This window comes from Rattus norvegicus, chromosome 14 (assembly GCF_021556685.1).
Source record: "Rattus norvegicus strain SHRSP/BbbUtx chromosome 14, alternate assembly SHRSP_T2T, whole genome shotgun sequence".
NCBI classification, from domain to species: domain Eukaryota; kingdom Metazoa; phylum Chordata; class Mammalia; order Rodentia; family Muridae; genus Rattus; species Rattus norvegicus.
The window spans coordinates 13,356,576-13,500,754 of record NC_141547.1 but is presented as its reverse complement, the minus strand read 5'-3'; the positions used below and the strand labels follow the sequence as shown (position 1 = coordinate 13,500,754).

Sequence of the window (144,179 nt, the reverse complement as noted above, 5' to 3'; positions counted from 1 at the left end):
TAACCCAGGCATTAACATTTTGGATAGAGGTAGCTGGTGACTGTAGCCTCATGCTCTGTATGTTCTCCATGGAGTGTGATGCTGTACTTGTAGCATGAACAAATGAAATCGCACAGAGGATATAAACAAATGAGTACAGCTGTGTTTTGATAAAGATTTAATGTCAAAAACAGGAGAATGATGAGATTTTTGTCCATGAGATCTTTTTAGTTGTTCTAGATCAGGTGAGGGGAGTTTAAGTATTTTAAGGGTTATGTTGGTTTAATAGGGGGGCAGGAGGCATCTTCACACACTAAGCCATCTTGCAGGCTCCTTTTTCTTTTCATTGCAGCAGCTATGAACATTTAACCCTCAGTAGATTCCCATTAGTCCTGTGGCTATATTGAGAGCTGGATGATGGAGATCTGGTTCTCAACTCTCCTATAGAAGGGGCTTCTAAAATAAATTAGTCTATTGGACTGTGGGCAATGGGGCTATGAAATAGCATGCCTACACCCGGTAGCTTAGAGTTTGGGGAGAATTTTACTGATATCTACTGTTTTTAATAGTATTTTCAAAGACTGTATAGTTATTAGCAATAAAAACGAGAGAAAAAATGTGAGTAAATGTGTGCCTTCTTTCAAAGAGGTAGAGTGGAAAGGAGCTGTTTTTCTCTCCTTCTGGAATCCACTGGATGCTAACTCCAGTTTTCAGGTTGAAATAGAGTCAGAAGCCAAACTGCTGACATTTCTAGGGGGAAAAAAATCCAACCCATTTCAGGGGGCAAGGCGAGGTCCTGGTAACTGTGAGTCCTCTAGGGTTTCCACAAAGAGGGACTTCTGTATTGCTTAACTCTACTTTGTCAAAGACAGTGCTAGTAGCATGTTACATCTCTTGCTTTTATCTCTGAGTGGCATCTTTGAACACACCTGAATGGGGTGCGGAGAGCTGGGGAGGATACTATTTTAATTTACAACAGCTGATAGGTCTGAGTTATAGGGAGAAGGTCTTGTGGATGGGAGCTTGGGTTTTGGATTTGGAGGTGAGCCTGGCTTATTCATGGGAGATGAAAAGGGAAGGAAAGGAAACTCACTATGGAGAAATGTGTGAAAACATCACAGACATAAAGAACAAACAGCTATAAACATTGATCCACCCTGTTCATCTCAGCTAGGTGGTCAGGGTCACTTTGCAGTCTCAGTGTAGACCACGATAGTCTACAATGAGAGGATGGAGTTTGGGTGTGAACATTCAGTCACCTATGCACATCTGTGTATGACACTGGTAAAGAAAACTTTGCCAGAATACAATGAAAGTGGAACTTCCAAGCAATTTGAGTTGACCCTAAAAACAGGTGATCTGGACTTACTTCCAGAGAGCTTTGGATAAAGGGGCTTTGCAGTAGAGAAAACTAACAGGTATTCAGTTAGTTATGAGCAAGGACAACTCGTGTTTATAGTTCCTTGTTTTTTTATGTCTGCGATGTCTTCACAAATATCCATAAACCCAGCCTAAGTATGAAAAGTATCATCCATGAGAAATAGTCTGCAAAACTCTGAACCAGTAGGTCTCAAACCATCAGGAGCATTAAAGGGGTAAGGGACAAAAAAAAATCAGAGACAAGGAGAGGCTGTGCTGATATACAACGTAAGCAATGCGGTATCGTGAATGGGATCTTGAAACAGGAAAAGAACATAGAGAAGAGTAAAAAAATAAAGAAATATGAATAATTTATGGATGATGTATCGATTTTGTTTACTTAATGTAAAAAAAAGACATTGCTACTATTAGATGTCACTAGTAAAGTGAGAGAAGGGTTTTTTGAGAAACTGATCTATGATGACTTAACATTGTTTTTGTGAACTATGGTCTCACTACACACCCCAGAAAAGCCTTAAGATCCCAATCATTTCACACCCAACTCTCACGTGCTGAGATCACAGGTATGTTTGCATCAGGATGCTCAACCCACTATCTATTTAATGCCATCAACATGATATTTTCATAGTTAGAAAAAAACTAATTTTGTATAATAAAAATGTCACCAAACCTTAAATTCTGGATATAAACAGTAAGTTTTTTTTAACTGAAAATAGATTTTTTTTCATACAATATAATCTCATCACAGTCTCCCTTCCCTCAATGCCTCCCAGATCCTCCCCACTTTCTCTAAAATCCAAACCCTCTCTTTCTCTTTCTCATTAGGAATCAAATAGGCACCAAAAATAATAAAAATTAAATCAAATTAGATAAAATAGAAACAAAGAAGCCAGAGTAGGACAAAACAAACAAACAGAAGAAAACAAGACAAAAAAAAACTCAAGGAACACAGACACTGAGATATGCACACAAAGAAAACCATAGAAACAAAATCAGAAATCATAATATACAAACAAAAGATCTATAAAGAGGAGGAAGAGGAGGGGGAGGAGGAGGAAGAGGAGGAGAGGGAAGAGGAGGAGAGGAAGAAAAAGAAGAAGAAGAAGAAGAAGAAGAAGAAGAAGAAGAAGAAGAAGAAGAAGAAGAAGAAGAAGAAGAAGAAGAAGAAGAATACCTGAAGCATTATTAGACTAAAATATTTCAAAAATATTACTGAGTTCATTTTGTGTTGGCCATCTACTAGACATGGGGCCTGCCCTTAAGCATGGTCTGGGTACCCAGTGAAACTCCTTTGGAGAAAGCTAACTTTTCCTTTGCAGGCAGTTATCAGTCGGAGATAGCTTTCCGGGTAGGAATGAGGGCTTCTGTCCACTTTTCCTCTCAGAACTGGAATTCCATGGCTTATGCTTGTGCATGCTGCTACAGTCTCTGGGAGTTCGAATGTGTGATACATGAGTTCATATGTACTGCATCTAGAATGCCTTGTTTCCTTTGGTGTCCTCCATCCCCACTAGTTCTTACCATTTTTCTGCCTTCTCTTCCACAGAGTTTCCTGGGTCCTCGGGGGAGGGATTTGCTGGTGACATCCCATTTAGGGATCCCATTCTCTTCACAGTATCAGGTTGTGGGCTGGTGTATATGTTCCCGTCTATGGCAGGAAGAAGCTTCTCTGATTATGGCTGAGAAAGACACTGATCTATGAGTATAGCAGAATGTTATTAGGACTCATTTTATTGCTACATTCCTTTAGCAGAGCAGTAGATTTTGTTTTCCCCCCAAGACCAAGGCCTATCTAGTTTCAGGTTCTTGACCACCCACGCAGTGTCATGCATGCATTCCATCGCATGGACTGGGCCTTAACTCCAATCAGATAGTTGGTTACTCCCACAACTCTTGAGCCACTATTGTACCAGCGTATCTTGCAGGCAGGCCACCATTGAGGATCACAGCTCGTGTTTAGATTGGTGCTTACCTTTCTCTTTTGGTCATATGTAAAGTACCTTCTAGTATCATGAACACTGGTCAGTAGGTCGGAAGGTTCTAGGGAGGTCCAAACTCAACTTCTCTGTATTCAGTGAGTTACGTAGGTGTTGTCTTCAGCAAATAGGGCCTTAACATCAGTTGGTGCAGCGCAACCAATAGCCTTGGTAATAGTCTGGGTTGGTTGAGCATTTCAATGAGGCTTCTTTGGCCAACCACTTGATTAGATATAATCCATTTCCAGCACTGGACGTTTTGTTTGATGGTGAGAGATATCTAGCTGGGGTTTTGTCTTCTCCATTATGTGGCGAGTCCAATTCTTTCATGTGTATGTGCGTGCACACCTGTGCATTCCTCTTTGTATTCCCTTCCTTATCTTCCTTTTTCCTCTATCTCCCTGTTTGATCCTGTTTGATCCTCCAACTCCAGCCCCCTACCACCACCAATCATATACATCCATCCATAACTATCTCTTCTACTTCCCCTTCCTAGGGAGATCCTTCTCTGTCCACAGTGGCTACAAAGTTTGCACTTCTACCAGCAATGAATGAGTGTTGCCTTCTCTCTACATCCTCAACGGCATGAGTGATCACTTGTTTCATTGATCTTGGTCATTCTGAAACCTCAGAGTAGTTTTGATTGGCATTGCTCTGATGACTAAGGGTATTGGATATTTCTTTAAGAGTTTCATAGCCATTAGTGTTTCTTCTTTTGAGAACTCTCTGCTTAGTCATGTACCCGATTGTTTAACTGGGTTGCTTTTATTATTGATGTTCAGACTGTTTTTAGTTCTTTATAAGTTCTAGATGCTAACCTTCTGTCAGATGTATAATTGGTTAAGATCTCTTCCAATGTGATACACTGACACTTAGCTGGAATGATGTCCTGGGCCATACAGAAGCTTTCCAGCTTCATGAGGTCTCATTTATTAATTGTTGGACACAATACCTGTGCTCTCGGTGCCCTGTTTAGAAAGTCCTCTCCTGTTTCAGTGAAGTCAAGACTATTCCCTACCTTCTCTTCTATCATATTCAGGATGTCTGGCCTTAAGATGAGGTCTTTGACATATTTGGATCTGAGTCTTGTTCAAGGTGATAAGGATAGATCTATTTGAATTCTTACATATATAACCATCCAGCTTGACCAGCACCATGAGTTAAAGATGCTGTCTATTTTCCAGTGTGTATTGCTGGCTTCTTTTTCTGTTCATCTGTATGTGAACCATGTCTGGGTCTTCAATTCTAATCTACTGATCAATGTGTCTGTTTTTACACCAACACCATCCTGTTTTTATTACTGTAGCTCTGCAATATACGTTTAGATTGGAGACGATGATGTGCCCAACAGTTCTTTTATCGTTTAGTGATGCTTTAGTCACCCTGGGTTTTATGTTTCCATATGAAGGTGCAATTGTCCTTTCAATTTCTTTGAAGAATTGTGTTAAGATTTTTATATGGATTGCACTGAATCTGTGGATTGCAATTTCACTACATTAATCCTACTAACTCATGAGCATGAAAAATCTTCCCATCTTCTGCTATCTCGTTAAATTTATTTCTTCAATGTATTAACTTTTTTTTAATTATATAAGTCTTTCACTTGTTTGGTTAGAGTTACTCCAGGATATTTTTTTGAGGATATTGTAAATGGTATTCTTCTACACTTTGTCATTTGTATATAAGAAGGCTATTGATTTCTCTCTCTCTCTCTCTCTCTCTCTCTCTCTCTCTCTCTCTGTGTGTGTGTGTGTGTATGTGTGTGTGTGTGTGTATGTGTGTGTTAAATTTGTATCCTGCTACTTTGCTGAAACTGTTTATCAGCTGTAAGAATGCCCCAGTGGAATTTTTAGGTCCACTTATGTATTCAATCATATCATATAGATACTTTGATTTTTTTTCCTTTCTTATTTTTGTCCTATTGATCTCCTTCAGTTATCTTATTGCCTTAGCTAAGTGCTATTTTGCATAGGTATGAAGAGAGTGGGCAGCCTTGTCGTGTGCCTAACTTTAGTGAAAATGCTTTGAGTTTCTCTCCACTGAGGTTGATGTTGGTTATAGGCTTGCTGTAAATCACCATTATTGTTTATATATGTCCTTTATCCCTGATAATTCCAGAACTTTCATCGCAAGCGATGCTGAATTTTATCAAGAGCCTTTTCTGCATCTAATGAGATAATCACATGGATTTTATCTTTCAGTTTGTTTATATGGTGGAGTATATCTATTGATTTGTGTATGTTGAACCATCCCTACATTCCTGGGATGAAGCAAACTTGATTGTGGTGGATGATCTTATTATGTGTTCTCAGACTTGGTTTGTGTCTCTGGCAGGGTTTCTATTCCTACACAAAACATCATGACCAAGAAGCAAGTTGGGGAGGAAAGGGTTTACTCAGCTTACACTTCCACATTGCTGTTCAACACCAAAGAAAGTCAGGACTGGAACTCAAACAGGTCAGGAAGCAGGAGCTGATGCAGAGGCCATGGAGGGATGTCACTTACTGGCTTGCTTCCCCTGGCTTGCTCAGCTTGCTTTCCTATAGAACCTAAGGCTACCAGCCCAGGGATGACACCACCCAAAACAGGCCCTCCCCACTTTGGTCACTAATTGAGAAAATGCCTTACAGCTGGGTCTCATGGAGGCATTTCCTTAAGGGAGGCTCCTTTTTCTGTGATATCTCCAATTTGTTCAAGTTGACACATAAAACCAGCCAGTAAAGTTTGCAAGTTTTACTAAGCATTTTTGTACCTGTGTTCATAAGGGTGAGGAGTGCTGGGAAGAGCATAAATATCAATGTGAGATTTGTCCCAGGCTTGAGGCCTAACAGTATTTTTCCCTACCTCTTCTGATTAGTTTTGGTTTGAATTATATTTTGTCGCACATGAAAATTGCTATACCCTTGAATCCATTGCTTGGAACATCTTTCCCATCCTTTTGCCCTGAGGTGATATGTATCCTTGATGTTAAGGTATATTTCTTGAAATTGGACATTTCACTACCTGAGGACCCAGCTATACCTCTCCTGGGCATATACCCAAAGATGCTCCAATATACAACAAAGACACATGCTCCACTATGTTCATAGCAGCCTTATTTATAATATCCAGAAGCTGGAAAGAACCCAGATGCCCTTCAACAGAGGAATGGATACAGAAAATGTGGTACATCTACACAATGGAATACTACTCAGCTATCAAAACCAATGACTTTATGAAATTCATAGGCAAATGGATAGAACTGGAAAATATCATCCTGAGTGAGGTAACCCAATCACAGAAAAGCACACATGGTATGCACTCATTAATAAGTGGATATTAGCCCAAAAGCTCAAATTACCCAAGAAGCAATCCACAGACCACATGAAGCTCAAGAAGAAGGATGACCAAAATGCGGATGCTTCATTCATTCTTAAAAGGGAGAACAAAAATATCGATAGGAGGGGATATGGAGTCAAAGTTTAGAGCAGAGACTGAAGGAACAGCCATTCAGAGCCTGCCCCACATGTGGCCCATACATATACAGCCACCTAACTAGATAAGATTGATGAAGCTATGAAGTGCATGCTGACAGGAACCAGATATAGATCTCTCCTGAGAGACACAGCCAGAGAATGTCAAATACAGAGGCGAATGCTAGCAGCAAACCATTGAACTGAGAACGGGACCCCTGTTAGAGGAATTGGAGAAAGGATTGAAAGAGCTGAAGGGACTTGCAACCCCAGAAGAACAACAATGCCAACCAATCAGAGCTTCCAGGGACTAAACCACTACCCAAAGAATACACATGGATAGACCCAGGGCTCCAACTGCATATGTAGCAGAGGATGGCCTTGTTGGACACCAGTAGAAGGAGAAGCCCTTGGTCCTGCCAAGATTGGATCCCCAGTGCAAGGGAATGTTGGGGGGCTCTAAATGGGATGGATGGGGAGGGGAACACCCTTATAGAAGAAGGGGAGGGAGTGGATAAAGGGCTTATGGACAGGAAACCGGGAATGGGAATAATATTTGAAATGTAAATAAAGAAATATATCCAATTTTTTTTAAAGGTGTATTCCTTGAATGTAGCAGGATGGATCTTGCTTTGAATCTTACCTGTTAGTCTATGTCTTTTTATTGAGGAATTGAGATCACTGATGTTGAAAGATATCAAGGAGCAGTGCTGTTCTTGTGTGTTTTCTTTCCCCCTCTCCTTTTTGCTAGTCTGTAATTCTTTAATCCTTACACTTTCTTGGTTGTGGCTAACGTCTTCAAATCGAATTTTCCTTCTAGTGTTTTTCTGGAGACCTAGATTTGTAGGTCCACAGAAGGCACTTGTAGGTCTAATGTTTAAATTTGTTTTTACTGTGGAATGTTTTTCTTTCTCCATGTACCATGATTGAAAATTTTTGCTGGATTAAGTAGTTTTGGATGGCATATGTGGTCATTTAGAGTTTATAGAACATCTATCCAAGTCTTTCTGGTTTTTAGAGTCTCCACTGAGAAGCCAGGTGGTATTCTAATGGGTCTGCATTTATATTTTACTTGATCTTTTTCCCTTGCAAATTTTAATAGTCTTGTTGTTGTTGTTGTTGTGTATACTTAGTCTTTTAATTATGTGTCATGGGGGATTTCTTCTCTGCTCTAGTCTATTTGGTGTTCTGTATGTTTCTTGTACTTTGATAGGTACCTTCTTCCTTAGGTAAGGGAAATTTTGTTAAGAATATTCTCTGTGCCTTTCACTTGGGTTTCTTCCTTTCCTCTATTTCTGCAATCAACAGATTTTTGTTTGTTTGGTTGGTTTTTGTCATAGTATACTAGATTTCTTGGACATTTGTGCCTGGAGGTGGTGTTGTTGTTGCTGCTGTTGTTGTTGTTGTTGTTGTTGTTGTTGGATTTAACACTTTCATTGACTGAGATATCCATTTCTTCTGTCTTATCTCTCCAATGCCTGATATTTGCTCTTTCTTCTCTGGTATTCTGTTGACCAGCCTTCCCTCTCGTGTTTTGGTTTGGCTTCTAAATTTTTCATTTCCAGTTTTACTTCAGTTTGGGTTTGCTTTTGTAATACCATTTTCACTTTCCTGTCCTGAACAGGTTTCTTTAGTCCATTTCACTGTCTGGTGGTGTTTTCAAAGTATTCACTAATAGATTTATTTATATCCTTGCTACTTCCCTGGACATACTCATAATCGCTATTTTGACATCCTTGTCTTATGCCTCAGCTCTGTTGCATTTCTCAGGCTCTGCTATGGTAGGGTTGCTAAGTTCTGGTGAAGAAACGTTGTCCTGGTTGCTATTTTGTTTTCATGCTGGTGTCTAGCCATCTGGATTTGACATGACTGTAATTGTAGGTGCTGATATCTGGTCTTGTCTTTGTTGAGTGGGTGTTCCATTCCATTCCTTGGCTTCCGTCGCCCTCTCTGGATCTTAGGAGAGTGTGGTGCCTGTCAGTTGCCTGGTAGGGAGTGTTTCTAAGTCTTGGCCAGGTGAGGCCACTGTGGTTCCTCAGCTATGATTTGTTTCTAGGTTTTTGAGGCTGAAAGAAGAATGAATGGGGGTGGGCTAGATGGAAAAAGGGCTAAGATTGTCCATAGGAAGGAGGACATCTAGATCTGCCTGAAGGAGCTGCAGATTCCCTAGAAGTTGAGTCAGAGAAGAAGGATGGATCCCTGCAGGTGATTACACTGAGGGCTTTGCAATGGAGGACAGGAAGGGGAGCAAAGATTGCTTAATTAATTCTCAGGCTGACTGTTAAGTAGGTTCCCACTACAGAGTGCCTCAGAGTATTGGTGACTAAAGCAAAGGCCTAATAGCCAATTCTTAATTAGTTAATTGACTCCTAATTACAAAGTGAACAACTTGTAAAGGAGCCCTTAATATGCAAAATAAATTGTTTAATAAACTAACCATATTGTCTCTGCTTTCTCTCACCTTACATAGGCCATAAGTGGGCTAACACCAATCTCTAATAAGAAAGTGGCCACTATATCTTTCATCTCAGTTATTTCTTAAACTTCAGAATGCAAAAACCAGATTTTGTTTCAAATATTTTACAAATTGAATATGATACTAATATAATTCTGCAAATGGTTGCCTTCAGAAGAGTTTAAGTATTACTAGGGCGGCATGCAATTTTTTTCCAGTGGAGTACAAAACTGTAGTTACAAGAAAAATACATCATTCCTGCTATGAGATGAAAATTCTCAGCCAGCATGTATGTACTATGTCCCGGGCCCTATGCTGAGCACAACAGATGTGAGCTCTGTCCTCCTGGTGCAGAATAACATTAATCAAGGGAGTTTGTGTCGGGTTGTATAACAAACTTGCCTAAGCAGCTTCAATGACTTGAGTATAAACACAACCATTTTATTTTTCCAGTAAATGTTTTTGAGTCTGCTCTGTGGCTCTTTCTTGTTAGTGGGTTGCAGGACCCTTCATCCTAGATCTTAATCCTAGGCCATCATATGCTATCCTTTCAAGCTATTAAAACAGAATGGTTTTGCTTAGTACTCGGTTCCATTTATTCAAGACTTCAATGATTTACTTGCTCAAGGCTTCCATCTCATGAAACTAGATCTACAGCTAGAGAAGTATAGATGAAGATCTTTCTCACCACATCCACTCTTCTGTAGGTTTACTCTTCCTACCTCTGACCCAGAACATAGAAGTCTGCTGACATCCCAGGCAATGCTAATATTTCGTTTCTCTTGCAGCCATAGCAGACACCAGCAGACTGGCGGGGAGCCAGTGCTCTGGCATGCTTATTGATGGGGAATGTATTGCAAGTAGCTTCCCCAACTTTGGTGGAGACTTCGGTGGTCTCTGAAGAACTCAGACACACCTTCTATCTAGCACTCCTTCGCCATATTCTCTTGACATGCATGCCTCTTAGCCCCAAACTAGAATAGTCATCCCCAGATTCTGACTACACTCCATAGTCCCAATGCTGGATTTATGAGTATGATCCATACCTGTCTTCTGTACTTATCTGGAAAGAGACACTCCCTACCCAGCCTGACACAACCCACACTGTCTCTTCTAAGACAGCTCATCTCTTTCTCTTTTCCTTTTCTGTTCTTTCTTTCTTTATTAAACTTTATTTTTAAAATTATATGTCTCAGCGTGTACCTGTAGGAGGGAATGGGCATATAAGTACATCAGAAGGTGTTCAGGTCAATGAGCCCAGTGTCAGAGAGCACACCTCGCTCGTAAGCAGTGAACAGCCTATAGACAAGGTCATGACCACTGGACTTCAGGGAGAATAAAACAAGCAAACCCCAACTCTACACAGTAAAGAGGGCAGAGGTATTTCAGGCTCCTGCCTCCACTCAGCTAATTAAGCCAAGGCCCTAGAGCCTGGAAGATGCCTGAGGAGCTGGAAAGATGACTCAGCACTTAAGAGCCAGTACTGCTCCAGCAGAGGATCTAAGTTTCGTCCCCAGGGCTGACCTTGGGCAACAGACAACTGCTAAAATTCCAGATCCAGGGCATCTGATGCCTTCTGGCTGCCGAAGGCACGTTCATCCATATGCACATTCCTTCCAACAGGCACACATGGAGACACGTAATTTTTAAAATAAAATTTAAAGAAAAAAGGAAAGAATAATAAAAAAACAAAAGATGAGGCCTGTAGAAAGGAAGTATGGAAAACGGCAGGTTAAGTATAAAAGTGTGCAGGAACAGAGCCTGAGCGATACAGAAAGAGTATGCAGTTTGTAGTGTCTACTAAACCTGAACTCATGACTACCCTCTGTGTCAGCAACTGCAATCCTAGGAATATAACACACATGCACACATACATACACGCACATGCACACACATGTGCACACACACACACACACATCCACATACACAGTAAACACCTTCATGATGTGTCAGCAATGGCAGTCCTAGGCATATAACACACACATCACAAATGCACACACACACACACACACATACATGTACACTAGCACACACAGTAAACATCTCCATGATAGCCCAAAGCTGGAAAGCAATAGTAGGAACACTGTAGACTGACTGAATCAATTACAATATCACAAAGGAATACTTTGCAGCCAAGAGAGAAGCCCCTGATTCAAGCAGCATGGCTGAATTCCACAGATGTATTATCAGTGGAAAGGAGCCAAAATCGAAAAAAAAAAAAAGGCATAATTCGATGCTATGTAAAGGAAGCTGAAAACAGGTACTGCTGAAAATTGGTGCCTTGGGTCAGCAGCACAGCAGGACTGCTGTGGGGGGAGGTGTGCTGCAGATTAAGCACATGGGATGCAAATGCTCTTCTGCTACTGGGCAGGGGCAATTCATTCAACTTCATGTATTATCTGCACATTTTCCATAAGGTTGATGATTTATATTCTAATAAAATGTTTACCAAAAATGAAAATATTAGGTGTTCCTAACACCAAACAGTGAGCGGCTATTATAGAGACTCTGTGCCCAAAGAAAGCAATTTCACGTGAGCCAACAGTCTTGTCAGTGCTGACCCGGAAGCCTCGCTTACAGAGCAAACTGCCAAGTTACATTGCTGCTTTCATTCCACGCATTCGGAAACTTCCTTTTATTAATTTTATAGTTTTCCATTTTCATTTACAAAACTTTCACATTTGGAGCATGTATTTTATATTAACTTTTAAAGTTAGGATATAAAGTAATAGGTTTCATTTTAGCATTTCGATACATGTGTGTCTATATTGTGATTTGTTTTCCCTGATCCAGAAAGGTTTTTGTTTGTTTGTTTGGGTTTTTTTGCCGTTGTTTTTGGTTTCGTTTGTTTTAATTTCAGTGTGGGTGTTACACATGCATATGGTTGCCCAAGGAAGTCTGAAGAGGGCGTCATATCTCCCGGTCTGTAGTTACAAGCGTTTGTGAACTGCCCAAGGTAGGTACTGAGAACCAAGTGCCAGTCCTGTCAAAGAGAAACAGGCGCTCTGAAATAAAGAGCCATCTCTTTACCCAAACAGACCTGTCTTCTTTAAACTTGTTGCCAACGTGTGTGTGTGTGTGTGTGTGTGTGTGTGTGTGTGTATGTGTGTGTGTGTGATGTGCATAGGTATGTGATATGCATGTGTGTGAGGTGGATGTGTGTGTGCATGTGTGATATGCATGTGCATGTATGTGTGTGTGCTATGCATGTGTGTGTGGCGTGCAGGCATGTGTATGTGTGTGATAATGCGTGTGCATGTGGTATGCATATGTGTGTGATGTGCATGTGTGTGGTGTGCATGTGTGTGTGTACATATGGGTGCTCTCTCGGCAAGTTTATTATTGGTATATAAAAAAGTTTCTGCACATGAAACTCAAGAAGGATGACCAAAATGTGAATGCTTCACTCCTTCTTTAAAAGGGGAGCAAGAATACCCTTGGGAGGGAATAGGGAGGCAAAGTTTAGAACAGAGGCAGAAGGAACACCCATTCAGAGCCTGCCCCACATGTGGCCCATACATATACAGTCACCCAATTAGATAAGATGGATGAAGCAAAGAAGTACAGGCCGACAGGAACTGGATGTAGATCTCTCCTGAGAGACACAGCCAGAATACAGCAAATACATAGGCGAATGCCAGCAGCAAACCACTGAACTGAGAACAGGACCCCCATTGAAGGAATCAGAGAAAGAACTGGAAGAGCTTGAAGGGGCTCGAGACCCCATATGAACAACAATGCCAAGCAACCAGAGCTTCCAGGGCCTAAGTCACTACCCAAAGACTATACATAGACTGACCCTGGACTCTGACCTCATAGGTAGCAATGAATAGCCTAGTAAGAGCACCAGTGGAAGGGGAAGCCCTTGGTCCTGCCAAGACTGAACCCCCAGTGAACGTGATTGTGGGGGGCAGGCGGTAATGGGGGGAGGACGGGGAGGGGTACACCCAAATAGAGGGGGAGGGGGAGGAGTTAGGGAGATGTTGGCCCGGTAACTGAGAAAGGGAATGACAATCGAAATATAAATAAGAAATACTCAAGTTAATAAAGATGAAAAAAAAAAGTTTCTGGATTTTGTATATTGACTTTGTATTCTGCTACTTTTCTGAACATGTGTATCAGGTTTGGGAGTTTTCTAGTGGAATCTTTCCGGTGTTGAGAGTACAGGATCATGTTGCCTGAAAATGTGAGTTCTTTGAATTCTTCCTCCCACCCCCATGTCCCTTCGCTGCACCTTAAAGCATTACACTCAGTGAGAGCAAGAAGCCTCGTATCATTCCTGATTTCAGAGGATGTTCTTTCAATACCTTCCCCCACCAAATAGTTTAATATAACGTTGGCGATGATCTGTCGTATGCACAACATACCTTGTCTTAGTCGAGATATGTTCCTATTTTTCCCCCTGGAGCTTTTATTTTGAAGAGACGCTGAACTTCGTCAAGCACATCTGTTGCGATGACCACATGATTTCTATCCTTAAGTCTATTTATATATCAAATTACATTTATTGCTTGAAACAAGAGGTCGCCATGCATTAGCTCTATTAGCAGAGGAATGTCCCAACATGCTAAATGATAACAATCGTGTATGAAAGCTTTCAGATGTTTCAAAGAGAAAGCTAGGGTAAGTCCAATAACAGCTCATCGTACTCATCTGCAGGGGATCAAGGTTGGAAGTTCATTCTGACAAAAGCAAGACAGCTCTCATCACGGCGAGTCCTATTGAGATACTCAGTTTAATTCCCACAGTGGGGATAAATTTCCTTGGCTCTGGTGACTATGCCACTTTCTTGGTTTAATGCATACAATCCTATAAGGTTTGGTTTAAAAATAGACTTTACTAAATTTGCAGCAGCATACCAAGGATTGGCTTTCGCTGTGGTGTTTTGGCTTTTGTACGTAGGTCATTGTATTTTGCTCTGTCTTGCCTCCTCCACTGCCACCCCTACAAATAGTTTATAACTGGAGCTACTCTGTAGAGCTGCCAACAAAATAAAACAAATGTTCCCTAACAAATAAAGCCACATATACCCATATATACTTTTTATCATGCTAGCTACTATTACTCAGTCTTGAGCCTTGATTAGGTGAATTAAGTTAGAAACTATGCAAGGAGCTTCAGTTAATAGGCACATAGGCCCTCTTGCCCATATTTATGGCATTTATTTTCTCAGAAAAGCATGGAATTACGTTAGAATTTGATAAACATGCATACCCTGCTGCTTGTCATAAATGTATTCTGATGAGTGGAAGTACTTTGTAATAAGAACCGTCGACCAACCCGTCGCCCTCCATTCACCATAAGCAGAGGCTAAACTACGTCTTTAATCCGAGTGAACTCAGGTACAGGAACCTACTGCCTTGATGCCCTGGGCAGATGGTTCTGCACAGTGAATGCTTGTTTTGGTCTCAAACTTATTCTTTAAAGATTTTATGTGCACGCTTGCTGCATGTGTATATGGGCACCGTGTATGTGCAACGCCCATGGAGGCTAAAGAGAGCACGGGACCTCACTGGGTTCTCTGGAGTGAGCCGTCCTGTAGAGGCTGGGAACTGAATCCAGGTCTTTCTGAAAGAGCAACCAGTGCTCTCCTAAGTGTTGCGCCATTTTCCTGGCCCCCTTGAACATGTTCGTGTAATCGTGGGTGGATTATTTTATTACGGGTTTCAAATCTTCCACCTGCTGTGAACCAGTCAACACAGCTTAGATGGCAGCCAGTATCCTAGAGACCGCTTTAAAAACGGTAACCGGGCTCGGCAACTGTGGAATGGCTATGCACCAGAGTTCTTGGGAGCAGACTAACCTGGAAGGGTGCATGGGACAGAGCAAGGGTTTGTTACTGTTTCTAATCTATGGATCCAGAAACTAGGGATGAAGGAAGGTAAGTAGATCCGAGATTCGAACTCACTTCCTAATCACTAAGCCCACACGTGGTCTTAACAAAGACCCAAAGACTTCTGCTAGGCCAGTTTCCCCCTCAACCTTTTGTTTAACTTCATTCACTTATCAGACACATAAAGTCAGAAAACCACAGTGTGTGTATGCATGTGTGGGGTGGGGGGTTCTCTTCACCACTAGAACCAGACATGAGGAACCTTGTGTTTCTCTCATCTATCTTGGCCCCTTCAGAGTAGTCATTCTCTAGTAGCTGCAAGACCTGACTGCTAACAGGCTAGGAATTCAGAGGTCCTAATTAGCTCCACCCTGCTTGCAGAAAAAGAGTACCAGGTGCCTCACTCCCTCTTACCCAGCCTGCTAGTCCCCCACATTCCTTTGAAGAGATCAACAGGGACCAGATCCCAGGAAGAAGAGAGAAGCCCAAGACCAGTAGCTGATGTGAGCCCTGGTTGATGCTGAGAAGCACAGTGCGGTCCCCGAGACGGTATCTATCCACCCAGACATGCTGAGTACAATATATCCTGGGACTCAAAGGATTCTGAAAGTAAAAATGATGCTATTAAAGGTTGCTCTAGGGCCATAAGCCGAACCCATAATGGTCTCAGGCAAGGTGAGGCTCCATAGAGCAAAGGCAAGCAGACTTCAGAGCTGGCCGCCCAGGTCAGGGACATTCGTTAAGATTCTCAGTGAGGTTCCGTGTTCTATTAGCACAAAGCCTCCCTGACACAGTTGGCACAGAAAGATTGCTCAAATGGGAGATTCACACACACACACAGCAGACACAGCTGTTCCCAGTTTATCCCACAGTTTGCCCCTTACTGTCTGCCCTCTTTACCTTCTGTAACTCGGAGTTCCTATTCCCGCCCTTGCTCAAGAATTTCTAAAACTCCTGTCTGCAAGGACATGGCTGTTTCCAGGAAACCTTGGGTAGAAGAACAGGGTGATGTTGCCCTCTGCTGTTACCTAGAAAGCAATGAGCATCCGCACAGCCGGAAAGAGCAAGGGTAAAGACAGAAAAGGCAGACATATTAGCATGCAACTGTTTTGTGTCTTCCTAATTAACCCTTTGAGTTTTGGAGAGCACACTCTTAAACTCCTCACTTTTATAGGTAAGTACTCAGAGAGGTTGATCGTTCATTTATGATCATATAACAAGGAAGTAGGTAGAATTTTTAACTTAAATCCTTTTTTTGTTTGTTTCCATTTACTTGCATTCGTGTGTGTGTGTGTGTGTGTGTGTGTGTGTGTGTGTAGATACTGAAATCAGATCTCTCTTTCAAATATTTATATGGCTCTCGGGGATTAGCCAGGGTCATCTGGCTTCATAGCAGGCACCTTTACTTGATGAACCATCGTGTCTGCTCCAAATTAAAATCTACCCAGTTGTCAAAAGCCCATGACTTTTTTTTTGTATTGTTCTGTAAGCTTCTGTAAGTCTTCAAATGTTCAAAACATATTTACTAGTCACAAATTTAAGCCAGAAATTAAACGTGAAGGTAGTTTTGTTTTTGTTTTTGTTTTTGTTTTTAACTCAAGAGACCTGAGTGTATGTGTATATGTACACTGGTGTGTATGCACCAGAAGGGGACAGGCAGACCTTGGTTCATGTGTTTATGTGATTTCCTTTACCAGTAGTGACCTCACACACCCTTCACTAACTTTTCCTAAATTGTTTGTAAAAACCATTTTCTTCACTGATCCCTGCACGTCTCTTTTAATCTTCCCGACAGCTTGGGACCGTTTTCTTGGTTACCTTGAATTACAAATAGGTTCGTCTGTCCAATTCCTGACTGCCTCCTGAGACAAGACTGAGACAAGACTCAGACTACCTGAGAGCTGAGGCTGTCTTTCTTTTTATCATTTCCAACCTTCCAGGGCTCTTCCCACAGAGCTCCACCCTGGAGGCACAGGAAGAAATTGGACTGCGACAGTCCCCAGCTGGTTTCCTTCCTGGAATCTAAAGGTTGGGCACAGAGCTCAGCCACAGAGGGCTTGCCTAGAATGCATGAGGTTCTGGCTTTGACTGCCCACACTGAGAAAGTAATAGGCAAATGGAGACTACGGGGCTACGCTAACCATAGGCAAACCAGGCTTTTGGAGCAGGATGGCTATTAGATGTTGTCATTTCAAGAAGCTAGTCTTTTCCAACTGTAACTTTACACAGGTAGACTACCCGTGTTAAGTGCCTAATACCTGGTAGGGCCGGAGCTCTCCAATTCATAGCCTCACAATGCTCAAAGCATGAGACACCAAACCATGTTTCTGGGAAGCAGGGAAGAACAGTCTCTGTGGGGCCAGCATTCTCCACTTCCAGGGGTACGGCTGTCTCTTTCACTTCCCCATCCCCTTTCCCATGTTTGGCAGGCTCTGTTGAACCCTGGCTCCATCCACCCTCATGAAACCGCCCCCTCCAGTAGACTCCTCCTGTCGTTTCCTTTTTTGAAACGGCTCCTACTGATCTGGACTCAGGAATGCTGTCTGTTTTAGGGAAATGTGACTAACCTCCTCACCTCTAATTCTGTCCCAGCTCAGCTGTCTTCCCACAGGCCATGTATTAACCCTGTTTAGGCAACTCTAAATTCCTGGCATGCTCAGTTAGCGGCAGCATTCAAGGCCACGCCATCTGTCAGGAGTTTAAGCCCCGGCTCACAGAGCAGTCATGGAGAAAGCAGATTAGAAACCAAGTTTCCACGTGCAGCCATACTAGCAAAGTAAATTTCGATATCAGAGCGCAGATGTTTTAGCACACGTTATTTTCGCTCAGGACAGGAAAGCACCAGAATGCATTTAAATATCAATGAATAAAAAACCGGGTAGTATTACAGCGTGATGAAATGTTTTACAAGGCTCCATGTAGTCCTGTTGTTTTTAAACGTGTTTATTAACCCAGAGATGTACTAATGTCCATTGGGAAAGGAACGGCCTATTCTCTACACCTGTATTGAAAAGCATGGATTGAGTTGGGTCTGGTTAATTTGAGTGTGTGAAATTTTACTTCTACTTTTTAATAATAAAGTTAATTTTAAAATGCTTTTAAAACATTAAAGGAAGTATTAGTATGAGAAGGCATGGTGAAAGCGAACAAGATGACTCAGCTAGTAAAGCTCTTGCCAAGCACACCCAGGGACCTGAGTTCAAACCCTGGGACTACCATAAAGGAGAAGAACCACCCACAGTTGTTCTCTGACCCCCACAGGAATGCACCCTGGCATGTGCATGCCCACATGCACCTGATACACACACCATATGCACACACGATAACAAAATTAAATTAAAAAAAACAAGCTGATATATTAATACAAGTAATAAAAATATCAACATTCTAGCTCTGCCGTGGATACATACAGCATGCTAAAAGCAAAGACCTGCAGCCAGTGGGAGAAACAAACCATGTCATTCCAGTTCTTAGAACCTTTTCTTCTACTGTTTCTGATTCCCTTGATCTACTATAGTGTGCATGTGTGTGCATGCCTGTATGTGTTGTACATGTGTGTGTGTGTGTGTGAGTGTTTGTGTGTGTGTGTGTGTGTGCATGTGTGTGTTTGTGTATGGATCTTGCTCCTTTCTTATCTCTCCCCCTCCCCTTTTTGTTTCCCAGGACCCCCTCTCTTGCTACCTCTCTGAGTCACAAAGAGGAGAGTTGAGGAGTAGAACAGAGCTGATGATCCCACCTTCTTCTGTGTTCCTCAAGGCTTTTCTAAGGAAACGAAAGGCCACAAAAGACACAGGCCGCTGGTGGTCTGGGACTGGATTCCTTGGAGAATAACAGTTGCAATACTACAGTTCTGAAAACGTGGTGTAGTGCTTGTGTCATTCTGAAAAATGGGTAAAATCTTGTGATTGCTTTTAAAACCCACAGCACAAGGCTCTCTCCAGTCTACGGCACATATGCTGAAAGGATTCCTTATTCCTCTCTTTGGCATTTGTTTTTTTGTGATGTGGCAAAAGTCACCAAGTGACCACATGACCCAGCATTTGTTCCTACAGACAGCTGAGTATGTCTGTGGAAGATCATGCCACCTACTTGGAAGAGCTTCCTTGGTGTGTACTTAGACCGCAGGTGTCCAAAGCATTCAATCCTGGCAGACAAAGAGCCATTCATTTCTAGTCATCCCATTGGGATTTCAATTAAAGAACAACCTTGAGTAATGGAGAAAATAGGAGGGTCATTGTAGGTGGTAGCTAAGCCCATATGCTGTGACATGGAATTTGAGTCCATGAATTGAGGAGGCATAAAACTAACTATACATGCACAGTAAGTATTCTGTTTTGTGTAGTGTTTGGTGTCAGGACAGGATATTTGAGAGGAGGTTTTCTACATGTAGAATGAGTACATTTGAGAAGTCTTGGTAGGTAGACCAGACTGGCCTAGAACTCACTATGTAAACCAAACTGGCCTCCGAGTAACCCTCATGTTTTTCTGCCTCTTGGGCACGGAGATTACAGGCATACACCACCATGCCCAGTTTCTTTAATAAGTTCTACTTTTATGAGTTCTCACCGTTGATTATATATAACCCTCCTCAGTCTATTCTAACAGACACACATATGCTCCCCCTCCTATCTCCCAACTATGGATTAAGTTGCTAAGTATCCATAAGATAGAAGAAGTTGAGTCTGAGAAACTGGAAACCTTAAGTTATAAACAGGGTGGACACATGGGTTGACTGAGCTTGAATCTAACATCAAGCTTAGAGAAGCCCCTTACAAACAGTAAGTGTGACTCTTGATCAGAGTAACATTGGATCTCTACTCAGTAGAAAGGAAGAGAAAGGTGCAAGTTTTCAAGTCCCACTGCTCATTCATAGGTTCATACCTGAGCATAATTTTCTGGCCACAAAGTAACAAATTCACATATTCAGAACTTAAAGTCCTTTTTTTTTATAAACCCAAAGTTTCCAAATTTATCTTCGTTTTATATGTAAATCATTTTTCACAAATGATTACCGGCATAAGAAAAAGTTTAACAGGACTATTTTTGGCTCAACTATGTAACCCTTACAAAGAGGTTCCCTTCATACACAGACAGAATATTTATAAACGTGAAAGGATTAAAAATTTTTAAAATCATGATTTTTAGCAGAAATAAGTATCTCAAAGGAAGATTCACTATCCTCTTTCCTAAACATATGGGGATATATTTAGGAGCTCATGTTCACAATTGTCTCTAGTCTACTAAGTGCAGACAAATTATCTTGGCTCTATAGTTTCACATTACTAATAAGAAGCAAGCTAATAGTAGGGAAAGTGTTCATGCCTTAAATCCCAGAACAAAAGAGTACTTAGAGCTAATTTTATTTTTAAAAATTTGCTATTTTAACTTCAGGGCTCATAAAAGATTATCTGTTATAAATATATATAATATGCAGGTGTGTTACAGAAATAAACTAATTATTAGACAAGATCAAAAATTCATGTTATGACAAATGGCTAGCATACATTTCAGAAATACAGACAGTAAGTGTTAAGAAGTGGGTTCCTTTCTTGTGCTGGTCATTTACCTGCTGGCCTTTATTCCATCCCATTCTTTCCTAGTTTGGACTGTATCCCAGCATCTACCATCCCCAAGCTACCTTAACAAATGACTCGTGAGCAGATCTGGCAGCTGTGAAGCTTTCCTGGGTGGGATGGAGGATGGGGGTGAGAGGGGTAGGAGAAGACAAAAGGTCAGGGTATTTTTTGTTTTTTGCTTTGGTGACATACAGGACATAGCTACTTACTCTGTAATTCCAGATCCCCCAAGATAATTCAGTATATTCCTGTATATCACAAAACAATGGCTGATAGGCTTCTAGCTCTTACTAGATGACTACATTTTTGAACTCTGGTAACACTATGTCTTGTTCCTTCACCCACAAGCTAAAACGATGGTAGTAGTTTCCAAGTTTTCCTAATTTCAAATCACCCCCAGTATCTCCTTACATGGCCTCTCAGCATTGCCTCCATAAACAGTCCCCTGCACCAGATGTCTATTGCTGCCCCAGGCTTTTTTGTTTTCTGAAGGGCTTCTTACTACTACAGCTCTTCACTCCAGGCATAGTCCCAGGAACAGGTATTCATCATGGACCCCTAAGGTCGTACTATCATCCTTTTGAATGTAGTAAGACCTCCTTAAAGGCATGAAGTGGGACAGGAACTCATGGGGTGTGGGGGTGTCTTAGCTGTTGAACCCATAAGCTGTGTATCCCTGAGTCATGGTACATGTCCAAGAAGGCAAGGCTTTGGTGAAGATACTGCTCCGTGATGACAGTAGTTATGCTCGATAAGGATGAATGACCGACCACATAAGGTAACCCCTTCCAACAGCTCTTGAGTCTCCACAAAGAAAAAGGCAAGTTTAAGACCATGAGTTTCTTGAAGTGTTTTAATTAGCATACATTAATTATTAATTATTATATGTATATAATTGTATTTCAATCACATTTAAGCCCCATTACCTTTCTTCATCCCCCTCTAACATCTATGAATTCCATTCCTGTTTTCAAATAGCTCTCTGACTTTTGAGTCTTTGTGTGGGTGTGCAACCTATGAGTTTATTACTGTTGTTTATGGGACCATGAGCACCCTACCAGTAGCTATGCTGCGGAAAAAAATGTCTCTCACCCTGCCCCTCAATAACCATTAAGTGTTTATAAATTCTCGAAGAGAAGTGGAGGCCCCAAGAGCCCCATCCCCTACCTCCATGACAGGATGTTGACTGTTGAAGAATCTAAACTTGTGCAGACTGCGCACAGGTCAGTCACAGCTGCTGTGAGTTCAAGCGAACAACAGCCACGTCAGTGTGTAACACTTCCTTTTCCTTGTCCCTGGGTTCTGTCCCTTAGGCGTGGAAGGAGGGATAGAGATATCCCTTTAATAGCTTGGAATTCAGAAGTAATCTATTCTTAAAACACTGATATGTTATGTTGCTGCCAACTGCTTCAGAGAAAAGGCTCTCTAGCCAAAGCTGACCACAGCACTCATCTCTGGCATACACATAGCTACATAGAAAGCAATTTGACAAGCACACCATGCACGTCATGCACTTTTAGCAAAACAAGAACTGTAGTTTCTCCCCTAGGACCTGTGAACTCCTCAGCGTTTGATCGTGTTTACAGTATCAGACATGATTTGTTCTCCTGTGGAGCAGGCCTCTGGTCAGAAAACAGCTGTTTAGCCCATAACAGACCAGGACATGAGCCTTTAACATAGAGTGAAACTGTGCGGCTACATTCCAAAGCTCCATAGCCACAAAGCAGACAGGCTGACAATTAGGCCCAAAGATTGGCAATACAGGCTTAAAAGTGGCTACCGCAGTTCAGTGCATTGGCCATGTTATGCTAAATTTAGCACCCAGATTAGGAGGATTTGAATAACTCTATAAGACAGAATTGAAGCTACCAGAATTGAGCTACCCAGTTCTCTAGAACCTTCCTTACTAAGGAACCAGATTTTTTTTTTTGAGTTTTTTGTTTTGTTTTTTTGTTTGTTTGATTGTTTGGTTTTCTTTGTCAATTTACTTCCCCATCTTCATTTCTTGAAAGACCCGAACCATTTGTGGCAAGTGTCTTAGAAGAGGATGCTCCTTCTCCCAGAATCCACTTAAATACTACAGCATTGTTTCTATCCCAGTAGCAGGAATCTGAACACAAGCACAGCCCAAACTTGAGAAAAGTGCAAGGCCTGCTCCAGTACGAGACCATAAACACGTCAAAGGAGGTGCAGAATTTTGTAAAAAAAAAAAAAAAAAAATCTGGACCCACGTGTTTTCTAAGACAGTTTGGAAGGACAAAACAGATTAAAAATGGTTAATCTCATCTGGGATTCGGAGTTTAAGGTGTTAGCTCAGCAGCAGTCTTTGTGTTAATCATGACTCAGCATTCATCATGTTAATCATGACTCAGCAGTCATCGTGTTAATCATCACTGGTCAGTAAAATAAGGACAGAAACATCTAGAGTGCGCAGAACTGGCCTGGAAAAGACAGAAATATGATACACGCGTGTGATGCCAAACTTCCTAGTACATATACTTAAACATTCTTAATTGATATACATTTGTGATCTTTATGGGGTAGGATATGGGAATTTGATATATGGATAGATTGTAATAATCAAGTGAGTGAAGTATTTCTGCCTCTTCAAAAAATAATTTTTTGTTTTTATGAACATATCTTAATTATAAATAATTGTTTGCACTGTGGCATCTTCATACAGATGATCTTGTTCACTCCCAGTTCTTGTCCCCCTTCAACTCCCACTGATCTTCCTCTTCTCAACCAGTCTCCGTTCTACATTCATGTCTTTGTGTGATCCAATGAATCCAATTAGGTTTGCTCATGTGAACAAGGGTTATTTACAAAGGGTTGGCCAGTTTACCAGTGGCCATGCCACACTGCAGAAAATGTCACTCCTTTGCCTAGCAAGAATTAACAGTCAGTAGCTTCTTAGGATGTGTGGGGCCTAGTAAGCCCCTTCCTTACCCATGACAGATGGTTCTGAGCCCTAATCTTGTGGAGAAAATCACAGCTGCCTTGAGTTAAAAAATGTGGCGACCATGTCATGCCCGGAAGACAACATCCCATAACATTGGTTCTTACATTTCTCGGGTTCTTAAATTCCTTTTGGACCCTCTTCCCAAGCCTTGAAGAAGATGATGCAGATGTCTTCTTTAGGTCTGATCATAAACATTTATTCTCAGCATTTTGATTTCTTATGAGTCTATACAATAATCAATGACCACTGGAATGAGAAGCTTCTTAGAAGTCAACAGCAGCACTGATGTACAGGCATAGACAACAACAGGAGGATGAGGGAAAAGGAGGGGGGGAGGGAGTGAAAGGGGGAGGAGAAGAAAGAAAAAGGACCCACTCGAACATTGGACTAAAACACAAATACTTTTTAAAAAAAATGTCCATCATCTCCATCAATTAGGGAAATCAAAACAACTTTGCAATTTTATCTTACAGTAATCAGAATGGTAAAAATCAACAAAACAGCCAACAACAAATGCTAGAGGGGTTAGGGGAAATGGGAGCCCTTATTCACTGTTGGTGGGACTGCAAACTAGTATAGCCACTATGGAAATCAATGTGAAGAATTCTTTAAAAGCTGAACCTAGACCTACCAAATACCTACACAGGTACATACTCCTACATACTCCTAGCCACGTGCCCAAAGGACTCATCCCACCTCTGATCTTTACTTGCTCAGTCATGTTCATGGCTGCTCTATTCACAATAGCTAGGCAGTAGAAACAACTTAAACGTTCTTCAACTGATAAATCGATAATGAAAATGTGGTACACATATACTATGGAATATTGTTCAGTGGGGGAAAATGAAATCATGAACTTTGCAGGTGAATGGATGGAACTCATAAAGGTCATCCTGGGTGATGTAAGCTGACCCAGAAACACAAATATCACCCTTACACTATTATTGGAGGCTCCTAACTCCAAATCCTCAAATATGGGTATGTGGCTTGAAGTAACTACAGAAATCATGAAGACAAAACAGGACCACTGCCAGGACAGAGGAGGAAAGGGGGAGTCCTTAGGGAGGTAGATGGAGGTAAACACTGACGAGAGAGGTAAGTAAAATAACGGTACATATAGCTGAAAGATGCAAAGAATTATATTAACCATCCCCCAAATTCTATAACACATAATTCTGTATACTAATATGCATAGTTTTAATGAACTTTTCTCAATTAGGCTGACAGTGCTCTGTCCAAGGGCCAAAGACCACCTAGCAAAACTCCCTATACCAGACATGAGAAGTCATCTTTGAGTTGTTGGCAATGGCAGTCTAAGAGACTTTTGAAACATACAGCCCATTTCTGTTGTTTTAGGTAACTCCCCAGAGATAGAAGGCAAGATCCATGGTGAAGACACCATGCACCTCAGAAACAAGGCCCAAAGACCCCTGAACTGGAACTGAACCAAATTCTTCTTCTTTGAGGACTGTCTATAATAAGACTAGCAGGGGCCATATAAACTTCCAAAGGTGAGAGGCAGCTGATAGTTCTACTGAGTTACAATGTTTAAAGCTATATGAATGACCATCGTGAGCCCTCTGGGTACAGTAGTGGCACAAATGTCTTAGAGGTAACCAACGGTTCTTTAACACTTAACAAGAAGGTACTGAAAACCTACTTAACTAAGCAGGGCTAGTGAAATCAGGATCACTGGAGGAGAATATACAATTATAATTTACTAAACCAACATAATCCCTAACAACACTCTCTAAACAACTGTCTTTATACCCACAGATAAGGGTAATCTTCACTCCTCACTGGGGGATCTTCTCTTTGCAACAGAGATCACTCCAGAGAACTACAGCCAATCAATATGCAGAGATATACAGCCTAGTACCAGTGAATACATCTACAAAGTACTCCCACATCTATGGCTGAGGAAACATTTCAAAAGAGGAGACAGAAAGAACCAGGCAATCCCACTTTGCTGTGGGATTGTATCTCCTAGTTAACACCAGAAGCTACACCTGTTAAGTCTCTCCAATATGACTGCCCAAAAGTGAGCTAAACAAGGACACCAATGAAAATTCCAAACTGCACAGGGAAACGCCCACAAGGTCTCAGCCCTGTACAAAGAACTAAAGGCAACTGTGTAAGGCTGGAAGCTGGAGCATCTTCCTTCCGTGAGAAGAACTCACCAATTGGCTTCCCAATGCCTAACAAACAGCCATGAAAACAAACATACAATAATATTATATGAACTCGGCAGGTTATATTTAGGAATGTGTGTGTGTGTGTGTGTGTGTGTGTGTGTGTGTGTGTGTGTGTATGCATGCAATACCAAATGTTGGGGAAAAGGAGGCCATGAATTTGAAAGAGACCAAGGAGAGGTATGTGGGAGAGTTTGGAGGAAAGGAAGGTAAGGAGGAAACATAATTAAAATACAATCTCAAAAACTAACAAAAAAAACCACATTAACATTTTTGCACATAGTCATTAAGATTTTTGCCATAATTTCATCTTTTAGACATATCCAGGAGACTGATATAATAAATAGCTTTTAGTTTTTAAAAGGGACCTTAACACTGTTTTCCATAATTGTTACACTAATTTACATTTCTACAGTGTACAGGAATTTCCTTTCTCTGCATCTTAGCAGAGAAATCTTTCCTTTGTGTGTACGCATGCCCACACAAGTGCCTGTGGAGGTCAGAGGTTGACACTGGGTGTCTGATTGCTTCCACTTTACATTTTGAGACGGGATCGCTCATTGGTTGACCTGGAGTTCATCAAGTAGCTAGACTGACTGTCCAATGAATGCCCCCTCCCAGTTCTCATTTCTACCTGCCCAGTAGTGAGATGTCAGGGACACATCACTGTATGTAGCTTCTTACGTGGGTACTGGGGATCTGATCTCAGGTCCTCATGTTCATGCAGCCGGTGCTTGACCAACCGAGTCATCTCCCTAGCTCTATTTTCCTTTCACTGACAGCTAGTCTGTGGTGAAATATTTCATTTCAGATTTGATTTGCATTTCCTTAGTACCCATATTTCCTAATGGTTTCACAACTGGTAAGATTTTGCATTTTCATGTATTTTTTTAATCAATTTGTATGACTTCAAAAACTATCTAGTTCATTAACCCATTTTTAATTGGTTCTTGAGGGCTGACTTTTTTGAGTTCATATAGATTTTGGATATTCATCTAGTTTGATGAATAACTTAAAATGTTGTCTCATTGTGTAGGTTTTTGGTTTTTAAAAATGTATTATGTGTGTGCATGGGTGTGTGTGTGTGTGTGTGTGTGTGTGTGTACTTATTATAAATTCAGTTCTCTCTTTTCATCTGTATGAAGGTGGGATGGATTCATATTACTAGGTACAAAGAGCAAGTACCTTTATCTGCTGAGCTAATCTGAGCCATCTCAACAGCCTGTGAAATTGTTTAATTCTTTCTTGTACTGTGAAAAGCTTCTTAGCTTATCAGAACCACGTGTCTGTTTTACATTTGTTGCCTGTGCCTTTGATATACTCTCTAAAATCATCACGACCTATATCAATGTTTTTAAGGGTTTCCTCCATCAGAAATTGTCAAGTTAGATATATAATTGCCACATACACAAGAGGAACTGTATTGGGTAGCACAGCACAAAGGACTTTGGTGAACCTTAAGATAGGACAGTTTACTGTAGAGTCGTGATCTGTTTAGTTACTCCAAATACAAGCTCACTCGAGAGGACTGAAGAACATGCAGTCATACACCACAGAACAAGATTTCAGCCAACTCCAGGACTTTATATTACTATACCCATTGGACAGTACTCACTAGTGAGCTATGCTTATGCAACTACATTATATGAAGCCACATAGTGATAAATTCAGCGAATGACACATTTCTTAGAAGTTAACTCATTAAGCGACAGATGGCTCTATTAAAGTATCAGCAAGGAAAGCATGTTCACTGAAAGGATAATTGTATCTTATTATACTACAGCATTAGATTATGACTGAACTAACAATGATTGGATTGTGAGAATGGATGTTAAGTAGTAAAAACAGTCATGTGTGCCCTCATTTGTTTGCTGGCTGTCACATGCATATCCCACCATTCCTTTCCTCTCAAAGAATCAAGGACACAGTGTTTTTCAGGTTTCTTTACAAATAAGTCTGGTTAAGACCAGCCACTGGCAAACACGGAAGAAAGCTAAACAGGAGGAAAGCTAAGGGATTTTTCTTTTTTCTTTTCTTTTTTATTATTGCTTTATTTATTTACAACCCAGCCATTACCCCACTCCCAATCCCCCACTCCCACAGTTCCTCATTCCATTTCTCCCCTGCTCCATCTCCAAGAGGATGCTTCCCCACCTCCAGACCTTAAGTCTCTAGAGGATTAAGTGAATCTTTTCCCACTGAGGCCTGACCAGGCAGACCTCTGCTATATTTGTACTAAGGGCCTTAGACCAGCTCATGTGTGCTGCCTGGTTGGTGGCTCAGTGTCTGGGCCCTCCCAGGGGTTAGCTGAGACTGCTGGTCTACCTACGGTGTCAACTTCCTCTTCTGATTCTTCCAACCTTCCCTTAATTCAATCATAGGGGTCCCCAACTTCAGTCCAAATTGTTGGGTGTAAGTATCTGTGCCTGCCTCAATCAGCTACCGGTTGGGCCTCTTAGAGGACAGTCGCTAGGCTCCTATCTGTAATCATACCATAGCATCAATAATTGTGTCAGGTCTTGGTGTCTCCCCATAAGATGGATCTCCAATTGGGCTGGTCACTGGACCACATTTCCCTTACTCTCATCCCCATATTTGACACTGCAGTTGTTTTAGACAGGAACCCTTCTGGATCAGAAATTTTGACTGTGGGCTGGTAACACCATCCCTCCTTTTATGGCCCTGTCTATCTCCTGGAGGTGAACTCTTCAAGTTCCCACTCCCCACTGTTAGGCATTTCACCTAAAGTCACTCCCATTGAGTCCTGAGAGTCTCTCAACTCCCAGGTCTCTGTGACTTTCTAGAGGGTGTCCCTACCTCCCGCCTTCTGAGGCTACATATTTCCATTCATTCTTCTGGTCCTCTGGACTTTCTCCTGTCTTCCATTCCATGCCTGATTCTGTTCCCCTTTTCACTTCCTCCTCCTGTCTCCCATCCAAGGCCCTCCCTCCCTCTGCTGCCTGTGATTATTTGCTTCCCCCTTCTAAGTGCGATTGAAGCATCCTTACTTGGCATTACTGCTTGTGAAACTTCTTAAATTCTGTGGGGGTATATCCTAGATATTCTGTACCTCACGAATAATATCCACTTATTAGTGAGTTAATATCATATATATCCTTTGGGGTATGGGTTATCTCACTCAGGACGATATTTTCTAGCTCCATCCATTTGCCTGCAAAACTCATGATGTCCCCGTTCTTAATAGCTGAATAGAATTCCTTTAGTAAGTGAATCACATTTTCTGTGTCCATTCTTTGTTTGAGGGACGTCTGGGTTGTTTCTAGCTTCTGGCTATTACAAATAAGGCCACTATGAATATCATGGAGCGTGTGTCCTTGTGGCAGGGTGGGGTGTCTTTTGGGTGTATGCCCAAAAGGTAGAACTATTTCCAATTTTCTGAGGAACAACCAGATTGTTTTCCAGAGTGGTTGTACTAGATTGCAATCCCACCAACAATGTAAGAGTATTCCTTTCTCCATATCCTCACCAGCATGTGCTGTCACCTGAGTTTTTTATCTAAGCTCCTCTGATTGGTGTAAGGTGGAATCTGAGTTTTTTTTTTTCTTTTCTTTTCTTTTTTTTCCGGAGCTGGGGACCGAACCCAGGGCCTTGCGCTTGCTAGGCAAGCGCTCTACCACTGAGCTAAATCCCCAACCCCCTGAGGGTTGTTTTGATTTGCATTTCCCTCATGACTAGGGATTTTGATGAACATTTCTTTAAGTGCTTCTTGGCTATTGGAGACTCTTCTGCTATAAACTCTGTTTAACTCTGCAACCCAATTTTAATTGGGTTAGTTTGGTTTTTGGAGGTGCACTTCTTGAATTATTTATATATTTTGGATATTAGCCCTCTATCAGATGTGGTGTTAGTGAAGGTTTTTTCCCCCCAATCTGTAGGTTGCCAATTTGTCCTGTGTGTTTTGCCTTAAAGAAACTTTTCAGTTTCATAAGGTCCCATTTATCAATTCTTGATCTTAAGAGTCTGAGCCATTAGAGTGCTATAGAAAATTTCACCCTGTGCCAATGAGTTCTTGGCTCATTCCAATTTTCTCTTTTATTTGATTCACTGTATCTGGTTTTATTTGTGACTATTCTAAAAGGTGTTGTTTCCCTAATTTCTTTTTCAGCCTGTTTATTCTTTAAGTAGAGAAAGGCTACTGATTTGTTTCAGTTAGTTTTATACCTAGCCACTTGCTGAAGGTGTTTATCAGCTGTAGGAGTTGTCTGGTAGAATTTTTGGGGTCACTTAAGTATACTATAATATCATCTGCAAATAGTGATATTTTGACTTCTTCCTTTTCAATTTGTATCCCTTTGACCTCCTTTTGTTTTCTGATTGCTCTGGCTAAAACTTCCAATACTATATTGAGTAAGTAGGGAGAGAGTGGGCAACCTTGTATAGTCCCTGATTCTAGTGAGATTGCTTTAAGTTTCTCTCCATTTAGTTTGATGTTAGCTACTGGTTTGTCATATATTGCTTTTACTATGTTTAGGTATCGGCCTCGAATTCCTGATCTTTCCAGGACTTTTATCATAAAGGGGTGTTGAATTTTGTCAAATGCTTTCTCAGCATCTAATGAGATGATCATGTGATTGTTTTCCTTGAGTTTGTTTATATAGTAGACTACGTTGATGGATTTCCATAAATTGAACCATCCCTGCATCCCTGAATGAAGAATACTTGATGGTGAATTATCATTTTGATGTCTTGAATTCAGTTTGCAACAATTTTATTGAGTATTTTTGCAACAATATTCATAAGGGAGATTGGTCTGAAGTTCTCTTTCTTTCTTTGGGCTCTTGTGTGGTTTATGTATAAGCATAATTGTGGCTTCATAGACGGAATTGGGTAATGTTCCCTCTGTTTATATTTTGTGGAATAGTTTGGACAGTATTGGTATTAGGTCTTCTATGAAGGTCTGATAGAATTTTGCACTAAACCCATCTCGTCCTGGGCAGTTTTCGTTCAGAGAATTTAATGACTGCTTCTATTTCTTTAGTAGTTATGGGACTGTTTAGATTGCTTATCTGATCATTTGCATTAAATTCTAAAAAGTCTTTAATTTCTTTATTTTTTCCTCAAATTATCATTGAGTAAAGCATTGTTCAGATTCCATGTGTATGTATTCCATTTCTCTTGTTCATGTTGTTAGTAATAAACAGTTTGTCTGTGGTGATCTGATAGGATGCACAGGATTATTTCAATCTTCTTATATCTATTGAGGCCTGTTTTATGACCAATTATATGTTCAATTTGGAGAAAGTACCATGAGGTGCTGAGAAGAAGGTATATTCTTTTGTCTTAGGATGAAATGTTCTATAGATCTCTGTTCTGAATCCATTTGGTTCAGAACTTCTGTTAGTTTCACTGTGTCTGTGTTTAATTTCTATTTCCATGATCTGTCCATTGATGAGAGTGAAGTGTTGAAGTCTCCCACTATGATTGTGTGTGGTGCAATGTGTGTTTCAAGCTCTTAGTAAAGTTTCTTTTATGAATGTGGGTGCCCTTACATTTGTAGCATAGATGTCCAGAATTCAGAGTTCATCTTTGTAGATTTTTCCTTTGATGAGTATGAAGTGTGCTCCCTTATGTTTTTTGATAACTTTTGGTTGGAAGTCAATTTTATTTGATATTAGAATGGCTACAAGATTGTTTCTTGGTACCATTTGCTTAGAAAATTGTCTTCCAGCCTTTTACTCTGAGCAAGTGTCTGTTGTTGTCCCTGAGGTGTGTTTCCTGTACACAGCAAAATCCTGAGTCTTGTCTATGTATCCAATGTGTTAGTTTATGTCTTTTTATGGTGGAATTGAATCCATTGTGTTGAGAGATATTAGGGACCAATGATGTTTCCTAGTACTTTACTTGTTAGTGTTAGAATTGTGTTTGTGTGACTATCTTCTTTTGGGTTTGTTGAAAGATTACTTTCTTGCTTTTTCTAGGGTGTAATTTCCTTCCTCGTGTTTGAGTTTTCTATCTACTATCCTTTTTATAGGGCTGAATTTGTATAAAGATATTGTGTAAATTTGATTTTGTCATGGTATATCTTGGTTTCTCCATCTATGGTAATTGAGAGATTTGCTGGATATAGTAGCCTAAGCTTGGCATTTGTGTTCTCTTAGAGTCTGTATTTTATCTGCCTAGGATCTTCTAGCTTTCATAGTCTCTGTTGAGAAGTTCTCATAGGTCTGTCTTTGTTACTTGACCTTTTTCTTTTACTGATTTCAATATTCTTTGTTTTGTGCATTTGGTGTTTTGACTATTATGTGATGGAATTTCTTTCCTTGTCCTATCTATTTGGAGTTGTGTAGGCTTCTTGTATGTTCATAATCATCTCTTCCTTTAGGTTAGAGAAGTTTTCTTTTATAATTTTGTTGAAGATATTTACTGGCTCTTTAATTTGGGAATCTTCACTCTCTCTTATACCTATTATCTTTAGGTTTGATATTATTGTGTCCTGTGTTTCCTGGATGTTTTGGGTTAAAGCAATAAACTGGAAATTGGGAAGAGGACTATCAGATCTAAGAAGTTGAATTTTTTTGCATTTTGCAATTTCTTTGACCATTTTGTCAATGTTTTCTATGGTATCTTCTGCCCCTGAGATTCTCTCTTCAATCTCTTCTGTTGGTGATGCTTACATCTATGACTACTGATATTTTTCCTAGGATATCTATCTCCAGCGTTTTTTTTTTCTTTATTGTTTCTATTTCCATTTTTAGATCCTGGATGGTTTTGTTCAATTCCTTCACCTGTTTGGTTGTGTTTTCCTGTGACTCTTTAAGAGATTTTTGTGTTTCCTCTTCAAAGGCTTCTACTTGTTTACCTGTGTTGTCTGTCCTTTATTTCTTTAAGGGAGTTATTTATGTCCTTCTTAAAGTCCTCTATCATCATCATGAGATGTAATTTTAAATCCAAATCTTGGTTTTCCAGTGTGTTGGCATATCCAGGACTTGCTGTGGTGGGATAACTGGGTTCTGATGACATCAAGTAGCCTTGTTTTTTGTTGCTTAGGATCTTGAGCTTTCCTCTTGCCATCTGGTTATCTCTGGTGTTAGTTGGCCTTGCTGTCTCTGACTGGAGATTGTCCCTCCTGTGGGCCTGTGAGCCTGTGATCTTAGGAGACACTCCTGAGAGACCAGTTCTCTGTGGGTGGGATTTGGGTACTGAGGGCTGTGGGAAGGCCTTAGTTCCTGGAGGCTTACTAGAGTGAAAGTGGTCTCACATGTGGACTTAGGAGAGCATTCATGGGAGACCTGTAGACTTGTCGTATTGAGAGAGTGGGAGAACTGTAGACTTGTGGTATTGAGAGAGAAGGACAGATACACTGGTCTGTCCTGGCACAGGTGCTGACAGGAATGAGGATTTTTGTTGTTCTTTAGTGCCTCTGGTTCACTTCCAGTCAGCTCTGGGTCTTCTCTAAAATAAACCCCCAAAGAGTTCTCCCTCTCAGCCACAGCCTCCTCTGGCAAAGTTCTTTCATGGTTCTAGCTGCATGGTAAATTCAACTTCTTAGATCTGATAAACCTCTTCCCAATTTCCAGTTTATTGCTTTAAAAAAAATGGTAATATCTTCTAAATGTTACTAATGTTTCTCTCACTATTTGAATTGTCTTCTTACCCACTATGACTCCATGCATTAATGTTTCCTCAAAGTGAGCACACCACTGTGGTGATTTTAATAAAAATGGCCCTCATAGACATATATTTGAATATTTAGTTCATAGTTGGTGGAACTAGTTGAGGATTAGGTGTTGCATGGTCAAAAGTGAGCTCTGAGGTTTTAAAAGCCCACCTCTCACTCTTGCTCCAGCATCATGCCTGCCTACAGTCACCATGCTTTCTGCCATGATAGTTATGGACTCCAATCCTCTGTAACTGTTAGCTCCCAAATGAAGTCTTTAAGTTTCCATGGTCACAGCGTCTTATCACAGACTTGACAACTAACTAAACACTGATTTTTGCCTTACATACTAAGCATTATGGCTTTCTACAGTAAGATTTTCCATAATCCAAATATCAAGGACCTAATATATGAAACGTCTTTCTCCTTGACAGATGATGGGATCTCCAGTAAACAAATTTTTGAGATGGAAACTGACATCCGGAAATTTTTATTATAATTCTCAGAATTAAATTTGTGAAGTTAAATGATATTGCCATACAAGTCTTAAATATTTGCACAGGGAGCTTGAAGCTTTCACAATTGTCCAACTGATACAAGTGAGCTAAGCCTTAACTTCACTTTTGCCAGGAACTGGTTGCAAGTGACCACCCTATTTGATCATGTTCTTGAGCAAGGCAGCTCTCCCTCCTTCCCTCAACTTCATAAGCTCCCAGAGGAAAGAATTAGTGTTTTAGTCTTGAAGGGAGTCAAGACAGTATAATACAATCCAACATCAAGCTACTCAAGGGTACAGGGGTACTTACGTACCCTTGGGTATCAAACATAACACAACAGCCAATGCTTTATTATATTAAAGCACTGGACTACTTCAGCTGAAGCATTAATGCGAGAGTTCTGCAAATTGCATGGCCCAATAAGGCCTCTTGACTATATAGTTTGCATATGCTTTACAGTCCTGTTTCCTTCATTCACCTGTGCCTAAGATCAAAACTGTTTCATCTGGAAGATCAACTGGGTTGAGAATTGAATGAGCTAATGTATATAAGTGTAAAGTGTCTGGTACAGTGTAAGTTCTTTAAAAGTAAACTGCATTATAGTCACCATTATCAACAAATGGGAATATATGACATACTTTAAAAATTATGGGGCTGTGCTTGATTTCACTAAAATCTTTTATCATGTTGTAATTGAGTTTATTCTCTTGATTTGCTTCAACAGAAAATTTAAGTCCCTATTCACTCAAAATTAGAAAAGATTAAAACTTTTATATGTGTAGGAGTTAACATCTTTAAAAAAAGTAATCTTTGACTAATGGGGTACAGAACCCATTGTCTATCTTCCATGTGACTCCTCAGAAGGTTCCAGGTAGGTTCAAACCTCAGTTGCTTATAGCTGATTAGTTCAATACTCTGTGACTTTTTTCCTTTCTTTGCTATGTGACACTTCCCAGCAGCACCCAGCCTGGATTTTTAAGATCACAAGCCAAAGCATACTATCTGAAAAGATGATCTCTCAGGCTCTGTTATTTGTAGAAAGTTAAGCTAATATACCACCAGAAATAGCTGATAAATACTAAAGGCTCAAGATGAAATTCTTGACCTAGATCTCATCAGCTTATTTGGCTGAAGACTGCAGACGATTTCAGTGGTGATAGGTTTGAAATGAAGTGGAAAGTTTGCTTGTGAAGCAGTTATCATTTAAATAGTAAAGGGCAGTGGGAAAAAAATGGGGCTGACCAGTTTTCAAAGTTAACTTCAGATACCTTTGGGAAAAACCTCAAGAGGCTCCGAGTAGTGGGGCATATTGTGAAAGTCAGGATGCATACAAAGGTAGTATAAAGGACTGTTCCTGTAGGTATTTCAGCACAAACATTAAATGATTAGATTCAGAAATCACACATTTAAAAACACCCACAACAAAAACTGCCTTCACTTTCAAGGTATTGCATGAAATCTAGGATGGGAACATTTGGTTGTACCAGGTGGAGAAATCTGAATGTCCTAACTATCCCTAATGCTCAACACACTCTCTTCCTAGAGAAAAGAAACCACGGCATAAGTAACCTAAAAGTTCTCACTGGTAGCAGATTACTCGTAGGAGTTTTGCTTTTCTTCACCTCCTCTCACCAAAGACCCACAATTATAGCGACATCAACATACAGTCGGAATAAAGCAATGTATTAATAGTATCTACCCCACAAGAAACCAGCTGACTCACCCAAGAAATTGTAAGACTCGGGTTAACATTTTAGAAACTGAAGAAACAAGTAGAAGCGGACCTTCATTGGTAGATGGCCCAAACAACTGCCTTAACCGATATATGGTGGTCCGTCTTGAGGAATCAGGACCAAATGTTTTAGCAGAGTATCAGAGGCAGTTCTAATCTATCTGAGTTGGACTAACACTGGACAATGAACCCAAACTTCACAGGGGTAGATCCCCTTGAAAGCTCAGCCTCACGCTATCATTTTATCCTTTGTGCTGCCTCAACTACACCATTCTATTTTCAGTAACCCCATCTCCACTACCTTCTCATCACATGAGACAAGGGAATGATATATGCATAAGCATGGGTAGAGCAATGAACACCAAGGCTAATCTTTTGCCTCATGTAAATAAGACAAATAAACTCGTTCCTATTACTCATAAACCATTTTATTCCATTCTTCAGAGTCATAGGAAGGTTTGCTTTGCTGCTGCACAAGAAATGAGCTCAAAAATGCCCCACTGCTTTGCTTCATTTTTCCTATTTCTCCCCAGGACTCTATTCTTTTCTAAGAACACTTATACACTGTAATTACTTCATTCAAAGGTTTGTCCTGGTCTGTTTTCTTAGAGAAGTAGCTCAGATGCTGGAAAGATGGCTCAAGCTATTAAAGTGCCTGCTATACAGAAACAAGGACTGAATCAACTAATCCATCAGTACTGCCTCAACTTTACCAATAAGCCTGTTTTGTCAGGGTCATAAAGTCCACAAGCATGCAGCAAATGACTTCAATGCCCTATCGTAAGAACTTCTTAATGAGGCAGACACTTTGAAACCTGGACTTTAAGACCCACCTCACAAGTGCTTTTAAAAACTTCTTAAAGGCTGTCCAACGTAATGGTTTCTGGGAAGAACCTTGGGGTCAATCACAGGCTTATCAAACCCTTATTATCAAATGTCAAGAAAGTAGGCACTGAGCTCTGATGCCTAAGGATCACCAGAGATGCTAGCAATCTGTTCAAGATAATCTAAAGTGTTCTTTCACATACTGAGCTTGTTAGTCCAATTTCTTCTCTGAATATCAATCATACACCTCAAAACCAGCTTTCAGCTTAATGTATCCAGTTCTTTGAATGTCTAATTGTTTGACTGTATGACCTCTCCTTGCCTTCTTCCCTAGATCCTAAGATTACCTTTACACTAACTAAAACATTTGAGTATCTTCTTGCATCATATAGAGTATTTGAGAAGCTATTTCTTGGAGGATAAGGAGTCTATCACCTTTATCTTCTGTGGAGCATCTTGGTCATCAAAAACAAACACTGAATGAATGTATTCTGGGCCCTGGCAGGTCTAACCTATCAAGCTTGTTCAGTGCTGTCTAACTGTCTGATGGCTGTCTTGTAGGTCAGACTAATGATACTAAGATCTAGCAGTTGCTTCATATTTGTAGTACATTCCCAAAGTGCAGCAGGAGGCTTCTGTACCCCGTTCCAAGCCCAAGGATGAGAAGTTTCATCTCAACATGAACTCCCACGGTCAATCAAGGTAAAAATCTGCAGAACGGCACACGACATTCCATCTTCTACACACTCGTGGTGACACAAGTTCCTCAGCTTGGCTTTCTTCTGACAAAGCACTTCACAGCACTTCAAGATGTATTCTATATGAAATACTTAAGTAGTTTTCACCCAACAAGAAAACAAAACAAAAAATATCCATGTTGTACGAATTTGTAATTGTTTTATGTAAATCACCATGGTTTTTTAGTTTACAAAAGAAGTACCAACCCAAAGCACAAATAATCAAAACCCAAGACAATAGTATGCGGTTGCAAAATGGCCATTTATTGCCTACAGGGAAAGGAAAAGTGGGAGAGAAGGGGAGAGTACACAGGTGCAAGGAAACAAGCATATATTTAGCCCTATACATCATGTGTGAGCAGTACCCAATCTCCAAAATGGAAAAAAAGTATTTTGTCATCTGACATAATAGTTAAGGTTCTTAAGCACCTCCCTTCTGAGCTGCCACAAGATTTAAAAGGCAGGACTGCTTTGTTTAGTCAATGTTCACATTAATGAAAAAGAATACCATCACTCAACTGTGTCCTTTTGCACACACATTTTCTACAGTGTCCACTATGAAAACATCTCAGCTGAGCAGTTTGGTCATGATCCAGACCTTATCAACTGTTTAATAAATAGAAAAATAAAGCAGCTGGTGATTTTATCAGAGAATGAGAGTAGAACCATCTTCTCCAGAGATGACAAGAAAGAGCTAAATGTTTAGAATATCACAGAACCAGTCTATCAAACATTAATTAATAAGCTACAATTACATGGCACTTCATTAAATCCTCTAAGAAAGGAAGAAAGAGAAAAGCTTAGCTTGCAAGTGATTACCAGAACACAAGCTGATTTAGTGCTTGGCTTTTTCTTAGGGGAAAAATTAAAAAAAAAAAAAATACACAACCTAAAACAGTAGTGTCTGCTTAGAACAATATTAATAGAAATTAGCAAGTACTCATGGGGAAATTTACTAAAACATCTTGCTTAGTTTTAGGATCATGTGCTTTGATTTTAGACCACTGTATAGTTATAAAAACACTATATAGGCCACAGAATGACTCAAATGTATGCAAAACAATAAATTAATCAACTTAATGCCAGGAAACAAAAATAATCTCTTTCCTAATCAAATGGTAAAAAGTCCATGGACAATAACTTGGCACTTATACAGTTAAAAACTAGATACGACTTAATCTCTGGTCAATATAATCAAACATCCTGGTCTTTGAGAAAAAGTATGTATATATTTCCTTCTCTTTAAAAACTGAAAAATAAAGAGAGAAGAGAGAAGAGAGAGGGGGGAGGGGAGAGGAGAAAGGAGAGAGAAGAGAGGAGAGAGAGGGAGGAGGAGGGAGGGGGGAAGGGAAGAAGGGAGAGAGGGAAGGAGAGAGAGAGAGAGAGAGAGAGAGAGAGAGAGAGAAAGGGCTACTCCACTTCAGATACGACAAAGTTAATCATTTGCCCTCCTTGAGATACTCAAAGTACTCCTATTGACCCCAACACATCTCGGCTTCTTTTGGATAAAAGTACTGCTTACGTTTGGACAACTGTACGAATGCCCATAGTGCACTTCTCAGTGCTGCTGGTGTTTAAGAAATCTGCCATTCACAACACTGAACAATTCCAGTTCTAGTGTGTAGTAACAGTCATCCAAATCCCTCCTCCCTCAAAAGTCAGCAAAGCACCGCTCAGGAATTACACAGGTAAGGAAATGTACTTTTAGCAAGCCAAGCACAGAGAAAGGACAGTAGTTTCTGAATAGAGAGCAACCCACACACTGTAACACTTACCGCATTAAAGTTGAAACAGTAAGCAGAACACTCAGTCTGTACCATAAGAAGCAGAGCCATTGTTTGGCACACCAATACTGAGCAAATATTCTGAGTTCAAGTAACTACACACAAATTAAACAAATGTGGTACACAGAACAACGGCTAGCTAAGAAAATATGGGAGTACTCTGAATAATGAGCAGGGATCAGTTTTCAGAGAGCTGCTACCACAACTCCTATGCTTTTCCAAGGGACAGACAAACAGGGAAATCAAACAAAGGCGGGGATCCTGCTGAAGAAAATAACCAGTTAATTAACGGGTGTCATTCTGAAAGGTACACCATGCCAGGCGTCATGGCTTCTGATGGCACACTTTGAATTTCAGTTCAATGCTATTTATCTTATAGGCTGCACCATAAAAAAAAAAAAATCAACATTTAATAGACATACCCTTAATTCATATCCTTTGAAAGTTAGCTTATCTTGCTAAAAAGTACTTTCAGTCTGTCCTTTGGATCCAAGAATAAAACAAGTCTAGCATAAACCAAGTTAACCAAACTTATGTCAAAATTACTATATTGATAAGACGTTCCCTGGAGTCTGCTTCTTCCTACGGCCTTTTACCTGAGACATTTACATGAATGCATTTGGTCAGAACAAGCATGCATGCTCTTTCTTTTCATCTTCCTGAGCGGGGTCCTGCCCTTCTGCTTCCCTTCCTGGTTTTCTCTCTACGGCTCTTGCTCAGAACACATATGGGTTTTTCTTTTATATTTTTAAGCATTCGGGTGACAGTTATGAAAGGTGCTCTTGGCACCCTGTCCTTAAAACTTTGGTAATAAGCAGGCTAAAGATGGACTAGCATTTACTTGGGTTTCAAATTTAGGAATCATGGTGCATTTACAGAAATTAAAATCTTCCAGAGCAATCGTAAGCATAAATGTTCTCTTCTGTCTACAAATTCAAAACTTCAGTTTAAGTTCCTGACTTAGAAAAATAAGTCTAACGTCTCTACCTAATTTATCTACTTCTAATACATAAAAGTCATACAAATAGACCACAAGCCAAACGGAAGCGGTAAACAAATTTTTAACACATTAGAAAGGTGTTACTTTGGGTTTTATGGGGGAGAGAAGAAAACAACCTTACAAACATGACAGCTCACATTTCAGTAAAAAGGTTTGTTACTTTGAACATGTGACAAAGAGTTCTTGCTTGCTACAGGACCCTTACTGAAATACAATTTGTTTTCTGTGACTGAAGCTACAAACCAGTTAGTAGTATACTTTTCAAAACTATTAAAATATTTCAAAAACTCAAGAATATGAAAGATGAAATTTTAAATCAGTGTTAGGCCGACATGAAATTTTAACACTAGATTTAGCCTGTGTTAGAAATGGCATTCTACGCTCCTGGCCCCTTGAAGGAGCACACTCAACCTATTGTCCCTTTGTTCTCCCTTCCCTTTGTGATTTGTTACTCAGTATACAGGTGGTGTTTGTGATTTTTACGAATTCTTGGGAGTACAATACAGACTTAAAATTTCACCTATTCACAAGACATACTCAGAAGACAGAATTTTTAAACAGCACAATATTGTCCATGTTCTAGCTTTAATTGCCACACCCTCAATTTTAACATAATCTGCCACAGATTCAAGTGATATGAGTCTTGGATAGATTTTAACTTTCTTCCTTCTCAGTGATTTGTGACTTTAAGACAAAAAGAAAAAAGGGGTAGGGGGATAAGTGTCATAATTTCACAAACTTTAACATTAAAACATAGTGGCTTTTAAAGTACATTCACAAAGGATGCTTATTAGTAAAATTAAATATCTGCCTATGAACACCCGAAATGTAATTTGAAAAGAAAGCGATTAGAACGAGGCAAATGGGAGGGGGTAGGGAAGCTGGTCTCAGAACCCATTGTGCCATACCTGACTTTAACATGTGATATTCAAATGAATGTTCACACGCCTTACATCAAATAAATCAAAACAAAAATATTCAGCTATGTTGTACAAAATTTTTTACATAAAACATCATAAATCTTGAACAGATTTACTGTATCTGAATTCTAAAAAGTTGCCTATAGAATGGTGCTGGGATTCTGTTCTCTGCTTGCTTTTAGGCAGTGCTGTTGCTTAAAAGTTGACACCAGGCACAATATTGTAAAACAAAGTCAACAAGCAAGGAGCAGTAAGTGATTTGAGCCTTTTCCAGATGTCAGTCCTGAGGATGCTGCAATATTCCCCATCAAAGTGTGTAAAGCTATGAGGATACTGATGCTTGACAGTGGGTGACTTGACATGCACTTGTATGACTTTTGAAATGGCAAACAGTGCAGTTTCCCCTTCTTCAAACAACACCATTTTAATAAACTTAACACTCCAGTTCTTAAGACAATTACCAGAAATCATATTTAACATTTAAAAAAATACATAGCAATCTAAAAATGCCCAAATTTTCTCTCATCAGATAAAATATGCAGCAGCCCAAAGGCGTAAAGCTTATTAACTTATTCTGAGAACTAGAAAGTATATGAGCATATATATTTCACTTTTATTGAATATATACCATGTCATTCACCTTGTCCTTTGGGCTTCTCACTGCCAAAGTTCCAAATGGCATGCATTTAACAAGACAATGCTGAGGACAGCAGCATTTCTGATCATCTGAACTGGCAGCTCAAAACAAGATACCACTCCTTTTACAAAGGGAACAGGGGGAAACAGTGTGTGAGATTTGGGCAAGAGGCTAAAGGGAAACCGTGCACATGAAATTTGGGATACCATGCCCTAGGTGTGTGCCACCCAAAACAAAACACAATCACCTACTTCAACAGAGCTACTACCAACATTTACGAAAACCACATTAAAATACACAGGATAATGATGGTTTGAAAGAGTGCATTTGGAAGCAGAGAGACCCAAGTACACACCTTCCTTCTTGCAACAGAGTGCCTTGATCATACACAAAATAAACTTAAACTGTTTACAATGTTTCCCAATGTTTTTTTTTATTTTCCCCTCCACATTTAACTATTAAAAAAGATTTGTATTAATAAATGGGCTCCTCTGTGGTTCATATACAATCATAAATGAACTTTAAATTTCATTTTATACAAACATCTCAAAAATATTGGGAGTGAAGTATGGTAGGAAATATTGCTCACATTGCTAATTAACATGCGTCTATGAAAGAAGAAGAATGTTCTGTTAGTGCATTTACCTCCAGAGCAGAAAACCCACCCGAAACAAAAGATCAAAAGCTAAACATACAGTAGCTGATTACAGAAAAAGGTAATGTCCACAAAGTTAAGTTTTTCATGCTATTCCACTTTCCAGTACTATGCGCTTCAGGTAATCAATCTGCATGGCTAGATGTTGGATGCTTGAGGTATATAAGAAGGGATACCTGAACACTGAGGAAAATCTGTCATCAAGGGTTTCTTTTGTTTGTTTATTCAGGTGCTTTAACATTTTTAAAAGAATATTTTATTTACATCAAACTTTGCTGAACTACAGTGACATTCCAATCACAATAGATGACGACGCCTCTGTCACTAGGCACTTTTAAAAGGGAGTTTAGGCTTTACAGAGCTCTTCCAGATGCAGTCCTGTGTGATACTACATCATCCCACCACCCTCGCCCCACTAAAATTACCCTTCGGGGAAATATTCTTTTATATAGCCTGATCGGTAAACTATGGAAGAAATTAGTATAAAATGACCACAGGAAATGTATCGTTTAAGACTAATAAAACAGCCTAAGTTGTCACGTTTGAAAGAGGAGACAATTTGTATATATTTAAAACTAATTAAATAATTTAAATTTGACTTGTACTTTATATATTAGACACAAATATAGGCTATTTTCTTTTAAAATTTCATCACATAATGGAAAATTTCTTGTTTATTAAAAATATCACATTTTGATACTAGAAACAGTAAAGTGCATGAAAAGTTTAAAATATAAATTTCAGAAAACTCTTATAGCAGCAAAAAAGCAGAATAAAGAAAAACTTAAAAACACAGACACAACCTTTTCCAATGTTACTGTGCCATAATTAACATTTTCTAATTTTGCCAACAAATTTTCTCCCCACAAAATGGTGTTCATGCTCTCTGCCTCTTAAGATTTTCAAGTGGCACCTCCTGGCCAACAACAACAAATGGTGGGGGGTTTCCAATACATCTAGAGGCATCAAACTTTGGGAATAAAACAGTAGCTTAATTCAGATCTAGACAAATGGCAACGAAGATTAAAAGCATATGATGGCCATTTGGCAGCTAGAGTCAGAAAAAAATGATCCAAGGTTTTCAATTACTTCCCCAAATCTGTTCTTTCCTCAAAATCCTTTCTACTGTTATCTTAAAATGAAACAAAAAACCCAAAACAACAAATAAATTTACTTACTTTGGAAAACATATATAATATTATCTGGCTTTCCCTTTCTGAAACTCTGTCCAGGGGCTTTTCATTCAGCAATTTTCTTTAAATGTTTAACAGTAGTGGTAAAGATATAGATCATATTTTTCCAGTACAACCAGACCAAAAAAAAAAAAAAGGGTGGGCACGAAAATGAAAAATACCAGACACTAATTTTGTGGGCATACTAAAAAAAAACCAAATTTTAGTTTCAAGATGTATGGCAGTATTATCTGCTATTTCCTTATCAATGAACTTGAGAGATGGGCTTGGAGTTAATACTTCTAAAAAGATTAGGACTAATAGTAAGACAAAAAAGAAAAGACTAGAGAAAAGAAAAGAAAGATTCCTCAAAACAGCCAGCATCTGGCCAACCAACTGTCACATCCTATGCTTGATTTTAAAGCATGTTATGCAATTACCTTTCATTTCTCAAATTGTCTTGTTAGGGCTAGTGGCTATATCATATTTAATGTACAAATCAAGCAAATTTAAGTGCTTTGTTAATGTGCAAATGACTTGAGAGCCAAAAATCAGCTTGTTATGAAACAAAACAGAAACTCAAAGTTTTTCCTATAAGGCATACCATCATTCAATTGAAAATCTTGTATTTGGAGTTTTTAAAAATCACTTTTTACAAAAATGATTGGCTTATTTGAAAACATTCAAAAGAATGTATTTGTTTTTAGAGAACAACATTGGTGTGGGGTCTCAAATTAGTGATTTATCAGTTGTGAATGTTGGTTCCTAATACAATAGGAAAATAAGTCCAATTTTAAAGTATATTAAGCTTTTGGATAGAGACAGACAGTAATACTTTGGTTCCAGCCCTAGTGCCAAATGATATCAGTATGCACAAAAATATACAAAGTCTTACAGCAAACACATAGTGAAAGGAACCTGAAGAAGCAGCGTTAAAGATGGCCATACTTCACTCCTACATACTTTGATTTACAACTGTACAGGTCCATAGCCAGATCCCCGTCTCTGCGGGGCTGTACTCCACTACCTCCGATTAGGCAAGTGAACACCGTTGACTAGAGGCAGGAGTGGAGGGTGGAGTTCAAGTTGTGTTAACAGTGAGAAGTGGTCTGAAGGGATGTGAGGGTGTGGACACCCAGTGATGTTGTTCTCAACCAGCCATTGAGGATCTAAAGGCCCCAGGACACCAAGCACGTTCATGTGAGTCTTGGAATAGAAAATGTAGTCAATCACGCCCTGGAAAGAGATTAGGGATAGCACAAAGGGGAAAGAAAAATATGTTTAAAAGAGAAAAACTCCATGAAAATAACAATTCTTACTTTGGAAAAGCTGAATAACTAAGAAACCCGTATTCCTGGTACCTGTTGCCCTAACTGTAGATTCGACAAGGCTCTAATCTTTGATGGGTTACTATTATGAATAAACATGGAAAAACAATAGAGAAACATAGCAGTTGACTGTATCATAAGGTTTTACATTTGTACATAAATTATAAGGCAAAAATGCTAAACAGGCACTTCTAGAACAGACTTTCTTGGTTTAGTAAAGTCTAACATACTATACAGTTAACTGTCTAAATTTGCTTAGTTTAAGATACTCATTTCTACAAGTTCTGGACTGAAGAAAAATATCAATTAGCAAGAAGACACATGCACATGTAGACATACTTGTACATATAACATTTGTTCTACTTCCCAAAGCTAGATGATTTAATTCATGTGATTGGTAAATAGCAAAACTAATGTGCCTTTACTGTCACAAACTGCATAAATTTCAGTTAATCTAGTATTTACCCCCAGCAAAGAGTCCACACTTAAGTAGAAAGAAATATTTCTACATGTGAAAATCATTTATTTATTCATTTAATAGAACAAGGTCTTGCTACATAAACCAGCTGGGCTTGACTTCAAGACCCTCCTTCCTCACCCTATCACACTTTGGGATTACAGGTATATGCCCCAACACCTGACGCATTGAAGATATGTTAAAGAAAAATCTTTTTTTTTTTTTCTTTTTTTTCCAGAGCTGGAGACCGAACCCAGGGCCTTGTGCTTGCTAGGCAAGCGCTCTACCACTGAGCTAAATCGAAAGTGATTTTAGACATATTCGGAAGATCAAGCTAAATGGCTTAAATGAATATGCCAAACTGTGTTTATTTTATAGTTTATGGACAACTTAAAAAGATTCTAAAAAGAATGGAAAAAGTAATATTTTCTCTTAATCTACTCATATAACTAAGAAAATGATTACAGCTAATTACTGAACACTTTTTTTTTAGGAGGCTTTTATTAGTTCTTCTGGGGTATGCTTGCAAATATATTATATATTATAATTACAAACATAGGATTTAAACTATCACTAAGTACAGAAGTATTTCTTTCAACTTCTGCAAAAACAGTATTATACAAGAGCTAGTGATTTCCAACTTTAACAGTACCTTTCGCAACAATGTCAACAAAAGTTATCACATTAGACTGGAAAAGTACATAATCCACAGAAAACACTACAAGTCAAGGCTTAGTAACCTCAGAAAGCTAGTTCTTAAATATTTAACTGCCCATCGCCATGGACAAGTGATCAAAACAATACAAGCTATCAATAGATTTGTGTACTAGTAAAACTACATTAACGTCCAAGCAGTTTTTGTCTCATTTCTATGAAAGCTAGTATCAATATATAGATTTTTCTTCCTCCTTTTTTTGGTTTTGAAGGGAGTAAACAAACATCAAAAACTTTTAAAAAAGGAGGCTAGGCATGGTGGTATAAAGCTTTAATCTTTAATCCCGGCACACAGGAGGCAAAGGCAGAATCATATTTCTATGATTTCAAAGCCATCCAGTCTACACAGTCAGTTCCAAGTCAGTCAGGGATATACAGAGAAACCCAGTATCAAAAAATAAAACAAAACAAAAAAGAAAAAAGGATGTGAATGAGCCTATTTAATATTTCCCTTTTGTATTATATTATAAATTCTCTAAGCTTTGTATACTAACAACTTCCTATATCTATATATGTATTTTTAGGGTAAAACAAGATGTACAACTCATTCTGAACACGAGAGGAAGTCAAACAAAGGCAAAGAGAACAGCTACCAGCAGACAAAATGATTAGAAAATGCAAAAGGGGAGCAACCACAGCCACAGTGAGCCGTTGCCATCAGTGTATCAGGGAGTATCTTGCCCTCAACATGAACAGCAGGTTCCTATTTTTAAGACTTCTTTTCTTTTAAAACTTAAAAAGTGAAGTGTTCCATGGATGACTTGGGAATATACTAATGCAACTACGTAGATAAGACCGACATTAAGTAAAACCTATTACCCCTAGAAGAAACTTGGGAAATCATAAGTAAGATATTCAAAGAAAACTTGGACAGAATAGTGTATGAGTTCATTCCAGGAAAGTTTAGCTATATCAGATGCTTAAATTCTTGCTAAGCGCAGGTGATAAACAGATGAAGATTAGCTGAATTTCAACAGTGCCTGATACATAGTAAAAAATTTTAGAAATATGAGCTATTATCACTATTATCTGAAATGTGAACAAAAGTTTAAAAAAATTTAAGTGACATCAATTATGATCATGAAACTCAACAAAATTCCTTGTTTAGCTTATATTTAAGCCAGACATTTTGAAACTTTGATTTTTGTTTGCTTCCTTGGTTTTGAATCAGTGCTAATTCTTCTTTTGTTTTATGTCTATGGGTACTTTGCCTGCATGTATGTCTGTGAAACATCTGCGTGCCTGGTGCTGGCAGAGGCCAGAGCCCTACAGACTCTTCAAGCAAATCAATCCTACAGGTATGTGCCACTACAACCAGCAGCCCTGAAAACTCTTAATCATAAGAGTTTATAGTGTTTTATTTACATGCTTTTACTTAAAATAGTCAGATGCTAATCCAGAGTCTGCTACTTACTTTGAAATCAAAGGTGTAATTGGTATAAGGCATCAAGTTATTTTCATAGGCGCTCTTAAGTTGGAAGCCATGTGTGATTCTCCCTTCTGAGCTTCCGTTCTTTCCACTACAGCTGAAGTTCATAAGACACTCATTGTACCTTAGTTCCTTGAAGTCTTTGTGGTTGTCTGCTACTCCTCCGTTGCTTAAATATTCCACAACACCTAGCAGAATAAAGAAAGAACGCTACCCTTTAACATTAGGAGCAAAGCTATATTACTAAATCTTATTTATTCTACAGACACACCAGGGTTAGAGTATGCTTAAATTCTATGAAACTCTTAGCTGGGCTTGGTGGTCCATATCTTTAATCCTAATACCCAAGAGGCAGAAAGGCAGGTTGTTTTCTCTGAGGTCCAGAACAGCTTGGTCTACACAGGAAGCTCCAGGCAAGCCAAGGCTGCATAATGAGATCCCGACTCAAAAACAAAACAAAACAAAACCAAAAAAATAAATAAAATAAAAAAATAAAAAAAAATGTGTTCTTGTTGCTGGTGTTTAAATTCTTAAACACTAGCAATTCCATATAACTTAACCTCACTAAAAGGCATCTGCCTTCTTCAGAAGTAAGTATCAGGATCACTAGAAATATTGTCAACCTTAGTAGTTCCATAGGTTCAGATGACTTCTAGAATCTAGAGAACATTCACCAGAAAGGTCTTGACCTTAAGTGCTTTGGTAATATTACTCTAAACTACAATGTCTTTAGCAGTAATCAAAATAGCCAATCAACAACATAGGAAAATATACAAAGAACATTTATAATAAAAAAATTATTTGTAATAAAAATAGGGTTTTCATCCTCAACAATGAAATGTCCAAGGCTAGCTTAGAAAATCATTTTACTTTTTAAATTATTATTTTACTATTTTATGAATGTGAGTGTTTTAGTTGCATGTCTGTCTCTAAAGGCCAGAAGAGGCTATCAGGTTGCCTAGAATTATAATTACTGATTACTGATGGTTGTGAGCCACCATGTGGGTGCTAGAAGTCAAACCACAGCCCTCTGGGAGAATAGCCAGTTCGTAACCACTGAGCCGTCTCTCCAGGCCTCATCTATTTTGAGAACGTAGTCTCAGTCTGACACCTACGAAAAACATTCTATGTCCAAGTAACATTATATGCCAGAGACCAAAATATTAGATGTGTATAAAAAGTGGATCAGCTTCAAAAAGTTTCTACTAAATGAGCAAACAAGTCTCTTACCCTTTTATAATTACTTAGCAATAATGTTAAATTCATCTATTAATGATTAGGGATGACAAATGAATATGAAGTAAAATGAGTATCAGTGTTGTGAATAACTCAAAAGGAACTACAATTTATCTAGCATTTCTGATATGCTAGGCATACAAACAATTTAATGAGGCCAATAATACACTTATTCCCTTATCCATAATGAATAACATGTATAGCTGATAAGAAATAGAGTCAGGGTCCAACCCTGACAGTTGGATTTGAGCCAGTGAACTATGCTATGCCAGTGATATTAACAGCTATCATAAATGGTTCAGGAAATCATGTGAAATTTAAGAAAACTTGCACTTTTAGAGAAACTTAAATAATTATTTTTTGTGAAGAACTGAGAAAGAGGGATGTGGGATGGAGAGACAACTCCGTCAGTAAAGTGATTGCCATGCAAGCAAGTCACGCCTCAGAACCAGTGACAAAGGAGCTGACTGGTGGAGAGCTCTTGTAACACCAGCACTGTGAGTACAGGCAGATAGTCCCTGGGGCGCACTGGCGAACCAGTCAGGCCTAGCCTACTTGGTGATCCTTAGGCTGGCAGGGACCCAGTCTGACAAACAAAAAATGGCACCTGAGGAACACACAAGACTGACTTCTGTTGAATGGATGAGTATACACACATGCATATAACACAATGTATACATGCACATACACATGGGAAGTTGGAAAGGACAAATTGGCCTAGGGGTCAAAACCAAATATTTGCAAAAATCTCATTTACTTACTATGGGCAATATATTTTCTAAATTTGCTGACTATTTACAATTTCCAAATATGAGTATTTAAGTTATTTTATATTTGCTACTATTTTGACTTGTCTAATGATGGCTAGGAATGCTTGCCTAACATGCAATAACCTTAGACTTGATCCCTAGTAAGACAAGGAATCCACCTCCAGCAGAGAGTGAGGGATGGAGTTGCTATCCCACAGTCAAAGCTCTGACCCATAATTCTTCCTGTATGAAAGAAATGCAGGGATGGAAATGGAGAAGAACCTGAGGAAAAGGAGGTCCAGCAACATGCCCAAAGTGGGACCCAGATCAAGGGGAGGCCCCAAGACCTGACACCATTACTGAAGCTAAGAGACGTTCACAAAAAGGAACCTACCATGACTGCTCTCCAAAAGATCTAACAAGCAGCTGAAAGAGTCAGATGCAGATATGTGCACCCAACCAACGAACAGAAGCTGGCTAACTTCTGTTGAATTAGGGAAAAGCTAAAGGAAGCTAAGGAGGAGGGCAACCCTGTAGGAGGACCAGCAGTCTCAATTAAACTGGACCCCTGAGATCTCTCATACACTGGATCACCAACCAGGCAGCATACACTAGCTGATATGAGGACTCCTGGGTCTGGATTCAATCAGAGAAGATACACCTAACCCTCAAGAAACTGGAGGCCCCAGAAAGTTTAGAGGTCTGGTGGGGTGGAGACATCCTTGTGGAGATAGGGGAGAGTGTGTGTGTGTGGAAGGGGGGGCGGTGTTACGGGATGTAGAACCCTGGGGGAGAGGGAATGGACCAGGAGGAGGTAAAACCTGGAGTGTAAAAATAAATAAAAAAACAAATTTAAAGTAAGAAAAAATAATATGTAATATTTGGAATATGGTTTTGCTAATAGTACAGACTTACACTCTTTTGTTTTGGATTTGAAATTCAGGATTTAAAATGGAGAACTAAGTTTTCAAAGATGATATCCAGGCATAAAATGGTCCAGTGGTGTGATATAGCACCTTGCTAGAATTCTGATCATTCCTCTATACCGGGTAGTAAGTACAGAAAGATCACCGAGAACATGCCAATATTACTACATGAGAGCGCTCTCTGTGATGAATGTCCTTAAAGAGTGTCCAGCTTTGCTAAACTCTGCCTCAGGAGGTGGATCTCACACTGAAGCAAACATTTTCCTACCCTCATTGCTTTTAGCTGTACTAGGTTAATGGGCAGCCCTGGCAGAAGATGGGAAGGTGAAGGCAGAGTGAAAGAGGGAATCTCTTCCCCAGCTCTCTTCTTATAATTTGGCAGGCACTGATTGTACCATTCAATTCCAAGCCATCACGTCAATTATTGACCCTTGCCTATAACTACACTTCCAAAGTCTGCTAATTGCTCCCACCATTTTTCCAGTTGAAAGTAAGAGTAGGAGTGGTTAAAGTACAGAAGCATTCACTGTTCTGCTTTACTTAAGCCAAAACCCTCCTTGGAAAGCAGTTTCCTTATTAATGCTTTTGTCAATTAGTCACTGTCCCATCTCTCAAATTCCAACTGGTATGTTCCTTAATTTAGAAGAGCCCCGTTAGGAGCTGGGTGCCCTTCCAATTAAGCCTAAACATGAAATTGAAAGCAAGGAAAAAAGACCTGGTAAATACCTGAATCTGGCAATGAGTTAAGATCTGCACATAGCACCAGCGGGATGGAATTGGGATCTGCAGTTGGGCTGCCAGGCCTACTTGAGGCTTTCTCCAGAATGTTTTTAACCTCTGAGACAAACATCATGGTCTGAATAAGCTTCACATCAGAATACTCTGGGTCCCAATGCATGTGGGCATTTGCCACTATAAGCAGCTGTTTGTCTGCAGCATGAATAGGCTTCATACCTAAATTTAAACAGCATAAAAAGATGTATAATGTTATATTCATGTTTCTTTTTTTAAAAAGTACTTTAAGTTTTTTTCTGTGATCCATAGCGACTTCATTATTCTTTTCTATATATTTATACTGATTTTCATCTCAAACTTATCCGAGAAGCTAAAGGGCGATTCTGGAAACCGTGATACTCTAGTTAGTTACTCATCTTGATCATATTAACAAATGGTAGCATATGGAATAAACCTGGCCTACCATGCACTTCTATTACAGCCTTGGTGAGCTAAGTTTAGCTTTACATTTTCAAAGAGACTATGTGTCCCCATAGAGCCGAAAATATTTAGTATGTAGACCATTACAGACAGTGTTGCTGATTCCTGCTGTACATGCTTAAGGTAGAAATTATTACATGATATAATCAATTTTTGGGTTATAGCACTTTTCATCTGCTGTGTTGTTTAAGCAAGCAAGCTTTTTTTTTTTTTTTTAATTTTAAGTGATATGTGTATGTGTGTCAGAGTATGGGTTTGTGCCTGAGTGCAGTGCCTGTGGAGGTCAGGAAAGAGGGCATTCGATCTCATGGAACTGAAGTTAAATTAAAGATGGTTGTGAGCCACCCAAAGTAGGTGCTAAGAACCAAATTCCAGTCTTCTGGGAAAACAGTGCGTGCTCTTAACTGCTGAGGTACCTCTCTAACAGGAAGCAAGCACTTTTAAGTGACTCTTATTCAAATAGCATATGATCTAGTGGAGATGGTTCCAGCGGAATTAACCAATACTTAATTTCTTGCCACTGCACAATAAGTACTTATTCTTATTCATCTTGCATTTCACAAGCTCAAGAGCAAAGGTCAATAGCAAAAAATCAGTAACTGTATGAATCGACAGAAAATGAAATAAGGAAACAAAATTGCTACTCAAGTAAATTCCCAAATAAAATTAATTTTATAATGAAAATTGTGGGGCTGGATTATGGGTCAGTGGTTAAGAGGACTTCCTACTCTTGAAGAGGACAAGGGTTCGATTTCCAGCACTCACATTAGACTGCTCACAACTACCTAGTAACTACTTCCAAGGGATCCAACACACTTTCAGACTGCCATGGGTAGCAGGCATGTGCTCAGGCACTAATCTTAAAACAAAAATTAGGAAATTGGGTGCTTCAAAACTCTGGATACTTTCATTTTAGACCTCATTTTATTATTAATTACTTTATATGGACTCAGGCTAGTTTGCCACTTATGTTTTTGATACTCAGGTTTATGGAAAAAGAAAACCAGCTAGATAATTTTAAATTCTTTTCCACTAAAATTATGTTAAAATAAACATTAACATAATATTTTCCAAATGGTGGACATGGTAATTAATCCAATCTAAAGTGTGAGAAGTAAACTTAAAAGACACTGGCACAAAGATCTCTCTCTCTCTCTCTCTCTCTCTCTCTCTCTCTCTCCCTCTCCCTCTCCCTCTCTCGCGCACACACACACACACACACACACAACTATCTAGTCTCACAATTTTCACTGTAAAATTAACTTTATTTGGATAGCAACTTTGTTTCCTTATTTTATCTTCTGTATTTCATACACTGTTACTGATTTTTGTTTGACTTTTACTATTAAGCTTGTGAAATGCAAGATGGATAAATATTGTGCAGGAGTAAGAAATTAAGTTAAACACAGAAAACTCAATGCCACTTAGCATAAACCTATACAGATATATAAAGGAATGAATAAAAGCTATTTCTAGAATGTGATCAAGAATTTCTCATATTTTTTAAGTTTTTGTACAAAAGTATCAAGTGAACACTCAAAATTAAAATTTCTAATGAAATGTGTACAAAAATAGCTCAGATTTTTCTACTAAAATACACACAAACTCTAAAGAAAAAGGCCCAATTTCTAAGTCTAATTTTTAGGTCAAATTATGTTTTCTTCTTATCTTACCAAATTGTAATTTTTTTCCAATGATGAAAAAAATAAATTACCAAAGTAATGTGCTATATGAAACTGAAGGAATGCTTTACAACTTTTTCTACACTATCTCCATTTCCCAGAAGTTTTAGTGTCACTTCTGTCTATAAATGCATGTTCACTATGTTAAATATTAAAAACGTGTCCCAAAAAACCCATTTGCTCCAACCTATTAAATTTCCCTTTTATAAGGAAAGGGACATGTTTTAGGAACTAGAAGTATGTATTAAATAATTTAGAATTACTCTTCTGCAAATTAAAAAGGGGTAAAACTCCAAAAGGGGTCATAATAATAAACAAAACAAAACCCACCAGAAGACAGTGTGAAAAGACAAAAAATTTGAAAAGGCTAAAAAAGAAGCAAACAAAATATCTCACATTAATGATAGGCTGTTTAATGATAAACTGAAGAACTGTAAGAAAAAAAGAAATCTGACACTATGCATAGTCTGAATAATTTAAACTAGTACCCAAGACAAAGCAGCACAGGAAAAGAAGGGTACCGATGTGGCCTTGTCACCTTGTTCTGCTTGAGACATTAAAAAGTAATAGTGTTCCAAGGCAGGCAGGAGAGAAGCCAACAAAAGACCTTGATAATGCCAAGTACACAATGAATTTCTGACTCTCTGGGAAGCTATAAATAATCTAAAAACCCTGAAAAGTATCACACAGATAAAAGATACTGTTCTCACCCTGACAAAGACTTGAGATTTAACAAAGAAATTAAAGAAAACATGTCAACTATTTAACCTTCAAAAACAAAGGGTACACACTCATGAGGCTAACACTGTAAGAGAGGACTAAGTATAACTTCTAATTCAGCCTAACCAAGCCATACCGTACTTCAAAGAATTTTTTTAATTAATGGTGTGTTAAGTGTTTAAAGGACAGATATTTGCTGTTAAGTAAAAATGCTGACAGAATCTATAGAATAAATAAAAACAAATCACAAGAAATATGCAATACTTTATAATTAATGTTATTTTCTTTTCCATCCCCTTTAACAGTTCTCAAGACAAGAAAATAACCTTGTAATAACAGTAAGATTCTCTTCTCTTAGGAAATCTACCTAATTAGATGGCACTCACCTGTTCCAAAGAGTTCTTTGTGGACCTCTAACACCACAGCAACACCAATGTTATCTTTTGTCATTACTCTGTTTAGCATTGCTTCGGATCCATCTGAATTTGCCATTGCTACCTGGTTGAATTCCACTGTATGCTTCTGCACCAATGTAAATCTAAAAGGCACACATTCAGTTAACTTGGGTAGTTATACTGTCATGCTAAGATATTCAAAGTAGAGGGGGCACAAGTAGAAACACTATTGATAACCTATAGCTACAAATGGTCACATTATATAATTCTGACCAGTGAGAAATAAGAAATGTGGTTTCTGTAAGCAATTTATGAAGGCCCATCTAACAAAGATGAAATATATATCTTCTTCATCCTTTTATATCTTTACTCCTTCTAGCTACCTAGTAGGGGAAATTTAGTACCTCAAGGACTAATTACCAAATGTGAACTAAGCAGAAGGGTATAAGCCAGTCTTCTAAGAATGGGGAAGCAGCTGATCCAGTTCTATCTAGACTGCTTCTTGTGTATAAAATCCATTTACTTATGCTATGTTCAGATTTCCACACACAATCTTAAATTAGTGAGCAGCTTAAAAGAGAAAGAATGAAGTCTACTTGCTGATTTGTAAATACCATATCAAGGTAATAGTCAAGAAAATAAAGGAATATAATCTTTTTCCTAGCTAAAAATTATCACATTCTTGACTAGTTTTTACAGAAAGACTGTAATTAGGTATAAGTGTTCAGAGAAATAGATTATATTACACACAAAAAAAAATGGATCTCTGTGATGGCAAATTATAGGATTGAAGGATACAATAAAAATTGATCTAATGCGAACATTTAATAACTGTGAACTTGGTCAGGCCACCCGGTCTGGTGACCTGTCAGCTTGACACAAGCAAGAATGATCTGAGAGAAGAAACCTCAATTTTAAAAACAGACCTCTATCAGACTGCCTGTAGGCAGCTGATGTGAGAAGGCACAGCTCACTGCTGGACAGGTGGTACTGAGTGGTACACACAAGCAGACTTGGTAAGTATAGATGGAAAACACCAGTAAGCAGCCTTCCTCCATGGCCTCTGCTTCAGCTCCGGCCTCCAGGTTCCTGCCCTGACTTCCCTCAATGATAACTATCACTTCTAAGTCTAAGATGAATTAAATCTTTCCTCCAAGTTGCTTTTGATTATGATCTTAAGAGTGTTAGAGACCAAAGTAAGATACTATTTTACAACATTTACCCAACTTATTTTTTTCTCCATCTTTATTAAATTGGGTATTTCTTATTTACATTTCAAATGTTATTCCCTTTCCCAGTTTCCGGGCCAACATCCCCCTAACCTCTCCCCCTCCCCTTCTATATGGGTGTTCCCCTCCCCATTCTCCCCCCATTACCACCCTCCCCCCAACAATCACGTTCACTGGGGGTTCAGTCTTGGCAGGACCCAGGGCTTCCCCTTCCACTGGTGCCCTTACTAGGCTATTCGTTGCTACCTATGAGGTTGGAGCCCAGGGTCAGTCCATGTATAGTCTTTGCATTTACCCAATTTATTAACTTTTTGAAATATTTACAGAGAGCCAAAATAGTTCTTTAGGGTAAACGGGAGCCCCTGGACTTAAACTTGTAGCAAATTCTCTCTTCCCACCTTTGATCCTTAGAAATGAGATTATAACATGCACTGCCAGACGTGGATTAACATACTAATTTTCACTAGAATTTAAAAGACGTATTTTGCTTTCATAACAATCTATCTACCAATTTACATCATTTCTAGAGTTGAAAATTAAGCCTCCGAAAAATACTGACTATAGAGCTCAGAGTGCTGTAGTGTGCCATGCTAGATGGAATAATATTTTTCCCATCAACTTCTTATTCCAATTCTGAATGCCTCAGATGTGATCAGAATATGTAAACTGTAATTTGTCTGGTTACATTGCCTATTTCAAACCCAGAGTCCTTAAAGAAAGCAGTTTTCACCCTATTCTGGTAAAGTGGTGGTCTTTAAGCTGAAAAAGCTGTTAGTGTGAATAAAGTTAAGAGCATTACAGGTAAAATTAGGAGAAAATTCCAAGATAGCAAATAGCTTTCTTTAAAAAAAAAAGGGGGGGGAGAGGAGGGAGGGGGGAATGGCAGAGTATGAAATATTATTGGAGAGAAAATAAACAGGGACAGTGAAGTAAAGTACTCTTATAAGTAAAGAGTACTTGTTGCAAATTCAAATGGACGATTTGGTTCCCAGCATCCACATCAGGCAACGACACAACCAACTATAACTCCACAGGCCCTGACATTCTCTTCTGGCTCCCATGGACATCTACAAATACAAGACGTACACACATACACCTAAGTAAAAAGAAGAGACAGGTTTGGTGGCACATGTCTTTAATCTAGTCTTAAGAGACAAGTAGATCTCTCTAAGTTCAAAGCTAGCCTGGTCTACACAGCCAGTTCCAGGTCAGCCAATGCTACATAGTGAAACACAGTCTTTAAAACAAACAAACAAACAAACAAACAAACAAACAAACAAAATCTTTTTATATTATACCAACACTAAGTTCCAGGCAAGGCAAGGAACTATGTAGAGCAGGTTGGTCTCAAACTAAGAGATCTGCCAGCCTTTGCCTCCTGAGTGCTGAGAACTCTTGAGAACACTTCTACATTCTTTATCATTGTAGCCCCATAATAAACCTTGAGTGGTAAACAATTTTCATTAATTCTATTTGAAAAGCAGAATTTTAGCATAAAGCCATTTTACATGTCAACCTTACACTATTTTAAAGATTCACATATATATATATATATATATATATATATATATATATATATATATATATATGCATGCATGTGTGTACCTGTGGAGTGTGTGTGTCATCTGTGTACACTGTCTACAGAGACTAGACAACATCGTCCTCTAGAACTGACAGTTGTGAGCTGCCAACACGGTGCTGGGAAGCCAACCCAGGCCTCTGCAACAGCAGAAGGCACCTTAACATAGGCAATCTTTCAGCCCCACATTTAACTGACAGTAACATACCATTACAAGCCAGAAATCAAGACCTCATTTTAAAGAATTAAAATCACAAATTACTAAATGCAATCAAATAAATCAATAACCCAGAGGCCAATGAGAAAGGAGTATCAATATACTTAAAAAAAACTGTAACAGTTTAAATGGAACTACAACTTCTGAATGTTCAAAAAAAGATGCCTTGAATTTATCATTTACTAGCAATGTTCATAGAAAGTTTGAAAGCTATGTGATGACAGTGAAGTGTCTAATGACAGCGTGCTGTTGTCCCACCTGTGCTTTACCTTCCCCTCTCCCCCATCCCCTCCTCTTCAGTACTCTTTCTCTCCTACCCTGTCTAGACAAAAATCTGTCTTTAATGCAGTTCTCTATACATACCACATATATAAAATTCATGTATGTGTTTATGTTAGCCTACTGTAGATCATATTTGACATAAAAGACAAAGCAAAACTCATTTCTGGCATTTGATCAAAATATGATTTTGCAGTATCTTTAACTGGTAAGAACAAATGATGGTTATGTTGATGCTTAAAAGGTCCGAACGAGCCCACCACATTAAAACTTGGCAGGTTACAGTGTTAGAGTGGCTGCTTGAAGTGCTTGAGGCTTTAACCTCAACAATTAGTCACCCCCTCCCATCTTAAAAAGAAATCACTAGAATATTTTACTGTATTCTAATTCTTTACATGTCTTTAAATATGTGTCCTAGGCTTTGACCAAAAAATACTCCATTTTTTCAGCATATGATTAGCTTTTTATAAAAGTTACTGTCTATTCTGACTTAAGAGACTTTGAAAGTGAGTATGAAGTCAAAATATCCTTCTACAGCAATCATTTTTACCTTGTTAATTTTGTAAACGTCAAGTAAAGGAACTGATCTGAAAGTGTAAACAACTTATTCAAGATCATACAGCTAATTAAATACTAAAGCTATGATTGCCTAGTTTTTGTACTATTACCTCTTCCATGAAGAAAGAAAAGAGTAAAAGTGAGGCCCCTGAAGCCTCACCCCCATATGAAGAACCATAGTCAACTAAGGGATTAAAGAGCAGGAGAGGGGTTGGGGATTTAGCTCAGCAGTAGAGCACTTGCCTAGCAAGTGCAAGGCCCTGGGTTCGGTCCCCAGCTCCGAAAAAAAGAAAAAAGAAAAAGAAAAAAAAAGAAAAAAAAGAGCAGGAGAAACAGTCTTCAAAAGTGGGGTCCTTGGATTGTTAGCAAATAGTTTAATGAAATATGTCACACTCAAAATTCCCCATAGTTATAGAATCCAGGATACTATACTATTTAGGAAAGAAACAGCTAAGGAAGGAAAGAAAAAGAATGAAACGAACGATTTCCTATGTACTTATCTTAAAAAAAAAGTTTACAGCACTTTAATAGTCCAAGAATGAATCTGCAACTACACAATGGTTAAAGTTTCCTATATTGCAGTTATAACTGTTCTTCAAAATATTAACCACCTCTAGTAAATTATCAAGGAATTTAAATTTCTCCTTTCAAAAACTCTAAAGAAGAGTGACCAAACAAAAAGTCATCCACATTATCCAGAAAGGATTAGGAGGAAGTAGACCAGATGCTGTGGTACACACACCTGCAACCCCCTCACCTGAACAATGAGCTCAAGGCCACATAGAGATCTCATGTAGCCTTCTTCATGGAACCTGTCTGCCCATGTCTAGATTTCATTATCTTATTTTAAAAAAAGAAAAGAAAAAAATGGTTGTCTACCTACCTCTAAGAGTCACTTGAAAATCATATAATTAATTGAAAGGGCTTTTTAATCTAATAAAACTTGCAAAAAAGGGGAACTGAGTATACTCCCTATTAAATGTTATACAGCTCTACACTATTATCTAAAGTAAAATGTTTATTACAAATTTGTGTGAAAGACAAGAAGTTAGATCCATGCAAGTGAGAAGTAGGCCAAATGTTTTTTAAATTCACTGCTATTGTTCACATAAAGTAGTATGGTATGATGGAAAGATATGCTATAAGGAAAAAAACTAGCTGATTTTGTTTACATGGGGTTTAAATAGTGAAATATTAGGAAAAAGGCATAAACATGTATATAGCTATCCTGTATGTAAATAACTGTTTAGTATATCAAGTCGAAAGTATTAAGCTTGAAATTCAACTTCTCATACAGTTCTGTGCATTTTGTTTTCCAATAAGTGGTGTGAATGTTTTCACTCCCTGCTTCCCTAAGCCCCATGCTTCACTTCTGCCCTCTTCTTATCCTCTACCTAGACCTTCCTTGTATAGGCCTTAATATGTTTGACTGTTCCATGTTCTTCCTATCATTCCTGCCATATTTAAAATTCTAATGAGACTGGGACTTATTCGTGCTTAGCACAGACATATCACAAAAGAGTTCAATGGGCGTTTAGTAAATAAATTATTAGTTATATGAAATATTAGTTGCAAACAATAAAAGATCGATCATATGAATAAAATCACAGAAGGAAATCAACAACACATACATTAAAAACTGTTATCTTCAAATCCATCTCAAATTATCAGAGTAATCTGCCAATAACAATAAAAACAATAATACAATAAACATCCTCATTTTTAGTATACTCCCTAAGAAAAACAGTATTGCAATTTCTAGCTTTACACTTTTAGAGTCTAACTAAAAGCTATTTTCAATGCAAGTCCCAGATGACAGGAAAAGCAAGAGGCTCCCACGACCTAACTGGGATGATATTAGTTGAAATACTTAACAAAGAGAAGCGAGAACCTGTGGAGACCATAACCAGAGGCTGCTGGTTGAGATATGGGGCCACCTCCATCTCAAAGATATTAACCCAGAATTGTTCCTGTCTAAAGGAAATACAGGGACTAAGGGTGGAGTGGAGACTGAAGGAAAGGCCATCCAGAGACTGCCCCACCTGGAGATCCAGCCCACATGCAGTCACTAAACCCAGACACTATTGCTGATGCCAAGAAGTGCATGCTGACAGGAGCTTGATATAGCTGTACCCTGAGAGGCTCAGCCAGAGCCTGATAAATTCAGATGCAGATGCTCACAGACAACCACTGGACCTCAATGGAGAAGGGGAAGGACTGAAGGAGCTAAAGGGGTTTGCAACAACATTAGGAAGAACAACATTACCAAATAACCAGACACCCCTAGAGTTCCCAGGGACTAAACCACCAACCAAAGAGGGATCCATGGCTCCACCTGCATATGTAGCAGAGGATGGCCTTATTTGGCATCAGTGGGAGAGGAGACCCTTGGTCCTGTGGAGGCTCTATGCCCCAATGTGGAGGAATGCTAGGGCAGTGAGGCATGTGTGGGTGGGTGGTGGTGGGAGCACCCTCATAGAAGCAGGGGGGTGGGGATGGGAGATAGGGAGGGGTTTTGTGGAGGGGAAACCGAGAAGGGGAATAACATTTTAAATGTAAATAGATAAAATAACCAATAAAAAGAAAAATTAAAAAAAAGAAGAAAGTTAAAGGTAATTAACTGTACACTGCTGTGCTTTATTTCTTGACTCACTTTTCTGTTTTGAAGAATATTGCACAACCATCCACATGCTTTCTTTCCTGCTCAGACATGATTTTGGCACGTGACTTTGGAGAAAAAAATCCATCATATCCACGATCCTTCAATGCTGGCAGAAAGAGAGTAAAGTATTGCTCTGTTTCCACTTCCTAAGGTGAAAGAAAAATTGTTATCTACATGACAGAGTAAAAATAATTGACATAAAAACATTCCGTAATGAGTAAGGAGTGACTACAACAAAGGACTTAATATATTATCCAGCAATCTTATCTCAAGCAGCTCTGTCTGACATGTGCAGTATTTTAAACATGAAGGCACAAGAGAGGCAGCATGACTTTCTCGTGTTCATCGTACTGATTACAAATTAGGGTTCAGTCCAATATATCTCACTTCCTACAGACTAGTAATTAAACAAATCCTATATGATAGGTTAGGTGATAGGAAACAGTGAATCTCTCATGTAAAAAGAAAAATTATTAAATTCTTTTAAATTGTGGTACAAAGAAACGATACCTGAAGAGTGCAAGAAACACTCTTTAAACAGTAACAAAAAATCTAAAATTTCAGAAGTAATGATCATAAAATGGTCTCTTAATTTAATAAGTTCGAGATTTTATTCTTTGAACCATAGAATATTTTAAATAAACCTTTCAAAAAATAGAGAAGTAATGATATTTACAAATAAAGGTGCTCTCAACATCATGATTTTATAAAGAAAACCTGTGTAATTGTTCTACAATTTTAAAATTGTATTCATTTAATTGTATTCATCTGCTGATTTTAAGAGTTTGAGTAACATAAAAAATGTATTAAGTGGTTAAAGAAAATATGCCAATATTAGAATCTCTTTTCATTAAAAAAATTTACAAGCCAACTAAATGAAAAGAACAAAAAAGTATGCAAAAGTATTTCAGGTCTTAGCATACTGGCTGTCTTTCATGCATAGGAGGAGTTCATGTTTTCCTTGATCATACTTTCGAATTTTCAACTTTTCCAGAGTACTCTATAACATTATTTGGCTTTTAGAAGAAGAGCTTTCTTAAATTCGGATCTATCTTTCAAAGGCATGCGCACGTCGCTGCGACAAACACTGGCATGCAAGCTGCACAGGGAACCACGGCCCACTTCACTTGCCTCCCCTCTCCCCAGTTCTGGTTGTACTCACTGTGTCTCAGAACAGTCAAACACAAAACAACTACCAAGCTATTTCTTTTAAAAAAAAGTTTTCTGTGTTTCTTTTTTTTTGGAGGGGGGGGGTTGGATGGGGTCTCACTATGTATTCAAAATCAAAAAAACAAAACAAGACAAAAACAAAAAACAAAAACAAAAGGTAAGTCATCAGTTTTCTCCCCAAGATATACTGAAAATGTGTAAAATACCATGCTGAATTTAATTAAATATATAATTGTCTATTTAAAATGTTTTGAATAAAAACATTTAATATGCTTTGAAATTAATAAAATTACTAACAAAATAAAAATATATTCAAAAATTTCGGCTAATTATTGCTAAATGATGTAAAGAAATTTCAATTTCCAAGGAATACACATTTGTTCCTCAGTCAAATCCAATATATAGTGTTTGAGGGAAGGCTCTAAAGTCCCCCTCTCCAATCAAGGCTATGTAACTTCCACAACTGGGCCCTTCTTCTGTGAGTGGTCCACCTCCTGCAAGATCTGAGCCCTTAACAAGTATTTAAAAGAACTGAAAAGGAATTTTAAAATTATTTTTGAGAAGCCAAACAGATATAAAATATTTACCAATATAGATCTGTTTTAAAAGGAAAAATAAATTCAGACAGGTTTAAATTTTAGAAATAGTTCATCAGGTGCGATAAATTTTATGAATTAATTGTGCAGTCTTTTTAATGTTTACCTTTAAGAAACATCTTAAAGGAAATATTTTTTTTCCTTCTGATCTCAACTCTAAATTTATATTCCTGAAAGACTAGTACTCTTTTTGCAATTTTCTCTTTCAGTAATTCCAATAAATTGCTCACAGGGGAAATTGTTAACATGGATTCGAGGCAAGATTAATTTCAGAAAACAGTCAATGAAAATAAATGCACACGTGTCCTCAGTCAGCAATATAGTTACATATAAAAATATTTCATTTTAATTAAAATTATTACCCTTTTAAATGTGGAAAAACTACTCTTTTTTCAGTTTTGCTTTGAACAGGGCTTTTCCCCAGAGGTAGGATTTTGTACTAATTCTAGTTCATCTACTTTAAGTCCAACAATTTAATGTCTACAGTGTTACCTGAAGACTAATGATATCTGCGTCCCAGTTAACAATCTCTTCCATAATTCCCTTCTTCCTGTACTCCCAGTTTAATGCCCAGGACGGACAATAGCCATAGAGCTGCCGGGTAGCATATTTATCACATAACACATTGTAACACATGACCGTGAACGATGCTAAAAAGGGAGAAAGAAAACAAGGAGGAATTAGGTAACTTTTGTTACTTCCAAAAATATGCATGCATAAGCACACAAAAACATATATTATTATGGCAAAATTCCAGGAGAAGCAAATTATAAGTGTATTTTTCTTTGTTTCACTTGGAATGCAAGATTTCTCAAAATTGTATCTTCTATGACTTTCACATTCACATTTCAAATTAAAGACAATTTAATTTACAATGATGCCTTATGATTACATTGAGTACAATGCACCAATGTTTAACAGTCTAGATTTAACTATCCATATTGAAATTTTTGATGAAAATTTAATAAATTCAATTTTTAAAAATCAGAGTATTAATTATTTTCATGTGATTTATGGAGAAAGGATGTCGTTTAATTAAAACAATGCAAATTTTAATTTCATTTAGGTTAATTTCCTTACTTTTTAATCAAAATATTGATTATTAACATTTTGGGGACCTATTATTATTCCTACTAATCTAAGCCAGAAAAGGATGAACAAAATTTAACCATCATAAAATTCTTTTTGCCAATCTAATATTCATTTCTGAAATAAAGTTATCGTTCTGTAAGATTCTGAGTTTTTTAAAACAACATTATAGCAAACTAGTAATCTAGATTTCCTCACTACTCTAAAATATGCTCTAAGAGTCAGCACCATTAATGATCACCTTGATGCTTGGAAACCTACCATATCTGGTCCCTAAGTATCTATGAAACAGAAACTGAAGTTTAACAAAATTCTGAATTGACTCCAATGACCAATTATGTTAAACAATAAAAAGGCCTAACTTTCCTCAACAACTCTCCATCGTAGGGACCCATTTTAGTCACTATATAGTTTTCAAAAACAAAACAAAGCAAAGAGATGTCAAACAACGATGACAACGAAACCCTGATACAAAGGGTATCTCTACAGTCAGAGTACTAGGTTTTTGGCATACATATTTTCAAGAAGATACCACTTAGGTATAATAAACATACATTGTTAAAAACCATCAATTTCATACATTTCTAATTTAAGATGAAGTAACTTTGTTGAAGTTGGGTTCACTTTCAATAATAGGAAAGGCAGAAAAGAGTCAGATTCATGGCCATTGTGTACACTGAAGGCTCCCTTTCAGTTGGAGTTATTTATATCCTTTGTGTTTACTTTAAAGATACCCTGAACCATTCCTAAGCCCAGATGCTGTGAAAGTGAGTTTCTCTCTGAGTTTACCTCTCCAGATGTGGAGTGCCACTCTGAAAAGGCAAAGAAGTTAAGCAGATTGTTATGTTTATTGGCTTTGTTAATATCAGAGACTTTTTGATGTACGATTTTTCTAGAAAAGTCTAAGAGTGAAAATTTCTCAAACAAAGATTAAATTCTGCATTAATACAATGTTTACAAGTTTTACAGTGAAATTAATTAAGCTGCAGTATAATTTCCATTTCTATCAGGAAGATTTTTCTCTAACTGGGTCTGATTATTGCATAGTTAATGACTGTAATAATTTCAGTATGCATCACTCTTCACTCACTATATGAGTCTCTCTATTAAGCAAAAAAGAAGGCATTTTCCGATGTTGACGCTCAGAGGCTATTCAGTTAGTACCAAGCTAAGAAAGATCTTTACTAGGTTGTCCATCAGAGTTATCCCTAAGAATAGATTGCTTTAGGAGTCACTGACTACTTAATATTTAGCTGTATGTACTGTTGCTTTTCTTAATAGGTATGTGGCTGTGTAATAGTAGAAGCCTTTCAAATTATGCTTCTTTGTGTTCAAGAAGGGATTAAAGAGCTCAAATATATGTTCATCTTTAATGTATAGAACTCGCTTTTACATTGTCTTTAATTTTAATTAATATATGTTCATTGTACAAATAAATAGTAAGTTTCATTCTGAGATTTTCGTACATCGGATATTTTGTTCCTATTAACCCACCACCTGACTATCCCCAACCCCTGTTGAGTCCCCCTTCTATAGTCCCTCCCCCTTCTGTAGTTCTTCCCCCTTCTATAGTTCCTCCCCCTTCTATAATCCCTCCCCCTTCCTAAATAGTTCCTCCCCCTTCTACCTTCATGTCTTATGTGAATTTTTTTCACAAATATAAATTTCAAATACAAAAGACAATATATTTGTATTGTAGCATCTGGCTTAATTTCACTTAACAGAAGATGAAAATCTAACCAAGAAAGAAAGAGACTTCCATTTAAAAAAGAGGGAGGAGGATAAAGTAGAAAGGATATAAAACACACTACTGAAAACCAATCCATCAAATTTAAGGCATTCTTAAAAAAACTTAAGTGTTTCCTTTACTTAGATCATTTAATATGTATCATGCTAAAACGTGTTATTTGTGGTAATTTTGAAACAATGTCTATTTAACAGGCTGATGTTTTCCTATAATTATGGTGATTTTAAAATCATAAGCCTATGAAAGACACAAAACTGTATCATACAGAGTTATTTCTTAGCATCATTAAAATACAAAAAGCACGAAGAAGTTATACATTCCACATAATATTGAAATATTTTGTTCTGAATGTTCTAAAACAATAAAAATAAAAGTAAAAATAAAGCAAAAGGCTAGGTGTGGTGGCGTACAATTTTAATATCAGCACTTGGGAGGCAGAAGATAGATTTCTGTGAGACCAGCCTGTTTTACACAGCAAGTTTCAGGACAGCCAGACCTAAATAGAGATACTCTTGTCTTTAAAAACAAAACAAAACAACAACAATAAAAAAACAACCAAGGGGCTGGGGATTTAGCTCAGTGGTAGAGCGCTTACCTAGGAAGCACAAGGCCCTGGGTTCGGTCCCCAGCTCCGAAAAAAAGAACCAAAAAAAAAAAAAAAAACAACCAAACAAAACAAACAAGTCAGAAACAGAAGGGTCTATATTGTTCAAAAAGTTGATAATAACTTCTAACCCTTAAAACCCATTAAAGTAGTATTCAGAAATTGGTCTAACCTATGAACGTTAAAATTTGTATTCAATTTTAAAATGAAATGAATATCATAAAAATATTTATGGATGTCACTTAAAAGGCACTTAAACAATAATTCACAATTTTGTTAAAGAGGACTTTATGTGTATGCATGAATTCCTGCAGGTATGTATCCCAAAAGCAGCTTTATATCCTGAGGAGGCCAGAAGGGAGAACCAGATCCCCCGGAACTGGAGTTATGGATGACTGTGTACTGCCATGTGGGCCCTAGAAACTGAACACAGGTCTTCTCCAGAGCAGCAGGTGCTCTTAACCACTGAGCCATTTCTCCAGCCCTTCACAACTTATTTTAAGTAGGATTTCCAAACCTAAAATGTCTTAACATTCCGTTAAAAGTCCTACAAACATATCAAGCTGTTACTCATCTGCAAAAAAGACATAATGGCTTAAATTTCATATATTACTGTTTTAGATATGCCAAGTTCTGTCCTTAGAGGTGTGAAATACTGTGAACCATTGCTACCATCAATTCTTCTGGCATTTCCTGCCACACGCTATCTTAAACACTAAGTACCTCACCAGTTTTTCCCTCAAGGAAGATGAAGTACCTAAGAAACTCAACCTTTCAGAAACAAGTTTATTAGTTCATTAGATGACTTAAGAATCTTCTAAGAGCTTTAAAAAACTGCACCACAAGGAATAATTTTCTAGCCCAGTGCACCAATGTGAAAGACAAGAGGTGTGTACTTGTATAATAGGCCTATCTTGAGGGCACATCTATACCCATGATAGATAAAATAAAAGCCTGTAATCACAAGCTCAAATAAGACTTTATTTTAAAACTCAAAGATGAGAAAAGCTACCTGATGGCAGAATTTGGTCTCGTTCTTTTAATGTAATCCATGGCCTCGGAGGAAGCTGCTCTGGATGAACTGAAAGAAAAAAGTTAAAAACAAAATAATCCTATATGTGTGTAAAATCAGTATCATTTAGCTTCTAATACCAAATCGACCTATTTATTATTTAAGCCCACAAGTGGGCTTAAAAATCCAATCCTAGAACTGAACACAGACTTCAAAAGTAAAAGAATTAAAAAAAAAAATGCAGAACAATGGAACAACAATTCCTGTTGTTCCACCTTGAATGAATTCAATCTACACCCTTGTAACCGATGTAAAAAGTCTTATTCTTTTCTATAACCCAGCGCTCTTCTAAGATGAGAGGAGGTCAGAGGATTAGCTGGAAGTTTCAGGCCAGCTCGCATGGAGTGCACAGTGCAATGACCACAACAGAAAACAAAGTAAAAGCAGTTTTCTGAAAGCTGTCCTCTGACTGCCAAGCAGAACACAATCAGTAAATTCACTTAATTAAATTTCTAAAAAGAGCTATGCAGAGGATAAAACTAGTATTAGAAAAGAACATTAAGAAACTCATTGTTATTTCCACGTGTGATTTTCTGAAAAGTGACTTAAATTTAAAACCTTAAGAAAACCTTTTGTTTTAATTACATGATTTATCTTTGTTCCCTTCTGCAAAATTAATGCTACATGAAAATTTAACATCCTGGCAAATCAATTATCTTAAAACAGAAAAAGAAAATGAATTTACAAAAACAACAACAAAAAAAGCCTCTAATGAGGCTTTCATTGTTTTTGTTTGTTTTTTAAGACAGTTTCTCTGTGTAGCTCTGGTTGTCCTGGAACTCAAGACTTAAAAGCAGAGCAGGCTGGCCTTAAACTCACCCATGTGCCTGCCTCTGCCTCCTGTAAGTGCTGAGACTAGAGGTGTGTACCACCAACGCCCAACTTCTTTCACTGTTTTACAATGTCAATTCCACTCAAGAGTAGTTAGCTCATTCTCTTCAGAGTTGAGGAAACAAAGACAGAAATTGAGGTACTTTGCTGGCAACCTGCTGTAATATCCTATCCCAGAGTCCCAAAGGTCTCCATACATTTATCCCAAACCTGTCATCACCTTGAATTTCGGGAAAAATAAATACAGCTTTCCAGAATACTCCTGCCCCCACCATGAAGCAATTATCTATGATGTTGTGCTATATCTGTAGCAGGGCCAGTCCCTCAGAAGCATCCAATGCCAAAAAGCAGTGAGAACTTTTTCAAACCCACCTTGTTCAAGCAGAACTAAAACCACTGAAATGATTAAAAAAGAAAAAAATTGACTTTTAGGATGAACGAATATAAGTTAAAAGTAATAATAAATAATAAAAAAAAACAGTAAAAAAAGTATTTGAAAACACACTGGACAGAGGCGACACATGCCTTTAATCCCAGTAGTCAGGAGGCAGAGGCAGGCAGATCTTTGTGAATTTGAGGACAGTTAAGGGTTACACAAAGAAACCCTGTTTGAAAAACTGAAAAATAAAATAATTGTGAAAATACCTATGGAATGATAAAATTATCTAAATTCCTATCATTAATAGTTTAGAAGAAAGAATATAAGACTGAAAATTTTTCTAAAGATAACGGATACAAATTTCCATTCAACTAGGAAGCAAAGAAGTTAATTAAATAAATTTAAGTCCAATAAATTTGATGCAATTCTAACTAAACTTCTGAGAACTAGGGAAATACCTTCAGAAACATCAAAAAACCTAACGAATTACCTATAGGAAAATACCAACTTAAATTACACTGGAAGCTTAAGGAGACACTACATTTTTAAATGGCTACATCAAAAGAACTGCCCTTTAGAAATCAAGGAGCTGGCCATGGGTGCTTGCAATCCTCGAGACTCTAAAGTACTGTGCAGCTGAGATTTGCAGGAAGGAGGATCAAGAGGAAATAAAAGTCAGAAGGTAGTGAAAAACTAAGAGATTGAACACTAACAGAGCTATCTTTAAAGAACAGCCAGTGCTAAAGGAAGTTCTCTAAACAGAAAGAAAAATATAAGAGAAGAAAAACAAAAATATCAAAAAAAATGGATAAAAACTAGGAACATTAACATTACCACTTCGGTATCAGCTCTTAAATAGTATATGATGGTCAAAGAAAAAATTATAAAAAACTATTATGGTACCAAGAAGGATACCTAGACTTTAGTTAAATTAAAAAGCAAAATAAAATCTTAGTAAGGTGAATTAACAAAAAACTCAACTATGCTACATAGTTTCAAATACAATATAGAAAATTAGAAGATAACTTCCCAACAGTCAAGAATGGTATGTTAATGTGATAAAGCAGTTTTCAGAATTAAAAAGAAAAGAGCAGTAACAATCCTAAACATGCTCCAACAATCAGCAGCTTACAGTACCAGGGCAGGGGCTGCAGAGAAAGCCCAGCAGTCAGAAGCGTTTAGTGCACTGAAACCCAAACAGTGGCTCACAGCCTTCTGTACCTGTAGTTTCTGGGTATCAGATGTCTTCCTCTAGCCTCCTCAGGCATCAGGAATGTTCCGTGATACATATATATACATGCAAGCAAACTCCCACATCCATAAAATAAAAATAAATCTTAAAAATAAAAATAAGGGTTGGGGATTTAGCTCAGTGGTAGAGCGCTTGCCTAGCAAGTGCAAGGCCCTGGGTTCGGTCCCCAGCTCCAAAAAAAAGAAAAGAAAAAATAAATAAATAAATAAATAAATAAATAAATAAATAAATAAATAAAAATAAAAACTAGAAGCAAAAGCTGACAGTAGACTAGAGAAAAACATGCATTAATTACACCTGAGGATTTTTAACTCCTTCATGTCACCATTTGATACATTTACCAGATGGAAATTAGAAGAGGAAAAAAAAAAAAAAAAACAGAGGAATTGAGTACCACCACCAACATAATCTCATTTACACTTTTACACTGTTGGCCGATTATAGAAAAATTTCAAAACCCCTGGAATACACACTATGACAACCAATTCTTAGATCATAGAGAAATAAATGTTTTTTTAAAAAAAAAAACACCTGAAGAATATCCGAACTATGCTTTCCAATTGTTCCTATATAGAATCAGACAAGGAATCAACAGGAAAACTTTACATTTGTATATTAAGCAACACACTTTTAAATACATCACTCATCAAAGAAGTCACAAAGGAAATCAAACATACTGACCTGAATGAAAATGAAACATAACACCCATATATTTATGTTAAAAGAGGGTAGATTTCCATTAATAATTTAAGTTACTACCTCTAACTACAAAAAGGAACAAAAAAATTTAAACCAAGCAGAAGAAAGAAGCACTAAGTTAAAAAGATACAAAAAAGGATTATGGATGAAATACCCTAAAATGTATCCTTAGCACACACAGCTGATCCGATGAAACAGAGAGTAAGATGCAAGCAATCTGCAACTGTAGGCAGTCTAACAATTAGTAAGCCAAAGTGATTGTTAAATGTACACTAATCACACCAGCACAGCAGCAGCAAACGTAAACCGGTACACAGAGAGCACAGCCACCAAGCAACTGCAGAGGCATATCCTTCTGAAGTGCATGCTTAACACCCACAAAAACTAAGAATGTGCTAGCTTTTAAGATGTTAAATTTTTTTTAATATGAGTATGTTCTCTAACCACAATACAATAAGCTAAAAATCTAGCTTGAACTTTCATGAAAATTAAGAAATTGTAACTGATTCATAGGGTAAAGTAAACACAGCTGTAAGAAAAAGTGCTAAAATGTATAATAAAATGGGACGAATGAAAGCCTGCAGGATACATTTAAAAGCCATATTTAAAGAGAGACACAATTAGGCATTGTTGGCCTAGGTTTCATGCTATTAGAAGAAGAAAAAACAGTAAATAAAACATCAGAAAAAGAGCTGAAGAAATAAAGAAAATGATGATACTGGACATGAACATACAATAGAGAGGGCCTACAGAGTCAGCAGTTAGTTCTTCCCAAGGGAAAGACTGAGAGGTTCTCAGGACTCAGAATTTCTACAACATAAACTAAGCAGCAAGAGGTAATAATGCCAAGTAGTAGAAACGTCATCATATATCTTCTAAACATTAAATGTATCATAAAAAATACCCTGAACTCTTTTGTGAAAAAAAGATCGAAGAGTTATCTAAGACGTGCTAATTTTAGAAGACTTTCAGAACAGGAGAAATGAAAGCCAGAATAGTACAATAATTACTTTAACAATTAAAGCAGCAATGGAATGATAACCACTGCCAGCGTATGCATCTTAGATAAGTACCATGTCGCTAGACTGAGATGCTCAGTAGTTAAAAGCACTTATTATTCTTGGTAAAGAAACCACGTTTGATCCCAGCACCTATACAGCAGCTCATAAACATCTGCAACAAGGGATCCAATGGCCTCTTCTGACCTCTGTAGGCACTGCACACATACATACATAAAGGTAGTAAACATGTGTGCACATAAAATAAAGCTTGTTAAAAATTAAAGCAGTAGTTTAAAACTTCTTGCAAGGAAATGTTACACCTAAATATATTCTGTCATCAAATAGATGATAGACGGATGGATGGATGGATGGATGGATGGATGGATGGATGGATGGATGGATAGATAGATAGATCGATCTACCAAAGAATACAATTCACAAGAGATTTCATGAAATCACTATTCTCAGAAAGAAAATTTGACAACAACAACCAAGGAAAAAGCTGCTGGTTATTCTGACTCAAACAAAAACAAAAGTAAACTAAGAAAAATATTAATTAAACTAGTGATATAAATAAAGAATTCCAATATACACAATATACTTGAGTGTAATCAAGGGATACAAATATGACATACAAAAAGCAATTAAAGTCAAATAAAAAATTCAGAGAATGGATAAAGAAATCTATCTCAGGTATCAGTATTTACCAAAAGTTAACATCTATTCAATGAAAAACTAGAAAATATCAGTAAAAGTTATCTTTATAAAAGTTACAGTAAGTATCACCCTCCACCCTCCACCCCCCACTGGGTAATCCTTGTAAGGGCTATAAATAAAGAAAAAGAAAGTATATAAACAGTAGGAAAATATAATGAAATTGTAATGGTTGGCATATACACATTGTCCAAATTGAAATAAAAATATATTAGAAAATTTTTAAATGCCCAAACTATGTGGTATAGTATATATCAGAACACTGTTATCGTGTTAAGAAGTGTGACTATACCCAGGCATGGGTGTGCATGCCTTTAGTCTTAGTCTTAGTACTCAGAGGCAGAGTTGGTGGTTCTCTGATAACTCGAGACCAGCATGGTCTACAAAGCACGTCCAGGACAACCAGGGCTCTGTTACACAGACACCCCGTTTTGAAAAGCCAAAAAAAAAAAAAAAAAAAGAAAGAAAGAAAAAAAGTGACTATCAAAAGTATTTTAAAAAAAAAATCAATTCTGCAAATCAGCCATAATCATTAAAATATCAAGCTTTATCCTTGAAACTAAAAATATCCAAAAGATTAAAAAATAAAGCTTACAAGACTGATTATAGGAAACCTAAAATTCAAAACTGAAATTCCAGAAGGCCCCAATTAATGAAGTAATGAAGTACAGTATTGTGGTGTTGTTATAGTTGTCAACTTATCCATGCTTCTGAAGCACTGCATGGATTCAATATAATCTCAAACAGTATCTGTTGGAGGACAATCTGTGCACTGTGTATTCAAATGCTGATTTCTATACCCAGGATCTGGTTGCACTCCAATACTGTCAACATTATGAAGCATCTCCTGATTCAGTGTTTGGTAAAACATTGTCCTCTACCATCTTCTTATTGGTTAAATAAAGACTTGAACAGTCTATAGCTGGGCAGGAGAGAAAAAGGCGGGGCTTCCAGAACTACAAAAAGAGAAGGGGTATCAGGTGGAGAGCAGAGGAGCTGCCATCAGGCCAGAATGAAGAAGGAAAAGGAGGTGACAGGGCAGACCAAGATGCCATGTGGCCGGGATACAGGCCAAGCCACAACTGTCAGGTCAGAATAGTTCAAAACCTCCCCAGCTACAGTGCCTGCAGTCTTTAATATATAGAAAGGTCTCTGTGTCATCATGCCAAGCAAGGGCAGGAATAGAACAGCCCTTACTTTTACATTTGGTGCCCACTACATTTTTTAAAAAGTGATTTATTATTTTATGTATGTGTGTTCTTGCCTATATGTACGTCTATGTACCACATGTGTGCCTGGTGCCAGGAAGCCAGAAAAGGGTGTCGAATCCCCTGGACCTATAGTTGAGGAAGGTTGTAGGCTTCCATGTAGGTAAGGAAATTAAACCTGGGTCCTCCGAAAAATCAACCAGTGCTTTTAATGCTTAAGACACTTCTGCAGTTTCTATCACAGCATTGTGAAAGGATATTTGAAATTGATTAAAAAAAAAAAAAAAAAAAAAACACCCATACAGTCAAATATAATCAGATCAAAGGAGACAGACCAGTCACTCACAGCAATGCCCCAAGCCCCTCCTCTACAGGTGAGGATGTGTAGGTCACTTAGGCTCAAGACAGATCAGTCATAGAGACAGGACTACGTCCCAGAATGCGTAGATGAGGTCTGACTCATCCAAAAAAACTGTATTTAAGGGTCATGTTCAGAATTAAAGGTGTGCAAGAATCACTCTGTCATCTAAGAGCTTCTGTCCTAAGAGCTGGAACACCACCACTTGGGGAAGAGATCTGCTCTCCCAAAATCGCTGCCAGAAGCCCTCCTGCACCCCTCGCCAGCTCGTCTGTCTCCTGCTGGCTAAGCCCAGCTGGAAATGGAGGTAAAATAGCACCTGCCCAGGTTCTCGTCCTTTCTCCTGGACATACCATTCTAGCCGGACCAGAGATCTCCCTGGAAAACCTCCAGCATGGAGGACCACATATCATCACACCGTCATTCACATATATATGCGTGCATATTTTTCCCCTTGGAGTCATCTACCATCTCTGGTTCTTAAAGTCTTTCTTTCCACTCCCTCTTCTGCATAGATCCAAGAGTCTCAAGGGGAGGGATTTGATAAAGACACCCCTGACAGAACTGAGTGCTGCAATTCTCTCACTCTGCATAATTTCTATCCATTCCCAATTGATGCCTGCCAATGGAGTGTCACTGGGTGTTTATCAACTACATCCCTGAGCAGGTCTTATGCCCAGAAGTAGCTGCTGGCCAACACAAAAAAGGATATCCTTTTTTTTTTTTTTTTAGCTTTGATTATTTTTTATCTATTTGTTTGTTTGCTTTTTTAGTTTCTGTTTTTGATAGATAGAAAAACCATTTATGTAGTTTAGAAAGAGCTGAGTAAGGAGAACATGATCCAAATATACTATATGAAAAAATTTAAATAAGAGATATTGTTTCTTTTTGTTTCTATATATTTCTGTCTAAGTTTCAAATGTAATTGAGGATGAATTTAGGCTTCTGCTCCTCCCTTGTCAACCTCCCACATGCTGAAATTACAAGTATATGCTGACACAACACCCAGATTATGTGGCACTAGGGATCCAACATAGAGCTCTGTGAATGCTAGGCAATCTCTTGACTGAGTTACATCAGTTACTCCAGACATGATTTCTTATGCAGCATTAAAGAACAGTAATGAAAGAATAAAATTATCAATAAATGGTTCAGAGTAAAAATAAAAAAAATACACACATGGGAATATCATGTAACTTCACTCACGTAACCTAGTACCTGGGAGGCAGCAGAAATGAGTACATCTGTGTGAGTTCGCGGCCAGCTAGTGCACACAGTATGCTCTAGGCCAGCTAAGGCTATAGTAAATCTGTCAAATAAATAACTAAATAAATGGGGTTTTTAAGTTTTTAAGGGGCTGGGTGTGTAGACGAGGAAGATGGCTGGCTCACTGGGTAAAAAGTGTATGCTCTACAACTACTAAGACCTCAACTCAAACCCCCAGTAACACAAACACCAGGTTATACATGTATATACTAGGAACACACAAACACCAGGTTATATATGTATATACTGGTGTTATATATGTATATACTGGTATTACGGGGCAAAAGCAGTCCTATCTCAAGAGACTGCTGGCCAGTCAGCGTAGCTGTAAAAAGCTAATTCTGGTTCAATGATTGACCCTGTCTCCAGGTAATCAATAAGGGGGAGAGTAATTAAAACAGCTCAGCAGGACTGGAGAGATGGCTCAGTGGTTAAGAGCACTGACTGCTCTTCCAGAGGTCCTGAGTTCAATTCCCAGCAACCACATGGTGACTCACAACCCTCTGTAATGAGACCTGATGCCCTCTTCTGGTCTGGCTCTTTCAAGAGACCGGAGTTTGGTTCCTAGCACTGAAGACAGCTCACGCTCCCTACAGCTCCAGCTCCAGACACTGACGTCTTCCGGCCTCCCTGACCCTCTACCTATGTGGCATGCAATGAATGATCCTGTATCTTTAATTCCAACACTCAGAGGCAGAGACAAGTAAATATCTGGTGAGTCTGAAGCCAGCCAGGTCTGCACTATAACGTCCAGACCACTCCAGGGCTACACAAAAAGACTCTGTCTTAGAAGCAGCAGCAGCAGCAGCAGCGGCGGCGGGGACGGCGGCGGCGGCAGCAGCAGCAGCAGCAGCAGCAGCAGCAGTCACAGTTGTAGTAAAAATTCCTACACGATAGAATAACTAAAACTCTCATCACATTGCTTCATGAACACAAAGTACTCATACATGAAAAAAAAAAAAAGAATCTCAAATTTCAGACTTTCTACCTATTTCATTAACTACTATGTAAGCTAGAAATTCCAGTCCTATAGGCAGCTATAAAAGTAATGTGTGGCACATCAGCTACTGACAGCATCTGTAGAGTTCAATGCTTTGTCATTAAAAGTTACCTGCAAGATTGTCAAGCATGAAGTTCAGTAGCTTTCGGGTTCCATCTGGGTCCTGGTATAAGCTCATAATATCCTGTGATAAAGGATTGCCTTAAACAGAAAACAAAAATAAAACATGACAATTGCAATTTCAGAGCATACATTATAGAACAACATACTAATTTCCTAAACTGAATTTTACTGGTTATCTTAACACATATCTTAAGAAATTATATGAATATAAAGAAAATACTTTAAGACAGCCAAAAATAGTAACTTCAAAAGAGTTATTTCCAGATTTCAGCATATGATCCTAAAATCTGACATAAAGAAATACATACATGCATACTCATAAAAACATACATAGTATTCTACATCACCTTGAAAAATTGACTGCTAACCAAAACATAACAATTCTATTTAAGAAGGAATGAGTAGCCATTCTAATATCAAATAAAATCCACTATCAACCAAAAGTTATCAAAAAAGATGAGAAAGGACACTTCATACTCGTCAAAGGAAAAATCTGCCAAGATGAACTCTCAATCTTGACTATCTGTGCTCCAAATGCAAGGGCACCCACATTCATAAAAGAAACTTTATTAAAACTCAAAGCACACATTGCACCTCACACAATAATACTGGGAGACTTCAATACCCCACACTATCATCAATGAACAGATCATGTTAACAGAATCTAAACAGAGACACAGTGAAATGAACAGAAGTTGTGAACCAAATAGATTTAACAGGTATCCACAGAACATTTCATCCTAAAACAAAAGAATATACCTTCTCAGCACCTCATGGTACCTCCTCAAAAATTAGCCATACTATTGGTCACAAAAGAGGCCTCAACAAATACAAGAATATTGAAATAATCCCATGCATCCTATCAGATCACTACAGACTAAGGCTGGTCTTCAATAACAACCAAAACAACAGGAAGCCCACATACAAATGGAAGCTGAAAACACTCTACTCACTGGTAACTTGGTCAAGGAAGAAGTAAAGAAATTAAAGACATTTTATAATGTAATAAAAATGAAGGCACAACATACCCAAACTCATGGGACACAAAGAGAGCTGTGCTACGCGGAAAACTCACAGCTCTGAGAGCCTCCAAAAGAAACTGGAGACCGCATACACTTGACAGCACACCTAAAAGCTCTAGAACAGAAACAAGCATCTACCCAAGAGGAGTAGATGGCAGGAAATAGTCAAACTCTGGGTTGAAATCAACCAAGTAGAAACAAAAAGAATTATACAAAGAATTAACAAAACCTGGAGATGGTTCTTTAAGAAAATCAAAAAGATAGACAAACCCTTAGCCAGACAGAGCAGGGGGCATAGAAACAGTATCCAAATTAACAAAATCAAAACTGAAAAGGGAGACATAACAACAAAAACTGATGAAATTAAAAAAAAAATCGGATCATAGAATAAAAGCCTGTACTCAACAAAACTGGAAAATCTGGAGGAAATGAACAATTTTCTAGACAGATACCAGGTACCAAATTTAAATCAGGATCAGATAAACCATCTAAATAAATAGTCCCATAATCCCTAAAGAAAAAGAAGCAGTCATTAAAAATCCCCCAACCAAAAAAAGCCCAGGACTAGATGGGTTTAGTGCAGAATTCTATCAGACCTTCAAAGAAGACCTAATACCAATACTTACAAACTATTCCACAAAATAGAAACAGAAGAAACACTACCCAATTCATTCTTTAAAGCCACAATTACACTTAAACCAAAAAGGACACAAAGACCCAACAAAGAAAGAGAACTTCAGACCAATTTCTCTTATAAATGTTCATGCAAAAATAGTCAATAAAATTCTTGCGAACTGAATCTAAGAACACATCAAAACAATCATCCATCATGATTAAGTAGGCTTCATCCCAGGGACACAGGGATGGTTCAATATACAGAAATCCATCAACAAAATCCACTATGTAAACAAACTCAAAGATGAAAACCACATGGTCACCTCATTAGATGCTGAGAAAGCATTTGACAAAATTCAATGACCCTTCATGTTATGTTAAAAGTCTTGGAAAGATCAGGAATTCAAGATCCTTACCTAAACATAGTAAAAACAATATACAACAAACCTGTAGCCAGTATCAAGTTAAATGGAGAGAAACTTGATGGAATAACACCAAAATCAGGAACTAGACAAGGTTGTCCATTCTTTCTCCCTACCTAATCCATACAGTACTTGAAATCCTAGCCAGAGCAATTAGACAACAAAAAGAGGCCAAAGGGATACAAACTGGAACAGAAGGAGTCAAAATACTATTTGCAGATGATATGATATATACTTAACTGACCCTAAAAATTCACCAGAGAACTCCTGAACTGATAAACAACATCAACAAAGTGGCTGGATATAAAATTAACTCAAACAAATCAATATCCTTCCTCTACTCAAAGAATAAACAGGCTAAAAAAGCAATTAGGAAAGTGACACCCTTCACAATAGCCACAAATAATATAAAGTACCTTGGGGAAGATCTCAGAAGATTGAAAGATCATGGATTGACAGGATCAATATAGTAAAAATGGTCATCTTGCCAAAAACAATCTACAGATTCAGTGCAATAACCATCAAAATCCCAACTCAATTCTTCAGAGTTAGAAAGAATGATTTGCAAACTCATTTGGAATAACAAAAAATCCAGGATAGCCAAAATTATCCAGAACAATAAAAGAAATTCCAGGGTAATCAACATCACTAACCTCCAGCTGTATTACAGAGCCATAGTGATAAAAATTGCCCAGTATTAGTACAGAGACAGGCAGGTAGATCAGTGGAATAGAATTGAAGACCCAGAAATGAACCCACACACCTATGGTCACTTGATCTTTGACAAAGAAGCTAAAACCATCCAATGGAAAAAAGACAGCGTTTTCAACAAATGGTGCTGGTTCAACTGGAAATCAGCATTATCTCCTTGTAAAAAGATCAAGTCCAAGTGGATCAAAGACCTCCACATAAAACCAGATACACTGAAACTAATAGAAGCGAAAGTGGGCAAGAGCCTCAAATACATGGGCACAGGGGAAATTTTTCTAAATAGAACATCAGTGGCTTATGCTCTAAGATCAAGAATAGACAAGTGGGACCTCATAAAACTTCAAAGCTTCTGTAAGGCAAAGGACACTGTCACGACAACAAAACAGCAACCAACAGATTGGGGAAAGGTCTTTACCAATCCCACATCCCATAGAGGGCTTATATCCAATATATACAGAGAACTCAAGAAATTAGAATCCAGAGAGCCAAATAACTCTATTTAAAAGATGGGCTATAGAGCTAAACAAAGAATTCTCAACTAAGGATTATCAAATGGCAAAGAAGCACATAAAGAAATGTTCAACATCCTTAGTCATCAAGGAAATGCAAATCAAAACAACCATAATAATATACCATCTCACACAAGTCATAATGGCTAATATCAAAAACTCAGGTGACAGCAGATGCTGGTGAGGATGGAGAGAAAGAGGAACACTCCTTGTTGGTAGGATTGCAAGCTGGTATAACCACTCTGGAAATCAGTCTCGAAGTTCCTCAGAAAAAAAGTACCCAGCTATATCACTCCTGAGCATATACCCAAAAGAGGCTCCAACACATAACAAGGACACATGCTCTACTGTGTTCATAGCAGCCTTATGTACAAAAGCCAGAACCTGGAAGGAACCCAGATGTCCTACGACAGAGGAATGGATACAGAAAATGTGGTACATCTACACAATATTGTACTACTCAGCTATTAAAAACAATGACTTCATGAAATTCTCAGGCAAATGGATGGAACTAGAAAATATCATCCTGAGTGAGGCAACCCAATCACAAAAAAACACGTATGATATGCACTCACCAATAAGCAGATTAGCCCAAAAGCTCAGAATACTCAGGAAACAATTCACAAACCACATGAAGCTCAAGAAGGACCTTCTTAGAAGGAGGAACAAAAATACTCACAGTAGGGAATACAGAGACAAAGTGTGGAGCAGACACTGAAAGACCATCCAGAGACTGTCCCACCTGGGGATGCAGCCCATATACAGACACCAAACTCAGACAATATTGTTGATGCCAAGAAGTACAAGCTGATAGGAGCCTGATTTAGCTGTCTCCTGAGAGGTTCTGTCAGGGCATGACAAATACAGAGGTGGATGCTCACAGCCAACCATTGAACTGAAATAGAGTCCCCAGTGGAGGAGAGAAAGGACTGAAGTAGCTGTAGGGGTTTGCAATCCCGTAAGAATACAATATCCACCAACAAGACTACCCAGAGCTCCCAGGGACTAAACCACCATCCCAAGAGAACACGGGGATGGACCTATGGCTCCATCTGTATATGTAGCAGAGGATGGCCTTGTTGGGCATCAATGGGAGAAGAGGCCCTTGGTCCTGTCAAAACTTGATGCCCCAGTGTAGGGGACTGTCAGGGTGGGGAGGTGGAAGGGAGTGGGTGGGTGAGGGAGCACCCTCATAGAAGCTGTGTGGGGTGGGATAGCAGGTTTTTGGAGGGGCAACCAGGCAATGAGATAACATTTAAAATGTAAATAACAAATTCAATTAAAAAAAAAGAACTCATCAAACTCCTCCCCTCGGATCTTAACTATGCAGAAGAGGAGGAAGAAATATCATAAGGACCAGTGGGGATGGATGACACTAAGAAACAGTGTCTTCCAGACACAACACGACCTATATATGAACTCACAGAGGCCTGCACAGCTTCAACCCAGAAGAAGTCCCAGTTCCTAACAAGAATCAATTCACAACCACTTCCAAAGAAAAACTCATTTTCTCTAATCAAGTACCACCGGGTATACAAGCCACACTGAAGTGCCCTGGCTCACAGTGGACGGCCAACACAAGAAAATTCAGTGTTTGCGAGGGGGTATCCTATACTGTTTTTTGTTGTTGTTTTTGTTTGTTTTTTAAATATCACTGATGTTTTGCTTGTATACTATGGTTTTTGACTTGTGTTTTTATAGGATTTATAAGTGCCTGACTGCCTGTCTGTTGTTATGCTTTTCCTTTGTTGCTGCTTTTTTTAAAAATATTCTGGTTTGTTGATTTGTTTGCTAAATAGAGGGAAAAGGATGGAATTGGGTGAGTGAGGAGGTGGGGAGGAGATGGGGAGGAGAAACTGATATACTGCATGGAAAACTTTATTTTTAATAAAAGTACAGTAACATTAATAGAAAAAAAGGGAATGAGTAATTTCATATAAAAAAGAGGTCTCAAGCCAGGTCTCAAGTGAGAGTGAAGTTGCTTGACACCAAACCTGATGACTGAATCTTACTGCCAGGAACCACATGGTAGGAGAAACAACTACTATATTTTAGTCCTGTGACTAAAACATGTGCCTACCTCCCACACGAATACATAAATGTAAAATAAAAACAAATTGTTTTACAGAGGTAAGTCTCCTAGGAATATTTGTATTAACATTATACATGAGGAAAATTCAAATATTTCAAGTGAGAAGAAAATTTGTTGTCAAGATAACAACAAAATGTGAAAGGAAAACTGTTATGACAGTGATCAAAAACATCTTGAGTATTAAGAAAACAAGTATATTAAATAACAATATACCTCTAACAAATTGTTTTATTTCTTAATGAATGAAGAAAAATGATTGATGTAAAAATGCATCAGATCCAGAAAAGCAAAACTTATCAAAGGTCTAGATGTGGGAGTTTCCCAGTTGTAAAGAAAACTCCCGACAAATGAGGTGATCAGTAGACTAGACATACTGAAAAGAAAGCTCGGTAAACAGGGGAAATAGATTCAGGAAAATTACCCAAAAAGCACAAAGAGATCTCAAAATGCTTAATATTGAATAGGAAAAGACACAAAATTTAAATAAGAAATTTCATACATTAGAGCTCTAGAAAAAAAAATGGTTCTAAGTTTTGCTTCTACTCCAAAATGTAAAAGAACTTGAAGTTACTACTCTTATCCTTATAACCAAAACCAGGTAATCCAAACACTGTTGAGTATGCCTTCCACAAGTCCTACCATTAAGAAAAACTATTTTCGGGGGTTGGGGATTTAGCTCAGTGGTAGAGCGCTTACCTAGGAAGCGCAAGGACCTGGGTTCGGTCCCCAGCTCTGAGAAAAAAAAAAAAAAAGAAAAGAAAAACTATTTTCTCCAAATAATAATTTTATCAAGTCTTAACAGATCTAGAGGAGAAAAAAAAATATTCCACATAGGCACCTCTAGTTTGAGGGTCCCTTAAACCTTGGTATCAACTGATAAACCTCTTTTCCCTCCACATTTATAACTACATCAGTGTACCTTCAGAATAACAGAAGATTACTGTTCAAAGAGCATTTGGCCGCAGACATTGTTTAATGAGGCTTTAGGCAAACACAAAAACAAAAGAGACAAGGGAAGGCTACTGGAAGCAGTTCTAGCCTCTGATATAACAAATAAAGTAATAAACAACCCTATACAGAAAGACAGGAGGTTGGCCAATCTATAAACAGGAAAAATTATAAAGTATTGAAAACCAGTTTTTTAAAAATTGGCCTAAAAAAAAGATCACTTGAGAGGAGCAGGAGGTAAGAGACCAGCAAAAGAGCACAGAAGGGGCATATACTCAAAAACTGTTCCACCATTCCCACAGGGCCCTTTCTCAACTATGTTAGTGTCAGCTTTATCCATAACCAGAAACTGGAAACAACCTAAATGTCCCTTAACTGAAAAATAGGTTAAAAAAATGGTTCAATCACGTAATGGAATACTACTCAGCTGTTACAACAAGAGCATCATGGATTCAGTAGGAAACAGATGAGCCTAGAAAATACCTTCCTGAATGAAGTAACCAAAACCCAAAAAAGAACATACATGGACGGTATGTACTCACTTGTACGTGGATTTTAGCCATAAAATACAGGATACCCACACTGTACTCTACAGACCCAAAGAAGCTAAATAACTTCTCTGAAGGGAAAATAAAATATGTATTACTTATATCAAAGGTGGATGGAGGGAGGAAACTGGGTAGGAAAGGGGATGTAGAGGAGAACAAGGTGTTGTGTGGGGGATCATATATAGGGAGAGCAGAAGAGAAAAAAGGGGATTTGGCAGGGTGGGGCGAATCTCTAAGACATGCCAGAGACCTGGAATGGGGAAGCTCCAGGGGGACACTGGGGGCGACTCTAGCTGAGACTCCTAACAATGAGGGATACAATCCTGAAGTAGATACTTCCTGCAGCCAGGCAGGACTCTGGGAGGAGGGACAAGGACAACAACCCACCAGCAAAACCTTCAAACCAAAATGTGTCCTGCCTATGAGATGTGCAGGGACAAAGACAGAAAAGAGATGAGGAAATGAACAACCAATGACTGCCCCAAATTGAGACCCATCCCATGGGTAAGAAAGGATCCCTGGCACTATTAATGATCCTCCGTTATGTTTGCCTACCATAACTGTCCTCTGAGAGGCTCCACTTAGCAGTCAATGGAAAGAGATGTAGAGACGCACAGTCAAACATTAGACGGAACTTGGGGAGTCTCATAAGAGAGTTGGAGGAAAACTTGAGGAACCCAAAGACGGCAGGAACTCCACAGGAAGACCAACAGAGTCAACTAACCTGGACCCTTGGGACTCCCAGAGACTGAATCACCAACCAAAGAGCAAGCAGGGTCTGGACCTTGGCCCCTGCACACTATGTAGCAGATGAGCAGCTTGGTCTTGATGAGGGTCCTCCCACAACAGAAACACAGGCTGTCCCTGAATCCACTGCCTGCCTGCCTGCCTGCCTGCCTGCCTGCCTGCCTGCCTGCCTGCCTGCCTGCCTGCCTGCCTCCCTGACTGTGAATCCTGTTCTCTTGGTTGCAGTAGTGGGAGAGGATGCGCATAATCCTGCAGTGATGTGATATGTGATGGATACCTAGAAGTGGGGCTCCCCCTTCTCAAATGGGAGGATGATTTGCATGAGAGAGTACTGGGAGGAGGAAGGGCACAGATATTGTGAGAGCACGCCTAGGGTGTATCAGGGAGAGACTGTGGAAGAAGAAGATTAAATAAGAACCAAGTAAAAATATGTACATCTATATGAAAAGGCTGTAATCAATCCCGGAACTTTGTATACTAACTTAAGAAAAAAACTACAAAGACTAAGCCGATCCAGGACACACAATATTTACAACCAAGTTTACAAAAGAATATCACTTAACAGAATACATTGTAGTATAAACTAGACCATGAAAATGACAAACAGAAGACCTTAGATAAAAGGATCAAACACATCAGAAGATAAACAAGAATGGGGACATCTTTCAAAAGCTAAAAACAAAAAAAAAAAACAAAAAAAAAACCAATATATTCCCAAGATGTGATATAAAATATATTGGAGAGTTCAAATCTTATTCTCATTTATCAACAGAAAATTTATCCCTGCGAAAAAATTATGGATATAGCACTAATCAAAACCAGAAAAGCAAACAAAACAAAAAACCTGGCTAAAGTAGAACTCAACGGAAAATTACTTTGAAAAATGGATTTCTTTTTTGTTTTGTTTCTCATTTTGCTTATTCACTTTACATCCTACTCACTACCCTTCCTCCAGGTCAACCCCTCGAACAATACTTCTCCACCCCCTCTCCTCTGAGGAGTACTCCTGCCCACTCCTGCACATCAGATCTCTGCAGGGCTAGGGACGTCCTCTCCCACTGAGCCCAGCTAGAACAACGCATCTCACAAACAGGCAATAGCTTTTGGGATAGCCCTGGCTCCACTTGTTCAATAGCCATGACCAAACTACACATCTGCTACCTATGGGCAGGGAGGTCTAGATCCAGTCAGTAGATTCTTATTTGGTTGGTAGTTCAGTCTCTGAGACCCGCAATGGCCCAGGCTAGTTGGCTTTGTTGGTCTTCCAGTGGAGTTCTTATCCCATTCGGGTCCCAATCCTTCCCCCAACTCTTGTGTAAAGAGTCCCCAAGCTCCATCCACTCTTTGGCTGTGGGTCTCTGTACCCTTCTGAGTCAGCTGCTGGATGAAACCTCGCAGAGGACAACCATGTTAAGCATTCATTCAAGAAAAAATTTTTTTTAAAAAAAGTAGTCAAAAGTGGCAGAGTAAAGGCCTTCAAATAGACCTGCAACTCCATACACACAGTACCACAACTAATAAAAACAAACGTGGTTCTACTGTCAACTGAGATCGGTAACATGGCTACATCTGTGTTGAAGATTCAGGAGGGTGACTGATTAAAACATAATTGTAGAGACAGAATGTTACAAATTGACAGAGAAAATTATCCTAGGCTATCTTTATTGCCCTTTTATAATTATTTATTACCAAACCCTGTATTAGACCTAACATGGTTGCAACTATTAAGCAAAATTTTAGGATATACTATTTTTTGTAAACTATCAGCTTCCACTAGCCCTAAAGCTAAAAATAAGGTAGCATCTAAAATCCATAAAGAGAATTTCCACTTATCTGATATTCCTCTACCAATCAATTCAGTAAATGCACTGATGTATGGATCCTTTTGCTCTATAGCTATAGACGTTCATTTGTCCTCCTGCACCATCAAACATGCTCGTGGCAATCTGAACAATCATATTTGGCTCAGAATCAACTACTTCATTCCATCTAGATACAAAACTAAGAACTAGTTATATAAATATAATGTCTATAATGACATTTTATCTGTAAGTGATGACATAAGTAATGGTGGTTCCTGCTCTAAGATTACAATGGAGCTGGAAACATTTCATCCCATGCAACAGTGTGGCCTTTGTAACACTGAAGCATGATACATTATTCATGTATTTGTGGTAATGTTGGTGTTAAACAGAGCAGTGCTACCCACTGTATAAGATTATAAAATATACCATTATGTAGGGTACATAGTATTTAATGACAATAAAACTGTTACTTGTTCATGTATTACAGTATACTAGAACATGTTATTCCCATACATTTAAACAAAATTATTGTAAATTACATGCCCTGTTACATCATGTTACTTCACCATCTCATATTTACCATATAGACTGGATTGCATCAAGAGATGAGATAAGGTTCCTAGCTTTATTGTCTATACTTACATAAATATATTCTATAATATTCACATAAAGATAAAGTTCCTAAAAACATATTTCTAAGACTATGGTCCTGTTTTTAAGCAACACATTATTCTATTTGAGATCCTGAAAATTTTACCAAGTGACTGCAACGCCCAAAGAGGATTCATTTAAGGACAAAGACAAATTTGATTAAGAAGAAAGATTTCTTAAGTTTTTACTTGTAATCCATACTCTCAGAGCAGTGCAGCTGGGCCCTTTCTGCTTCATCTCATAAAGACTATAGTCAGTCACTGTCTGATCTGCATGGTGTTGTCTGACTGTTGCCCACAGCTGAAGGATATTCCCCACATTCCCCACATGCTTGATAAGAGGTAATAGAGTGCAGAAACCTACTACTGTCAAGTTTTAACTATGTGGAAGTAGGGAAGATAGTAAGAGTTAGAACAAACCACAGGCTGAACAAATAAAAACCTTGGGAATTCTGTATCCACAGGGGCTTGACTATCCACATGCAAAGGGTTATATAGGGGAAAGACTATAAAGCACAGCTCAAGCTTCACCTCTGACCTTGAAACTATGCCCAGGCAGGAAACAAAGATAACAGAAGTTGTTTCCTGCTCAGTAGTGAAAGTATGTTCCAAACAGAACCACAAAGCAAAGAGGAAAGATTTATCATTCCAAGCATTTTAAGACAATCTCAAACAAATCATTAGCTGACTAGTACCCTGAGTAAAGATTTCAGTGGCCACAATACAGTATTGCTTCTGAAAATTCACTAAAGCAAGAAGAAAAAACGGCAAATAACACTAATGCATATAAACAAAGAATAAGGTAAAAATCTGATTTCTGAATTATCACCCTTACTTAAAAGTATAGTTCTAAGAGACAAACACAAATAAAAACCTATAAAGATTAAAAAAAAAAACACTATGAGCAAAACTAAGGGTGGAACTAATGAATTTACAAAAGAAAAAAAGACTCGCCCATCAGTTACTTATATTACCAACAGTCTGATCTTGGGTGGTTCGATTTAACAGTCCTTAAACTTTAGAACAGTTCAAAAGCAGTATGTACTTAGGAGAAACCATACTTCAATTCTAGTGTTTTATCAGGCTAAAGAAACTGCAGTAAACTATGCTGTCATGACAGGCAGCTGCAACAAGTTCCAGGTTCCAGGTAGGCACATGATCACAGGGATCTTCAGTGTACTGTGTCCACTTTCCAATTACAATGCACTGATTAGGATGTGATTCCATCATCAGAAGAGAACTAGCTGCATATTAATGAGCTTTAAAAAACTGTCTTAGAAGTTTTGAAATTTCGGACATATAATCCCTGAAGGTTGAGATAGGAGGATCACAAAACCAAGGCCATCATAAGCCAAACAATGAGAAACTGTCTCAAAAACAAAGATCAAAGGATAGTTTCAAATTGATTTTTTAAACCACATGAAAAACAGATATATCAAAAACAAACAAACAAAAAACAATCTATAGAAAGAAGCCAAAGAAAATGAGAGAGAGAAAACAACGAGCAGTAAAACTCTCCAAAATGGCTCAACAACAAACCTTGGACAGCTAGGAGCAAAGGACCAAAGGTACAGACATACGCGATAGAAGTCTTTAAAAAAGGTAATGATGAAAGGCACCTTACGGAGATGCCATCAAAGACACTAACACAATAGAGTCCCAGAAGAACAGAAGAAAAAAGTTAAAAGAGTTATTGGCCAAAACCATCTCAACTATGATGAAAACCACTAGCATACACATTCATTGACCTTACCAAATTCCAAATAGAACAAAATAAAAATTTAAACAAATAAATTCTAGAACAACTATGAGAAATCCAATATAATGATATTTTCAAGCGAGGCAGGAAAATTAAAGCATGGACACATCCTCAATTGACTTACTAGCTGAACTGCGTAAGAAACTGGCCTACCACACAAACAGATTAAAGTGGTCTTCAACTCCTCACTCCTGCACACCGCACCATACGGAGATTGTTGGAACCGTTTCAGAACTTCACCTCTTACTCACTCCACACGCATCCTTTTTATTTTACTTTCTATTATTTAATCTCCATTCTTGTGTTTACAGTAATGATGGTTTTGCTTGATTGCTGAGTTAGGTTTCAGGACTGCCTTTGTGTTTCTCTACCCAGTTTACTATAAACCACTGTTCACTACACTGTTAGTCACCTCTTAAATACTCCTTACTCCTACAGTTTTTCTTCTCTCTCTCCTTCTTAGCCTCTTTGTACCTTCATAGATTTAACAACCCCTAAAGTCTGTAAACCCTAAGAGTAAAACCAACACCCCAGCTACTTTACCCACCTAGATTTTGTTTTCTTTTTCAAGATTAATATTTAATCTTTATCCTTACCCTCCAACTCCTTATTTTATTATCTAAAATATGAGAATTCTCTATACCACCCTTGGCTGTTTATCCTCCCAGTTACTAAATTCAAATGAAGCTATGGCTTTAACTGACTAGTGTAACACCTGTAATATCAAGAAGCTTGCTTTGGCAATTAATATCCTACCCAGGGAATAACAGAGTTTACACCCTGAGCTCCTAGACTGAGTATGAATATAGCAAACATTTCAACTGAATGAATGAAAACTGACAAATAAAACCAAACAAAGTTATACCAGATGCAAAAGAAAAAGAAAAAAATATAACGTTTTTTCAAAATCACTGAGCCTACAGTCATAGTACCTAGTAATACTAAGTTGAGATTCATCCCAGAGAACTAAGTATGTTAAAATAAATCAAAGAAAAACAAAGTTACTGAGGACACAAACAGCTGAATGAAATAAGCAGGGCAAAGCCAGATACAAAAGAATTCAACACAGATTTAAAAAAAAAAAAGCCAAAATTCTAGATATTAAAAAAGCATAGTAAGACAAGTAAAAAGCTCTTAGAAGGTCTCAACCAATAGCACAGATCAAAGAGACACAATATCTGGGGATGAAAAAAAGTAGAACTAGGACAACTAGACAGAGACAAAGCTTTAACAATAAGAAAGTTACAGTGGAAATAAGACATAAAAAAAATTCTGAAAGGACCAAACTTATCATGGTAGGGATAAAAAAAGAGAACCCAGTTCATTCTAAAGGCATATGGAAGCAATTCTAAGAGACTGCTAATCCTAAGAGAATTTCTCCAGATGTAGGAAGAGCTTGAGGCCAAGGTTGAGGTTGTGGAATGAACAAGGAAGGACAAATAGAAAGCACGTCAGTGGGAAGTTACATACTGACACACTAAACAGACCAAACCTATGAATAATGAACATAGAAAAGTCTGGAGAGATGGCTCAGCGGTTAAGAGCACCTGACTGCTCTTCCAGAGGTCCTGAGTTCAATTCCCAGCAACCACATGGTGGCTCACAACCATCTGTAAAGAGATCCGATGCCCTCTTCTGGTGTATCTGAAGACAGCTACAGTGTACTTATATATAATAAATGAATAAATAAATCTTAAAAAAAAAAAAAAGTCTGAAAGGCACAGAAAACATTGTTAAAATGGATCATGATGGAAAATTTCCCAGAATTAGGGGAAGAGGTGCTAATTCAAACACAGGAGGCATTTAGAATACCAATGGGGGGTTGTGGGGAGACAAAGAGACAAAGAAAAGAGAACCTCCCTTGATCATGTGATAAATAAAACACTAAACATACAAAATAAAGTTTGAAAATAGCAAAGGAAAAATCCAAGACATAGAGAGGCCCATTAGAATTTAAAATTTAAAAGCCAAGCAGCCTGTTTAGGTGTATTTCAAGTTATGAAAGACAACTGCCAATCCAGACAGGCATACTAATAAAACAATCAGTCATCATTGAAGAAAAAAGTAAAACTTTATGTAATAAAATGTTTTTAAAAGGCTAAAAAAAATTATGACTACTAAAATATAAAGAAAAAACTTGAAAGAATCCTTTGGACTTAAAAGAAAAACAAAATTATCTGTAAGGCCACAGGACATAAATAATACTAGAATAATAGTTAATCAAGACAGGAAGAAGGGTAAAAAAACCAAATGCTACAAAATCAACAAAGTAACAGGAATCAATACATACCTTTTAAGATTAACTGTGATTATTAATGGTCTCTGAAACTGCTAGAAAAAAAAGTAGGGAGCACATGTCAAGATATAGGTATCGGTAAGAACTTTCTGAATAGGACTCCAATCGCTCAAGAATAATCAACAAACCTGAGCTCATAAAATTAAATGTAAAAAGCATTTTGTACAACAAATGAAACCATCAATCAAGAGCCTCAGAATGAGGAAATCTTTGCCAGCTATATATCCAACACAGGATTAGTAGTTAGAATATACAAAGAACTCAAGTAGCAAACATCAAGGAAACAAACTTTTAAAAATGGGCCATGGAACTAAGCAAAGTTCTTAAAGGAAAAAATACAAATGGCTAATAACATTTTTAAGTGTTCAATACTATCAGACAGCAGGAAAATGCAAATTTACAGTACTTCAAAATTCCATTTCACCCCAGTCAGAATGGCTTTCATTAACAAAATAAATGACAAAAAAAAAAAAAAAATGCTGGCAAGAGTGTGGGGAAAGAGGAATTCTTTTTGGTGGTGAGAACATAAAACCGTGTAGCCACTACAGAAATCAATGAAGTGGTTTCTCAAAAACCTGAAAAAAGATACAGCACTCCTGGGCATATATACCCAAAGGACTCCATAGACGCCTACAGAAATACATCGACGTCCATCGTCATTGTTGCCCTTCATGAAGCTTACTAATGTCTCTCGACTAATGAATGAATAATGAAAATGTTGAACACATACACAGTGGAATATGTTTAGAGATGGGGAGATGATAGAATTTGCAGGGAAGCGGATGGAACTGAAATACATAGTAAATGGGACAACCCGTGCCCAGAAAGAAAGCACAGCCCATCTTCCTTCTCATCCATGGTCTCAGCTGTGCACTGTTAGAGCTGATATCTGAATGCGGAGTCCATAGTGCTCAGGAAGCTAGAAAGTGCTCGTGAGAGGTGAAAAGGGAAGAGACCTTACGGGCTTCACGGATGAAATATACTTGCTAAGGTTTAAGTGGGGATAGGGAAAGGGGACAGGGAAGGAGTGCTGAGAGGTAGGTTAAGCAAACTCAGATAAGATGGAAAGTCCTTAAGAAACCTACTACTTTATAAGCTAATTAAAAGATATAATTCAAAAGAAAAAGTAAGTTTGAACACAGGTACCCTGCTTGGATGGACAATGCTTCTCAGAAGACATGGATTATTAAAATAAAATCTCAGTGGCCGGCATGGAATAACTCCCTACAAGTTAATGGTCAGGGGACCCAGAGGTCCCAAAACAACACAATCTATTGCCATTGTTCTTGGTTGCCAAAGATAACTAGATAGTAAGAACCTACTGCTAAACACACAAACCATTTTGTTTGCAGAACGAAGAAAAATCAAGTTGTAACTGGCCTGAAAATAGTCTCCCTGGTGGCTGGTGTCCAGAGTACTGGATGGTGCCACTGGAGGAGAAAAAGTCATAAATATACTACCCAACAGAGTACCCAGAGTGCTACAATACCTGCCAGGAAGCGTGCCCACTGGTACGACGGAAGCATGAGGATTATGGGAGTAAACAACTGCTTTCTGATTGGGTCAAAGTCGGCTCTCACAGAAGGATGTGCCAGGCATGGTAAATCTTAGTCAAATGTGACTTATGCTTTGTTACCCAGACATTCTGTCAATCTACCTTCTAAACTTTGTTTGTACCCATATATTAGTGCTGCTGGCAGCCTTGGACAAAAAATACACTCCATGCAGTGGGCAACAGTTTATTATACAGAGACTCATAACTGGTCAAAGGGCTGAGAATAAGTGACTATTGAGTGTTTGGCCTTAAATTTTTATCAATCCTCTGACCCCCAAGGTTCAGAAAGATAGAACTGGGAGCAGAAACAATTTCAGCTAGAAGCCAGAAGGAGTACTGTGAAATGTTGTCAACTAAACATGATATCGTGGTTGTACTTGTGAACTCAATGTAACCATGGTTACCCACATAAGACCTACACAGATCAAGCCAGCATCAATCAACATTCCAAAAAAAAAACAAAGGCCACTAATTAGAAACCAGTGAATCCCCCTCCCAAACATGAATGTAGGACGAGAACACACTGGGATGGAGTGCAGGGAGAAATGTAAAGGGAGCTGGGGGGAAGGGGGGTGGGGGAGGAGGCAAATATAATCAATTGTATCCAGGTATGAAACTGTCAGAGAATTTTTTAAAATGAAAGTATTGGGGGTAAGAGCTAATGTCCCATGGAAACGGAACCCAGGAGTGCCTGGCTGTAGTTATATCAAAACATTAAATTAAAAAAAATTATAAGAAAATGAAATCATCATATAAAGATAAAAAGATGAAGAATATGAAACAATTATAAAATACACATGTATCAAACACCAACTTCATTATCCCATGTTCACTAATGAACAGAACAGCCAAAGAGAAAACAGAAACATCAGAGTTGAAGTATGCTGTAGACCAAATACACCTAATAGACATTTATAGTATTTCACTCTACCATAGAATACATTCTGCTCAACAGCACAGAGAACATTCACCAGGATAGCCTATAACTTATTACATCACAAAATACTTCTCAACAAAGTTGAAAAAGATTCTCTGACCACATGAAACTTTTAAAAGAACTACAAAAATTATGAACATATAAGAATTAAATAACATGTCACCCAAACCTTCTAGTTTTAAGAACTTATGTGAAACTTACGCGTTTCTCGTAATAAAATGAAACTATAACATTACCAAAACTTGATACAGCAAAAGTAGTATTAAGAACTTATACCAAAAATGTAAAAACATTTTACATAAGCAACCGATTGATGAACGAGAAAAAACAAATGAGCTTAAACTTAGTAGATTGAAAGAATAAAGATGAGATTTAAAATAAAATTTTAAAAATAATAAAGATTCACAAAACACTTTATAAATAGAATAAATTTTATGTGTACTAAAGAAATAGAATAGCTCAGGAAATGAAAAGATATGAAAAAAGTGGTATTATACCAATACCTAGCAGACCATTAGGAAATCTTATGAACCTGTATATGCAACACAAAGCAAACAAACTATCAAATCTGCACGAAAAACCCCTGAACACACATAACCCAGGCAGAATAAGCTGATAGCAAGCAACAAAACTGATTCAGAATGAGACTAGATCGCTATCTTTCACCAGTCAGAAAAACAATTCCAAAGAATTACTATATAAAACTATGATAGTATGAGAAAATATAGGGTAGTTGCTTTGGAATAATAATATAACCAAAGACTTTTGTATATGACATCAAAATCACAAATCAAAAGAAAAAAAACAGAAATTCATCTTTATGAAAACAATCAGTACAATAAAGAGGCAGCCTACAAAGGAAGATCTGCAAACTATTAATCCAATAAGGAATTAATATCTAAACAAAAATATCGCTTGAGCAATATTTGAAGCAAGCCTGCTAAGAACATCAAGAGATACTATCTCGAAAGAAAAAAGGAGAAAGAAAAATATTTCCAATTGTAGATACAAGATGCAACAAAAGGAAAAAATAAGACATATGGCCTTAAATGATTATATTTAAAAATAATAAAGTCTATATGTGAATAATACAACATAAGATAGAAGAAAAAGTTAAAAACTGCTTAAAACAACAGGTAATATAGGTACAAATAGACTCAAAATATATCACGATTTATAGTCACTTTTAACAAATATACCTTTTTTTTCTTTTTATTCAATACAGAAGTAAAAATTAAAAAAAACCAAAACCTGGATGTCCTAGTGCCCTTGATATAATCAACTGTAATGGACAAAGCAGGAGAGTTTAAAGCTCATGTTCAGCTTGGTTCCACTTTGTGGTGATGAAACGGTCTAACAAAACTGAATCATTAACTACTATCAGAGCTCTCAATCTTGATGCTGGACAGATGGCTAAGCTGTGAGAACATCTACTACTCTTGCAGAGGACCCATGTTCAGTTCAGTTCAACATGGGCCACTCGACAACCACCAGTGACTCTAGATGCAGAGGCTTCAGTCCCTCCTCTGGCCTCCATGTACACTGCATCCATAAGCACAAACTCACACACAGGCACACACAAATACATATAGCTATTTTTTAATTCCCAATAATTATTTTATTACTATAAATATATTGAGAAAGTATTTTCCAAAAGATTATACACGAATAATGACAGTTTTACCAAACTATTCTACCGAACTTTCAAGGAACAAATCTACTCAATCATATTACAATTATATGAAAAATACAGAATTTGCCCAATGGTTTTTGGTTTTCTTTTGCTGTTGTTTAGTTTATTTGCTATTGTTGTTGTTACTGTTTTTCTGAAACACAATCTCACTATATAACCCTGGCTGGCCTGCAACTTGCTATGTTGAGGTACCTGGGGGGCTCGGAACTCACTGAGTTAGATCAGCCTGCTTCTGCTTTCCAAGTGCTGGGAGATTAAATTTGTAAAACACCATACCTTAAGTAAGAATAGCAAACTGAACAAGTTTGAAATCCTTAAAGATGTTTTTGGGAGCCAAGTTCTATGCTTTCTTAGTGCACTGCCCTTGTTTAGACCTTTATCTAGTTATTTCTACTAGAAAATTCCTGTAACTGTTTATGTAGGTGACAAAATAGATCATGGCAACCACAGTGTAACTACCATGTAACTGTTTACCAAGGAAAACATAACTAGCTTTATGCAGCTTGCTATAGTATTTGCGACTTACCTGAAACATGGTAAGCCCTAGCCAAGACTAACAATTACTCAACTGCACTATTTCAGTCACTCTGCATGAAAACAGGCAAACAAAAAAGCAGCTCTTAAGTAGCATAAACTTAACTGAAACTCACAGAAATGCACCTCCCTCTGCCTGAGTGCTGGAATTAAAGGCTTGTGCCAGCTCTCTCTTCAGTTTGCAAATGCCATCAATCAGAGGGGCTGCTCATTCCTACTGTATCTCACAGGGCCACTAAAATACCACGGCCACTTCTCTTTCTTTCATTATGGGTAAAATTCCACAATGTATCTAAAACTTGACTTAGAAATCATTTCAAATGTTATGTTCCTGTGTATATAAAGCTGCCATTTGTTAAGGACATTTCATTTCAACAACTGCTTAAAAAATTTTTTTTCTAAAGGCAGGAAAGGCTCTAGCTTTCTTTTCTAAAGTTCCTTGCCCTTCTATATATAATCAGTTGAACAGAAAATGGAACTGAATGAAAACTATGCAGATCCTCAAAAAAGAGAAAACTACTAGTACAGGTTGAACTTTACTACTAAAAATGAGAATTCAGAAATGCAGCTAAACATGGTGACACGTACTTAAGTTTGAAATGTTAACCATAGCTACATTAAAACAAGAATAAAGAAATAAATGCATACTGTTCTGTCAGGCTATGTGTATAGTGCAAAAACCATAAATGAATTATACCCTCAAAAAAACTTGTTATGCATGCATAAATACTAAAAACTCAAAAGAGAAAAGAACCCTATTTAATTTAAATTTATTACAGAACTAATTGACATTTAGTAGAAGGAATGTTCCCATAGGCAAGCACAAAGCTAAGTTACAGCTGGTGATGAATAGCTAACAACAACAGATTAGATTCCTAGAAAGATGTTTTAAATTTCTTAATTCAAATTGTTTTTTGTATAATTAGCACAAAACTAATTGTTGTTTTTCTTTAATCTAGTCTGACAATCTTGATCTTCTTGGTCAAAGAAGAGAAGTGAGTGAGTTTGTTAGTAGGAAAAATGCAACTACAACAAAGTCAACCACAACCACAACCACACGGTAGTTACTTTGATTTTCTTTTTGTTTTTGATGTTGGTGAAGAGCAAACCCAGATCCTTGCACATGCTGGGCAAGCACTTCACCACTGAGTTAAATGCTCAGCTCAAAAGCCACTCACTTTAATATCTAGTTTTATAGACTGCAATAAAATAAAGGACAGTAAAATTTACCAATAATCACAATACCCCATTCCATTGGTAAGATAGCAGAGATCTTTGGAGATGTGAAGGTAACATGGAAAGTCATATAATATTATCATTTGTTATTTCAGGAATATTGCTTGGCTCAAAGATTAAGTCTTCTAGGTTCAATATTAAATTGCTAATTTATCATTTCTATCAATAAATCAGAATGCAGAAAATGGCTGTTCTACAATTAAAATTATTCTTATTAAAAAGAATTACTATATAAATATATATATGAATTATATAAATAATTATTCTTATTAAAGACAATTATAAATAGGTTAAAAATCTAAGATTATAAAACTGATAAACATTCTATAACATTTCAATAAGAACAGATTTGCCATATCATCCTACCTCTGTCTAGATGTTTTTAACGATATAAGATTTAGCATATCATATACAAAATAAAACGAAGCTGGAAGTGGGTGGCTCACATCTGTAATCCCAGCATTTATCTCAACTATTACATTTCCAGTACCTTTAACAAGTCCTCCTCACATTCTTAGTCACACTAAAACTAACCTGTACTTTTAACAAAAATGATCTTTCAAGGCATAAATACTTTAATACAGAGTAATAAATTATCTTTTTTTTTAAGTCACTCACCTGTTAAACCTAGAGTTTGTAGCTGGAAGAGCCGGCCAAGTTCATAAGGCAAAACCCGTAAATAATTGTCATTTAAAAGCAATTCCCTGTTTTAAAAAAAATTTTTTTAAAGATTTGAGTATAATATAGAATGCTTTATCAATACCTGCATTTGCCATTCTTCGTCTTTCTTCTAACACATGATTAGTGATATTTATATTCAAGGCATTTCTTCACACTAATCCCCAAATCCTGTACACTATTATTAAAGTGGTATCATTACTAAATATTTCTATGACTCTCATTCCATAGCAGATTAAATTCAGAGGTATATGAATTGCACATAATGCAAATCAGAGTGGCAGGTGTTATTAGTATTCAAAACCTGTAAGACCTTCAACCAAGCTTAACTTATAGCAGAAAAAAAATTTTTTTTTCAAAACAGGGTTTCTCTGCGTAGCCCTGGTTATCCTGGAACTTGTTCAGTCGATCAGGTTGGCCTTGAACTCACAGAGATCTTCCTGCTGCTGCCTCTTGAGTGCTGACATTAAAAGCATGTGCCATAACCACCGGGCCTAAAGAAAGTAAACTCTTAAACTTGAGGACTAAATTACAATTAGCAGCCAATTGCCTATATGTCATTTACTATAACTAAGTCATATCAAAACACTATGAGAAAAAATTAAAAACACAACGAGAAATTCAAAACAAGACAATATATCACAGAAGCTAATGATAAACAGAAAACATAAGAAGTGGGCTGGCAAGAGGTAAAGTGGGTTCAGTAAGTAAAGACATCTGATGCCAAGCCTAGCAATCTAAGCCTGATCAAGACCCACAGTGGAAGGAATTAACTGCCACAGAGATGCCCTCTGACTGCCACAGCAGATAGCGCGCACCCACACACATAAACACATAAATGTTATTAAAAAAAAAGAAGGAAAATAGGAAAAGATAAAAACATTCTCTGGAGAACAATCACTAACACAAAATATATGTCCTAAAGCACAAAATAAAGAAAATATAGGAACAAATCAGCAAAGACAAACAAAAACAGAAAAGAAACAACAGATAAGATCTAAGTTTGTAACTGAAATTTTTAACAAATTATAAAAAAAAAATAACATCTTCATTAATAAAGGACAAAAAGGTAAGAATCCATATAACCAGTCGGGGGGTTAGTAAAAGAACAAATAAGTAACACAGTCGTTATTAATTGTAAACATGTAAAAGCAACTTTTAAAAAACCCTATTACTCAATAGGTAAGATTAAAAAAAAAAGCAATTCTTGCTTTGGAAACAATAAAATGTTTTCTCCTATAGGGAATATCACCAGTGTTGTGGCATATGCCTGCTGTCCCCAAACTTGGGAAACTAGAGCAAGACTGCTACAAGATGAGGCCAGCTAGAGTGCCACAGGCAAGATCCTGTCTCAAGAAGGAATGTCTTAAAAATTTTTTAAACTATAAATCCATTTTAATCAAGTATTTAGGCTTCAATAAAGAGTGTAATAGGGGTTGGGGATTTAGCTCAGTGGTAGAGCGCTTGCCTAGCAAGTGCAAGGCCCTGGGTTCGGTCCCCAGCTCTGGAAAAAAAAAAAAAAAAGAGTGTAATAAAAAATATAAACATACATTTTGTAATAGAAGTTTATTCCTAAATGTTTCATTTATAAGCAATCATATTTTCTGGAGTATTTCTGATTAATTTTATCAGATTTGATTCTACAGTAAGACTTAACTTCCCCTATCTCAAGTCTACTAAAAGAACTCACAGCAAGAAACTACAACTCAAAGAAAAAGAAATATTAAATGAAGGCCAACTCACGCAGTGTGCTTAATACCATTTCTATCTTTGATCTTCACAGATACAGAAATCTCACCATAAAATAGCATCCCAATACTTTCTTATTTGATAAATCTGTAATTTTATATAACGAATCATACCTTTAATGTTTCCTCACCTGAGAGACACCATGTTTCCTAGTTCTGCTGGTAAACTTCTGAGTTTATTGGACGACAGATCCAGGTAAACCAGATTATGAAGCTTGGCAATGTCAGGTGGAATGCGAGCAAGGTTATTGTCATTTAGGTGCAGTGCTGTCAAGTGTGTCAATGACCAGAGTGATGTACTTAAGCTCCGCACTCTACCTAGAAGGCAAAACACTAAAGCATAAACTCTAGACCCAAGACAAAATTTGAATCTCAAGAACTGCTAAGTGCCTAGAAAAGGTGGCAAATACACAAAGATATCATCTTATCTTTGACATTTTTAACTTTATATTCCAAGCTATGAGACTGCTAAAATATCTAGCCTTCTTTAATCTCACTTCATTTTGAACAGTCTCTCTTTTGGAGGGAGGGAGGGAGAGAGGGAGGGAGGTTGGTTGATTGCCTAGGCTTACTGGACCTCTGTCAGCTCCTGATCCAAAGGATAAACAGCAGGCTGAATTGAGCTTTGGTGGTTGAAAACAGGCTTGGACTTTTACTTTTTTAAAGTCATAACAAAATATTCCTCACACTCCACGAAAATTGTAAATATAAGATGTATCCATATCCAGAGCCTGGACTGGCCAACAAACTTTAAATAAAAAAATAAATTATTATTATTTAAAACCAACCTTGGATTAGGCACCAGAAAAGTGTCCCTAATGAAAACATCTTTCCTAAATTTCTGATGTTAGAGTTAGAAACTAACAACTGCAGTTTAAGATTTTATACTAAATGCAACAAACTCAAGGAAACAGTTTTCACACCAAGGTCTGTGAGCAGCAGGTACAAAATCAGAAAACCTGTTTCAGAGTTCTAATTTTTATCACTGGTCTGGACAAATCAGCTAGCCTCAGGTTTTATAAAATGGGATGTTATCTTCTAAGTTGCTAGTATTTTTTTGTTTTGTTTTGTGATGGAATCTCATGTAATCCTGAATGGCCCCAAACTTGCTATAGAGCTGAGGATAAACCTTGAAATTCTTCTTGCCTCTACCTACCAAGTGATAGGATTACAGGCATGCACCCCTATACCCAGTTTATTTAGTGCTGAGAATTAACCCCAAGTCAAGTTTTTATGAAAATTAGACAGGCATTCCACCAACTGAGAGACATCCCAGGCCTGATTATAATTATTTATTATAATGTACAATTTACATAAAGATCATTGTACAAAACTGCATAAAAGCAAAGTGATAATTTTAAGATTTATTTTACTTTTAGATAAGTGTCTATATGTAATTTTGTGTTGGGTATGTGCCCACCAATGCAGGTGCTTTCTGAGGCCTGAACTGTTAAGATTCTCAGGAGCTGAAGTTAGAGGTGTTTGTGAGCCACCTGATGATGGGGGTGCTAAGAACCAAACTTGTGTCCTTCATAGAAGCAGTATTCTTAGCCGAGCCATCTCTCCAGACCCAAAAAGTAATTATTTAAGTATATATCATTTTATTTAAAAAAAATGTAGATGAGAGATGGCAATGGAAACTAAAGAAAACAAAGTTTCAAAGGGACAAGGTTATCTTGTTTACATAACTAAACTCAATGTTTATTTCTATCCAGGGTTCTTTCTACCACAGACTCTTTCCTGCTGTATGTAATCAAATACAAAGTGTCAACTAGGATTTCGCATCTTAGTAGGAAAACAAAGTATTCAATGATGAGACTATGGGTAAAAGAGAAACTTCTATTTACTTAGGACGACTTAACACTTTTCCTCGAAGGTCTTTGGCATTATCTGCTGAGTAGCCTACTAAGCTATTAACTATCCTATACTATACCCAAAAAACCCTCCACCACAAGGAATTGTATATAGGGCCGAAACTGTCAGTAAGCCAAGGCTGAGAAATCTTAAACTAACAGGATGTTGCTAACTGTTCCCATCAGAATGATGAGCAATCAGCCATCTATCCAGTTTCCTTTCAGTTGTGTTAAGTCTAGCCGCTGATACTGTAATGCCAATGGGGGGCGGGGTACTAACCACATTCTACATATAATCTGTACTGTGGCAATTCATAAAAGAAAAATGGTTATCTTCTATTTTTAATAAATATAATTTTATAATACTAGTTGCCAAGATAATGTGGGGTTCTTATATGTACTTTGCTTAAATTCCCTAACATTGTGTTCTTATATTCCATGGTATATTTGTTAAAAGTAAGAAGCCAACATTGGTATAGTAATAGGAACAAAATTCCAAGCTTCATTAAGAATTTACCTGTTTTTATATCTTTTTGTTCTATAATTCAAATCAGGATTTTTAATTAGCATGTCTTAGCATTCCTCTGACTTAAGGCACTTGTCTTTTTTTTTTTTTTTTTACAATCTTAATAACTTTGAAGTGTATCAGTTAGGTATTTTATACAATGTCAGTTTTAGTTTGATGACTTTTTTTTTCATTTTCAGACAGGGGTTCCAAATTTTTCAAATCATATTTATTCTGAACATGCTCTACTCATAGCTTAGCAGGTATCTGTTATACAGAGTCATCTAGGTTTCCTTCTTTGCCAGCACTGAGATAAAAGGAGGATAGAAAAGACTTTCATTTGCAAAAATTACTCTGGAAAAGTCAACACAAGACTTGCTGTATTATAGAACCTAATTTTACTCAGAAACCAAACTCTGAATATCTTTAAATGTAAATGGCTACCATTGCTCAAGACAATCTCAAAAGAAAAGGAAAATATTTTAAAAGATATAAAAACAAGTACCTCAGGGTTCTTACATATTTCCAATTAGTCCTTTCAGTTAAAACACAACAACAAAGAGCCTATAAATACAGAAATACTCTTTACAATTGTATCTACTATATTCCAGATGAGATGCTTCAGATTCCACTCACCCGAGATTTCTAATTCTGCCCAGTGAGATTTTTTCCCATTGGCTACCTCCTCTGCTGACATGATGGTGTAAATTCTGCGAGGGTCTGGAGGGTCATATTTTTCCTTTGGCATCCCTATTAGTCTGTAGGGGAAAAGGATCATTAATTATTATTACAGTCATGGCCAGCAAGACGTCTCAGGCAGTTACAGTGCCTGTTGTATAATTCTAATGATCTGAGTTCAAGGCCAGGAACCACAGTGAAAGATCAGCAACTCTATAAAGTTGTCTTAAAACACCACCCCCCAACACACACACGCACACGCACACGCACGCACACGCACACGCACACACACGCACACACACTGCTTTTTATTAAAAATTATTACTATTATAGTTATTTGAGGAAACTAGTCATTTTGGAGGAACGGGGAATTGTGTGTGTGGAGAATATGAGCAAATTAAAATTAATATAGTATAAAAAGAAAAGAAAAGAAAACATGCTAAGTTTTCTTGTTCTGTCCTTCTGCTGTAAAAACAATGTCACAAATACTCACAGGTAGCCTACTAGAACTTCATCTGAGTCCAGGGGAAGCAGACTTGCCATTTCCAAGCCCTCTCACCTGGAGAGAGGCCTTCTATCAAAAGGGTGCCATAGCCTGTTCCACGCTCCCTTCCCTGCCCCCTGCCAGGGAATCCAAGACCCTAGCTGCAGCTGAACCCCATTCTCAGAACAGAAGGTGTACGACTCTCCCTCCTGTGACTGATTCTCTTTAAAGAGCCCATCAGAGTCTCTGTTGCTGTGACCTGAACTCACTCAAAGCCTCCACCATGCTGCTACCCCTTTATCAATGGCATTAATAACTAACTCTTCTAAGAAAGCTTTACTCCCCAGTATCTGTTTTGGTGTACTCTTGAACCCCCTACTAGACTAGTTAAGTCATTTCATATTCTCACTTTAAGAAAAACACTGCAGTATTCTAGGTTTTTGGAAACTTTTATTAACAGATGCCTAAGGGAAAATGCAAATAAACAACCATACTCTTCAGAGAACATTGTGTTGCTCCCCATTTCTTTCCCCTGTGCTAAACAGCACTACTTTCCTAGAAAAGCTGATCTTACAACTAGTTTCCTTAATGGAACTCCAACTAGTCTAAGAGAACCATGTGATTCTAACCTCCCATTTGAGTAATACTCAAACTACTACAACTAACAACACATGATTTCTCCCCTTGACACTGACATTAGTTTAGACAATGTTCAAGATTCATTCTTTGCTATGGGCAAAGCAGGATCCTCATCCCTGCTACTCATAAACAAAGTGAACATGTCCAGATCGCCCCCATAGCCTTCCAAGTACAAGGAAGGCCGGCCTCATAAGGCCGTTTACAAAGACAAAAGAGAAGGCCTATTTCTCAGTAAACACACATGCAGTACATGCAACACAGCAAGCTGAATTTTGTCTTCTGTTACTTGCCATTAACACATCCCAATCAGGTAAATGCATAGCTTGATTTGCCATACTCAGTCTTTATTTAAACCTGTTGTTCTGAGGTAATTATTGTCACTCCTTTTTACTCTCAAAAGTACTTAACTAATTTGGGGTTCGGGATTTAGCTCAGTGGTAGAGCGGGTTCGGTCCCCAGCTCCAAAAAAAAAAAAAGTACTTAACTAGATAAATTACAGAGCCATGCCAAATGAGACAAAAATTATGTGACTGTTTTCATAATCAGACCACAATCAATGGTGATAAAATTAATCATAAAACCACCTCAAATGTGATAAATATGAAAAAAGCCCTAAATATGTTTATTCCAGGGGTCTAAAACTACTGCTTTGATAGCAAACAGAAGATAAAATCCACTTCATATCACTCAGATAAAACAGCAAATGACAAAGTCATGTGTGTCAAATTAAGTGTCTACATGTTATCCTTTTCACAAATTACATATATAGTTATAGTTGACTTAAATATTTTATTTTGTCAGTAACAATCCAGCAACCTGGCACATGCCTTGTAAGATTTCTACTACTAGGCTGCATCCTCAGCCCTGTAGTTAATTCTCTGCTCATATTTCTTTATTCTTTCCCACATATGCCCTTAAGCCAAGTTTCCAAATCTGTATCTATTTCTAAGTTAAGAAATAATATTCCAAATATAAGAGCTACTCTCAGGAGGTCTTAAACTTGTTGCATATCAAAAATAAAATGAAGTAGTATTCCATCGTGTACCAAGAAATCAAAGCTAGTTTATAAGATAACATCAAAATCTTTCAGGTCAGTTTCCCTTTACTTAAAGGAGGGCAAGTTTTCCTCATTTGTTTATTTATTAACAGTAAACTTCCCCAGTTCCTAAGTTAACTCTTCAATTCTAATCTCATCATGTTACAACGTTAAAGTAGAAAAACTCTTTCTGGTCAAGAATCTCCAGCCTAGGTAGAAATCTAACTTTCCAGTTGAGCAAAGTCAATCACCTGGCCAAGGGACCACACCTACAAAGGCAGGCTTGACTTAAGCTATTCTAAAGAGATGGAGAACTGAATGGAATAAATTGAAGTATAAATTAAAATAAACTATTCTTTTCAGTTCCTGCTCCCCACCACTTGCTATAAGCTATCATAGGTTTGACCAATTTGCCTAATTTTCTGAGGCCTGATTTAGGAAGGAGTAACTGCCATTTTCTTTCTCTAGGATGCTGTCCAGAATGTAAGTATGCTTTCTGATACTTTGAATTTCCTTACTCTTTTCCCCAAAGCTCTCCTCTCTGCCACTTTGAATTTCCTTACTCTTTTCCCCAAAGCTCTCCTCTCTGCCATGTGGCCGCTTGGCATGTATTTGACATGTATGGCAGCTTTAAGGACATGGCTCCTTTCCTTCCTTACTGTGGGCAACTACAGAGGATTTACCACTTGCCTGCCTTCAATGTTTTTCCTTTAAACTCTAATAAAAATGCCCTTGAGCTTCCATTTAAGTTTATCCTTAAATTTTTTTATTCATGAACTCAAAAGGGGCCCCTGATTTCCTTTGTACTATCTGGCAACCCAGTTCAAACCCAAAACTCTAGTAGTAATAATAGTAGTAGTAGTGGTGGTGGTGGTGGTGGTGGTGGTGGTGGTGGTGGTGGTGGTGGTGGTAGTAGTAGTAGTAGTAGTAGTAGTAGTAGTAACAAGAACAACAATAAAAATAAACCCTATTTTCAATAAATTATTATTTATAAAACACAAGAAAATAACATTTTACACTAAGAGAAAAACTTGACTATCACATTTGCCTTAAATACTTCTCAGTTAATAAAAAGCTTTATTTTCTATATACTATAACACAAGTGAGTTCTGTGGCCATTTTTTCCATTCTGAGATCAACCAAAAGTAAATTTAAGCAAAGCAAACAGATCCAGATCCAGTACAGGATTCTTTTCTACAGTGAGGATGAATGAAAAGCATGGTTCATTAAAGCTGTATCATTGTTATAAAACTTAACAGGAGGGGGATGGGATCAAAGTTATATATTGTGTCGGTTACATTTTTACCAACTGGACATAAGCTAGAGTCATCTGAAAAGAAGAAACTTCAGTTGAGAAAACGCTTCTGTGCTTGTTGGTTTTTATGAACTTGCCACAAACCTAGACATATTTGGGAAGAGAAAATCTTAATTGAGAATGTGCTCCCTATAGGCAAGTTTGTAGGGCATTTTCCTAATTAATGATTGATGTGGAATGTCCAGCCCATTGTGTATGGTGCCATCACTCCTGGTTCTGGGGCATATAAAAAACAAACTGAGGAAGCCAGGAGGAACAAGCCAGTAAGCAGTATTACTCTTATGATTTACACTTCAGTTCCTGCCCCCAGATTCCTTCCTAGAGTTCCTGCCCCAACTTCCTTCAATAATGGACTGTGATGTGGAAGTGTAAATGAAATAAACCCCTTCCCTTCCAAGCTGCTTTTCATTCGTGGTATTTACCACATCAGTAGCAACCCTAAAACACCCTTCATGAGATTGCCTATATGTAAGTCTATCGTGGGTATTGTCTTGATTAATGATTGATGTGGAACCAACTCATAGGAGCGTGCCACCCTCCAGCTGGTAGGAGAAAGCAGGCTAAGTAAGCCAAAGAGGGCCAGCCAGTAAACCACACTCCTCCCTGGTCTGCCTTCAGGTTTCTCTTTGAACTCCAGCCCTGGCTTCCCTTTATAATGTGAGGTGGAAGTATATAATCAAATAAACTTTTCCTCCCAAGTTGCTTTTGATCTTTAAATCAGTATTTCATCTTGTAACATATTATTAAACAAAAATACAAATAACTAAAAAGCATTAAAAAATCATTTAAACATAATTTAAATCCCTAAATGTGATGGTGATTTTGTTTTTTGGTAACTGGGCGTACGAGCCAGTCTAGGGTTTAAATACTGAGTGGTGAGCAGCTTCCATCTAAAGGTTTATATTAGGAAGCATTAACAGTCATTTCTTCATATTTTCTTTTCAAGATGAGGGGGAATTATTTCTAGTGTTGTTCTGGGGAGCTGTTTTACACAAGCTCTTACTTTCCCAAGCTGGCCTCAATCTCACAGTACAGTCCTGGAAGCCTTGTGTTCATAATCACCTGATTAAGCCTTCCAAATGCAGGGATCATGGACCTTGCCATCGCACCTAGCTGCAGAGGGTTTTGCTTTGTTTGTATTTATTGTTGTTGTTTTGTATACTTTGTTCTTACAGTGTACACAGCAAACCCCCAGTCTCATGCATGCTAGGCAAGAGCTTTTACCTCTTGAGGTAAGATGTTAAGTTGATTTTCCCAAGTTTCCAATTTTTACAATATCTTACATCAATTTCCAATGGATAATAACTTTAGGACAACCTGGAGGCCCTAATTATATAACAAAATAAACTAAAAACCCCTTAACAACTTATCTCAAGTATTTAAACCTTATAAGGCACTAGGAAAAACACTGCCTATGGTTCTCTAAATATTAACTACATAAGCTGCTTTAAATTTCACCTATTTTGTTTATTACACCACCACCTGTGTACGCTTCGGACACCCCCTGTAAAAGCTCTGAAATTAGTCATTTGTGCTGAATAATAAAGTTTATTACTGCTTCTTAGTTCTCTTGTGAACTATGCTAAAGTAAACAAGTTTGAATCTCTATCACAGTTAGCTAATTAAACAACACTATTCACACGGGGATGGGGAGAAGGAAAGAGAGAAGGAGAGGGGAAGGTGGGAGGAGACCAGCCTCAAGTATATGTAAACATCTAGGTCTTATGATATGAAACCACAGTGACCCTTCTCACTAGTTGAAATTTATTTTGTCTCTGCAGTTCAGCATAATTTTGTTGGAGATTAATAGCAAGTGCTACAAATCACCAAAACAGTAGTTCACAATGAAAAGACTTCTAACAATACAAATCTAAAATATAAATCATTAAACTTATACTGTTTCTACAGAGATATTAAATGATGACAGAAAAGCTAGCAAAAACTATATGCCTGTATGATATGTCTGCTTACATTTTAGAGAAATTTCAATGGCTTATATTATTGCATACATTTCTTAAAGCTGTCATATAATGGCATCTGTTCTCAATGGTTAAAAAAAGGCAAAAGACCAAGAACACTAAAAATTACTGTAATCCCAGTACTTAGGTTGATAGAGGATCAGAAGTTCGAGGTCAACCTCTGCTACATAACAAGACTTGTCTCCAAAACAAAGGGGAGTGAAAGGGGGTGAACATATGAATTATTCTTTGCTTGATTCTCACTTTGATACTTTCTATCTGGTTTTAAACAGTACAAGGCTTCTTTCTGAGAAAATAAGTATATGCTTATTTATCTAAATAAAATATATGCAGTACATTTTTGAAGTTTCTATTTCCTAATCAATACCTGTATTTGACCACTAGTCATTTTTATACCATATATATGTAATATATAAAATAAATTTACACCTTACCTAAAAAAGGCACAATAACAACTATTATCTCTAGACCTGCTGATACTTTTAAAAAGGTACCTAGCAAATGACACTGCATATAGTAGGATCAATTAGACAGACAGTGATCCACTCCTGAACCTGTGGTCTACGGATGGCCCTGGTCACTATGATAAATTTAACAATGTCTACATGATACAAGCATTCAAGTTTTGATGTCTCCAGCTCTTTTAAATAACAAGGCAAAACCTGTGTTTTATGATGATAATTCACTCATTATGAAGAAAATAACCTTTCAATATTTGAAGTCCCATATTTCTAATCAATTTAATTTATTCAAGAGGTTTTTAGTTGCTGAACACAGAAGTACATATCTGTAATCCCAGGAAACTGAAAAGTTTGAAGCCAATCCTGACTAAATAGAAGCCGTCTCTAAGTAATTAACTAATAATTAATTTGGGACTGAACATGCTAGTACATATTCTTTTTTTTAAGATTTATTTATTTATTTATTTATTTATTATAAGTACACTGTAGCTGTCTTCAGACACACCAGAAGAGGGCATCGAATCCCATTACAGATGGTTGTGAGCCACCATGTGGTTGCTGGGACTTTAACTCAGGACCTCTGGAAGAGCAGTCAGTGCTCTCAACCACTGAGCCATCTCTCCAGCCCATGTACTAACATTTAAAATATAAATTATAAAAAGAAACTCAGGACACAACTTCTTTGGTTCTAGTTTATAATCTTTCTCTTATATTTAGGGTAATAGAAAATAGCAGTAACAAAAAAAAAACACAAATAGTAAAAAAAGAATGAACACAAGACCTAAAGTTATCTAATTCTACACATCAGTAAAAATTTAACACTCCTATCAGATAAGAATCAATTTGAAAAACCAAACCTTATGATTTTTCTACCATTCTTATATATCTTAGTCTCCTAACAACCATTACCCTTCACTGCCTCTCACTTTTTCCAATTATCCTCCAGAAAGCTAATGTTAATAAAATCATCAGAAATCAATTCTTCCAGAATTATGACTTCTTCTGACATTTCCCTTTGATTGTCACCTTCGCTGAACAGAGAAGTATCTCCATTAATAAAGCATGCCCATGATGTAACTGTGAAGATGCTTTTCAAAAGGACTGAATTCATATGGAACCTGACCTAAGAAATATTTTGTTCTGCTGGTGGATTCAACATCTAAACAGATTCCTAAAAGTGTGTGGAACTGTGAGGGCTGGGATGTACTTGGAGGAAGAAGGACACAGAGGCCATGTCCATGGAGTTTTACATATTCCTATGATGCCTTCCTTTAACTGCTTCCTGTCACCTTTAACAGACTCCCCCATCACACTTTTTCTCCACCATAATGGTCTGTCTAAACTCATGGGATTAAAATCCATGGCCTGAATCCTTTGAAAACATCAACTAAATAGTTCCCCCTTAAGTTGTTTGTGGCAAGTGTTTGGTCACAATGACAAGAAAAACAACTACTATACTGGCTTTCTGCCTTCTCTTTTCATGCATGTTTTCTATTATTTCATTAGACCTAAGACCTCTTACTTCTTTCCATGGGTTTCAAATAAGCATTCTTCTTGGCTTAATTCATCTATTCACCTTGACAGCATACCTCCTCCTAGTTTCTGTGCACTGTGTAAAGACTATCCTTATATTATTCAAATGCTGTTTTCTCTGCTTGCATATCTGATTATAACCCTTATTCTGAGAATCTCCTGCCTCAATGTTGTATAAACATTGCTTCCCAATTATTCTCTGATTTATCAATAAAAGCTGATCAGCCAATGACTGAGCAGGGGAGAAACTAGGGCAAGAGGAAATAGAGAAAGTGGAGATTTGTCCCAGGGAGAATCCAGGAAACACCATGAGAAAACACCTGTAGTCCAGAAAACCAGATCAGTACTAAAATACAAGTATTACTGGGATTTTGACTGGGAGTTAGTCAGACTAGTTTAAAGGATTAAATAGAGTAATACTGCTCAGTTGTTGTGCCCTTAAAGCTTATTAATTAAATAGAATAGTCCAGTCTCAATTATTTGGGAGCTAGCTGGGTAAAAAGAAAATAGCAATATTTATAAATTGCCACTAATACCTCATCATATTTTAAAAAACAAAAAGGTGATTGTAAAATATATGGAAAAGGGATATGGTGTCAAAACTATTTCTTCTCAAAGACTTTTTCTTTAAAAAAAAAAAATCAGATAAATTTACAGGAGCACACCGCCACCAAGATCTATCAGAAGCTACAAGCTACAGTTTCCTAGATAGTTTGATACTAATAATACAACAGAACCTAGAAATTCCAAACATATTCACACATATATTGCCAACAGATTTTCAACAAATGTGAGAATTTCAATAAAAATAGAATTTTCAACAAATGCTAAACTCACATGCAAAACTAAACATTGACCCACACTTTTCATCAAAGTAAACTTAAAAGACATGAACTTAAATGTAAAAACCAAGCAGTATAAAAGTTCTAAGAGAGGCTGGAGAGATAACTCAGTGGTTAAGAAAACTGGCTGTTCTTCCAAAGGACCAGGGTTCAAATCAGCACCCACATGGCAGTTCGCGATTGTCTATAATTCCAGTTCTAGGGGATCTGACACCCTCACACAGATATACATGGAGGCAGAACACCAATGTAAAATTTTTTAAAAAGGGGAAAAAAAAGTTCTAAAAGAAACTAAGAGCCCTAATTTAAACAAAGATTTTAAAGAAATAAAATTATACAAGAAAACTACTAATAAGTAAATACATTCCATTAACAAAGCATCTAGTACTTGAAAAATTAAATCATCAGATTAGAAATGTTTTCAAAATACCTATCAGAAAAAAAGCACTCCAAAAACTCACAAAATACAACAATCTAATTTTTTTAAAGGTACTATAGGCATATCTCAGGGTAGAATATATGCCTTGAATGGGAGTTTGATCTCCCATACAGACTTTAAAAGATTCTTCACTAAAAAACAATACATGTAAACTAAGCATGTATTAAGAATAAAGTAAACCAGCATATAAGATGTTAAACATTAAGCATCAAGGAAATGTAAATAACTGACTGAACATGTATTAGAATGACTAAATTTTAAAGCTCACATATGATAGGGACAAGACACTGGGATAAATCTGAGTGACAAGGAATCAGTAATTGTAGATAGTAGACAACAAAAGCAAACAAACCTAGATAAAACACAATAGAAAAGAAGAAAGGGCCAACTGTAACACTTATAAGTAGAGTACAATGTGGTGTTGTGATGCTCTCTTTGAATCCCAGCATTCTAGTATTCATGAGTTCAAGGCCAGCCTGATCTACATTCTGGGACAGCCAGAGCTACATAGGGAGACCCTGTATAGACAGACAGATGAACGAATGGATTTTACACACACACACACACACACACACACACACACACACACACACACCCTCTCTCTGCAGACTCTCTCATAAAAGAGCTAATCAACAAGCTATGAACACAGAAAATCCCACTAAATCCATCAGTAGTACAATCAGGAAAATTGGCAAACAATCCTACAGCACTAAGGTTTTCTTCAGATAATCCTAGAAACAAAAGCATCTCTGCTTCTATAGACAAAATGAGGCAAAATACATGGATGGGATCACATATAGACAAGTTCACTAAAAGAATTATATTTGAAGGGTAGACACGTGAATCTCACTGTAAAGGGAAAATAGAACAGATATCACTGGTGAATGGGGGTAAAGAGCCTGGATTGGGATGGGGATGGGACCAGGAGGGATCAATGAGGGGAAGATGTAGAGAGTACTAGAAGAGACAACTAAAATTGGAAAAAGTGGGGGAGGGGGCAATCTCTGGAACAAGCTTAGAAACCTAGGGCAATGAAATCTCCCAGAAACTGATGAGGATGACCCTACCTAAGACTTTTAGCAATGAGGGAATACAGAACTTGAACTGGCCATCTTCTGTAACTAGGAAAGACTTCCAGTGGAGTTGGGACACCAGCCCAGCCACAAAAACTTTGACCTACAGTTTGCCCTGATTATAAGATGTGTAGGGTAAAGGGTACACAGAAATTGTAGGAATGACCAAACAACGACTGGTATAGCTTGAGACTTATGCCATGAGTTGGAGCTCACCCAGGACACTACCTAGAGGACCAGGAACCAAGGCTGGATAGCCCAGAGACCTATGATAGAACCAAGCACAAGGGCCTCCTGCCCCTCAAAATAAAAGGCAATGAAATGATTCCTAATGATACTGCTATACTCATAGACTGATGCCTAACCCAATTGTCATCAGAGATACTTTACCCAGCAACTGATGTTAACAGTTGCAGAAACCCATAGCCACACATTAGGAAGAACTTGGGATCCTGCAGAAGAGAGGGAGAAAGGGTTATAGGAGACAAAAAACTCACGCCAACAAGGTTTGAAAGGAAGGGGTATTAACTTTAAAATAGCTCCTAAAATAAATGGTTAAAATAACAACATAAGAACTCACAAAGACTCTAGGTCAATAGTGTTCCCATGCTATAGCCCAAAGTAAAAACAAAAGTCAGCCACTGAAAGAGAAATCTGTATATTATCAGAAGAAAATTTATTTATTTGTTCTTTCCTACAACGGCCGAGGAACCTGACTTCAGTTTCTGTTTCCTTGGCACTCTACAGAACCAACAAAGCACACAAAATAGAATGTCCTTCCAAACTATAGTCCTGGGGTAGAAATGCCCCCCATAAAAAACTCATGGAAGGACACAGGGGAGCAAATGTCTAATTCTGTTACTTAAAAAAAACTTTTTGTTCCATTAACTAGGCAATGCAAAATAGTAACAGTACACACATATAACATACTGGGAATAATATTAGCTATAGAGTCAAAGAATAGTATTGGTTAACAATTTTTGAAACTTAACTGCATAATATCCATATCTACTATAGCTGAGAAAATGCTACATTTTTTTCTTAAACGTTATTTTGAAGTTATTTTTGACAAAAGGCATAAGAACGTAACATTGTAGAAACATTTAGATAAAACCAAAGGCAGAACTGTTTCCCTTGTCCTAAAAATACCCAAAAAACTCAATACTAGCCATGAGAAGCCCTCTTCTTAGTTGTTTGCCAGGGCTGTCTCTAAGAGACTCCCAAAACTTATAGCTTACAGCTATTGTCCTTGATAACCCCCAGAGGTAGAAGGTAAGTCCTACTGCAGAAGACACTTCAGAAACAGGGCCCAGAGACCCTGAGCTGGAAATGACTTGAATTTCCACCCCCTGTAAACTAGCTTTCATAAGCCTCTACCCAGTTATGATGCATATGAACCACATCAACAATCTAATACTGAAAACCTAGCTAACTACTCAGTTCTAGTGAAATTATGGTTACTGGAAGAGAATCTACAATCAATTTACTAAACCAGCACAACCCTAACAACAATCTATAACCCATTGTCCTTACACTCCCAGATAAGTATGGTCTTTGCTTCTTCAACAAGGAAACTTCTCCTTGCAACAGAGACCACTACAGAAAACCACAACCAATCAGTATGCAGAGTTGTGCAGCTTAGTACCAAAAGATACATCTACAAGACACTCCCACACCTAAGATCAGGAAACACTGAAGAGAAGAGCGGGCAAAAAGATCCTAAGAGCCAGAGGATAAAGCATTTTGCTGTAAAACTGGGTCTCCTAGTAACATCAGAAGCTATACTTGGTAAGTCTCACCAACATGACTGCCCAAACATGAGCTGAACAAAAAGATAGCATCAAATATTTCAAACTGGACCAGAAAAAGCACACAAGTCCTTGACCCTACACAAAGAACTACAGGCAACTGAGTAACGCTGAAAGCAAGAGAGATGTCTCTCCCCAGGGACGAGCACACCCACTGATTTTTCCAGAGCCAGTCAGTCAGTCCTGAAAACATACATACAAGTGACACTATGTAAGCTCAACAGGCTATGCTTAGGAATATGTATAGATACAAATACATATAGGTATGTAGTAACAATGAAAAAAAAGCCATGAATTTGAAGAACTGGGGAAGGTATGTGGGAGTTTGGAAGGATAAAAGAAAGAGATGTTGCCAACTAAATTATAATCTCAAAACTATAAATAAAATTTTAAACTCTTGCTGTTTTGGAACTATGACAAAATTTCTCATTTCTTTACAAAATATTTTATTACTTTCCACAAAAAATAAAACATTTCAAATATCAATGAAATATAATGAATAACATATGTAAATATCAAAAAGGAGCCACAGAGAGTTAAATCTGGATTGAATAATTCTTTTCTTTTTGAAGATTTATTTATTTATTGTATGTATGTGAGTACACTGTCACTGTCTTTGGACAGACCAGAAGACTGCATTGGATCCCATTACAGATGGTTGTGAGCCACCATGTGGTTGCTGGAAATTGAACTCAGGTCCTTTGGAAGAGCAGTCAGTGCTCTTAACTGCTGAGCCATCTCTCCAGCCCTGGACTGAATAATTCTTAACCAGGTTAATGATTAAAGGGACTTATGAATAAAAATTTCTTAAATGTGTATACATGTGCACATTCTTTATGGATATTACACCGCTTAGTTTAGCCCTTATCCTATTAAAATGTGGCTACTGAACAAGTGTCTTTTAAAATGACTTCTTAAATACTAATTGAAGATTTGCTCTCCTTTTGAATCAGTACTAATCCCAGACAACTTTTCTAGTTTTGAAAACTAAGGATCACATTATCTTGAAACTTCCTCCTACCTTCTAGACCAAATTTTAAGTAGGATAAAGAAAGATTGTGAATTTGAAAAAGAAAATATGAACTACATAATTTCATTAAACTTATGAATTATATATTAACTCACCAACTACAATTTACAGATAAGGAAACTGAAATACAGAAAAGTTGTGAAACAACCAATATCCCACATAAGTAGAATTTCTTTTAAGTCCCCATCAGGATGCAGCACTATTCCTGCAATACCCGGTCTATATAGGGATCAGTGTATAGCATGTTCCTATCCATCCCCCCTTACTCCAAAAACAGAGAGAGCACATCAGATAGCAAACTGTTAAGAACAGATGCTACACCTGATTTTGGCCAAAAGCCTAAAAAGCAGTTACTAGAATTTAAACATAGGTTAAGTGCTGGAGATATGGCTCAGGAATATAATACTTGCCTTGCATTTGATCCTTAACTTGAAAAAAAAAATAAACTCAAAACTTTGAAACATAAGTCCAACTATAAAAAGCTCTTACTAGGCCATCCCAAGCTTAATTCTGTACATTCCTAGAAAACAAATGTAGAAAAATGAGTTTAACAGGCTTAATGTAGAAAGAACTTTTCAGCAAGGCAAAGACCAGTAGAAATTAAAAACAAAGGAGGCTTAGTGACAGACACCTTTAATTCCAGTACTCAGGAGACAGAAGCAGACAGACCTCTTAGTTCAAGCCTAGCCTGGTCTACATACAGGGTTTCAGGATAGCCAAGCCTATATACAGTAAGATCTTGTCTTTAAAAAAATAAATGAAGCAAAAAGTTGAATTTAATATTGATAAAGCAAAAAGTAAGGTCAAAAGACATCACAGAAACAGTAACAAAAACTCTCTAAAATATTTATAAGTGGCAGTACAATGGGTTCTTCTTCTTGTTACTAAGCTCACAAATCAGAAAAAAAAGTAGGCATTCCAATAGGAATATTTAGAGTGAAGGTTATGACCAGGCAAGACACAAAACAATGTAAAATAATTAAAAGAACATATAAACAGGACAAAAAAAATCCTCACTAGCCAAAACTAATTTTTTTAAATATATGCCTAGTTTCAGAATGGCAATGATTAATAATGTGAATGACAGCTTAGAGAACATATTTAAAAAACTGGTGATAAAACTTTTTCGGGAGTATTGTGAACAGAACATTCTACCACTGAGTTTTGTATTTTTCAGCCCCCAACACTCATAGTAGTAAAATTTTATGCATTTCTAAAGAGTGATCTAACAAGATTTATCAAAACTGCATCCTTATTTGATTCTGCAAGTCTACTTGTAGGAATTTATCCTTTTAAAAAAGCATTCAAGGACTGGTAAGATGGCTCATTAGTTAATAACACTGAATTCAATTCACAGCAACCACATGGTGATTCATGACCATCTATAAAGAAATCTGATGGCCTCCTACATTTATACATAAGTAAGTAATTTAAAAAAAAAAAGCATTCAATATGGCAGGTGCAGATGTGACTAGTGTAAAGTGCTTGCTAGGAAAGCATGAGGGTCTGAGTTCAGAGCCCCAGAACACATGTGGGCTCTAGGAGTTATGACTGAGGAAGAAATCCCAATATTCTGGTCTACACACACACACCAAGTAAGCATTCCCAGACACAAGCAAACAACATACACACACATACAAGAGTATTCAAAGACAATCATATTTTTTACTTTGTTTTGATAATCATTATAAATTATCAACTAGTAGGAGAGTAGATAAATGGTATACCAATAAAGATTAAAATGAAGCCATTAAAAATGACTTAAAGAAACGTGTTAATTACTTCCAAACTCAAGCAGAGTTTCCATTTAAGCAAGTCCATTCTTAAGTATATACTCAAGAAAAATTAAAACTTATGTCCCAACAAATTTCAACATACTAATATATAGCAAAAATATTTAGACTAGCCCAAAAATATACATATGCAAAAAACATGTTAACCACATGTTAATCATTACAAAGCATGGGAACTAGGAATATAGCTCAGTCATAGAAAGACTGCCTATCTACAAAGCCCTGGATTTAATCCCTAGCACTGCATAAACTGGTGTGGTGATGCACATGTCTGTATTGGCAACATTTACAAAGTGAAGACAGGAGGATACATAGTTTAAGGTTGTGCTATATAGGACATATATCCATGGCATGTTGGGAACTAGCTTATGATACAGGAGACACTGTCTCAAAAAAATGAAGTACTTATTATATGTTATCAAATGGCTTATTCTTGAAACATGCTAAATGAAAAAGAAGTTGGGCACCGAAGAACACTTATATGATTCTACTTTCACTAAATGCCTAGAACAGGCAATCCATTAAAAATCCCAGCACTCAGAGGGCAAATGCAGGCAGGTCTCTGTGAGCTCTATGCCAGCCAGAGCTACACGGTAAAACCCTGTCTCAAAAAAAAAAAAAAAAAAAAAAAAAAAAAAGTTTTAAACAACAAAACAATCAGCACATAGTTGATAGTAGCCAGCAGAAGGGGAAATAGAGCTGGTATTCCTTATCTGGTTTCTTTAGGACTGGTGGATGTTCTATGCATATGTGATGGATTCAGGATAATGTGAGTGCACTAAAATCATTAAGATAAACTTTAAAATAGAAATTTAGCATTTAATGTGGCACATAAAATTTGAAAGCATAAAACATACCTCTAGATAAAAACTTAATGTGATGTGTTCCAATTAAAGACAGCATATACAATATGATTCATCTATAAAGAAAAGTACATAACTAAGACAAAATACATAAAGTTGAGAGAACCTAGGAGACAATAAGCATAGAGTGTTAATCTGGGCTCATGAATGTCGGGGAATCTGTGAATTTTTATAGGAAAAAATTGTATCGGTTTTCACTAAAATACAGTATACTTTTTTTGTAGTATTGATAACTATGATTTTTGTCAAAAACCAGAATTTAATGTCCGTATCATATTATAGTTGTTACAAAAATCTCAGAATATTTTCACTACTTCATAATTATATTTGTTATTAGACTCACTACATCTTCTTAAATACACCAAGAATTATATATACTTTTTACCACATGTATTTTTTTAACAGTTTTGTTTCATTAGGGATTTTTAGAGGGAAGAACTGATTTTGGTTTTGGTTTTGAAACCAGGTCTCATGCATCAAAGGGCAACTCACTAAGTAGCCAAGGATAACCTTGAACTTCTGATCCTCTCAAGTGCTGGGATTATAGGGGTATGCCAATACAACCCAGGATCTGGTAATGCTAAATTGTACTCTACCAAATTCAGCTAAATACTCAGCCCAACAGGTTCTTTTTAAACCATTTTCTTTTATTTACCTTCAATTATATAAATGAACCACAGCCTTCTCCAGGCTATCAGTGGAGTTCTCAGAACCTACAACAGTGAAGAATCTCTGAAGTCCACAGGTCAAGATGCATTCAGTCAAGAATTATGTAGGGCCTAAACTCAGGAAACACAAGTTATTCCAGAAGAGAATGCACCAACCTATTTCTCTGACACTTACTTATTTGTTTGTTTGTTTTTTTGTTTTTTTTTTTTTTTTGTCTTTTGAGGCAGGATCTCACCATATAGCTCTGGCTGGCCTGAATGCAACTAGGCTGGGCTCAAACTCAGGTCTGGATGGTCTGTTTCTCAAATGCTAAGGTTAAAAACATGTGCCACCACTAACAAATGAAGTGGAAAGAGTTCTTTGGAAAGTCAGTTTTGCTATGAAAAAACCCATGAAGAAACGTTTCACTGAAGCAGATACAGGAGAGAGGATGTTCTGCTAAAGCAGACACGTGATAAGGAATTCTTTGCTAACAACACACATGTATTGGTCCACCCTAGTGTATAGTTGAGCTGCATTTGTTGAGACTCCACAGAGAGAAATGCACCAAAAATGTTCTGATGGTATGCTGCAGTTTCTTGCTACTTCCAAGAATAGGGCTGATTGGCAGAGTGATGTCAGCTGAGACAGATCCAAGGGCTGAAGAACGATCCATGATGTTTAGAGGGTATGAACAGAACTTCACGGACCATGACAGAGGCTGAGCTTGGCTTGCTGGTATAGCTAGCTGCGCAGAGCTAGTTCTCGAATCTTCACTGATCTTCACTTCCCTGAGAGAGGCACAGCAGAGAACTGTTCCTGCTGGTCCCTCCTGCTGACTTGTGCTGAGGCTGAGGCCTGGCTGTCTCTGCTAGGCCTTATCACTGCTGTTGCTATCCTGACTCTACCAAACTGGACTGCTGGTTTACCCGTGAAGTGTTTACCAGTGGATAGAGCTGCCACTGCTGACCGGTGAACTGAACTGCCAGTTTCCAGACAGCACAGACAAGAGTTGCTCCAAAGAACGTTTCTAACCAGGTCCACTTCCCCCTTATCCTTTCTTCCCACTACCTCTGGTGAGTAGTGGGCTAACAGGGAAGTTAAAGTATTTAAGAACTATCATTAAACATAGGCTTTGAAAAAATTCAAGTTACAAACAAAACTGACTCTCATCATGTTCTGACCTGGCTCTGAGTTCCCTCCATCATACAAAATAGCCAATAGGCTTTGAATGTTTCTTTTTTTCATCCTAACATAAATCTTATTAGTTGAGAATTTCATATGTTTTGATTATATCTACCACCATACCTTTAAAACCTATTTCTTGACATAACCATTTATATTTTAATTCTAAATTTTAAAAGAAACTCTCTTCTCATTCTCATTCCAAACTGATTTGTCTATCAGACTAATATTTTAACTTAAAATTTTAATTTACTGAAATTTAATTTCGTAAGTACTGACTGCATTTACATAATTTTCTACTCTTTCTCTCCACTCCAACTCCCAAATTCAAAACTGATCACTTATATCTGTCTGTCTGTCATATGCATGTATGTATCTAGACTCTGAAGGCACCTGCACTCAAACACACACACTCACACACTCACACACACACACACACACAAAATTAGGTCCATTACTTAGTGTTACTCACATGAACATGTAATTAGGGCTGATCAATCAGGAGACCTGACACTTGATAAAACTCACTCTCCCTCTCTCAGCAGTCACAGATTACCTAAAGCTTCTCATATAGGAGTGGGATCTTGTAAGATTAACCCACCCATACTGGCATGTTGAATGGTGTCACCATGCAGGTCTTGTTTAGGTAATCACATTGTTGAGATGTCATGGTTCAGCTTCTCTGTCATGTCCTTGCAGCAGGCAATCTGGTTCTCTGAGCTCTTATCCTCTTTCTGACCCCTCATCTATGATTTCCCCTGAGCCTTAATGTAGGGGCTGTATTGTAGACAGACCAATTGGGATTAGGCACTTCTCAGTCACTCAATTTTCTGAATTTTGATCAGCTGTGCATCTCTGTAGTGGCCTCCATGTGCTACAAAATTAAGCTTCTCTGCTGAGGAATGAAAGCTATGCCTCTCAGGCTGGGCTGGTGATCAGGCTATACAACCCATGTAAAGATCTCTTCAGTTGTCCAGCAAAAGAATGAGTAAACTTTAAACCGTTTTACTAACCTGCTCAAAATCATCCAATGACTCCCAATGTCTTTAATAGTATAGGTAAATATGAGAGTTCAAAGCTATATAGTATCTACTAGTAAAAGTAAGTGTGTGGTTAATTAATGAATGTCCTCTAAATTAAAGCAACATTACAACGTTTAAGTATTAGTAAGAGACCTCAATTTATGTATTTATATATGCTTGCTTTGTTGAAATCTGTATCAGTGATGTAAGGACAAAAATTCCCTATTAGGCATATATCCCACTTATAATCATGCTTTAATTTGCCCAATTAACTTCAATATTCCTATTCAAGCTCTAGAATCTAACCAGAAGTTAAACTGATTTTCTAAAAACTTAACACCCGCAGTAGATATTTGCTGATATAACTTGCACTGCTTACAATGGCACTTATTAATTTAACACACATTTCTTAAGTTCTTTCTATATACCAAGCATTTCATGTTCCCTGTTATGTTTCAAACACTTGAGCCATAAAAATGAAGTATATACATCATCTGCACTCTTCAAAATGGCATACTCTATTAGAAAAGCCAAGACATAAACCAGGTAATTAGAAGACCCTGTGGCAAATTTTATCAAAGAGGAATACAAAGGATGTTAAACGCATACAAGAAAAGTCATAAAGCAAAGCCTGGAAGTGTCAGATAAGGTTTCCCAGAGTAACACCTGAGGCGAATTATTTAAAAAGTCAGTGGGGTCATAAAGCATAAGGTCCTATAGGCACATGTAAAGCACTGACAAGACTGTAAGTCACTCACTTTGGCTAGTCTAGGGAATATGAGAGGAAAGAGCAATAAGTAATAAAACTGGACAGGTAAGGAAAGACAAGATCTTAATGGGCCTTCCTTATAATGCCATGAAATGTGCATCTTTTGCTGGAAGACTATACAACAGAAAGATCCTGGGAATCACACAGGTATAAGAATTCCAACAACATAATTGTCAAACTGCCACTTAATTGAGGCCTTCATGAACTCTGTTAAACTTTAGTATTTTCACATATATTATACGAATTAGTAGTATCAATTTCTCCAATACTATATAAATTTGTTATTTCATTTAAATCTAGCATAGGGATATCAAACTGCTTACACCTTGACTTGATAGTAGTTATTAATATGTATATCTTTAACTAATAATTAAAAATAAAAACTGTAAGCTAGATATTGTTGCTCACATCTATTCTTGCAATAGTAGATAGACTGAGGCAGGAGGAATGTCTTGAGTTATAGGCTAGCCTAGACTGTAACATCAAATCCTGCCTCAAAGGAAAGAATTAAATCACAAGAACAAAAAAGGTAATAAAAACAAAGATCTTACATGATCCACAAAATCAAAATATTCACATCTCTTCACTGAAAGTTTATTGAGTCAACCTACACGTAATATAGAAGAAAATAGTAACTATTATTATATTTGAAGCTTCTACATATGAAATAAAAGATGAAATGAAATTTATATAAATTTGTCCAATAATAGTATATATAAAGGAATAAATGGGACAATGATGGAAATTGATAAAGATGTTGCTTTAACCTATTTTCTTGCCTTTCTTTTCTCTTACCATAAAGGAAAAAAGAAATCTACCTCTGTTTTCTCATCCCTGTAAGTTAAAACCTATTTTGTACTCTGTCTGTAGCAGCACTAAATGTTATTGTCAGCTAGCATGTTCACTTATTTGACAGAACCAAACTTAAATCCCCTCTTAATAAAGTAAGCACTCTGGAGTCAAACGTGCCTCACTGTAACCAGGAAATGTCAAATATCTTATAAGTATACTAATAGTAAGGAGCTCTAATAACAAGCATGTACAGAAGTTAAAGCTGTTATTGCAGATCTGTTAGGTACTATTCTAAACACTTTGAGAGTCAGATCATTAAATCATTACTCCACTCTGAGATAAGTGCTATTACTATCTCCCTATCACAGATGAGAAACCGAAAGAGAAATTAAATTAATTCCTGACAGCTACAAAATGGAAGATCTAAGGTTCAAATTCTTAACCTGTTAGAAAATATGAACCTTACTATCTCACAGTATTTTCAGAAAGATTAATTCAGATTACACGTGTAAGGGCTATGAGTTTGACTTTTGTTAGTACTTAGTAGTCTAAAAAGCATTAGTTCCATTCCACAGTAAAGACTTAATCCAATACAGAGGGAGGGAGGGAGGGAGGGAAGAAGGGAGGGAGGGAGGGAGGGAGGGAAAGGCAGGCTGAATATTGTAACTCGGTGATAGGACAGAGAACATGCTTGGTACCCTAGGTTTGATCACGCCTAAGTCCTTCAAATGCTAAAATTTCAGGTATGTCACCATACCGGTGTGCTGGTTCAAATGAGAATGGCTCCCAGAGGCTAATACACTTTAATGTTTGGCTCCTAGTTGAACTGTTTGGGAAGAACTAGGAGGTGTGGCCTTGTTAGAGGAGGTGTGTCACTGTTTGAAGTTTCAAAACCCTGACCATTCCCAGTTAGCTTTCTCTCTCTGCCTCCAGCTTCCAGATCCAATGGGTTTTGTTTGTTTGCTTGGTTGGTTAGTTGCTTGGTTGGTTAGTTGGTTGGTTTGGTTTGGTTTGGTTTGGTTTTTCCAGACCAGGTTTCTCTGTGTAGCCATGGCTATCCTGGAACTCACTCTGTAGAATAGGCTGACCTTAAAGGCAGAGATCCACCTGTCTCTACCACCTGAATGCACCACCATGCCCTGTTTTGTTTTGTTTTGTTTTGTTTTTTAAGTTGTCTTGGTCATGTGAGAAGTTCACAGCAATTGAAACGTAAACTAAGACACCTAGCTATACTATACTTTTCCTGATTCAAAATTTTCAACTCTGAAACAATTTTACCCTGTTTCAAGGTTTATTATTATGATCTGAATCTGAAATGTTTTCTGCAGGCTCTGCATGAAAGGCTTAATTAGAGCTGATGGGCTCTAGGTGTCATGAGGCCTTTCAACTCATCAGTGGATTAATCTACTAATAATTTGATGGCATTATTGGGATGGGAAGTGGTAGAAATTAGGAAATGGGTCCAAGTGGAGGAAGTGGGTCATTGGGGCATCCCTGGAAGGATAGGTCTTGTTACCACCTCATCTCAGCTTCCTAGATACTATAAAGTGAACTGCTTTTCTCTGCCTTGCCATGGTCCAAAAATACGGAGCCAGCCAACTATGAACTGAAACCTTTGAAATCATGCGCTAAAATGAATCTTCCCTCCTTTGTTTCTCTTGCTATTTTGTCAAAGTAACCAAATGACTAGCAATTTCCATTCTGTACAGAATTCATTATTTTTCATAAATTTATTTTTCATGAATGTATTTTTCATAAATTTAGATGTTGTATTAAATATGTGCCTACAGAATGTACACTGTAGGAAATTTTAGGGGTTTTGTTTTCCTTAAGTATAATGAACATTATTATTATTAGACAATAACAGAAATGCATGCACAGATCTCAATAAGCTTTACAATGTCTCTTCTACATCTTGCATCATTCTCTTTAGAACTGGGTATATTAATGGGTACACAATGGGTCCTTAAGTAGGGCTTTTAATTTTCAAAATGCAAAAAACATTAGAAATATTTACCATGAAGAAGTTAACCAAACTACTCAAAAATCTTCCTCAGAGGAGAGGGAGGCAGAGAAGGAGGGGAAAGGAAGGGCAGGAGAAGGAGGAAATGAAGACAGAAAAAAGATAGGAATGGAATGGGAAAAATAGGGGAAAGGAGAAATTAGACCCATAACCAAGCTAAGTAATACTCAAAGATGCAGTCAAGTTCTTAGGGAAAGGGAAAGTAAAGACAAGTCAGGGCTTCACATTAAGATTCCTGGACAATGAAAGAATGAGCAATAATTCAACTAAAACTGGAGTTGTCCAGATATAAAAACCATCTCAGGTACTAGGTAGAAGATGTTAGTGCAAGAAAAGATGTGTAGTATTTTTATCATGAAACACATAACTAGTAATTAGGGGGGTATTTGATGATTTTACTGTTGTTTCTATATTAAGATTCACATTTATTATTTCAATGACTTTAAAATTACAAAATAGCAAAAGCACACAATAGAACGTGCCAAGGTTCACCTAAATAATCTTTAGAGTGTAAAATAGTAACAGTAAAAGAAACTTTTAAAAAATATTCTCTGTGAAATTAAACTCCAGAAACTAAAATTCAGAATTCTGGCTCACAGATCCCAATCAATTTCAAAATACAGAAAATAAATCAAACAGCCAGAACCCAGTAAAACACAATGACTATCAGGTATTGCACAGTAAAGGACATGCCTACCAAATTCACAAAATTTTAAGTTCTCATAAAATTGCAAACATTTAAATAGTTGCTAGCATTCATTTGCCATTCAAGACTTTTACATATTAGAGCTGTGTTCCCTATTTATTGTATTTCTCCTCTCCCCTCCCCTCTCCTTTCCTCCAACTTTTCCCTCAAACCTTTACATTAAAGATGGAAAGCAATTCTTAAGTATCATAATTCAACTTTCAGATATAATTTTATAAGTATGTACTATCATCTAAACTAATACCCTGAAGCCCTTCGAACAAACTGTCTAGCCAGGGCTCCTTCTCACACTCATCATATTTAAATAATGCTCTATGAAAAATTCTTGCCATGAACTCTGGAAAGATGCCCCTTTTGGATCTAAAGAAATGGTCTGTGAGCAAAAGCAGAACACCAAGATCCTAGGAACAGAGGAGTCACAAAATTTAAGGAGCTCTAAAGTAGATTGCCACATAAAACACAGCCATGCTAACCAAAAGGACACGCAAGTTTCTATCCAATAAGGCACTAAAATTTTGTAGTAAATTTATTATCATATCATTAACAATAAATACAGAATTTCCTAATATTCCAATCCCTTTTAAAGGTATTTATAACGAATATTCTGGAAAGGTTACTTAAAGCTCCCTTAGGTAACATTAAATCTCAAGTCCTAAACAATAATCCATCTTGACTTGGTTATAATTTCTTAACAAAAAGAATTATAGGCATGTGCCAGCAGGCTACTGAGGATGTAGGGAAAGGAGAATCCCTACTTACTGCTGGTAGGATTGTAAACCAGTATAGCCATTATAGAAACCACCTCAAAAACATAAAAATAAAAACAGGAGTATCATACAACCCAGCTATATCATCCTTGGATATATAACTCAATCTCTATCCTACAACAGTGATAAACATGATTACTGATGCTATATTCCTGATAGCAAGGAAATGGAATCAGCATAGATACCTACAATGAAAACATAGTTACTATATATACACGGTGAAATTTTATACACACACACACACACACACACACACACACACACACACACAGAGTGGAATTTTACTCAGCTGTAAAGAAAAGTGAAATCTGCAGGAAAGCATTGTATTAAGCCAGGTCACCCAAAAGCAGACCAACAGACCAATGTTCTCTCTATATGCAGATCCTAGCTTGTAGAGATGTATGTATGTAAATGGGAATAAACGTGGGTCAATCTAAAATACTACTAATAACGAATAATAATGGACACCAAGAACAAGTAAAGAAACCATGAGGAGAGAAAAGGGACAGGACAACAAAGAACACATGTGATATGAAACCAGAAAGTGGGATAAGATAAAAACAAAGGGGGTTAAAGGGTAGGAGAGATGGGGGAAAATCACAACAAAACTTGTTTGAAAATGCCACAGTGATACCTAAAACTTTGTATGTTAATTTCTTAGATAAATGAAAGTACATTTGCCTTCTAAGAAAGCTGCCCTACAAGAGTGTGTGTGTGTGTGTGTAAATTTTACACTCGTGTGTAAAATTTTTCACTAGATGTTTATAACTTTCACCATATATTTTGAAACTTTAGAAAATCTCATTGTATAATTTATAAAATTTAGAAAATACTAAAATCATTGTTAAAACAAAGATAAGACTAAACAGGGAAACTGAGTGAAGATTCATTTTTTTTAATTTTTTTGTTATCTGTTCATGTATCTATATGTGGTTAATGTGCACTTAATTTAGGTACCCTCTGAAGCCAGAAGAGGGTGTCAGATCCCCTAGAACTATCAGTTGTGAGTTGCGTAACATCGGTGCTGGGAACCCAACTCTGGTCCTCTGAAAGACTACTACGTTCTCTCAGCTACCTTTCCAACCCCCAAAATTGGTATTTTTAAAGGGACAGAAACTTAATGAAATTATTTCCACATTCTCACTGCTATCTTTATCCCCACCCCCTAAAACGTAAAACAAGCAAGCAAGCAAACCTGTTAAATTAGAACCAAGTGAAATAGCAACTCCCTATAATTGCTGTAAGGAGGCTGAAGCAAGAGGATTATAAACCTGTGGTAAACCTGCCCTACAGGGCAAGACTCTCAAAAACAAACACCTAATTTTAAAAATTGTAATTCTTTTAACCTTTCCATTTACTTTACTCCCCTCACCATTATGGTTTTCCAAAAACAATTTTTAAAAAAAAGTTAAAATTCAATAAATAGCAAATTTATTACTCACTCTACACAAAACAAAAACAGCAAATTATTATAAGATGGTAGAAAAATCTCATAAAGATGCTCCCAAAGGTTTTATTTACAAGAATCAGTCAACCTGAACTAAATCAATTATGTAACAGTTTTGTAACACTTACTGTTTGTGACTGTATATAAAATCTACTTCTTTCATCCATTTTGATGTTTGATTGTATTCAAATGTACAGAAGAACTTAGAATCCTCCCCCAGGGACTTATATTATAAAATTCATTAAAAAGTAATGAAACTAAAACTATCCAAAAATAATAAATGTATCAAGTTTGGCTCTTTTCTATAAACATGCAAGGCTACATTGATAATTTTATTTCTAAAAAAAAAAAAAACAACATCTCATATACTTACATAGACTTTATGTATAGCAAAGGCCTCTGAAATACTTTTTCCCCTCAGTGTTGGAAACCAAACCCAGGGCCCATAAAAGTTGTACACAAAGCTACATCCCCAGTTCTATTTTCCCGATCCCTAACTCACAATTAGGCAATATTGCTACAAGTAATTAATGAGTATTTGTACTTAAAAACGCTTTTCGATACTTATAATCAGAGCAGCAGCAGGCAGTAGTAAACGATCGCATCTACTATATGCCATATGTGTTTCCCATCCTCTTCTCACAATCTTACTGAAAGAGTATCATCTTCTTGATACAAGAAAACAGATACACAAATTCTAGACCTGGAACAAACATCAGAATGAATATAAATGGCATAGCCATGGTTCTAACGGGTCTGTAAAAGTTAAGACCCTTTTCCTATTCAACTGCACGTCTGGACTCTTTCCTGGAGTAGTGTTAATAGAAAACAGCTTTTTACCTCTCCTCTCCCCGCCCCCACCTTCCCGTTGAAGAACATACTGTTTCTCTGTGAGACCAGGTTCAGAAGAGAGCAATCTCTGGCCAGTACAGTGAACACGGCCTAAAAGCTCCAACTGATACTGTATTGTGACTCCACCCACAGTCAAGGTCTAGCTGTGCGGGCTAACTAAACCCAAACGTAAAAAGCGAGGTGCGTCAACAACTAAAATACCATTTACGTACAGTTCCGAAATGCACTACACACTGAGTGGCAGATTTACCTTTATTTCCGCTTTCTGTTTTGACTCTTCTAAAATAGCTTTCCAGGAGCACACAATGCACTGACCACAGAAGCTGATGATCTAGGTTTGGGAGACTTGAGGAAAACACGTTTGGCTGTCTGTACATGACTATCTTCATGGAGAATCAGTAAGGTAGCATCTAAAACTGCTGTAGTGTGCTTTCACTGTGTACAAACAGCTCAGCTAAACTCCTGAACACAATCCTCCTAAACAGTCTAAGCTAAATAAGCCGGTTGGGTTAAGATGACAGCTCCGGTAACTTCCTCTTCCCCACTGACCTCCTCAGTTCTGCGTGTCCACGCCTTTCCCTCTAGGAGGCAGGATATAAGCAATTTCAAATCCACAAAATTGATCCAATCCCACCGACACCACAGGCCAACAAGGCCAGTTTTCCCTTTCCTCCTCTGCCTTTCCACGGTGATTTCCAGGGTGGGGAATATCTTACCAACGATAAAGTATCTGCAGCAGCAGCAACAACAACAAAGAACGTATTTACTCAAGTCTTTCCTCGCACAGCCTTAAAGAAAGGACGTAAAGAGGAGATCCGAACACCACGTACTCCGAGATTTACTGTTTTGATTCACTTTCCCTCGGATTCCCCACGCCAGCCTGGGAAGGCCTGCAGTTAGAACGCCAAAATATGCCTTCCTCTCCCCTTGGGAGACGCGGAGGCGGCACAGGCGACTGCGATCCGCGTGTCCCGCCCACGACCCTCACCTGGCCAGGCCCGGGGTAGCGCCCAGGGCCCGCGCGAGCACGGAGTCCCGGGAGCGTCTGGGGAGGCGGGCGGGCGGGCGGGCGGGCAGGCGGGCGAGCGGGCGCGAAGACGGTTAGGCCGCGCTGCAGGCCGGCGCGCTTCCTGCCGCGGCCCGGGCCTCGGAAACCGCGGCCCGAGCCCCCGCCGCCCGAGCCCCCGCCGCCCGAGCCCCCGCCGCCCGCCGCCCGCCGCCCGCCGCCGTGGGGGCCGCACCGCCTCCCTCGTCCCCGGCGTGGATCCCGCCGAGCAGTTCTCACCTGCGAGGCTCCCGAGCCCGGGCCTCGAAGCGGGAAGACCACGCCGCTCTGGGGTCCCCGACGCGGGCCCCCTCACCCCACACACACACACACACACACACACACGGCCGGGAACCCGCGCCCCCTGAGGCGACGCGGGCCGGCTCCCGCCGCCCGACACACACACACAAACACACACTCCTAGGCGACACACGCACACCCACTCGCCGCGGGGCCGCCTCCCGCCCGCCAAAGTCCCAACTCACACACCCACACACACACGTTCGTCCCTCGCCCACCTCACTTCCCCGGGGGGACGCGCTCCCCCTCGCTCCACTCCAGGTCCGACTCCGGAGCACGGAAACACTCTACCTCATTCTCCTCCGCGGGCCAAGAACGAGCACCAGCAGCCATTTCCCCGCGGCAGGGGAAACACACAAACACACACACAAACACGCGCGCGCGCACCAGGCCCCCAGAGATGCTCCCCTCCAGACCTCAGACGCAAACACCAACACCCACGCCCGCACGCCCGCTCGCCCGCTTGCTCACCCCGAGGGGCCGTGGCGGCGGGAGGCCCGGCCTCCGAAGGCGAGCGCGCTGGGCCGGGAGCCGAGGCCCGCGCCCCCTCCTCACCTGCATTCAGCGCGCCAGGGTCCGGGCGGCGGCGACGACGGCGGCGGCGGCGGGGCGGCTGCTGCTGGGGCTGCGGCGGCGGGGGAGGCGGCGGCGGCGGTGGCGGCGGGGCTGAGGGCAGTAAAGACATGCAGGCAGCCCGCCGGGGGGAGAGGCACCGGCCGGAGGGGACGCGGGGCGGGCGGGCCGGGCCGGGCCGCCTGAGGAACCACCGAGGCGGCGGAGGGCTGCCGAAGGGAGCGCAGAGCAGACGGATCAGGGGGCGGGGAAGGGGAACGCGGGCCGCGCCGCGCCGGACCTGGGCGACCCGGGCGCGCAGGAGAGGGCCCGCGGTCGCCGGAGACGCGGCTGCCGCTGCTGCGAGAGCCTCGCGGAGCCCGCCCTTGGCCTTGGCCTTCTGGCGCTGAGGCTGCCGCCGCTGCGGGGGTTGCTGCCGAGCCGGGTGGTTGCCGAGGCCGGGGCCGAGCAGAGAGAGAAAGACAGGGAGAGAAGAGAGACGCGAGCTTTCGGTGCCTTCGCTCTAATTCACACACGCTCACAACCCCGAGGGCCGGGGAGAGGAGTCCGGGCGCTATCGCTTTAGAGATTAATAACAAGGTGCAGAGAGTGCGAGGAAGAGGAGGAGGAGGAGAGTTGATTGACGTGGAGGGGCTGGCGGGAGTCAGTCACTCCCCCGCGCCGAGGGGTGGGGTGAGGGAAGGGGCGGGGCTCCGGCGCCGCGGTTCGGGAGGTGCGCGTGCGTGTGGGGCGGCCAAGCTCCCGGCTGGCTTCCTTCCTCGCCCTCGCTGGTGTTTTGAAAAAAAAAAAATCTGCTTTATTAGATTGAGCGGAGAGTAGAGCCGAGAGGACTTGTACGATTAGCAAAGCCCACGCGCTTATGGGGATGGGGAAGGGACACGCGGGTGCTTGCACTGTTCCCCTGCCGCTGGCCCACGCAGGCCCACAGCAGAGCTCAGGGCATTCTGGGTGGTTCAGGAGACCTCAGGTGAGGTGAAATGACCCAAGGAAATGTTTTCGGACATCCTCAGTGGGTTTTTTTTTTTTTAACAGGTAGCATGTGTAAGTTGCGTGGCGGGAGGTGGGTTTAAAAAAACCTGTGACGTTCTGCGATAACCCCGTCCTATTTTTAATTCTCCTTTCTCGCGATAAAATTGTGTTTGGCAGTTTGCGGCGGTTACGGAATGAAAACATTTAAGTGTAAACTAGAAATATTATTGGTTACCGTGTGAATGGAGCTTGCTATTTTAAGTCCGGAGGATTTATTTTTGCCACCTGAAGCTTTTTCCACCAACAGAGCTGGAAGCAAATTGCATGTGCTCTGAGAGGCAGAACGCTGCCTTGGATTTGCACTTTCGGTCTCTCTCGGTGCATGGCTCTGTGTCGGGTATTTACCGACGTTGGTCCAGAGTCGATTACACCGTTCAATATGTTTTATCCTCAAATATATGTTGTTTTCCGCACCGTGTTGGTTGCCTTTATATCAGGCCCTGTTGCTGAGTGTTTCTAGCCCTTATCTCTTGAGAGGGGAGGGAGGGGGCGCAATTAAAGATGCAAATTATTTATGGAGAACAGAACTGCACTTTCATCTTGTTGCCAGGAAGTGCGAATGAGTGAAAAAGCCCCTCTGGGTCAAAAAAAAAAAAAAAAAAAAAATCTTTCAGCTATCTGTTTTTCCATCCAGGTTCAGTTTCTATTTCCTGCTAGAAACCTTTCCCCCAACCCACTCCACACACACACACACACACACCACTTTTTGTAAAAGCTGTTAAGATGGCCTTAATCATGGAAGAATTCTATTCAATCTCAACTGTTTTAGTCTAGGCTGACAAGATACTAATAATTAGTCATCGTTGGCTTTCTAAACAACAAAGCCAAACAAGTCACCTCAGGAGGCCAGGAGAGTGAACCTGCCTGCATGGCACCTTATTTAGGGAATTTCTTGACACACACTCCTGAAATAGAAAGAAATACTAGCAAACGTTGAAAAGGGGGAAATAAGCACTTCAAAATTTAAGTCAGATAAATGTGATACATGTCTCACATGTCTTCAAATACCTGCAGATAAATTTCTAGCTCTTACACAGTAAGCACACGCACCCGCCAGATGTGTTTTGCTCTCTCACAGCACTGGAAAGACAGTCAAACCTGTACAGTCCTTATTATGCCCAGGTACTGCACAGTCCCTGCAGAGGAAGCTGCCACATAAACAGGAAGTTCTCAGAGAAGGAGCCAAAAGTGAAAGGTGACACAAATTAGATGAACAATGCCTAGAAGGACAGATTGAAATCGCTGGCGTCTTTACCTCAGCCGTCTGATACTCCCCAATATTCACTGCCTAATAACAGGAAGAGAGAGCAATAGGAAGAGTACTAATAAATGGTGAGGATTACTGGTCTGGAGGCCTGGATTTGTTCACTGATGGTGTCTAAATTTTAAGTAGTAAATGTTTCAGTCATTGAAGACGGGGGGGGGGGGGGGGGGGAGGTAATTATAGCACTTAGAATTAAGAATGTGGATGCTTACTTTAAAAAAAAAAAAGGCGAAGCTGTAGAGATAGGTCTGGTAAGAGTACTAACTGCTCTCATGGAGGCTCTGTTTGATACCCAGCACCTACATGGGGGCTCACTACCCTCCATAACTCCAGTACTAGGGGATCTAATATCCTCTTCTGACTTTCTTGGGCACCAGGCACATGTGTAGTGCACAGACATACAGGCAGGCAAAACACATACATGAAAGTCAATCATTCCTAAAGGCTCAGTTGAATCCAAGTAGCGTTCAAACAATCTCTACTCACAGAGAAATTTTCCGTAGGATATCAAGTATATTGACTGGCTACCAAACAAAAGTGAAGGACTCATTTGCACTAATTTCCCCCTCGGCACATCGGGGACTATACCCGGGGGTTCAATTTACAAAGGCATCCAGTGTCTTTAACAAGTGCTGTGCTCCTGAGTACTACTTAATACAACTGAGCTACCTCTCCAGCCCTAGACAGGTTTTTGTCTGTTTGGTTTGGGGAGTTGCTGTTTTTGAGAGAGTGTCTCGCTCTACAGTCCAGGCTGTCTTTACACTCCCCTCTTGCCACCGAGTGCTAGGATTACAGGCTTTTACCACCATCCGTCTCTCTGAACACTTCTACAAATCAGTATTATAGAACGAGATACGAGATACCGCGTTGCATGCTTAGCATCCCAGATCCCAGGAGGCAGAGGCGGGCAAGGCAAAGGCCAACCTGGCTAACGCTCTAGGCCTGCCGTGACGACAGTCTCAAGAAAGGAAAACAAGTGAGCCCAAACACATTTTTAATATCTCATTTCTAGCTATTTTTCTCATTTGTCAGATTTCACCCTTTTTAAAGTATAAATTAGAATAAAGTAGAAACTCTCCACCTTGACGGTTGGGAACGGCACTGTAATGACCATGGCAGAACAGATCTTTCTATGACACACTGAGTTGGTTGGTCCTGTGTTTAGTTTGTATTTCCCTGATGGCTTCTCTATCTAGTGTTTCTATCTTGATGGATACACTAACTTTCTAGAATTGATCATTATAACAATGTACACATTTAAAGAAATGTATTCTGTAAAGAAGTATGGCTATATGTCAATGAATGAAAAGAAAAGTTATCCATTTAAAGAGGTAACTTGGGGCTGGAGAGATGGCTCAGCAGTTAAGAGCACTGATTGCTCTTCCAGAGGTCCTGAATTCAATTCCCAGCAACCACATGGTGGCTCATAACCATCTGTAATGAGATCTGACGCCCTCTTCTGGTGTGTGTAAAGATAGCAACAGTGTACTGGTATAACTAAAATGTACAAATCTTTTTTAAAAAAATAAATAAATAAGGTATCTTGGAGCTGTAGCCATGGCTCAGTCATTAAGAGCCCTGCCTACCCTTGTTCCCAGCACCCACATCAGGCATCTCACAAATGCCTGACACTCAGGCTCCAAGAGATCCAACACTCTCTCTGGCCTCCAAAAGAACCTGCACACACATGGCAAACACATACAGAACCAAACACATAATAAATAAATCTTAGAAAAAAGTTAGTAAGACCGTTCAATACATTTTACTCCATTTTATGAATATTAATAACTATGACGATCTGGAAATGTAGTTCATTGGCATATCATTCTGTAGCACACACGAGGCCCTAGTTTTGGTTCCCCAGCATCATAAATAAATGAACAAAAAACTTTAGCTCTGGGCTGGGGGTTTAGCTCAGTGGTAGAGCACTTACCTAGGAAGTGCAAGGCCCTGGGTTCGGTCCCCAGCTCCGAAAAAAAGAACCAAAAAAAAAAAAAAACAAACTTTAGCTCTGAAATAGTGTCCTTGATGAGAGCTCAGCCAGTAAAGTGCTCGCCTTGCAAGGAAGAAGGCTCAAGTTTGATCCTGCAGAACCCAGGACATATCCTTATAGAGCCAGGGGTGACTGGAAGGTAGGCAGATCCCTGAAAATCCCTGGCCAGCCAACTTAGCCTCCTTGGTGAGTTCTGAGCCAGTAAGAGACCCTATCTCAAAAATAAACACAAAACAAGCAAAAACAAATAAACCAAAACAGCCAGAACCTCAGAAACGACAGCTGAAGTGTCTTCTTGCCTCCACACGCGCGTCACACATGTGCTACGCCCACTCATGTACAAACATGGCACATAAATGTACACATGCACGTTGAGATCATCTTCATTGGTTTTATTATCCAGGTCTCCTTATAGAACCTCTAAACTACATTTCTGTGAAGTGTCATAGTCTACATCTCACTGAAGTACATTCTCTATGCTCTTGTCGTTCCTCTCTCTCTCTCTCTCTCTCTCTCTCTCACACACACACACACATTTATTTTGTTTTTATTGTGGGTTTTATGTCTGTTCAAGTGTGTGCATTTCCTGCAAGAACCAACTTGCACGTGTCTGTGGTGCGTATGTATATGTGTATTTGGAAGCTAAAGTACACCCTCAACGCAGATGTCATTCCTCAATAGCTGTTCTCCTAATTTGTTTGATCATTTTGGAAAGTTTGGTTTCTAGGAGTTTTTTTGTTAGTGGTGGGTTGGTTGGTGGGTTGGTGGGTTGAGTGGCGTTTTTGTGAACTGTACCTTACTAAGTAGGCTAAACTAACAGACAAGCAATCCCTAGAGATAACACCCATCTACCCCTCCCAAGTGCTAGGATAACAAAAACACACTACAACAGCTGACATATTTTTTCTTTTATTAAAAATAAACGTTTCTTCCCCATACAATATATCCCGATTATGGTTTCCTCTTTCTCTAACTCCTTCCAGTCCGTTCCCAGAACCTGACTTTTTTTTTTTAATTTAGAGAATACTTTATTAGTTTTTGTAATCAAACCCACGTATATAAGACCTTACATATTTAATACAGTGTGTTACCCCTGTACAAATGGAAAAAACTTAAGTTCAACATTTCTAGACCAATATGGCTGTTAATTTCTGTACAGTGCCAACTCAACACAGTAAACAGGGATACTTTTTTCGAAAGTTGACAGCACAGGTAAAGTTTCAAAAAATTCAAATTATATATCTGTATATATATATTTATATTTATATAAAAAGACCAATAATAGCAGTGTGTTATGCATCAACAGCAGCAACAGCTTTTCCAGGTTCTGCAGTCATCTGAACAAAACTGTAGAGACATCCAGCACACTCCATTAAAAAAAAAAGGTAAAAAAACAAAACCCGAGAAAACAGCACAGTTCTGTTACTCTTGTGGTACCTGGCACCATTTTTTTTTTTAAATTAGCTTCTCAATCATCATCTGGAAAGAAAACATTCTGAGCAACATCATTAAAAACAGCTCTGATAAAGCACGGTCACTACTACGTATCATAAAGCAGGTACAAGCTATTTTACATCCACAGAGGTATGATACAGTACTGTCCTACATCTATAATACTAGAGGATACAATTTAAAAGGCATTATTTGAGACTTGATTCTACTTTTCCAGCAGAGGGCCCAAAGGATGGTGTGACACAGCTTTGTAAAGAAACATACTCTAGACAGGATTTCCTTTCACTAGTGGCACACTTCTAAGGATTCATTCTCTCCATGAATGTCAGCTAAAACCGTTATTAAAAAAATGAAATATCCCTAGAACAAAACCGTATAACCACCGGATTCACATGAAGATGACCTAGTGGAGACAAGCTGGACCTCACCTTACCAACAAGCTATCAAATCTGTTATGTTTAAACAGTGAGACCTCCAAGGAAGGAGATGCCAAGTAGTGCTTCAAAGCTTCGGACCACAATCAAACACAGCATCCTTTTCAACAGAAGCAGAAGCTCATCTGAATATGCTCATGGATGCTGACATCAACATTTAATCATCTCCTCACTCATCCAGGAAGAGGGGGAGATCAGTTACTACTGTACTTTATTGTGTTCAACCAAATCACCATGTTACAAAAATAGCAAGCTGCCATAATAAAAAATAAGGCTCCTCTATCCAGCACCAGATAGCATCATTTTACTTTCAAGCCTAGAAATTGCACACTTGTATATAAACCAATGGAAGATGAGGATTGAGAGTTCATCTTGGTGGATTTTTCCTTTGATGAATATGAAGTGTCCTTCCTTATCTTTTTTGATGACTTTTAATTGAAAATTGATTTTATTTGATATTAGAATGGCTACTCCAGCTTGCTTCTTCTGACCATTTGCTTGGAAAGTTGTTTTCCAGTCTTTCACTCTGAGGTAGTGTCTGTCTTTGTCTCTGAGGTGTGTTTCCTGTAGGCAGCAGAATGCAGGGTCCTCATTGCGTATCCAGTTTGTTAATCTATGTCTTTTTATTGGGGAGTTGAGGCCATTGATGTTGAGAGATATTAAGGAATAGTGATTATTGCTTCCTGTTATATTCATATTTAGATGTGAGGTTATGTTTGTGTGCTTTCATTCTCTTTGTTTTGTTGCCAAGACGATTAGTTTCTTGCTTCTTCTAGGGTATAGCTTGCCTCCTTATGTTGGGCTTTACCCTTTATTATCCTTTGTAGTGCTGGATTTGTAGAAAGATATTGTGTAAATTTGGTTTTGTCATGGAATATCTTGGTTTCTCCATCTATGTTAATTGAGAGTTTTGCAGGATACAGTAACCTGGGCTGGCATTTGTGTTCTCTTAGGGTCTGTATGACATCTGTCCAGGATCTTCTGGCCTTCATAGTTTCTGGCGAAAAGTCTGGTGTGATTCTGATAGGTCTGCCTTTATATGTTACTTGACCTTTTTCCCTTACTGCTTTTAATATTCTTTCTTTATTTTGTGCGTTTGGTGTTTTGACAATTATGTGTGATGGGAGGTGTTTCTTTTCTGGTCCAATCTATTTGGAGTTCTGTAGGCTTCTTGTATGCCTATGGGTATCTCTTTTTTTAGGTTAGGGAAGTTTTCTTCTATGATTTTGTTGAAGATATTTACTGGGCCTTTGAGCTGGGAGTCTTCACTCTCTTCTATACCTATTATCCTTAGGTTTGATCTTCTCATTGAGTCCTGGATTTCCTGTATGTTTTGGACCAGTAGCTTTTTCTGCTTTACATTATCTTTGACAGTTGAGTCAATGATTTCTATGGAATCTTCTGCTCCCGAGATTCTCTCTTCCATCTCTTGTATTCTGTTGGTGAAGCTTGTATCTACAGCTCCTTGTCTTTTCTTTTGATTTTCTATGTCCAGGGTTGTTTCCATGTGTTCTTTCTTGATTGCTTCTATTTCCATTTTTAATTCCTTCAACTGTTTGATTGTGTTTTCCTGGAATTCTTTCAGGGATTTTTGCGATTCCTCTCTGTAGGCTTCTACTTGTTCTCTAAGGGAGTTCTTTATGTATTTCTTGAAGTCCTCCAGCATCATGATCAAATATGATTTTGAAACTAGATCTTGCTTTTCTGGTGTGTTTGGATATTCCGTGTTTGCTTTGGTGGGAGAATTGGGCTCCGATGATGCCATGTAGTCTTGGTTTCTGTTGCTTGGGTTCCTGCGCTTGCCTCTCGCCATCAGATTATCTCTAGTGTTACTTTGTTCTGCTATTTCTGACCGTGGCTAGACTGTCCTATAAGCCTGTGTGTCAGGAGTGCTGTAGACCTGTTTTCCTGTTTTCTTTCAGCCAGTTATGGGGACAGAGTGTTCTGCTTTCGGGCGTGTAGTTTTTCCTCTCTACAGGTCTTCAGCTGTTCCTGTGGGCCTGTGTCTTGAGTTCACCAGGCAGGTTTCTTGCAGGGGAAAAGTTGGTCCTACCTGTGGTTCCAAGGCTCAAGTTTGCTCGTGGGGTACTGCCTAAGTCCTCTCCGCGGCAGCAGCAACTGGGAAGATCTGCGCCGCTCTTTCCGGGAGCCTCCGTGCACCAGGGTTCCAGATGACGTTTGGTGTTTTCCTCTGGCGTCTGGATTTGCACAGAGTGCAGTCTCTTCTGGTTTCCCAGGCGTGTCTGCCTCTCTGAAGGTTTAGCTCTCCCTCCCACGGGATTTGGGTGCAGAGAACTGTTTATCCGGTCTGTTTCCTTCAGGTTCCGGCGGTGTCTCAGGCACAGGGATCCTGCCGCTCCTGGGCCCTCCCCTACGGGAACCCAGAGGCCTTATACAGTTGCCTCTTGGGCCAGGGATGTGGGCAGGGGTGGGCAGTGTTGGTGGTCTCCTCTGCTCTGCAGCCTCAGGAGTGCCCACCTGATCAGGCGGTGAGGTCTCTCTCCCACGGGGTTTGGGAGCAGAGAGCTGCTGCGGGCCGGGATCCGAGGGTGTGGGACTTCCGGTAAACACAGGAAGTGCCCGGTCCTAGAGGAATTTTGCCTCTGTGTGTCCTGAGTTCTCCAGGCAGGTTTCCTGCAGGGGAAAAGTTGGTCCTACATGCGAGAACCTGACATTTTTAATATGGGTTCCGGCTGGTTGTTTTGAAGTGGAATCTAGTGCTCCCCAGGCTTGGCTTGAACTTACTTTGCAGTAAGAATGACCTTGAACTCCTGAACATCCTACTTCCCAGTGCCTTGATTATAGGACTGGGATCCCAGGCCTGTTTTCATGTGGTGCTAACCACATAATCAAACCAAGCAAGGACCTGGTGCCTGCCCTGCCATCAGAGCTATTCTCCAAGGCTCTGGGGTTTGCCGTTGACTTGTTTGTGAGCCGTGGTCTCACACTATGGTGCATGGTGGCCTTCTGTGCAGCTCAGGCTAACGTGGAACTTGTAGCAATTCTCCTGCCTCATCCTCCCAAGGGTTCAGACTACAACCATGCGCCATACGCTGAGCTGCTGCTTATTTTTCTTGAAGATGCCAACTGCCATTGGTACATAGTACATCCAAGATTGGTGACTTAATGCTTCTTTTTCTGGCCTATCTTCTCTTCCCATTGCTCTTCCCCTGTTCCTGTCTACAGATTGGCTGTGGATTTCACCAAGGGTTAAACAACTGTCTTGGTGCATTAGTTACTTTTCTGGTTGCTATGACAAAATGTCTGACAAGCAGCAGTTAAGGGAGGAGGAGTGTATTGCAGCTTCCAGTTGAAGGGGATGCACTCCATCACGGCAGCAGGAGCAGGAAGCAGCCAGTCGCACTGCATCCATGGCCAGGAAGCACACAGTGAAGGAAGTAGGCCCGAGCTTCCCACAGTGATCCACTTCCTCCAGCAAAGCTCCACCTCCTAAAGGTCCCATGACCTTCTCAAATGGCACCACCAGTAGGGCACTAAATGGTCACACCCGTGAGCCTAAGGGACATTTCACATTCAAACCACAACCCATAGTAGATGATTATGTTTTACTTGTTATCATTGTATCGTATGATATGTCTGTCACCCATCATAAAATGGTAAGGAGAGTTCTTCATTGTCCGTATCCATTTTCTTTATGAACTACTGAAAGCCCTCAATTACTTTGTATTTAGATTCTGCACCTCGACCCCATCAATGTCATTACCATTCTTCCTAGTGCCTCCTTATATTCCACAAATCTCCTAGCTGGACCATCAATACTACAAAAATAGATATCTCATGCCTTGATTCATCAGTCTGGGAGGTGGCTGACATGCTATCCGGTCAATAAAATAGATTATTGGACCCTTCAGATCCTTATAGGATTTTCATAGCTTCAGAAGCTACCTATAGCACAAGGGTATAATACCTATTCCTTAAGCAAGCACATAAGATCTAAACTAGGTAGCTGGGCACCATGATGTATCCTTTAATCACAGCACTCAGCGACAGACGGATCTCTGTGAGTTCAAGGCCAGTTGGGGCTACATAGTTATACCCTGTCTAAGATTAATTAATTCAAAAACTAAACCAGAAGCTAGAAGGCTTCTTAGATTTGTCTTCTATATTGCCATCTATCTTTTCCCCCAGTAATTTCCTTTCTCTTTGGTGTTCTTTTTTTTTTTTTTTTTAAATCTTTCTGCCTTTAAAACAGGTTGTTATATTTGCAAGTAGTGCTCAAGCATTACTTTCTCTGTGAACCTTTAATCTAAAAATCTTACAAAAACTCTCATCACATCGTGTGTGGGACCATAATGGCCCAGGGTTAAGGAGGAAGAGTCATAGGAGCTTCAACCCCAGATACCTCAAACATGAGGACACAGGAGTTGGCTATCTCTCCCCTCCCAACCCATCATCCCTAGTAAGAATTTATTACCATAACAGCTATCAGGCTTCATGCCTGTTTGACCTCATAAGCTCTTACACACACACACACACACACACACACACACACACACACACACACACACAAACACACACACATGCTCTGCCCCTGAGTGTGTTCATAAAGCATTTTCCAACACCTCTGCCCTAGCCAATGGTATATGGCCACACAAACCTTGCCTCAGAGACCCTGGCTGCCTCCCCAGGGGGCATAAATACCATCCCCACCAAGAAACAAAACAAGTTCACCAAAGCTGTTCCAAGGAGAGTTCATTGCCAGTGCAAACCAAGATCCTGTACTGCACTCACCTATTCTCAGCTAAGCTCTGTCCAGTTCAGCTTGGTGCACAACAGACCTGGTACGCTGGGGGTTTGGGGGGGGGAGCAGACACAGGGTAGCATTCATGTCCAATTCTGATATAGAAAGTGAGTTTAAACTGACCATTATATTGTTTTTATATGAAATGTATAGAAAGAATATCCTGTGTATTGTATGGATGCATCACCTGTCAATTAAAAAGTCTATGGCCTATGGCTTAGGCAGGAAATAGAAGGCGGGACATCCGGGAGGTAGAAAGAATTCTGGGTCAGAGCCAGGCACGGAAAGCCAGAAAGACATAAAGAGACAGACACATGATACCCAAGCACAGGTAACCAGCCACATGGCAGGATGTAGGCGAAAATAAATGGGTTATCTAAGCCATGATCTAGTCAGAGTAGAGCTATATGGCCAAGATATTTGTAAATATATTTTGAGTCTGACCCTTATTACTGGGAGCATGGGGCAGGGAGGAAGAACTCAGACCTAACTTCTTGAAGAATGTCACTTGAACTGATTTCTGGAACCAAAACTTCTGGATTTTTTTTTTAAATAACCACATGTTCTTTCAAAGAAGACTAACTGCTCCAAAATACATTGGGAAATCACCAAACAGAAGCACAATATGCCAATATTATTGTCATCACCATGGTGGATTGAATCAGAGTCTATAAACAAAGCAGACAGCCCATTTATGAAGATTAATTAAGCGTCTCCGTGTATATGTTCTATCAGAGCACAGTCCCCATTTGCCTTTTAGCCAACTCACTATATGTTAATGAACAACCGTGGGACAGTATCCTTTAGTTACTTATCTGTGTATAATATCTTTGCCTAACATCCTTTACTGTGAGCTCTATCCTTAGCAGATAATAAAATGCAAGATTCCTTATCTGTGAATGTTTGATACATAATCCTCAAGAAATATCTCATCAGTGGCAGCCCTCCTCAAATCATACCATCAGTAATTTTGGGTTGTTTCTTATTTTTCAAGACAAGGCCTCACTATGTGGCTTAGGCTGCTCTGGGACTCACTATGAAGATCAGCCCAGGCTAGCCTCAAACTCGTGATCGTCCTGCCTCTTTCCTCTGATTGTCAGTTGCAGATGTGGTACCACAACGAGCCCATGCTGTCTTCATTTGCTAGGAATTATCTGCTAGTGAAAGAAATCAGAAATAACCCCCCCCCCTCACATTAAAGAAGTCTGCTAGTGGCTGATTCAGGGACAGCTGTGGATGACAGAGACATGTTACCTTTAAAGTGTGACTTCCTCTTCTGTTCCATAGGCTAGTACTTTTATCAGGGACCACCACACATAGTTGTGCAATTTACTACTAGTGCACTTCTCAGGATGAAATAAGACCCACAGTCTAAAGGGTTGCTTGTGCTCGGAGGAGGAACTTCTATCTCACCTACAAGGATGGGAACTTCTTCTGCTCAAAGACAGGAAAAGATACTATGGATGCTTGAATTCTAACTATCGAATTTATTTCCTTGACAACGCAAGTTTGTTTCCCCTGTAAGTACTTTCCTGGAAGGTCTGCCTGAAATACTTGCTTAGATTTCATTTGTCATAAACCTAATGAAAGGTCATTAAATAGCTGAAAAGTGAGCTGAGAAACTGTTTCTGGTAAATACAGAAGAAAACCTCCAGGCAGCATAGACGGGATCCGTCACACTGCAGCACCAAATGGCCCAGGGTCCAGAGAAAGAGAGTGAAGTTGGTGTGTTTAATTTTATAGCCAAAACTTTTAATGCTTGCAAAGCAAGCATGCTATTATACTCATGCTATTATACTCTAAATTTAAGTAAGGCCTTTTCAACAAAACATTCATAGTCTGTTTTTAGAAGCTCATAATTAATTGCTCCCTTTCCCCCTTTGTTTCTTTATCTCTCCAAAAGGTCAGTAGAGTTTGTTTTGGGCATCCGCAAGAACATCTATATTTAAATTCCGAGATGTCAAACAGATGGATTCCCTTGCTCTGTAAATTTAAAAAAGAAGAACCGTTTCGCCTTAAAGAGTGAGGTCCTTTTCTTGTCGCAGATACCATTGGCCTTTTAGGAGCATGTGCATTGTATGCTCGTAAATCTGTTACCTAGCCTGTAAATAGTACAGGGCTCCCCACCGCCTTTCAAGGATGCTTATAACCTGGACTTGAGCATTTGCAAACTTAGCACATTTCTCTGTCTCTCTCCCTAGGCTTAATCCAAACTGTTGTTGTTGTTGTTGTTGTTGTTGTTGTTGTTGTTGTTGTTGACGACATTGTTCTCATCTTCCATTATTTGACTTTCCATTTGCACCATCTCCAAAGAGTCCCTAGTGTTTCCTACAGCCTTCCTTGATGCTCCCCCAACCCTGCATATCCTCCTCCGTATTTGAAAGCCCACAGCACACCAAGGAAAGGCACTCTGATGTGTAAACTAGGCGCAGGAGAACCCAATGACTGTAGACAAGGATATAGTTGAATACAGATGTTTGGCTCTGCCTCTCCTTATACGATTGTGGGTGGAATTGCTTCTCATCTGAAACATAACTATCCACCTGCAGACCCACAGCATTTCCCGTACTGTGAGGAGAACGCTGGACTAGCTGCACTGCTCTGCTGAGGCCTCAGTAGGGGATCCTTCCTAGGAGGATGAGGAAAGCTGGGTTAGCTCATCTCTCAGGTCATGTGTAAGAAGTTGGAGCAGCATAAGCAACGGCTGTCAAGAGGCGGCTTCAGGAAAGAGGAACAATGGCAGGCCTTATCTACACGATTAGAGGTGCTTCCTTCAGATATAAAAATGGTCTCCAAAGCTCCATTTCCCAATCTAGGATCCCACAGTGCATCTTGTTCATGTGGCTGTTAAGTCTAACTTTATCTGACAGTCCTTGTTTTATAATCCTGACTTATTGAAGGAACCAGTCATTCCAACTGAAGGAATATTCCAAACAACGCTGAACTTCTGGTTTGGCTGATTATTTAGACAAACATAGTGGTATTGGTTTTGTTCCATCGTCCCCTCTGTTTTCTGGAAACTACCTGTTCTAGCTAAGGATTTACTAGGTTAAAATTTTGTTATAATACATCATAGGTGTGCTCTGTACTTCATGTTTCTACAGTTCAATAATACAGAATCTGGTTTAGCGCACTAAATAAATTTAACCCTAGATCGAATGATGATGTTTCACTCCCACCTCCGGAAATCAACCTCAACGACATGTGCATGTAAGGGTAAAGTGAAGGACTCGATATTGGTTTGCCCTGAGGAACTTTATGTGTTAGGAAAGAAGCCTTGACCTGGGTGGTGACAACTAACTGGTAGACCAAATGCTTAGCATAGTCAAGGCCCTGAGTCCAGTCCCCACCAACAGCAAAGAAGGAAACGGGGGAGGAACATGGAAAGGAGAAAAGGGAGGACGGAACCAAGTGCTAACACACCCAGGTCAAACGAATCAGGAAACCTTCCAACAGCTGACCTTTACAGTGACTTTAATCAAAGGACTCCGCTCTTCCTGTGTATAGATAATCTTGTCGTTATGTTCTTTCAGAACTGTATACCACTTCTTGCTGTAGCCTGTGTCTATTGCTGGCCCATTTCCCCCAAGAGATCCAGGAAAGAACAGTATTTCTAATATCACAACATTTTTTTCTTTTCTTTTTAAAAAAAGATATATTTATTTTATTTATACGAGTACACTGTCCATCTCTCCAGACACACCAGAAGAGGGCATCAGATCCCATTACAGATGGTTGGCGAGCCACCATGTGGTTGCTGGGAATTGAACTCAGGACCTCTGGAAGAGCAGCCAGTGCTGTAACCACTGAGCCATCTCTCCAGCCCATATTACAAATGTTCCAATGCCTTGCTGCTACTCTTCCACACATTCTTTCTGTATCTACATTTGCTGTTCCAAATCTCAATATTTGAACTGAACGAACCAAGCACACACTTTATTCTTACATTTATCCAATGTAGTTGATTTTGCTATGAAAAGGGAGCCTGTATTTTACTTGAGTTCTAAAATGACTCATGTTCCTCACACATTCTAATTTCTGTTCTCTGGTTGACCTTCTCGGTTCCTTCTTTTTATCAAGATGAAGTTAGAAGTCTGAATACCTTCTTATGACATGAATTAAGAGAATCACTACACAAAACCCTTTCCCCTTTGCATGTTACAATGCCTGGAAGAAGAAAAAAGTACCCTGGGAACTGTCATTTGAAGATAAAAACTTCTGAAATGCCCCCACATTACCTTAATTAGTCAGCTCCCACACCTGCTGTGCTAACGGTCATTTTCCCAGAGATTCTCAGTGTGTAGGGAGAGGGGAGATTATGTGCAAAAATAATCCTGACATGCTATCAACTGCATTTATTTTTACTCTCAGAAACCGATAATATTCCAATGAAATAAAATTAAGAAGTCTTGGG

General features: G+C 38.5%; 1 protein-coding gene and 1 pseudogene across 15 annotated transcripts; both read right to left on the bottom strand.

The window, feature by feature from the left end:
* Positions 1–37,457: 37,457 nt before the first annotated feature.
* Cnot6l (CCR4-NOT transcription complex, subunit 6-like) lies at positions 37,458–129,407 on the bottom strand. Of its 15 annotated transcripts, none has more exons than XM_087583765.1 (12): positions 128,730–129,407; positions 101,366–101,487; positions 98,503–98,689; positions 96,564–96,649; positions 75,855–75,944; positions 66,976–67,044; positions 63,016–63,173; positions 60,749–60,903; positions 54,225–54,376; positions 50,948–51,175; positions 47,296–47,498; positions 37,458–44,618 (listed from the first exon to the last, which is right to left on the bottom strand). In XM_087583765.1, the coding sequence occupies exons 2-12, from the start codon at positions 101,475–101,477 to the stop codon at positions 44,406–44,408; spliced, it is 1,653 nt and encodes a 550-aa protein (XP_087439891.1). In that variant the 5' UTR covers positions 101,478–101,487; positions 128,730–129,407; the 3' UTR covers positions 37,458–44,405.
* LOC120096853 (U2 spliceosomal RNA) lies at positions 114,271–114,397 on the bottom strand (annotated as a pseudogene).
* Positions 129,408–144,179: the final 14,772 nt, after the last annotated feature.

Coding starts and splice junctions, on each gene's coding strand:
- Cnot6l (XM_087583763.1), bottom strand. Junction 60,904..63,015: donor CAGATATCATTAGTCTTCAG/GTAACACTGTAG, acceptor CTTTCACCTTAG/GAAGTGGAAACAGAGCAATA. Junction 51,176..54,224: donor CAAAGAACTCTTTGGAACAG/GTGAGTGCCATC, acceptor GTTTAAATTTAG/GTATGAAGCCTATTCATGCT.